The following is a 144,179-nucleotide window of genomic DNA, read 5'->3' as shown; positions in this document are numbered from 1 at the left end:
AACCTTACGGTACTGCCAGATTCATAATGCCACTTTTGTTTTCTGCCGACATTTTGTTGTTGTTGTGAATACATAATTTTATCTATGAAAAGCCCCATTTTCATAACACTTACGAATGGTACAGGAAATGAAATAAATACAGATCTTTTCTAAGTGTAAAGTCTGTAATATCCTACTAATTCGTGTTAAAATAAGCCCAATTGTCTCACAGAAACTTAATGCTTTATTAAGATAGACTGCCGTCGTGATGTTTCTGTATTAAGCTGACTTTAGTTTGTATTAGTACAGTGAATATTTTAATTGCATTTTCCATTAGTTTACTAAACGCAACAGTAATTATCAAAGAGAAATTAATTAGCAGCAGAATTTTCTTTCACGATATCTAAAACGATATGACAATGGTAAAGTTGTTTACAAATTCTACGCCTGTAGAAACCTACTTGTTCTAACGATGTCAATAAACCAGAGTAGTTTTAAAAGTATTTTCGTCTAGAAATGAATTGCCTTGACGGTTGATCGATCTAGAGTGGGAAAGGTAAAATTTTACAAATATATGCCGAGAGGGACAAGTGCTTGAGAGAGGACTTCCCTATCAATACAAATGTGCCTGAGAGACGACTTTCCTATCAATCTCCTGGATAGTTTTGTTTCTCAAATCAACATAGTGCGTTATCATGCAGTAGCACAGGTGATGTAGTTTTGTTGCTCGATTTTCTTACACTGTGACCGAAAGGTGTCTCAGTTGTTGGCAACAAATTCCAGCTGTGTTGCACACACCCTGGGGGCAGAATTCGTAGCCCAAAACACACTTTTGGATTTATCAGATGTAAAATAATATGTTCACGCAACTCTCTCCTCGAGTTTACGTCTTTTGGTGGGGCTCAGCCTTTCATTTCTTCTTAGGAAGTTAACGATAAAGGCATCATAACACGTCACCAGTAACAGTACTGCATAGGAATGCTCGATGAGTGACCTGATGACGTTCAATAATAGTTACTCTGTTGATTTTTGTTGTTTCGAATTAGAGCATGCAGTACTCCTACACCAGACTTCTGAACATTGCCTGTTGAATGCAAATTCAAGTGGTTCATAATTATTTTAGTAAATTCACTCGATATTTTTATGTCCTTTAAATTACATTTGCTACATGATTCGCATTGAAGACGTAGGAAATGTATGTTATTTGGTCCGGGAAGCACGTTCCAACAGAAACTGATGCTTACATTGACATTTATGTTGCGAATTAGTCGTCTTATCCATCACATGGATAACGAGGATGCTCCGTTTTGCTACAGTTGTTTCATAGCTAACAAGGGAACCTTCCCATCGCACCCTCCTCAGATTTAGTTATAAGTTGACACAGTGGATAGGCCTTGAAAACTGAACACAGATCATTCGAAAAACAGGAAGAAGTTGTGTGGACCTATGAAAAAAATATTCAAACCAAACAAACTGAGTAGTCCGTGTGCATGATAAGCAACATCAAGGATAGCTTGAGCACGGGAGCGCAGTGGTCGCGTGGTTAGCGTGAGGAGCTGCAGAACGAGAGGTCGTTGGTTTAAGTCTTCCCTCGGGTTAGTTGTTTGATTTTTTTTATTTTCAGACAATCATCACCACACGTACTGTTATTCAACAAATGTAGGAAATAATCATACAAATGTTCGACAATCGTTCGATCCCTTAAGGAACTTTCCGATGCCTTACAGTTCGGAAAATATTCATTGACATTGTTATTGGAGTCACGAGCTATATTTGCTGGATTCATATTGCCCACGCAATGCATCGCACGTATTTAATGCACTCTCGTCCAAAGTAGCGAACAGTTAACTGCCAGCCAGGGAGCCTCATTAGCAGGAATACTCTCTCTTCCGTGCGCTATAGTCGACTGACGTCATGTCTTTCGATGTTTTTTAGGTGTAGCGTCATCATACTACGGCGCGGTTACCTCGCATCGGACAGACGGACGGACAGATAATAATTGTCTGAAAATAAAAATTAAACTTTTCACTCCTGGGAAAATTTGACGGAAGGACCTCTCGTTCCGCAGCTGCGTGCGCTAACCACGGGATCACGGCGCTCCTGAGCTCACCCTATCCTTGATGTTGCCTATCTTGCGCATGGACTACTCAGTTTGTATATTTTGCTTATTTTTTTCATACTTCCACACAACTTCTTCCTGTTTTCTCGATTGATCTGTGTTCAGTTTTTCAAGGCCTATCCCCTGTATCAACTTATAACTAAATCTGAGGGCGGTGCGATGGGGATGTTCCCTTGTTAGTGGTATTGTGTGTTGGTGGCGTTGCCAGTTTACATACTGTGCATGTAACTCACAATAAATGCGTTGGATTCCTCCTGTGATCAGTTTACTTGAAAAACGTTTGTTGTCATCGTAATTTGTGTAACTGTCTCTCCGACTTCCAATTTGACAATTTGTGGAAAAATTGTTTACCTTCTTAGTCCTAGTTTCAAACATTGTCTGATAGAAAATGTAGGCATGAAGGAGTCTGTAAAAGCAATTAATCGCTATTATAGCAAACTTTTGAATCCACTGGACACTTGAATTCTATATATTGATTCTGAGAGTTTTGTTATTTCTCTTGTTATTTACTGTCCCAAAGTCATCCGTGAGAATAAAATTAAAGGCAGTTGGATTAGGTTCCTGATCTATAAACTGTGATTTAATATTCTGCGCTGCTAAATAAATTTTGAAGGTTGTATTCTTTACGTAAAACAGAGTATCGATGTCAGTCCTAGGATTGACGATAAACTTCAGAAATACAATTACGGAAAAGTGACATATCGATTACGGCTACTCACCATCAACAATAGTTGTTACCCATTGTTTAGTATTTGCTATTTTACCGTCGTTACCCTTTAGAGGCCAACCTGATCTTTCCACACTGCCATTTTTACTTGCTTCTTAATATGTCCTATAACTACAGATTTGTTGAAAATATGAACTGTTAAATACGCTATTCCACAAATTAAAAACTTCCAGTTATTCTTCATATCTTGAAACTTACTACCGTTGACTTTCACTGAAGGAAAGATACGTAATAATAAAATGAAATCAAAGATTAGAATGTCAAATCATAGTGTGAATGGTTAAAATGAAATGAACTAAAAATCATCTCCTTGTCTAAAAGACGTTATTCTTCCAGAGAACTTCGGCACCTCAAAATTTTTTACACCTCTGATGTTCAGCCACATGTGGACAAATAGCGGGTCCCATGATGCAGCACTGTTTAGCCGTCACAAAATGATGCCTCAAAAATCAGTCCACATTCCATTCACTGCGTTTCCTTGAAATTATATAAAATATACGTCTGTAAGTAAAAAAAAAAAAGACGAAGAAGAAAGAAACAAAGCTTGAAACAGCTGATTGGTGAAGCCTCCTTTGGCTTCCACAACAGCTCGAAGTCTGTTGGGCATTGAGCCCACAACTCGAGCCACATAACTAGGAGATTCAAGTAACTCATTCCAAGCGTCATGAATCACATCAGAAAGCTGTCGGCGAGTCGACGGTGACTGCCCTTTTCTCGTATTACTCTGACCATTTCTGCCCAGATATTCTCAATGGGATTCGTGTCAGCTCCTTTAGGTGGCCATTCCGTTACAGTAATATTACTATGGTCGTCGACCCGCCTCTTAACCACACGTGCCATATGAATAGACGAGCGATCTTGTTGCAACATGATCTGATCATCGCCAAATCTTGCTGCCACAGCAGGCAACATCACGTTCTCCAGAATTGATATGTAATTGCGCGCATCGAATCTTCCTTCCACTTCCCACAGGAGCCCACACCCTTCGGCCGATATCCACGCCCATACCGTTACCGACTACAAATGGCTCTGAGCACTGTGGGACTTAACATCTGTGGTCATCAGTCCCCTAGAACGTAGAACTACTTAAACCTAACTAACCTAAGGACATCACACACATCCATGCGCGAGGCAGGATTCGAACCTGCGACCGTAGCGGTCACGCGGTTCCAGACTGAAGCGCCTCGAACCGCACGGCCACAGCGGCCGGCACCGACAACCTGCCACTCCTTCGGCAACTGTAAATATATTTTCGATTATACCTAGCACATTTAGGCCGGTAAACTAGTACTTTTCCGGATGATGCCGTAGAGAAAACTTTTTGGTGCGCGAAAATCACTCGCCTCCAAAACTGGAAAGGTTTGTCGCCATTTTCAGTAGCAAAAGCAAGGCAAGCTTCTCTTTGGGAAACAGTCAATGTCTCTTTCACAGCAGCGCTTCTTGCTCTCAGTCCACCTTCCCTTACACGAGGAGTGACGGTCTTACTGCTAACATTGAGACCCAAAGTTTGCTGAATTTGTCGTGCGTTGACAAATGGGTGGTTCTCACTGAAACGGCGTATCTGCTGATCCTGAGCTGCTGTTGTTTTGCGGCGACGGCCATGAGGCCTCCCATTCAAGTTACCACTCTCTTCCTTTCGTCTGATCCACCTGGCTACCGTCGACTTGTGAAGACCCATAGTTCTTGCTATGTCGGCATTTGAAGATCCCTCTGCATGGAGTTCTATTATAGCGCCCCTGTCTGCCTCAGCCAGATGGGCCATTTAGCGTTGACTGAATGATTCGTCGCGGTTAATATTGGCTGCGGAAACAGCGCTGGCAGGAAACAGACTGCCTCCTCCACGATGGCAGCCACAACGCAGTGGCCAAGTATGTGTAACACGGAAATCGATGGCATAAAAGAGAGATCGCAAGCCCATACCCGTGTCATTACATAGTGGAGCAACTTAAAATCTCTAATTTTTCTCAGAAGGGACTGGTCCACTCTTGTCATGTCTTATCCTGATAAATATTACATGAAATGAAATGTTTACGTTTTGCATATGCGGCAGGCCTGACGCAAGAAACATTTCTGAAATATCTGAGGCAACCTGAAGAACACTTCATGAATTTTATCTGTAGAGGGTTGCCTTATAAGAAGGAAAACGTGTTTATCCCCGCTCGCCGTGTTTCCAGGTGGCGCAGTTTACTCGGAGGCATACATAATTCTCGCCGGGCGTAAGAAGCGACTCGACGAGCGAGGGGAACTCGCCAAGTGTCATAGGCTGATTGTCCCGAAACTTTGCTCACAAGGGGAGGCCGCCAAATGTGAAATTCAGATTCGATTCATACTGCGCATAATAAAAGCTCATGGCCAGAGGTGTAATGTGGCAAAGCACCAAGATGCACTTCTCAGCTGTTGTCGAGAAAATCGACAGTTAGAAGAAACCGTTGCGGTGAAATACCCTCTACGATTAATAATTTTCTACAGCGTCGTGGCGCAGCGGTAAGCGCTCGAGTTCGTAATCCGAAGGTCGGCGGATCGAATCTCACGCCATGCAACATTTTTTTATTATTATTATTATTTTTTTGTAATACTATTAATGAATTGCTTATGCATGTTGGTGAAGGCGGATCGCTCTCCAATTGTACCGCCTCCATTTTACCGTTTGTTTAACAGGGTGTACCAAAGCTCTCACGTCCGCACTGATTTTCGACGGTGTTATAAGTTGTGCTAGGGACCGCATCTACCTTCTTTCGAAGTTAGCAGGCAACTACGCTGTTATGCGGCGGCTCGTTTCGGCCCATTCAACATCTGTCCTTCAAGTGTAACGAGCGATTAACGGAGTTTATATTTCATACCTGCCACAGCAAATTTGTGTTCGTGGGGTTTCTATTCTAATTCGAACGTTTGACTTACGCTATACGTATTCGTTTCGGAATATCGTTTCTACGTCTTCCGCTAACTATACGTGGTTAACATTATGAAGACAATTAATAACATTTGTGAAATACAAATTTGTTTGCGGAAAACATAATGATGTTCGAAGTCGCCAGTTTTTCCACGACAAACGACTTTCAACAACTTATTATATGCATAATTGTTGCAACCTGTTGCCGGGAATTATATATATATATATATATATATATATATATATATATATATATATATATATATATATATATATATGTGTGTGTGTGTGTTTATACACACATTTGAATTACAAAAAACAAATACTAAAAAAAAAAAGTTGCATGGAGCGAGATTCGATCCGCCGACCTTCGGATTACGAACTCGAGCGCTTACCGCTGCGCCACGACGCTGTAGAAAATTATGAATCGTAGAGAGTATTTCACCGCAGCGGTTTCTTCTAACTGTCGATTTTCTCGACAACGGCTGAGAAGTGCATCTTGGTGCTTTGCCACATTACACCTCTGGCCATGAGCTTTTATTATGCGCAGTATGAATCGAATCTGAATTTCACAATTGGCGGCCTCCCCTTGTCAGTGAAGGAGAGGACAAAATAAGCGAACTTGTGTTTCGGCTTATCTGCAGACACTCGACCGTTTCCGAGAAAACGACGGCCAAAGTTATCAACGCGCTGTTGCTCTAGTGTAGATACATTCTGCAGCCGAGAACGCAATTGAAGCGGTGGCTCAGTGGCTACCGTCGTTCCTTCTTAGCATTGATTCCCGTGTTCGAGACCATATTGGGTTTTTTAATTATTTTATTTTCCTGCCTCTCTATCAGAATTATCTTCGAATGTTTTTTTTCTAATTTATGTTGAAATAATGTTGTCATTACTCGACAATTAACTTTATGTGTAATTAATGAATTAAAAAAATAATAAACGAATGAGACAAGCTGATATAAAATCATCTCGTCTGCCTCATGTATCGTTATATCCAAATGGTTTATCAATGTTAATCTACATTTAGATCCGATAATGGCACCTTTAGTGTGTTGAAACCGGTTATCCAGTAGACAGTATTTAAGCGATCTTGGCTTCTGAATTATTTCTACAACAGAGTGATCGCCCCACTACGCACTGTGTGTTCCCTTTTTAACTTATTTCTTTACACAGTAAATTAACTGACGAATAACGACAACAGTGTTTCATCATAAATTCGAATAAACATTCGTAGATAATTCAGAGAGTGAGGGGGGAAAAAAGGAAAAACCGGGTTTCGAACTCGCAGCGCAAAGTTCCGAAGTCGCTATGGTAGCCGCAGAGCCTCCGCTTCAGTTGAATCCTTAACCGCTAAGCGGTATCTACACTATAGCAACAACGCATTGAACACTTTGACCGTCGTTTTCTCAGAAGCGGTAGAGTTTAAGCTTATTTTGTCCCCTCTTTCAATGAGCGTAGTTAAAAGCAGGATCGGGGTCTGACACTTGGCGTGCCCCCTCGTAAATTGCGTGCGTTGGGATTCAGTAGACAGAATGCGTCCACTTTCCTCGACTACTCATTGACATGTTTGGAAACTTTCTTTGTTGTAGTTGCACTTTGCATTATGAGGGCTGGTTTTCCTGATGAGGATCTACTTATGGACTTTGCTCCTAATTTACGTTACTGTGTAGTAGACCTACTGCAACTACTTAAACCGGAAACGTTTGTTTGTTTGGATACTCCGCTTCTTAGTTGCTACATTTCGCTAAAATATTTTCCTTTTTTTCAAAACGGCAAGTTAAGATGACCACTGCAACATGGTAAGATCAGTAACAATTTAATACTTTGAAACAGTTATGTGTGGTGTACGAGGAGTCTACTGTTGTTGACTGAGGAATACATTAAACACGAAAGCTGCGTCCAATAACAATAATTAACTTTCGGTTAAATGACAAAACACAAGTCGAAGCACTGTCGGTTCATCTCAGTACCCAGTAAAACTTAAACTGGAAAGATCGAAAACATACTTTTGTGGGGAAGGCAAACGAATGACTGCGTTTTATTGGCCGCACACTAAGAATACGCAACAGGCCAACTGAAAACACTGCCTACACTACGTTTGTCCGTCCACTGCTATAATATCCTTGACAGACGTGATTGACTGTGCACGCAAAAACGTCCAAGGAACGGTAGCACGCTTTGTAATGTCACGAAATAGGGGAGAGAGGATCCCAGATTTGATAATCGAGTTGGGGTAACATTCATGAAAACATATGCGTTTTTCGTTGCCACGAGATCTTTTCACGAAATTTCAATCACCACCATATGTTCTGAATGCCAAAACATTATTTCCTAGGGTACTTACACAAGAAGAAACCATAGTAATAATGTAATTCAAGGCTCGCAAGAAAAGATTTAAGTAGTCCCTTTTCCCGCACACTGTTAATGAGTGGGACGGTAGAGAAATAATCCGAACCTTCTGCCAGGCACGTAAGTCCGGATTGCAAAGAAATCCTGTTGATGTAGTCATGTAGATGTAACAACGAAATTATGTTGTAATTACGACATGTGACTTTCACTTGATCTGAACATCGAAGTTGTTTACTGTTTATTTACTTTTTGTTCATTAATTTCAGCCATATACGAACACCTAGGCGCGTTAAAGTGATATTGAAATAAAGTGTCATGCATGGACCAATAACAATAAGTTCCCACCTACTTGTTATAGTACTGCATTATCTGCCAGCGTATTCAGAAGTGGATATCGCATACGAAGTTCCTAGGGTGTTTGTAATGGATATTGCAGACGACTTCGACAAAGTTTGAATGTAGCTTCGTAAAAGTTCCGTGAGCAAACGATCTGAGTTGCTGGCGAATACAGTTTATCCTCACTAGACAGTATATATTATCATTATACATGAGGTGAGTAGGGTTTCGCCGCGTTGCGGTGGCCGAGCGGTTCCAGGCGCTTCAGTGACGAACCGCACGGCTGCTTCAGTCGCAGGTTGGAATTCTACCTCGGGCATAGATGTCTGTGATGCCCTTAGGCTAGCTAGGTTTAAGTAGTTCTAGGTCTAGGGGCTGATGACCTAAGCAGTTAGGTCGCATAGTTCTTGAAGCCATTTTTTGACCTTTCGCGTAAATTTTCTTTACATAAACCGTCGTATCTTTTGATTGCGTTGACATAGAAGCTCACTTTTTTACACCAGCAAGGGACCGGTTACAGCAAGAAGTGCGATACATTTCCGCTTATTATGTCCACCCGTTCTGGAGGTAAACGGGTTTTAAGGGTTGGGTAGACCGATAGACGGTCAAGAAAGTGAGACTAGTAGGGTTCCGTTTTTACCGGTTTAGGTGACGAAATCCTAACAACGAAAACACTGAAGATGAGGGCCGCATAAATAACACCCGCTACTCTTTATTCGAAATGTTCTAGTTGCTGTCGATACATAAGCATATTAGTCGTAGCTACGTTTTCGATCCAAATCACGTTTACAGGAATGCAAATAGAATGTATTTGCCTATACACGTGGTAATTCACATCCCAGTATTAATGCCACCGCGTTTTAGAAGTACGAACATTCTCATTGCTAGCTAGCTTAAGAAACACTTCTGCTAATGAACGTTTTCTGGCTGTGGCGAGTCTAGTGGAGAATTCGAAACAATGCAGAATACGTTTGGCAGCTATGTAGCCGTTTATTTCCTGGGGTGGTGCAGAATTATCCTACAAAATTTACTCTCTAATAACAGTAATTTGTTATTTCGATAATCATCCCGAATGATTGTCGCATAAGTGGTGACATAAAGGAAGAAAATTCATGTTTTTGAGTCCAGAATGCTCTATGCAACAGAAACTGCAGATTTTTATTGCGAAATTGCCGGCTTGTTCATGTCTGGGGTAATAATAGAGGGCTGTTTGCCTAGGTTGTCTGCTAGCATAGTGAAAGGAAGGTCTGGTTTGTTTTCGGTTCTAATCTCTATGGAGGCAGGTAGAATATCAGTAAAGCAATTTTAAGAAATTCTCGCGCACCCAATACGTTTTATCGCTACCTTTATTCTGTACTGGCGCTCTGTGGATGTCAATATGACACTCTTGTAGAATTTCATACATGATACTGCCTCCTTTTTCCGCTTCTGTCAATAATGGAATTGACTTAAGTGTGGCACTGAATGATGTTTAAGTGAATTTCGTTATGAATCTTCACGCATTGCTAAATTTGCACACTTTCATGGTAGGTCAGCAATGGTAATCCAGTATGACTGGTCTGAACGTTGACACAGACCGTTTCGCGGGCGAATGCGGATAATATTTTGCTAATTCGTAACGGTCTGGGGTTCTTTGTCTGTTATCTGGATAAGCTGAAATTCATTTTTATTCGTCCGTTTCATACAAATTAGCGTTTCTTCTTTCAGTTCTGTCTTATGTTTACGTGTTGTATTTAACACACTAATCAGCATTAATATAGTCTTAGAAATTATGGAATACAGTCTAAAAAAGTTCAGATAGTTTGTCAATTTCACGCCTGCGCATAGTATGTTGGTAGCACTTCGTCGCCTTGCCTGTTATGCGTGCGGATCAGCATAACGAAAAGGCGAGGGGTCTCGCTCGTTTTGTCCACGACTGTACGTGTATCCTCGGGTGTGCGGGCGAAGATGGCACCAAGCATCTATCATGTCTAGTCCGTGAATGAACAACAACAGCTCCTCACAAAAGTTGAAGTTCGGGACTTGATCTTCTGGACGCAATACGCAGTTAAAATCTCCACCCAAAATTATGTGCAGTCGAGAATCCGTTATTAATGGGACAATTTCGTCCCGGAACAGGTTGCCCCTTGCTCGTTTTCCGCTGGATCCAGAGGGAGCATATATATTAACAAGAAGCAGATCATATATTTGTGCAGTGATGCCTCGTCCAGATTCAATTATTGCTTTTGCTGTACATGGTATGCGGTGTTTGAACAATATTCCCGTTCCACATTCATTGCCTGTGTTTAAGATCGCCTCATATCCGTACACATCCGCTATTTTGGTCGTAACTACCTCTTGTAGCATCGCTATGTCAATGTCGGCGGCATATAAGTAGTCCTTCACAGATTGTAACTGTACTTCCGAAACTATTCTATTTACATTGAGCGTAGCGATTTTATACGCCTGCGTCATTCCATAGTCCAACTAAGCGCATTCAGTGTCGTCAGACCATGCTGTCCCCGTATCATGTCCACAGCGGTCAACAGTGTCCATTGGTTCTTCAATTGGAGGGGCGAGGGTCATCTGTACGTCCTCATTCGGGTTGGGGATGTCTGGTTTTCCGATGTCTGCCGTGCCTGGCTTTCCGCTTCGATCTGTTTTAAGAATTTTTTTGGTACGCGAGAGTTTTTTCTCCAGTTCTTGAATCGCTTCAGGGCTCTGTTTTCGTGTTTGCCGTTTAGGTTTCACCGGCTGCTGTCTGATGTTGTCTTCCTCAGCATTCTTCACATCTTCTAAGCGGGCGGTGTTTCGAGCCAAATTGTCGACCGTGCTCTTGGTGGATGATGGTGTCAAGAGAGAAATCGGTTCACTATGAGGTTGCTCATTGCGGGATGGTTCTTGCATGTCATTCTCAACGGCGGAGGATTCGGAGAATTTGCTGTAGCTCCCAATATATTTCGGTGTCTGTTGTGTTGAAACCGTTACAGCTGTCACGATTTCCGTAGGTTCGGGTGGTCTAGCTTGTGTCAGTAGTGGCAATCTGGACTTCTTCTCGGGGTGGATGGTTCTCCGTGTTCACATTAGGGCTTGGGGTCGGGACTTGGCCGCGGGCAGCCGTAGCATAAGTCGCCGGCAGCGCAGTCATAGCCGGCGGCCGCGGCGCCTCGCCAGCCGGCAGCTGCGCCACTCGCCGCTGTAAACACTCGGCGCGGACGTGGCCGGGAGAGTTGCACGCCGCGCACGTCCTCGGCTGGCAGTCGTATATAACGATACCTCGGTATCCACAGACGCTGATGTATGACGGTACATGCTTGTGCAAATCGACCTTTAATTGTCTCACTCCGTTGAGAACTTGGAATTCGCCTGCGTTGGAACACCGTTCGGCAACATTGCTGAGAACTTTACCGTACGGCACTATCACTGCGTTTATTTGTTCCGCCGGTACTTCGAATGGTAGTTCGAATATCCTGATAGTTCGTATTCCAAACCCTGCATGTGTTACGGTGACTTCGCCTACGTTTCCATCACAATGTTTAAACTTCATAATTCCTCCGCAAGACTCAACTATTTTGTCACATAATTTAGCATTCCTCTATTTCACAAAGACAACGCTGCTCACTATCGAAAGATGCACACCAATGACATTCTCTGAATCAACTTTCACTTCGTATTCCAACCAATCTTCGACTTCGTGTAGTTTAGGTCGGGCGTAATTACGATGAAACGAGAATTTCAAAGTATCTTGTCTGTTCAAGTGGGCCATCACGAATTCATATTTCAAATTTCAATATGCGTAGAATTTCTGCAACGATGCAAGAAGCACTGCGACTTACCACGCCGAAACACAGCAGACTGCGGCGCACGAAACTCAGCACACGTCCGCACAGCACGGCTGACGGGGCGAGACGGAGCTACCGAAGCACGACTCACGCCCGGTCCTCACAGCTTTACTTCTGCCAGTATCTCGTCTCCTACCTTCCAGGAGGAGGAGGAGATTAGTGTTTAACGTCCCGTCGACAACGAGGTCATTAGAGACGGAGCGCAAGCTCGGGGGAGGGAAGGATGGGGAAGGAAATCGGCCGTGCCCTTTCAAAGGAACCAACCCGGCATTTGCCTGAAGCGATTTACCCTACCTTCCAAACTTTACAGAAGCTCTCCTGCGAACCTTGCAGAACTAGCACTCCTGAAAGAAAGGATATTGCGGAGACATGGCTTAGCCACAGCCTGGGGGATGCTTCCAGAATAAGATTTTCACTCTGCAGCGGAGTGTGTGATGATATGAAACTTCCTGGCAGATTAAAACTGTGTGCCCGACCGAGACTCGAACTCGGGACCTTTGCCTTTCGCAAAGCCAACGAAGGGCTACGCTTTTCGTCACTGAATTGTGTAGTCGATGCGAGAGCGTTACAGAGACGCTCAACAAATTCCAGTGGCACACGCTACAAGAGAGGCGTTGTGAATCACGCAGATATTAACCATTGAAATAGTACTTTACAGAAAGAGTCGGACAACTCATTACTTCCTCCCACATACATTCCGCGAAATGACCACGAAGAAGAAGTTCTAGGAATTGGTGCTAACACAAAGGCTTACCGACAATCTTTCTTCCCACATGCCAGTCACCAGTGGATCAGGTTCAAATGGTTCAAATGGCTCTGAGCACTATGGGACTTAACTTCTAAGGTCATCAGTCCCCTAGAGCTTAGAACTACTTAAACCTAACTAAGGACAACACACGCATCCATGCCCGAGGCAGGATTCGAACTTGCGACCGTAGCGGTCGCGCGGTTCCAGACTGTAGCGCCTAGAACCGCTCGGCCACACCGGCCGGCCGTGGATCAGGGAAGGGAAATCAGTTCATCGTACTACAAGACACTCCCCCACGCACATTCAGGTGCCTTTTGGAGTACTGATGAAGACTGGTGTGAATGTGGAATTTATTACTTCTTTACAACTAACTGCATTCGCAGTTCATTTTGCAGACAGTTTCCACATATACACCTACTACCCATTGTACGTGCAAAATGTGTTGAACGGTTCGTAGACAGTAGAAGTATGACGTAATAAACACTGAGATGCGTGAGAAGATAGCATTCGTTTAAAAATCGTGCATATTTTGCAGACTATACGCAACTAATGTCTGATAAAGAAATTTCTTCGCGGCTTCCGAAGCTGATAAAATCAGCGTAGATAGGGTTCTGGATCCTCGGCCACAATGGTTTTACTTACCTAACTTCAAATGAATAACGCATTCACTCCTTTGTAAAGAAATCAGACGTTATAAATTTTTTTTTTGAGTGTGAGCTCGAATCTTAAAAAGCAGGAGTTAGTGGTATCATATTAATTTGTATGTTTAGGCTAAGTCTTTTTAAACAGAGACGGCGAGTGTTTGTCAGCGAAAGATATCATCAGGAGCGCCTCAGGGATGCGTGACAGGACCACCCTTAGGACTACATAAACGATCTGGCAGACAGGCTGATCAGCAATCTGAGGCTGTTTGCTGATAAAGCTGTGGTGTATGGGAAGGCGTCGCCTTTGAGTGACTGTAAGAGGATACAACATGTCTCACACAGAATATTCAGGTTGAGTGATGAATGGCAGCTTGCTCTAAATTTAAGTCAATGCGGATGAGTATGGAAAGCAAACCACTAAACTTGGAATAGAGCGTGCAGCTTACACCGATTAAATATCTAGACGTAATGTTTTCAGAGAAATAGGAAATGCAACGAACAAGTAAATATTGTAGTAGGAAAGGCGAATGGTCGTGTTCGGTTTATTGAGAGAGCTTTTAGGTTCAAATGGCTCTGAGCCCTATGGGACTTAACATCTGAGGTCATCAGTCCAATAGAACTACTTAAACCTGACTAACCTAAGGACATCACACACATCCATGCCCGAGGCAGGATTCGAACCTGCGACCGTAGCGAGCTTTTAGGAATGTGTGGTTCATATGTAAAGGAGACCGTATGTAGGACTTGGGTCCCTCTCGAGGGTCTGAGATCCGTACCACGTCGAATCAAAGGAAGACATCGAGCAGTTGAGAGACAGGTGGCTAGATTTGTTACCGGTGGGTTCAAACAACACGCAAGTATTGAGGAGATGCTTCGGAAAACCAAATGAGAAACCCTGGGGAGTAAACGGGGTTCTATTCGAGGAATACCATTGAAAAAATTCTAGGGAACCAGCATTTGAAGATGACTGAAGAACGGTTCAGCTGCTACGAACGTAAGCTTTGCGTAAGGATCACGACGACAGGATGAGAGAAATTAGGGCTGATACAGAGGCATATAGATACTCTTTCTTCCCTCGCTCTACTTGTGAGCGCAACAGGAAATGAAATGACTCGTAGAGGTACGGGGTACCCTGCATGACGCACCACATGATGGCTTGCGGAGTATATACAATATATAGACGTAGTTGTTGAGACTGGAAGCTGCAGTGTCTCTCATGTTTGGGAAACGAAGTGCTACAACTAAGTATAGATAGAAATGTAAATGTACTAACGATGAGAACACGGTAAGTGCCAATGCGAGATTTTCCACAAACTTCGCTCAGTGGAAGAGGTGTCAAAATAAGAGAACACTCATCTCCACTTACCCATATATCATCGAACGTTTCTGAGAAAACGGTGTGAGCCGTAGTAAAAATTGCTGTTTTGAAAAGCGCGCAGCAGCGCGCAGTGTATAGCAGTCGCCCTCCGTTTCTGGCGGTGGCGCTGTGACAATCGCAACTTTGGTGTCTCCCGCTGGTGGGAAAAAGGAAAGGTAGCCTGTTCACGTGCATTTAAGGGGCGCTATGAGCTCGGCAATGGAACGCCACCCTCCCTATCAACTCCTCCGAGTACTGGTCCGCCTTCCATCGGCTTACTGGTTCCCTTTCCGCTCCCCACTATCCCCTTCCTGACAACCTCAGTAAGGCCAACCACTTCGCTTCCCACCTTTCTGAGGTCTTCTCCATCCCCGATGATCCCCACTTTGATTATTCTCTTTTCCCCACCGTCATGGAACGTACCGATACCTCGATCGCTCCACTTGCTCCTAGTCTCCAGTACTTGGGGCAGTTGCCCCCTCTGACATAAACATTCCCATCACAGCACAAGACATTAAACTTATCCTCCGGTCCAAACGCAACACGGCCCCTGGTCACGACTGTGTCACCTACCTCCACCTTCGAGAAAGCCCCTATTCCTTCCTGACTGTCCTCGCCCATCTCTATAATGTCATCCTCTCTACTGGCTTCTACCCTCACCTGTGGAAGACCTCCCATGTCCTCTTATTCCTCAAACCCAACAAACCCCCTTCTGCCGTCTCTTCCTATCGTCCCATCTGCCTCACCTCCATCTTCAGTAAGGTCTTTGAATCCATCCTCTCCCACCGTATCCATCAGCACCTTACTCAACATCACCTCCTCCCCCTTACCCAGTGTGGCTTCCGACCCTCCTTCTCTGCTGAAGTCCAACTCCTAAACCTCGTTCACCTTCTGTCCCTCCAGCTCAACTCCCGTCACTCCGCCATTTTTGTTTCCCTTGACCTCCAAAATGCCTATGACCGTGTATGGGATCCCGGTCTCCTCTTTAAACTCCAAACCTACGCCATACCTATCAATTTTGTCCGTCTGGTCGCTTCCTTCCTCTCGCACCGTCCTTCCTATGTCACCCTCCACAACACCAACTCCTGTATCTTTTATCCCACAGCTGGCGTCCCCCAGGGTTCTGTCCTCTGCTGTTATCGCTTGTATACGGCTGATATGCCCAAGCCACCCCCACTAGTCCACCTTCTCCAGTATGCTGATGGCACCGCCTTCCTGGCTCTCTATCTTACCCTTCAACGGTCCCAACATACCTTCCAAACGCACCTTAACCAGCTCACCACTTGCTGTAAGCAGTGGTTCTTCTGTCTCAACCCCTCCAAAACCCAGGCAATCATAGGCCACACCACTCGCTCCTTTCGCCTCCATGATTTCTACCTCACCCTGTATGGTCATCCCATCCAGCTCACCCCCACCCTGAGATACCTTGGCCTCACCCTCGACCGACACCTCACCTGGACCCCTCATCTCCAGATCATCCAGCGGAAAGCCCATTCCCGCGTCCGCCTTCTGAAACTCCTGTCTGGCCAGACATGGGGATTGCAACCTTCTACGATCCTCCACACCTACAAATCCCTCATCCGTCCTATCCTCTGTTATGCCAGCGTTGCCTGGATCTCTGCCCCCACCTGCTTTTACAAGGCCCTCCAAATCCTTGAACGCCATGCGCTCCGCCTTGCCTTCTGTATCCGCCTTCCTTCCCCCACACGGCTCCTGTATGAACTGATTCCCTTCCTCCACCTCCTCCTGTTCCTCCAACATCTCCACATCCTTTACATTGTCCGCAGGCTTGATTCCCCCCCACCATCTGGTTTCCTCCTTCCTCTCCACCCCCCGCCCATTGCCGCGCCTCTATCGCTGTATCCCTCCCTCTGTCCACCTCCACACTCTCCATCAGGGCAATTTCCAGCGCCTCCCCCTCCCGGATGACGAACTTCGCCATGACATCTACCCTTCCTTCCAACTATAAGCTGGCCTTTGTTCCCCCACCCCCCCCCCAGGGCCCCCTTTTTCCTCTCCCCTCCTTCTCCCAGAGCGGATTTTCCTCCTTCCCCCCCTCCCCCTGATACCCTGCACCCCATACTAGCCTCTTTCCTTCCCACATTCCTCCGTACCTGGCCCTCTTCAGGGCGCCCCCCACGCATCTCGCCCACTCTTCCCCTCCCTCTCTCCCTCCCTTCTTCCGGTCTCCCTCATCTTCGTGTGCTTGGCAGATCCTCTGTTTTGATCATCGTCAGTGTGCCACGTCAGTGTTGTGTTTAGTGTTGTTTCTCCTGTGCGTCAAGAGGTGTGATTTTAATTGTGTACTGCCTTGAGGTTCGTTGTCAGTGTTTGTTATGTGCTACGCCATCTGTCGATACTTTTTATGCACCAGCCATACTGTGCTTTGTGTTCTTTTAATTGTCGCAGTGTGTGGCTTTTTGTGTGTGCTACTTTTATACAGTTATCTCCATTTTACAGTCGTCCCCTTTTTTTTTGTCTATTGCCTTCCATGATGTTCCCCCTCTTTTATATCTATGTTCACCATATTCTCTCCTTTGTACATTTTCCACTGTCTTCTATTGTTTGTTCCATGTCTTTCGGCTGAAGAGCAGCGCATACGCTGCTGCCAGACCGCCCCGATGGGGAATTGAAATACAATAAAAAAAAGAAAAAAGAAACTCGGCAATTGGTCAATCTGTCAGTCGAGGCTAGTCAGTTGGTCAGCCGGCTCAGTGTGGGGCTGTCAGTGTCTGTCTGTCGTCCAGAGCGCGAGTATGTGTTAAGTCGCCAGCCTCCTCGAGTTGGTCCGGGCAGTGGTCGTTGGCGGTTGCTTCGATCGGTTGGTCGGTTGCGCGCTGAGACACGGGATGACTTTTCCGTCTTGGGCGTCGGCGCATGTGAGGTCGCCACCTGAGTCCAGTGGGCCGCGCCGTATAGCGAGAGGATTGGCTTCGCGGCCGACACGAGAGCAACAGGAGTCAACCCACGACATCGGTCTGGCCGGTGCGAGCTGCGACGCCGTGAGACGGGAGATCGGCGCGCCTTCCTGCGTCCGTTGAAGCGGCTGGCAGCGGACGGTTCGGGAGAGCGTTGTGGGTGCTGCGCCAGGTCTTCGCCAGACATCGCAGTTTATTATGGTTCAAATGGCTCTGAGCACTATGGGACTTAACTTCTGAGGTCATCAGTCCCCTAGAACTTAGAACTAGTTAAACCTAACCAACCTAAGGACATCACACACATCCATGCCTGAGGCAGGATTCGAACCTGCGGCCGTAGCGGTCGCGCGGTTCCAGACTGTAGTCGCAGTTTATTAGAACTTAAGTGATTGAAGATGTGGTGTCACCGCCAGACACCACACTTGCTAGGTGGTAGCCTTTAAATCGGCCGCAGTCCGTTAGTATACGTCGGACCCGCGTGTCGCCACTATCAGTGATTGCAGACGAGCGCCGCCACACGGCAGGTCTAGAGAGACTTCTAGCACTCGCCCAGTTGTACAGCCGACTTTGCTAGCGATGGTTCACTGACAAATTACGCTCTCATTTGCCGAGACGATAGTTAGCATAGCTGTCAGCTACGTCATTTGATACGACGTAGCAAGGCGCCATTATCATTTGCTATTTATCTTGTGATGCATGTACCGTCAGACCGATGTTTACCAATTATGGATTAAAGTTAAGTATTCCAGAAGCTACGTACTATTTTTACTAGACTCAACTCCTTTAACTGTTCCAGACCCCACGCCAGCCTGCGTGAGCTTAAACGCGTGCCTTTCTGCTACCTCATAGTGGCTTGGCTGTCTTGCCAAGTCACAACAGAAGATATGTTGTTTCAGTTACTCGTTAAATTCTACTTGTTTTCTTGGTCAGTCTCTAGTCCCCAGCTTGCTCGTTTGTCTCTCGTCCGCATCTGTCTGTCGGTCTGTCCTAAGTTAATAGCTACGTCTGTCATGTTTGTCGGATTCGGTGTTAACAAATTTATAGAATTAAGGTAAAGGCCGAATTCCTGAAATATGTTTTTATCTTGCCTACAACCTTGCGAGGCGGTATATAAGTAATGTAGAGCATGTTGTACATTTTATGTAAGTCTGAATTTCATGGGTTTTATTTAAATAGTCATTTTTATAAAGTTGCCACCCTTCCACCGTAAGAGCCCTTTTGAAAACAAATTGCACTTTTGTCGGAAAATAAGTTCTTAGTGTGAGTGTTTGTACCATTTCCATCCCTCCTACGGGGTGCATAGTTCATGCGTTTTTAGGTTAAAGGAATCTGGTGCGTTGCAGATTTGCATCAGTGCAGTCTTTCAGAGGTCGTTGTGGGCGGTCGTGTCTACGGCCGTGTTGAAAGGGGGCGGAAGCTTCTCAGCCCGAAGGCTCCTATCGTAAAAAAAAAAAAAAAAAAAAAAAAAAAAAAAAAAAAATATTTTTTACTCTGCCTCTAAATAGTTGTAACTTGATATTTCGAGGGTGCTTTTCTGCTTATAAATTTTAAATCTGTTTTGAAAAGGCTTTTATGAATTACTTTTCCATTGGTTGAAATTTAATTTGTTCCACCGGTTACTTCTTGGCAACTACTTCCACGCTCACATAATGTTCTTGATGAATCGCTAGTAAATGAAGTAAATTCTTTAAGAAAAGATTTTGAAAGTAAATTTTCGCTGTTCACGGTGGTCGAAGTTTTCGAGGTAGTAGTGGTGGTGGTGGTTAGTGTTTAACGTCCCGTCGACAACGAGGTCATTAGAGACGGAGCGCAAGCTCGGGTTAGGGAAGGATTGGGAAGGAAATCGGCCGTGCCCTTTCAAAGGAACCATCCCGGCATTTGCCTGAGACGATTTAGGGAAATCACGGAAAACCTAAATCAGGATGGCCGGAGACGGGATTGAACCGTCGTCCTCCCGAATGCGACTCCAGTGTGCTAACCACTGCGCCACCTCGCTCGGTTTTCGAGGTAGTAGATGAGCCTCTTACGAAGTAGTAATTTAACTGAAGCGGAGGCACAACGCCTAGCATAGTGGCTTCACACTTCTGCGCCCCGTTTCGAAACGCAACTATTAATTTTGTTTTTGTTTTTCTTTTATCTATCCATGTCCGTATAAGATTATCACTCTTATGTTTACCAATGTATACTCAAATAACATTGTCCTTCTTCGTCTACTAATTTTATCTACAATGAATGAATTTAAAAAGCAATAAATGAATTAGAAAATTACTTGAAATAGTTTTCGGTGGAATTACTGTAGTATATCCCCATTAAGCCTTTCGCAGATACAAGGGCCGAGCACAAACAGTGTGCGCCTATTAGAATTATATATTAATACCTTCAGCTGCTGACGAGCGTTGGTATATATCAACGGGGACAGGTGCAAAAGTGTGCCCCGACCGGCATTCGAATCCCCGATCTCCTACTTAGATGGCAGATGCTCTATCCATCTGAGCCACCGAGGGTACAGACGATAGTGCGACTGCAGGGAGTATCTCGCGCACGCCTCCCGCAAGACCCACATTCTCACCTTATGTGTCCACACACTACAGTCGTAGTGTCCCTACCAAACACATTTATTACTCGTGGAAGACATTCTTACCAAGTCCCGATAGAGTTATGGTAATGTGTGTGAACCGTGAATTTACTTTCAAAACTTCTTCTTAAGAATTTATTTTATTTACTAGCGATTCATCAATAACATTAACCAGTGGGCAACTGATGAAAACAAATCAAATTTCTTTCAACAAATGAAAATTTTATTCCTAGAAACCTTTTTTTTTGAAACATTTAAAACTATCAGCACCCTCTAAATATCAAGTTACAATTTATTCAGAGGCAGAAAGAACAAATTTTTGACAGTATGTGCTTTCGGGCAGAGAAATGGTTCAATTGGCTCTGAGCTCTATGCGACTTAACTTCTGAGGTCATCAGTCGCCTAGAACTTAGAACTAATTAAACCTAACTAACCTAAGCACATCACACACATCCATGCCCGACGCACGATTCGAACCTGCGACCGTAGCGGTCGCTCGGTTCCAGACTGTAGCGCCTAGAACCGCACGGCCACTCCGGCCGGCTTGGCCAGAGAACCTTGCCGCTCCGTTTTGACATGGCTGTAGTCACGGCCGCTCACAAAAACCTCTGAAAGACTACACTGTGCAAATCTGCAACACACCAGATTACTTTAAACTAAAAATTTTAACAACTCGCACAAGCACATAAACTATGCACTCCATAGGAGGGATGGAAATGGTACAAAACACTAACATTAAAAGATTAACTTGCCAGCGAAGGTGCTACTTGATTTTTTTAAACAAAAAAAAACTCTTACGGTGGAAGGGTGGCAACTTTATATACTAAAATAACCATTCAAATAAAAAAAAGCCATGAAATGCAGTCTTACATAAAATATACAAGGTTAGACAAACATGCTCTACAATACACGTATACGTATCTTGCCTCTCAAGATGACAGGCAACATAAAAACATATTTCATGAATTCGGCCATTACACTTCAACCAATAAATTCGTTAACACCGAATCCGACAAATATGGCAGAGGCAGCTATTAACGTACGACAGACAGACAGACAGACAAACAGTAACTGCCTAACAAATGCGGACGGGAGACAGACGAGCAAGCTGGTGACGAGCGACTGCCCAAGAACACAAGTAGAATTTAACAAGTAAATGACACAACATATCTCCAGTGACTTAACTTCTAATAAACTGCGTTTTCTGGCGAAGACCTGGCACAGCACCCCCCAACGCTCTCCCGAACCGTCCGCTGCCAGCCGCTTCAACGGACGCAGGAAGGCGCGCCGATCTCCCGTCTCACGGCGTCGCAGCTCGCACCGGCCAGACTGATGTTGTGGGTTGACTCCTGTTCCTCTCGTGTCGGCCGCGAAGCCACTACGCCTTGCTATGCTGCGCGGCCCACTGGACTCACGTGGCGACCTCACATGCGGCGACGCTCAAGACGGACCAGTCATCTTGTGTCCCAGTGCGCGACCGACCAACCGATCGATCCAACCGCCAATGACCATTGCCTGAACAAACTCGAGCAGAGTGGCGGCCTAACACATACTAGCACTACGGACGACAGACCGACAGACACTGACTGCCCCACACTGACCCGGCTGAAAAAAATGGTTCAAATGGTTCTGAGCACTATGGGACATAACATCTGTGGTCATCAGTCCCCTAGAACTTAGAACTACTTAAACCTAACCAACCTAAGGACATCACACACATTCATGCCCAAGGCAAGATTCGAACCTGCGACCGTAGCAGTCGCGCGGTTCCGGACTGCGCGCCTAGAACCGCTAGACCACCGCGGCCGGCGACCCGGCTGACCAACTGACCAGACACACGGAGACTGACAAACTCCTCCTAATGGCGAGCTCATAGCGCCCCTTAAATGCACGTGAAGAGGCTACCTTTCCCCTTTCCCACCACAGGGAGACACCAAAGCTGCGATTGCCCCAGCGGCGCCACCGCCAGAAACGGAGGGCGACTGCTTCACACTACGCGCTGCGGCGCGCTCTTAGCAATTTTTACCACGGCTCAGTGTGTGCAACCTCCCAGAAGAGGAAGGTCATGGCAGGTGTCGCCAGAACTATATATAAGGTGAGAATGTGGGTCTCGCGGGAGGCGTGCTCGAGATAATCTCTGCAGTAGCAGTATCTTCTATGCCCTCCGTGGCTCAGATGGATAGATCGTCTGCCATGTAAGCAGGAGATGCTGGGTTCGTGTCCCGGTCGGGTCACACATTTTCACCTGTCTCCGGTGATATATATCAACGCCCGTCAGCAGCTGAAGGTATTAATATATAAGTGTAATTTCGTTCTAGATGGCTGCAGGTCATCAATGGTGTCTGTTCTTTAGGACATGTCCGAAAGAACAGACACCGTATCGATGTAAGTATATAGTTCTAGCGAAACCTGCCATGACCTTCTTCTGTGTGGATACACACATATTACCCGAACTCTTGCGGGTGTTGGGTAATGACACTACGCATGTAGTGAGTGGACATATAAGGTGAGAATGTGGGTATCGCAGAACGCGTGCGTGAGATAGTCCCTCATGTGCGAAAGAACAAACACCATATCCATTTACAGTGTGCGCCTGGTCGGCGTGCAGCGGACTCGGCCTTGTGCTCGCTGTAAGCTACGGCCACTGCAGGCTTCCCGCACGCTCCGGCGCGCACAGCACCACTGTTCCGTAATGTTCTTCCTGAAAACAGTACACCCTGTAGGGTCACAGTGGTTATAATTTCTGATAACCACGAAAGAGAGCTTCTAAACTAACCAACTCTTCCAGTTATATGTTTATTATGGGCTAAAAAACAGTTGTTTTAGAAAAATGATGGGAAGTTTTTTATTGTAATTCCTGTAACCTGAGACTTACACCGTCGATGTATGTGTCCACAACATATTAAAATTTCATTAACGTCCAACGAATCCGTTTCAAGGCATGAAGTTTTAAAATTAGTAGTGCGTAGCCAAAACGACCAAATCTCGGACAAGTCTTGCCTACTATCGTAAATAAAAAATAATAAAAGAAATTTAAAACCGAATTCTCTAATGTATCGGGACTTACGTTAAACAATGAATATATCTGGATAACTCATTTTGCGATAGTCCCATGGCTTCGTTTGTAATTAAATCCTAAAGTCGAACCTCCACAGTAAGAAATCGGATAGTAAACGTCTACCTTCTTCATGCTCGCTGTTTTATTTTACAGGTCGTCATGTTCAAGACTCTTTACTTTAATGGTTTCCCATCCTCACTTTTGATGCATTCTTTGGACTGCCGCTGGTTAAATTGAAAACCATTTTTTTAATTTTATTTACGTTATTATTTTTTACTTTCCTTTACTTGAAACGTACACAGTTACTAAAAAAATCCTAATATTTCTTTAGTGTGTGATATTTTTCGAAACATGGCACCGTGCACAGAGCCACATCAAACTTTTTGCATCTTACGCGTGTCATTTTTCGTTGTGGTTGAGTAGTACACATACAGCGTCTCTGGGGAATCTTCTTTCTCTCCGTTGCTACGAGGAACCCTGGATAATGTCCCCCTTTATTCTATTATGGCATGTCGGAAAGGGCTTTCTTCTTTGGTTATCCATGGAATCGCACTTTTACAAGTTTGACTATGAAATTTGTCAAGCAACTGACGGATAATTTCCAAGTGGTATTTCGCTCGTTGTATCTTCTGTTGCTTTTGTATTTCAAAAATAGTTTTTGCATTAATCACACACGAATCAGTCAAACGAAAGAATCCTTTCTTGTACCACTTCATTGTCTTTCGGATGCACTGTAAAACAGATGATAAAAGCATGTCTGTCTTATCGACTGCAGCCATTGATTTACTATCGATGACAACACAGGTAGGTGTCAATTTGCTTTGGACCGTTGTATGTTCTTTTTCTTTGGTCTCCACAAATTCTGGTCCATTTGCGGTGGAAAGCATCCAGACGTCTTTCTTGACCATCCATTTTAATGCCATTAATGTTCCACAGGACTTGAATTGTATTTCCCCATTTTCCAGCTTAAGTTTCATGTTGTTTTTCTTTTTTTATTTGTATCTCATTCGATGTGATGATTATATTTGTGATCACTCGCTCACATTTATGTTTACCGATGTAAAAATATGATTGGTTCTAAGTAAACTGTGATTGTTTAACATTAAAAAGAAGTCCGAACATTATCATTTTGGCCTCCATTCTAAATAAAGCGAAACCTAATTCTGAAGTCTGAAAAGAAAAAAAAGATAATAAAGGTTGAAAGTTTAACGATCCGACGCATACCAAGAAGAGCAAGCATGCTCAAGTTAGCGATATAATGTAAATAAATGAATGAGGAGCCTTTAAATAGAAAGGAGAGAAGTTGAACGGTGCCAAGTTTACTACTGCCTTGAGAGGTAACATTGGCGTTACAGTAAAAAATGTTGAAGGTTATAAACCAATACGCACAGATTTACTAGCGAAAGAATTCTGGTTTAGTATATAACACTATATTTAAACTTTATTAGCAGAGGTATCGCTAATCAGAGGGTATACATAACTATTGTATTGTTTCCATGGTAACCAATACATCTTTAGACTGAAATGACAATTGCTTTATTGAAATAATCAACTGCAGAACCTTTTATGCATTTTGGAATAGGTATGTGCTGAAATTAAGAAGTAGTATTAATCTACACAATAATTTAATGCCAAGTACAACATTACCTGAGTGACGAGTTAGGTGGTGTCAATATTGCGTGGTAGAGTACGACTGTCCCGTATAATTTTCATCAACAGTAATTTATACGGTACTCCCGTTTGTGGTGTATTCATGACCCCAATAATAATTTATGAACTTAACTCAAAGAGATTCGTAGGATCGTTATAATATTATAGTGCTGGAAAGCTTACTTACCAATTCGATCAGGTATATGAGTGCTGATTGTTCTCTGAATTTATCATAAAGCGTTTCAGGAACCTGTCATCTTCTGAGATTGAGATCTGCTGCACCTCTTCACAAAATATTAGCAGTTTATTGCATGCATATTTAATTTTTTCTTGATTTCCTCTTGTACTGGGTTGGGGTGACGTATGAACGTTTTATCAGGACTAGATACGCGGACACACGTAGGTGGTAATTGCGGCACAGTCCACTGGCTGATAATAACATCCCTTAAAAGACATCTATATGACGTCGAATACCTTGGCCGTCGTTTCCTCAGAGACGGGGTGGGGTACCTACGGGTAAACCGGACATGTAATTGCTTATGTTAACTACTCCTGCACTAAGCGTCTTTTCTGGTAAATTGGGTTATGAAGTTTCTGTGGTTTCCTCGTCAGTGAAGCCAACAGTGAGACATTATTGAGCAGTCACATACACATACTACGTGGTGGTGGTGGTGGTGGGATGTTGCTGGGTGGGGGGGGGGGGGGGGAGGGGTAGAGCGACGCCTAGTGACAAGTGACAGGGAAAGCAGCCACGCCATTGGCTGCGCGCGTAGCGGGCGCTCTCCAGCTCGCGAGGTAATCGTGTTTATTGTTGGCTCCATTGCCGCGTGCGCTCCCCGCTGTCGGCAACGAGATTGCGGCCTCCACGGCGAGCCCACAGTGTAGACCACTTGGCGAATGCGGGCGGTCGCGCTTTCCGGCTACAGGTGAGGCATGCCACCTAAATTTACGTGGAAAAACAACGTGCAGGAAGTCCTCTTCCCATAAGTTGCATTTTGAAGTGCGTTCAGTAAGTGACATATTAAAATTGGTCTCACGAACTAAAACGTCCTTCTGCTAATGCAGTAAAATGCTTTTCAGGAGCTATAGTAGACACTGAAACAAGTGAAAGTATTTGAAAGTATATTTCTTTCTTTCTTTCTTCTTGCATGTAGGCCTTTTACGAGTAAGGACCATGTTACATTTTCAATTCATAATCCTTTATCCTTTCCTTTCCCTCCAATATTCCTTGATTGCCTCACTACGTTTCTTTTTCCTGTTCTCAGACCTATTTGTGCCAGTTTTCTTTTTCCTCCTCTCTTGGAATGCTTCTAGTTTTAAATCTCATTCCCTACCGGTTTCTCTTTCCAAAACATCTTCTTCCTTTTCAAACTTTTCCTAACTTTCTGAATACATGTTGTTCTTAATTTTCATTTCCTAAGGTATATTTTCTTTTCCCTCCTCTCTTGGAATGCTTCCAGTTTTAAATCTCTTCCCCTACCGGCCTCTCTTTCCAAAACAACTTTTCCTTTCCAAATCTTTCCTAACTTTCTGAATACAAGAGATTGTTAATTTTTCTTCCCTAACGTATAATTTCCTGGTCGGTCTGTTGATATCCATTCTGCAAATACAGTAGTGTGCAAATTGGCTGTGAGAAGATAATATTTTTCAAGGATTTTAATTTTGTTAGCTATAACCAATTTTATCCGTCCAGTTGTTGGACTCTTCGCGGACTATTATTACCTTGACTGTGAATAACAGTTGTAGGTTCCCCCCAGTTCACTTGAGTGCTTGTATGTGTAGTAACAGTGACTTATTTCACGAGAGGAAAACTATGTGTGTGTTGAAATGGACATTTCACTAAGAGGCAAGCAAAACTAGTTGCTCTTCATGAACACGTATCTATGACTACAGCAGACATTGCCTCTGATGTTGTTGTGGAAAAATCTAGTGCTTCAAGGCTTATTAGGGCATATGGTGACACTGCCTCATTGTTTCCAAAGAGAGAAGGTAGATGGAAACGGGAACGCAAAACCATCCCTAGAACTGACAGAACTTTGTTTAGAAGCAGCAGATATCATCCTCACAAGATAACTAAGGACCTTCATTGAGTTTTGTTGGCTATTGGGGTGAAATTGAGTCTTGGACGGTACGACGTGGCTTCTTCATTGTGAGCGGAAGGCATGGTAACCAATAAAGAGGACGACGGTTCAATCCCGCGTCCGGCCATCCTGATTTAAGTTTTCCATGATTTCCCAAAATCGCTCCAGGCATATGCCGGGATGGTTCCTTTGAAAGGGCATGGCCGACTTCCTTCCCCGTCCTTCCCTAATTCGGTGAGACCGATGACTTCCCAGTCTGGTCTCCTTCCCCAAACAGCCCAACGCAACCAATAAAGAGACGGTTGTTTACACCCGTCATGAAGAAAACCTCGGCAGGTGGAAGTACGAACCGCACACTGAACGATCCGTACAGACTTAAATATTTGTGTAGACAGTTCATCCATTCCGGGAACCGAGAATCTCGATGTCTTTTGCCTGCTATCGACACAGATAATCGCAAGATATAGGTCCCAGGGATACCAAGCTGTTTTTAATTTCAATTTTAAAGCCGGATAACAAATGATAAAAGAAATATTTTTCCCGTGTGATGTGCTACCAACATATTCTGAATCAGTTTACTGCATTCATCTCTTGGTCTCATACCTTTTTTATCGCGCACTCTTCCCTCCATTACTGAATCCCTTCGTTGTTGTTGTTATTGTGGTCTTCAGTCCTGAGACTGGTTTGATGCAGCTCTCCATGCTACTCTATCCTGTGCAAGCTTCTTCATCTCCCAGTACCTACTGCAACCTACATCTTTCTGAATCTGCTTAGTGTATTCATCTCTTGGTCTCCCTCTACGATTTTTACCCTCCACGCTGCCCTCCAATGCTAAATTTGTGATCCCTTGATGCCTCAGGACATGTCCTACCAACCGATCCCTTCTTCTAGTCAAGTTGTGCCACAAACTTCTCTTCTCCCCAATCCTATTCAGTACCTCCTCGTTAGTTACGTGATCTACCCACCTTATCTTCAGCATTCTTCTGTAGCACCACATTTCGAAAGCTTCTATTCTCTTCTTGTCCAAACTAGTTATCGTCCATGTTTCACTTCCATACATGGCTACACTCCATGCAAATACTTTCAGAAACGACTTCCTGACACCTAAATCTATACTCGATGTTAACAAATTTCTCTTCTTCAGAAACTATTTCCTTGCCATTGCCAGTCTGCATTTTATATCCTCTCTACTTCGACCATCATCAGTTATTTTACTCCCTAAATAGCAAAACTCCTTTACTACTTTAAGTGTCTCATTTCCTAATCTAATTCCCTCAGCATCACCAGATTTAATTTGACTACATTCCATTATCCTCGTTTTGCTTTTGTTGATGTTCATCTTGTATCCTCCTCTCAAGACACTGTCTATTCCGTTCAACTGCTCTTCCAAGTCCATTGCTGTCTCTGATAGAATTACAATGTCATCGGCAAACCTCAAAGTTTTTACTTCTTCTCCATGAATTTTAATACCTACTCCGAATTTTTCTTTTGTTTCCTTTACTGCTTGCTCAATATACAGATTGAATAACATCGGGGAGAGGCTACAACCCTGTCTCATTCCTTTCCCAACCACTGCTTCCCTTTCATGCCCCTCGACTCTTATAACTGCCATCTGGTTTCTGTACAAATTGTAAATAGCCTTCCGCTCCCTGTATTTTACCCCTGCCACCTTCAGAATTTGAAAGAGAGTATTCCAGTTAACATTGTCAAAAGCTTTCTCTAAGTCTACAAATGCTAGAAACGTAGGTTTGCCTTTTCTTAATCTTTCTTCTAAGATAAGTCGTAAGGTTAGTATTGCCTCACGTGTTCCAACATTTCTACGGAATCCAAACTGATCTTCCCCGAGGTCCGCTTCTACCAGTTTTTCCATTCGTCTGTAAAGAATTCGCGTTAGTATTTTGCAGCTGTGACTTATTAAACTGATAGTTCGGTAATTTTCACATCTGTCAACACCTGCTTTCGCCTGTCTCATACATCTTGATCACCAGATGGTAGAGTTTTGTCATGACTGGCTCTCCCAAGGCCATCAGTAGTTCTAATGGAATTTTGTCTACTCCCGGGGCCTTGTTTCGACTCAGGTCTTTCAGTGCTCTGTCAAACTCTTCACGCAGTATCTTATCTCCCATTTCGTCTTCATCTACATCCTCTTCCATTTCCATAATATTGTCCTCAAGTACATTGCCCTTGTATAGGCCTTCTATATACTCCCTCCACCTTTCTGCTTTCCCTTCTTTGCTTAGAACTGGATTTCCATCTGAGCTCTTGATATTCATACAAGTGGTCCTCTTTTCTCCAAAGGTCTCTTTAATTTTCCTGTAGGCAGTATCTATCTTGCCCCTAGTGAGACAGGCCTCTACATCCTTACATTTGTCCTCTAGCCATTCCTGCTTAGCCATTTTGCACTTCCTGTCGATCTCATTTTTGAGACGCTTGTATTCCTTTTCGCCTGCTTCATTTACTGCATTTTTATATTTTCTCCTTTCATCAATTAAATTCAATATTTCTTCTGTTACCCAAGGATTTCTATTAGCCCTCGTCTTTTTACCTACTTGATCGTCTGCTGCCTTCACTACTTCATCCCTCAGAGCTACCCATTCTTCTTCTACTGTGTTTCTTTCCCCCATTCCTGTCAATTGTTCCCTTATGCTCTCCCTGAAACTCTCTACAACTTCTGGTTCTTTCAGTTTATCCAGTTCCCATCTCCTTAAATTCTCACCTTTTTGCAGTTTCTTCAGTTTCAATCTGCAGTTCATAACCAATAGATTGTGGTCAGAATCCACATCTGTCCCTGGAAATGTCTTACAATTTAAAACCTGGTTCCTAAATCTCTGTCTTACCATTATATAATCTATCTGATACCTTTTAGTATCTCCAGGATTCTTCCAGGTATACAGCCTTCTTTTATGATTCTTGAACCAAGTGTTAGCTATGATTAAGTTATGCTCTGTGCAAAATTCTACAAGGCGGCTTCCTCTTTCATTTCTTCCCCCCAATCCATATTCACTTACTATGTTTCCTTCTCTCCCTTTTCCTACTGACGAATTCCAGTCACCCATGACTATTAAATTTTCGTCTCCCTTCACTACCTGAATAATTTCTTTTATCTCGTCATACCTTTCATCAATGTCTTCATCATCTGCAGAGCTAGTTGGCATATAAACTTGTACTACTGTAGTAGGCATGGGCTTTGTGTCTATCTTGGCCACAATAATGCGTTCACTATGCTGTTTGTAGTAGCTAACCCGCACTCCTATTTTTTTATTCATTATTAAACCTACTCCTGCATTACCCCTATTTGATTTTGTATTTATAACCCTGTAATCACCTAACCAAAAGTCTTGTTCCTCCTGCCACCGAACTTCACTAATTCCCACTATATCTAACTTTAACCTATCCATTTCCCTTTTTAGATTTTCTAATCTACCTGCCCGATTAAGGGATCTGACATTCCACGCTCCGATCCGTAGAACGCCAGTTTTCTTTCTCCTGATAACGACGTCCTCTTGAGTAGTCCCCGCCCGGAGATCCGAATGGGGGACTATTTTACCTCCGGAATATTTTACCCAAGAGGACGCCATCATCATTTAATCATACAGTAAAGCTGCATGTGCTCGGGAAAAATTACGGCTGTAGTTTCCCCTTGCTTTCAGCCGTTCGCAGTACCAGCACAGCAAGGCCGTTTTGGTTAATGTTACAAGGCCAGATCAGTCAATCATCCAGACTGTTGCCCCTGCAACTACTGAAAAGGCTGCTGCCCTTCTTCAGGAACCACATGTTTTGTCTGGCCGCTCAACAGATACCCCTCCGTTGTGGTTGCACCTACGGTATGGCCATCTGTATCGCTGAGGCACGCAAGCCTCGCCACCAACGGCAAGGTCCATGGTTCATGTCTCAGGATGTCAGAATTGTCCTATCAAGTGCCCTTTCCTATGGTCCAGTTGAGCCACAAATTCCCTTCTCTCCAATTCCATTCAGTACCACCTCATTAGTTACATGATCGACCCATCAAATCTTCAGCATTGCTGCCTAGCACCATATTTCGAAAGATTTTCTTTTAATCTAAACCGTTTATCGTCCATATTTCACTAACATACATGCTTACACTCGAGACAAAGACCTTCAGATAACCCTTCCTAACAGTTAAATCTGTATTCGACTTAGTCAAATTTCTCTTCTTCCGAATTGCTTTGCTTGCGATTGCCAGTCTGCATTTTATATCCTCTCCACTTAAGCTACCATCAGGTATTTTTTAGCCCAGAAAGAAACACTCGTCTACTACTTTAAGTGTCTCGTTCCCTAATGAAATTCCTGCAGCATCACTTAATGTAGTTCGAGTGCATTTCATTACCCTTGTTTTGATCTCACTATTGTTGAGCCTTTACCGTCTACTTTGGAGCGAAGAGTGCATGATTGCTTTCCACATTCATCATCTGTACCCTTACTTGCCACAATTTCACAGGAAGAATAGGTTGTTTTTTTTCCATCAGTCTACTGACTGGTTTGATGCGGCCCGCCACGAATTCCGTTATCTGAAAGGATATGTTTGATAGGGAGCAGTTGCTGAGCGAGCGAGAATCGAACCGAGGATCTAGTAATTCTAAAGTAAACAGTAATTACGTAAAAGAAAACGGTCGCCAACTTAAGTAGGGAAAGTGATACAAAGTACTTACACTGTTCATTAAAGAAGTTAACTACTATAGTGCTTTACTGCTACTGAACTCTCTTTCGCAAATAGGACACGAAACAGCAGCACACTCTAGCAAGCGTTGGAACAGTTTTTCATGAGGAACTCGGGTAGAATCTAAAAGTCTTGTAGCAACAAACTGTGTCTCACTAGTATATACTCTCTGTATTCAACAATAAAAGGTAATGTGCATTACACATTGACACGACATCAGGGAGGAGTACCACTAATTTACACACCAAATATGAAAAGAACACTGACATAGGATTGATCTTTAAATGAGTATGCTAACTAACACGGTTCAAGTACATTTTAATTTGTAGCATTTGCTTCTTTGCATTGAGTGCATCATAAATGAAACATGGGGTCCCTGAATCTATTATCACCTGAACAGTTAACCTAATTAAGCTTTAAAGAACACAAAAGCTATTAATATAAATGCAGCACTTTGTAAGTTGTACTGTAGCAGTGTCTGTTATACAGGCTCAACCTTTAGCGTGGGCACCCAGCAACTGTTCTATCATTTGATAACATTTCTGTACAAAAGTACCTAAAACAATTTAACAAACCCGTGAAGCAGGTATTCATTAAGCTGGCCCTTAAACTGCAGTGATCAATAACCATTCTCAGTGATCATTTGTGTGCTGTTTTTTTAATAACAATTCTATATTGTAACAATGATGGTTTGTAAGTAGGTATTTAGTTTTTTTCTTTGCACCTATACTTATTCAAAACGTCTAGCTCCTTATTTATGAAGATATCAGTGGGGTATTTCAGAAACAAATCTAATTGAATACTTAAGAAATCTACAACTTCACCAAAGTTACCTTATACTGTTATAGCAAGAAATTATTTTACATTGTAGTGAATTAGGAAACACTGAAATTACATGACCAAGAAAGGGTTTTGGCTAGGTAAAAGGATTAAGGATCAATATCAACAAGAAGCTGAACGAATTATTATATGCAAATAAACCATATTACAGGAGGAGGAAACATTACACCACTCAGCGTATGAGCTGAGACGAAGATGGTAGTCGTAGCGATCTTCTATAGCTAAGATGATGTCAGCAACTGTTTTCACAGCTCTTGAGGTATAGAACAATAACCTAGTACCTGAGACATTATTGTTAATATTTTCCTTGCCTCATTCTGCATACTCGATGCAAACAGTCTGCATGCTAGGCACCGACTCCTTTTACTGTGCCGCAAAGACTACTTAAGGTTCCACCGCGAAATACGCCTTTTATATTCCCGTCAAACGAGTTTTGTTACGGAGAGACTTCCCTCCAGGTTTTATATGATTACAAAACTACATTCCTTAAGTATGGACCAGTTCTACATACAATTTTTTAATGTAACAGCCTTTAAACGAACTGTAGAGTCATAAATTACATGATCAGATTAATTAAAACGATAAGAGGATACAAGCTGAAGCAACGAACTAAAATATACGCCACGGCCAGTATTTGAACCCAAATCTCCTGCTTGCCAGGCAGATGTGCTAACCGCTATACTGCCATAGCATTGTGGGTAAAACATCTCTTCAGAGAACCCAGGTCCAAGGCCATCCCTAACATAGCCCTCATTTCAGCTTCTATCACTAACGAAGATAAAAGTTAAGACTCATAACTCTCCAAGATAATGTATTTCCATCACATCAACAGATCACCTTTGCCTAAGGTACACGCAGGATTTCCCCATTCCAGTATCGGTGAGCCTCAGCAATACTGATAAGTTAAGAAGAGGAAAAACGGGCTGCAGGTGTGAACTGAAGTTTGTGTTAGGCAGGTCAGTGGACTAGGGTGGTGTGTGAAGCTGCAGAAGCCCCAATGCCTCGACAAAGTAGACGTTACCACAACTGCCTAATAAGCTGGAGATCTGTGTTCAAGTCCTGGTGGGGACGAAATTTGAATTCATTGCTTTGCTTCTATCCTTAACGAAGGTAAAGGATAAAGTTGCGAACATCAGATCAATAAAGTTGAAATATTAAAAATGAATAAACGCTTACATAGGTGCTCAACCAAAGAGCAGAATGACACAGATGTCACATTAAGCATAAGTAGGAAAAGAAATTACATGATATATGTATAGTCGATACTATACAAATGAATAACAAGCGCAGCCTCCAAGAGTGTGCCATCACAGCTGTACGATTTAACAGACTTGTACGAACGATTGGAGTACCTGATCTTAAAGAAATTCATAATTTAATACGTTTACATCGTGGCATGTATTCAGCTACACTTTTCCTGGGAACACACTTTGTTTACTCTAGGAACCCTAAATCTGCTCCCTGACCTACCAACAACCACAATTTCATTACGATGACACAACATTCGCTAAAAGAAGTATTGGTTTACTTTATTTTGCGATCCAGTCCCTGTACTTAACACAAAATAATAGCAGCACGAAATCTTTCGGAGCACAACTAAATCGTAAAAACAGTTTAGTGTCTGACAAGCCTGTATTAACAATGCCCTGTGTACAAAAAAGAAAACCGAGTAGATAATTGCCGCCACTGTCCCTAGTACTCTGTCAGAATATTTTTTGCTTACGCGCGGTTTTAGCAATAAAATGTTCGTATGCGTGCATGAGGACCAAGTCCAGCCCCTGTCCATAAGCACTGGAGTTGGCTAGCAGCTCTCATCAATGTCAGGAATGAAACAACGATAAAAAAATGTTTTTAGTACTCGTGCCACTAAACCTTGTACTCTTCTGAATGATAATTACGTTACAGTGAAGAGAAGGTGTAGAACTTAAAATACAGTACTGGACTGAACTGGTGCCCTGTTTTCTACCTTTAACTTCACGTGTGTCTGCGATGCAATGCTTAACAATGCAAGTTGTGTGATTACGAAACACTATCTTATAATGATTATAAAGAATCCGTCTCGATTGCAAATAGAAACCGGATGTCGACCTAGGTTTCGGCGCGGATAACCACGCCTTCTTCGGAACAAACTGAGTTTACCTGAGTGCCTGCGGTCCACCGAACGTTGGCTGGGGTGAGGAAGCACGCTTCTGACGTTTGAGCCAAGTACAGATATTGACGTGGTACACACGCATCGTTTATTTCATATTTTATGCGAGTCTTTTGCCCTCTTGGGCGTTCTGTATTAATGTTGGACCATGCCTCTTTAGGCAGTTTGTAGTTTTAGTGTGTTCCGAAGAAGGCGTGGTTATCCGCGTCGAAACGTACGTCAACATCCGGTTTCTATTTGCAATCGAGGCGGATTCTTTATAATCATTAAATTATTCACGATTGCTGACGCACTGAAATGTTAAAAGTTCACACTATTTTATTAAATTAGACGCCAAAACTATCTCAAATGGTATAACTTTACCTGACTATTACGAAAGTAACGAGAAAAATCTAAAATTGCATGCTCACAGAAACTTTCCTGTGAATTCTGTATCGATGCAGTGTAATGAACAGTGCAACAATGCGTGACGTCACAGTACGCAACTTGCAGCTCCAACAGGGAAGACTAGCAACAGAATAGAAACTTCTACATAAAACTACGAATCGAATTTTGAAAGAATAAATATCCAAAATGTACCTATTAAAATCTCCTTTAAATTTACGTATTCAAAGTGGCTTAACAAAATTACAAATATTAAAGAATGTAGACGCGAATGTCACACCGTACTGTTTGAATGAGATTCTGATGAGATCTGAACTGAACTTTACCCAAATTGAACCTGGTATTAATTTTGAAATACGACGGATAACTGCGAACGATCTTATAGTTTCCTAGCTCTGACATTAAACTGATGCCAATCTACATCTACATCTACATGATTACTCTGCTATTCACACTAAAGTACCTGGCAGAGGGTTCAATGAACCACCTTCATGCTGTCTCTCTACCGTTCCACTGTCGAACGGCATGCGGGAAAAACGAGCATTTCAATTTTTCCGTGCGAGCACTGATTTCTCTTATTTTATAGTAATGATCATTTCTCCCTATGTAGGTGGGTGCCAACAGCATGTTTTCACAATCGGAGGAGAAAAACTGGTGATTGAAATTTCGTGTGAAGATCCCGTCGCAAGGAAAAACGCCGCTGTTTTAATGATTGCCACTCCAATTCATGTGTCATGTCTGTGACACTATCTCCCCTATTTCGCGATAATACAAAACGAGACGCCCTTCTTTGAACTTTTTCGATGTCATCCGTCAGTCCCACCTGATGCGGTTCCCACATCACACAGCAGTACTCCAAAATAGGGCGGACAAGCGTAGTGTAAGCAGTCTCTTTGGTAGACCTGTTGCACCTTCTGCCAATGAATCGCAGCCTTTGGTTTGCTCTACCCACAATATTATCTATGTGATCGTTCCAATTTAAGTTATTTGTAATTGTAATCCCTATGTATTTAGTTGAATGTACAGCCCTCAGATTTGTGTAACTTATCGCGTAATCGATTTCTTTTAGTACTCATGTGAATAACTTCGCACTTTTCTTTATTCAGGGTAAACTGTCACTTTTCGCACCATACAGATATCTTATCTAAATCGTTTTGCAAGTCGTTTTGATCATCTGATGACTTTACAAGACGGTAAATGACAGCATCATCTGCAAACAATCTAAGACGGCTACTCAGATTGTCTCCTATGTTGTTAATGTAGATCAGGAAGAATAGAGGGCCTATAAAACTTCCTTGGGGAACGCCGGATATTAATTCTATTTTACTCGATGACTTTCCGTCAATTACTACGAACTGTGATCTTTCTGACAGGAAATCACGAATCCAGTCGCACAACTGAGGTAATACTCCGTAGTTTGGTTAGAAGACGCTTGTGAGGAACGGTGTCGAAAGCCTTCTGGAAATCTAAAAATATGGAATCAATTTGACATCTTCTGTCGATAGCACTTATTACTTCATGAGTATAAAGAGCTAATTGTGTTTCACAAGAACTATATTTTCTGAATCCGTGCTGACTACGTGTCAATAAATCGTTTTCTTCGAGGTACTTGATAATGTTCGAATACAGTATATGTTCTAAAACCCTACTGCAAATCGACGTTAATGATATAGGCCTGTGATTCAGCGGATTTCTCCTACTTCCCTTTTTGAGTGTTGGTGTGACTTTAGCAATTTTCCAGTCTTCAGGAACGTATCTTTCTGTGAGCGAGTGGTTGTATATAATTGCTAAATATGGAGCTGTTTTATTAGCATACTCTGAGAGGAACCTGACTGGTATACAATCTGGACCGGAGGCCTTGCCTTTGTTGTTGTTGTTGTGGTCTTCAGTCCTGAGACTGGTTTGATGCAGCTCTCCATGCTACTCTATCCTGTGCAAGCTTATTCATCTCCCAGTACCTAATGCAACCTACATCCTTCTGAATCTGCTTAGTGTATTGATCTCTTGGCCTCCCTCTACGATTTTTACCCTCCACGCTGCCCTCCAATGCTAAATTTGTGATCCCTTGATGCCTCAAAACATGTCCTACCAACCGATCCCTTCTTCTAGTCAAGTTGTGCCACAAACTTCTCTTCTCCCCAATCCTATTCAATACCTCCTCATTAGTTACGCGATCTACCCACCTTATCTTCAGCATTCTTCTGTAGCACCACATTTCGAAAGCTTCTATTCTCTTCTTGTCCAAACTGGTTATCGTCCATGTTTCACTTCCATACATGGCTACACTCCATACAAATACTTTCAGAGACGACTTCCTGACACTTAAATCTATACTCGATGTTAACAAATTTCTCTTCTTCAGAAACGATTTCCTTGCCATTGCCAGTCTACATTTTATATCCTCTCTACTTCGACCATCATCAGTTATTTTACTCCCTAAATAGCAAAACTCCTTTACTACTTTAAGTGTCTCATTTCCTAATCTAATCCCCTCAGCATCACCCGATTTAATTTGACTACATTCCATTATCCTCGCTTTGCTTTTGTTGATGTTCATCTTATATCCTCCTTTCAAGACACTGTCCATTCCGTTCGACTGCTCTTCCAAGTCCTTTGCTGTCTCTGTCAGAATTACAATGTCATCGGCGAACCTCAAAGTTTTTACTTCTTCTCCATGAATTTTAATACCTACTCCGAATTTTTCTTTTGTTTCCCTTACTTCTTGCTCAATATACAGATTGAATAACATCGGGGAGAGGCTACAACCCTGTCTCACTCCTTTCCCAACCACTGCTTCCCTTTCATGCCCCTCGACTCTTATAACTGCCATCTGGTTTCTGTACAAATTGTAAATAGCCTTTCGCTCCCTGTATTTTACCCCTGCCACCTTCAGAATTTGAAAGAGAGTATTCCTGTTAACGTTGTCAAAAGCTTTCTCTAAGTCTACAAATGCTAGAAACGTAGGTTTGCCTTTTCTTAATCTTTCTTCTAAGATAAGTCGTAAGGTTAGTATTGCCTCACGTGTTCCAACATTTCTACGGAATCCAAACTGATCTTCCGCGAGGTCCGCTTCTACCAGTTTTTCCATTCGTCTGTAAAGAATTCGCGTTAGTATTTTGCAGCTGTGACTTATTAAACTGATAGTTCGGTAATTTTCACATCTGTCAACACCTGCTTTCTTTGGTATTGGAATTATTATATTCTTCTTGAAGTCTGTGGGTATTTCGCCTGTCTGATACATCTTGCTCACCAGATGGTAGAGTTTTGTCATGACTGGCTCTCCCAAGGCCATCAGTAGTTCTAATGGAATGTTGTCTACTCCCGGGGCCTTGTTTCGACTCAGGTCTTTCAGTGCTCTGTCAAACTCTTCACGCAGTATCTTATCTCCCATTTCATCTTCATCTACATCCTCTTCATCATCTTGGACAGTTTCCAGCCACTGGCTTCGTGTGCCCCAGGACAGCTACGGTAGCTGGGAAGGCCCTATGGGAACCCTGAAACGTGACGGCTAACGGGGCTCTGGTGAAGCTGCGATAGGCCTAGCAAGCCAGTAGTGGATAAATCAACTTTCAAAAAGGGAACATCCTCTTCCATTTCCATAATATTGTCCTCAAGTACATCGACCTTGTATAAACCCTCTATATATTCCTTCCACCTTTCTGCCTTCCATTCTTTGCTTAGAACTGGGTTGCCATCTGAGCTCTTGATATTCATACAAGTGGTTTTCTTCTCTCCAAAGGTCTCTTTAATTTTCCTGTAGGCAGTATCTATCTTACGCCTAGTGAGACAAGCCTCTATATCCTTACATTTGTCCTCTAGCCATCCCTGCTTAGCCATTTTGCACTTCCTGTCGATCTCATTTTTGAGACGTTTGTATTCCCTTTTGCCTGCTTCATTTACTGCATTTTTATATTTTCTCCTTTCATCAATTAAATTCAATATTTCTTCTGTTACCCAAGGATTCCTATTAGCCCTCGTCTTTTTACCTACTTGATCCTCTGCTGCCTTCACTACTTCATCCCTCAGAGCTACCCATTCTTCTTCTACTGTATTTCTTTCCCCCATTCCTGTCAATTGTTCCCTTATGCTCTCCCTGAAACTCTCACAACCTCTGGTTCTTTCAGTTTATCCAGGTCCCATCTCCTTAAATTCCCACCTTTTTGCAGTTTCTTCAGTTTCAATCTGCAGTTCATAACCAATAGATTGTGGTCAGAATCCACATCTGCCCCTGGAAATGTCTTACAATTTAAAACCTGGTTCCTAAATCTCCGTCTTACCATCATATAATCTATCTGATACCTATTAGTATCTCCAGGATTCTTCCAGGTATACAACCTTCTTTTATGATTCTTGAACCAAGTGTTAGCTATGATTAAGTTATGCTCTGTGCAAAATTCTACAAGGCGGCTTCCTCTTTCATTTCTTCCCCCCAATCCATATTCACTTACTATGTTTCCTTCTCTCCCTTTTCCTACTGACGAATTCCAGTCACCCATGACTATTAAATTTTCGTCTCCCTTCACTACCTGAATAATTTCTTTTATCTCGTCATACATTTCATCAATTTCTTCGTCATCTGCAGAGCTAGTTGGCATATAAACTTGTACTACTGTAGTAGGCATGGTCTTTGTGTCTATCTTGGCCACAATAATGCGTTCACTATGCTGTTTGTAGTAGCTAACCCGCACTCCTATTTTTTTATTCATTATTAAACCTACTCCTGCATTACCTCTATTTGATTTTGTATTTATAACCCTGTAATCACCTGACCAAAAGTCTTGTTCCTCCTGCCACCGAACTTCACTAATTCGCACTATATCTAACTTTAACCCATCCATTTCCCTTTTTAAATTTTCTAACCTACCTGCCCGATTAAGGGATCTGACATTCCACGCTCCGATCCGTAGAATGCCAGTTTTCTTTCTCCTGATAACGACGTCCTCTTGAGTAGTCCCCGCCCGGAGATCCGAATGGGGGACTATTTTACCTCCGGAATATTTTACCCAAGAGGATGCCATCATCATTTAATCATACAGTAAAGCTGCATATCCTCGGGAAAAATTACGGCTGTAGTTTCCCCTTGCTTTCAGCCGTTCGCAGTACCAGCACAGCAAGGCCGTTTTGGTTAATGTTACAAGGCCAGATCAGTCAATCATCCAGACTGTTGCCACTGCAACTACTGAAAAGGCTGCTGCCCCTCTTCAGGAACCACATGTTTGTCTGGCCTCTCAACAGATACCCCTCCGTTGTGGTTGTACCTACGGTAGGGCCATCTGTATCGCTGAGGCACGCAAGCCTCCCCACCAACGGCAAGGTCCATGGTTCATGGGAGTAGGCCCTGCCTTTATTAAGTGATTTAAGTTGCTTTGTTACACAGAGGATATCTACTTCTCTGTTTATCATCTTGGCAGTTATTCTTGATTGGAATTCAGTAATATTTAGTTCGTCTTCTTTGTTGAAGGAGTTTCGTAAAACCATGTTTAATAACTCAGCTTTCGTGACACTGTCATAGTGACGTCAGCGTTGTTATCGCGCAGTGAAGGGATTGATTGTGTTTTGCCACTGGTGTGCTTTATGGATGACCAGAATCTCTTTGGGTTTTTTGCCAGATTTCGAGACAGAATTTCGTTGTGGAAATTATTAAAAGTATCTCGCATTGAATTTTTCAGGGTTACCTGTGGCAGCGGAAACTCGGTACTGCTGGAGAGTGATGGACATTCAAGTGCAGCGCAGCAGTAAACTACACGAAATGAAAGAAAGCCTGGCGAAGTGTAGCGCAAGGACATGCAACTTTGCTGACCAGAAAGTGCTTTACTTGTAAGCAAATGTGATCTGCCCAGTGCAACTCGGCTACACACACAATCGAAAAATGAAATTTTTGAGGACACGGTGGAATATGTCGCATTTTCGGAATGATTAAAAAGAGACTAGCATTCAAAAAAGTACACTGAAACTGTAACACGTCTCTTAAGAAGTATAATCATCTTTACAACGCTTACTTCTACTACAAATATGAGTCTGCAGTGAAACTAGTTATTGAAATGGTAAGGAACTTCACTGATGTATGCCTGAAGAGCAGAACTATCTCGAACCAATGAATAAAAGTCTCGCTAACACTTTCCGTTTTACAAAACACGTCATTTATCACGTGCAGGCAAGGAAAGCAGTAACAACATTACTTGAAAAGCGTCATTTATCGAATTAATCTTTACCAAATTATATTCCCAAAATTCAACATCCTCTGCATTTGTACCTGTGTTCGCAATGATCAGTTTTTAGACCCTAGTGGCATGGCCAATACCCAGCTTATATCGCGTAATGAGCAGTTAAATTTTTAATTGAATACTTCATACAAAGATAACTGTACCGTTATTCTTATTGTATGAAATGGTTTTAAAAAAATAGAATTAATGAATCTTTTCTCTTTTGTGTTTGTTAAAAGCCACGGCTAATTTTTCTCAGGGCGCAATCACCAACAATAGCATACATATCCCAACGTGAAGACACCAGTTCTACTCACGATGGAATAAAGATCCTTTTTTAATATTACGCGATGATACATTTAAATAATGGTTATTTTTTCTGCGAGGCTGGATGCTCCAAGATAGCTGCCCATGTGCAATGGTAGCGTAAGTATTCATTCATATCGTTATTAATAAAAACTGTACCTGTGGCCTACTGTGAACTGAAAAATACTACAAGACACCGTTTTCAGATTATTAAGATTATTCTTTTTATACTTTTAGTATTATATGACTGTTGGAAGAACTTATATAATTTTTGTCATTAATGTCGTCTTTACTATATTGAGCCTACACAAAAATGACCTGGACAACATTTAATTATTACGCACTGAATCATATACAGGATAGGTACCCACTACTGACAAAGACACGCACTACAATAATTAACCTCAATTTACGTCCGTCAGCGAGAACAGCAGAATCGATAAGACAATGAAACAAAAAACACTCACTCTTCCTCTACAAAAGAACACAGATAATAATGTTTGTAATTATGATAGCGCAGATAATGCTTCTCCGTTCTTAAGTCTCTGGAATTTTTTTCTACTAATTTTTTCTACTGGAGGCAATGCTATACATACTCAGTTACTTCTTACAGAATGCTACAGCATCGACAGTACTAGTGGCTACAAAAGGTCACATTGTCTGAACTCGGAACCTCTCTGGCGTAACAATTTGATTATTGGAGACTACTGTATGAAAAGTGTCCAGTATACAAATATGGAGTATGACACATCGAATGAAAATATAGGGCTCCCATGACGTTCCTCGGATACCAAACATTAAATAGAAATCTTACAATATCCCCACGAAGGCTACATATGAGAAATCGAGGTGTGTAATGAAGCATTTAAGACAGTCATTTTCCCCCTGACCGCGCGTGGTACAATGAAGCGAATGATTAGTAATGATACAAGCTACGCTACCCACCGTATGGTCGCTCGAGTTCTTCCTAAGTAGATGCAGATGTGTTGAAGCCATTAATTACTTTGAAGGAACTCATAGTCTGCCTACTCCTGAAGGCGAGCTTTTATAAAAAAAGACTACTACACTTCAGAAGCCTTCCGCGTTTTAACAAACTCTCTCCGTCTAGTAATCTGCTTTTTAGTTGAAACACAGAAATTCTTCATTACGGTATAATTAAAATTCGCTGTGAATTCATATTCATGTAAATGTAGTGCTCGAATATTATTAAAACTTCTTTGCAAGCGGCTGTAGGTGAGTGAATTGCTAAGTTAAGTGGTGCTCCAATTTACGCGGGATGGATTTCATTTCTCACAAGCGGGCCAGCAGCACAGGAAATTACACGCCTCGTTGGCTTCCCCAGCACTGCCGTTCTCTCTGAGTAGCTGTTACCCGGTATTAACTAAAATTACAATTTACTCTGCCTACAGCATTCCCGCAGATATTTCCTGATAACAGCTAGGTGACGGTATGTAACTGCGAAACTACGCTGACTGCTCCTTTGAACATCATTCAGTGCTGGTGAGCCAGATCAGATACAGCACTTCGCCAGCTTAGAATCATCATTGTCAACATTCCCAGGCACTAGTACACAGCGCAACAAAACTAAAGAATCAGTCTTCCGAAATCCCGGCTGGCGCATGATTTCGAGTTTTGATTAAAACGTGCCTAAAAGATTCACTGCTGTGATCTGTCACCCGTGATACACCACTATTGTCCTGGCGCCGGTTTTGGATAGCGCCATTTTGCCATGTACGATATACTTCAAACGTCGCGGCACGCCAACAGTTTACGGACTTGGCCGTTTCGGAAACGCTTAAACTTTTCGCCTGAAAACCAATGATGATGACGTTTCAGACGTGAGATAAATCGCTCTGTTACCACATTACGACAACGACTGCAATGTTTTCCGAATAACCCCGAACACCCTTCATTTACCCTCCACTGCTAGTGCCGCCACCTGGAATCTGTCGGAGGATTTTGCACATTCATGTAGAATGTAGGCGGTGATCATATTAATGCGACTGGCACGTGTAATTCATCGGTAAGCATCACATGCATACAAACACTCTGATCTTACCACTGTGACACAGACTTGCAGTTTTTTTACTTCTACATACGCATTCCTCGTTGCTAATTGTTTTTGTCAAGCCATATGCTACAAATGTTTCTAGCCCATTATGTGCTGGGCTTGTCCAAGATATACTAGCTCTTTCTATTTTACCGCCGTCCGCTGTGGCCGAGCGGTTCTAGGCGCTTCAGTCCGGAATCACGCTGCTACTACGGTCTCAGGTTCAAATCCTGCCTCGGGCATGGGTGTGTCTGATGTCCTTAGTTTAGTTGCGTTTAAGTAGTTCTAAGCCCAAGGGACTGATGACCTCAGAAGTGCTTAGAGCCATTTGAACAATTCTCTTCTATTTTATTTGTTTATGTTTCTACGTAACTTCGCACAGTTTTTGTATTTGCCATGAATATTAATTTTCCAGCTTAACTTCTTAAACAATTTCTACTCGCTATTCTTCTCAGAAGATTTATTTGAATAACTGTTTCTGTCAGATTTTCTGACACTATTGTAAAATAGTCGACAACAGTAAAATACCTTATATTAAATCCGTTTGAGTTCCTTCTCGGAATAACTGGTTTAAACTTGTCATTTCTTAATCCACGTTTTAGAGCCCAACAATCAATTCTAAAGCCACTTAAACAGTAAAGGTGATAAGGAGTTCTTGTCCAACATCAGTTTTCATTTCAAATGCATGAGAGATTTGTCCCACAGATTTTACGTTGGATGTCGTACAGTTTCACGAATTATGTTTGTTAATATCAATTCCACGTCTAGTTCTCTAAGGATTTTATGTATTGCTTCACTGTCTAGCGAATCAAATGCTTGCCGAAAGTCAATTAATTATACTGTTTGAGGTTTTCCGGTTAAAATTTTCTGACGAATTATTTATTTTAAGTTAAATCTTCACTTATGAATATCATACTTATCTTCTTCCATTTCCTAAGGCTTCTTCAACTCAGTTGCGGAGAATTCTTTATAACATTTTACATGAGATGGGCGAAAAGAAGAAAGCCTCATTTGTAGTCTGTCTCTCTTTCAATGTAGTGATTAGATTAAAGCTACTTTCGTCTCATCTTGAATGTTATTTTGTTTTCCAAATGTTCTCAAAAGACAACTGTAGATGTTTTATAACCTTTCTTGTTCTTGAGTATTTTGAAGGCTTCATCAAATTCTAAATCTGTTGGTGAGAAATCTTCCTGAAGACTTTCTGATATTGCTAAAAATTTTTGTTAAAGGAAGCTTTATTCAGCTACACCAACTCACACCAATTTTCCATGAGCGTTTCAGTATTCCAAGATAACGCATGGGGTACGGTCGTGCTATGACTCTTCTGCGCGACCTCTTTCCTTAACACGATTAATTTTTCATTTTCGTCCTCCTAACTTTTAATGTAGTTGCTACAGCTTTCGTAAATTATTACTACAACTCTCTTGTTCTGTTTCTTCCACAGTTTCTGCAAACGTGCCAAGGGATGCTCTTTATCATCTATTCCGCTGTTCTTCGCCGTTTCTAAATGTGTAAAGAGTCTCTTAGCTTCTGATCCTTTCTGCGGTGTCAGCCGACTGTGCAATTTAATAGGTAGTGTTATTTCCAACTTTCGAAGAAATAAATGTCACTACAGCCGACTTATTCGTCTCTTGAGAATCAGCAATTGTATTGGTATTTAAGAAAACTCTCATTTATTGTTCACTCTCAAGTGCATATTTTTAATCTGATAACATGTTTCGACCACTCAGGATCATCTTCAGATCCAACCAGTTTCGTTACCAACCTGTCATGCCTATCGAGAACCGTCTATCAGAGTACTTTGATAACGTGTTTATGAATAGACAAAATGGGTTGTTGACATACTCTGACACGTGGTTCTGAATAGCGGAGAATGGTTGCTGACGCAGCTGCTTGGATCTGAAGATGATTCCGAGTGACCGAAACAAGTTACCTAATTCAAATGTGCAGGTGAGACTGAGCAAAAAATAAGAATTATCTTAAATAAATGTAATTCTGTTTGTTTATGGGTTCGATATTTAGAATTTGTTTGGATTGTTGCTCGTTGCTTGTTGCTTGTTTGCTTGCTTGCCTGCTTGCTCTTTTCGTCAGAACCACTGCGTTCCCACGGACATGTTTCATACTGCTGCAGGGATGACGGCCATACATTTGGTTTGCTCCATCGCCTTCAATGCAATCAAAACGTTGGGTTTGCTCCATAAACAAGACAGGTGAAAGACAATGCCCTTGGATTCTAAACTGTTTTCATTCCTTCATAAAGGCGAGGTGAGATCTGGCCTTGTCATACCTTGTAAACGTTCGCTCTGAAATTACAGAAACTGTCCTACAGTGCATTTCCCGTCCTCCTGTTAGTAAGGGACTGTGGCCTCATTGACCGCGTAGCAGCTGGCACCCCTTTCACAAGTATGACTTGCCTCGGTAGAGGTGTGTCCCCAGTTGACACATCGGGTAGCATTCAATTCTGGCAGCTGGACCCTTGTAGAGTTCTGCCCTCGCTACACTAGTTACAGAAATTGGGCGAGTAATGTCACTGCAATACTAGTTTCTGGAGTATCAGTAAACCCCTCTCCCACGCCCTACGCCCTGGCTAATCCTGAAAGAAATGAACCCTACCGTTCTAAGGAAAACTAGATATTTCAAGTGCATCTTAATGTTAATGACGACGTATCTCCCAAACTATGGGTAGTACAACGATGTATCAACTTTGTTGATGTGATGGCGTACGCCTTCGCCAGCACACCGGTCGGCACTCGGAAACATTGTATAGCAGGCGCTGAGCTAAGCGCGCCTGTGACAAGAGGACACTAGGACACGCCCCCAGGTTAACGTGCCGATAACGACCGCTGGTCGGCGTGCATAGACCGCCACTGCCGACCAGGCTGTCTCAATTTCTCAACCTCAGTACCTCAATACGTCGCATCGGGATTCAGTGCGCATTGCACCTCAATACGTTGATCTGTCCTCTAGTCTTCCATAGTGATACCCGTCACATCGCACCTTACCTAACTTTGAGGGAACTATAGTCGTTGTATATAGTTGTGATATGGACAAGATTCAAGAAATATTACGTGTTATTTGATTGCTATTAACCCCAGAACTTCAGATTTCGCATGATTGAAGTTACGTACTCAATTGGTTCCTGTAATAAAGGGTGTGTTAGACCTAAAAAGTTCTAAAAGTTTTGGAAATATGTATAAAGTTTGTCAGAAGTCGCAAAGTACTCTATAAAACTTCCTGGCAGATTAAAACTGTGTGCCCAACCAAGACTCGAACTCGGGACCCTTGCCTTTCGCGGGCAAGTGCTCTACCAACTGAGCTACCGAAGCACGACTCACGCCCGGTATTCACAGCTTTACTTCTGCCAGTACCTCGTCTCCTACCTTCCAAACTTTACAGAAGCTCTCCTGCGAACCTTGCAGAACTAGCACTCCTGTAAAGTTTGGAAGCTAGGAGACGAGGTACTGGCAGAAGTAAAGCTGTGAGTACCGGGCGTGAGTCGTGCTTCGGTAGCTCAGTTGGTAGAGCACTTGCCCGCGAATGGCAAAGGTCCCGAGTTCGAGTCTCGGTCGGGCACACAGTTTTAATCTGCCAGGAAGTTTCATATCATCACACACTCCGCTGCAGAGTGAAAATCTCATTCTGGAAACATCCCCCAGGCTGTGGCTACGCCATGTCTCCGCAATATCCTTTCTTTCAGGAGTGCTGTTCTGCATGGTTCGCAGGAGAGCTTCTGTAAAGTTTGGAAGGTAGGAGACGAGGTACTGGCAGAAGTAAAGCTGTGAGAACCGGGCGTGAGTCGTGCTTCGGTAGCTCAGTTGGTAGAGCACTTGCTCGCGAAAGGCAAAGGTCCCGAGTTCGAGTCTCGGTCGGGCACACAGTTTTAATCTGCCAGGAAGATTCATATCATCGCACACTCCGCTGCAGAGTGAAAATCTCATTCTACTCTATCAAAGATACGTGAACTACACAAGAACGCGACTCAGGACCCCCCACCCCCCCTCGTCACCCACCATCCAAACTTCACAGACGTTCTCCTGTGTGGACTGTGAGGACAGGTCGTGAGTCGTGCTTGGGTAGCTCAATCGGTAGAGCACTTGCCTGCGGAGGGAAAAGGTCCCGAGTTCGAGTCTCGGTCCAGCACACAGTTATAATCTGCCAGGAAGTGTGATATCAGTGCACACTCCACCACAGAGTGAAAATTTCATTGTGGAGACATCCCCCAGCCTGTGGCTAAGCCATGTCCAGGCAATATCCTTTCTTGCAGGCGTGCTAGTTCTGCAGCGTAGTCAGTGCGCTGCGAGTTATTCTTCCTGAAGGCTTGTGTAGAGTATCTACGTTTAATACTCCATTTTCCCTTAGCTTTTAAACGCAAGAAGTGCGTGCCATAATGAATAGATAAGATTTAAAATTTTTAAGTATGACCGACAATGTATGAAATACGGTAATCCAAGTTTCTGAAGTCGTTTGATGGGCATCCTACAGCTGGAACCTGGTGACCGAGTTCAGTGCTCCATTAGGTACAGCCTTTATTGTTAGAAGAAATATAACGGAGTACGTAACAAACTTCTGCTCTATGTCCAAGAGGTTCTCAACATTGACGATGAAATGTAAAAACAAAATATATACGCTAGTGAATGGTCATGCTCCAACAAATATTGAGAATAAAAAATATCTGAACCAAGTATAAACTTTCTGGGAAGGACTAGAATCAGAAGATTCCAAAGGTCATAATTGTGCTCTGGGTTTTAATGCAAAGCTCGGCAATGAGAAGAAATACAAAGACATCATTGGTGAATACCCAGCGCATAAGAGGACAAACAACAATGGAATAAGACTTGTGGAACTCTGCCAAATCTGCAACCTCAAAATTATGTCTACACAATTCAACAAACATCGCAAAAATATGAAGACTTGTAAAGCACTAAATCAACTCCTAGGAGAGTTCCAAATTGACCACATAGCCACTTCTACAAGAGAACTGAAGACAATTCAAAATGTTGAGGTACAGAAAGGAGATAAAATAGGTACGGATCATTATCTTGTCTAAAATTAAATTCATCCCAAATTCAGAAAGAAATTTTGAAACCAGGAATATTGAGGCAGATACTCAAAATTATTTCAAATCAAAATTGCAAGGTGAGACATGGGACGAAATGAAATCTCAAATAATTAAAGCAGCAGAAGAATCTCTCCCAAGCAAAATGGAATGAAAAGTGCAATGAAGCTTGGGAAAACAGACCAAAGCTTTGGCAAAAATATAAATCGAATCCGACAGAAAATAACCTGGACAGGTTCAGAAAAGGTAGAAAATTGGCGTCCTACACAATCAGAAACGAAAAGAGACTGTATGAAAGACTATCCCTTCAACGAATACAGGTGTACTTCACTCAAAACAAATCCAGAGACTATTACCAATCTTTCAAACGACACCTGAGAAGTTACGAACCACCCTGTTTAAATTTTCGTGCCAAATCAGGGAAATTAGGTACAAATGACAATGAAACCTGCCACATAGGTGAATGTAGGCTTTCCAGGTGTGTACTGCTGATGAAAACTTCTCGGGCTTCCATCCGTGTAGCTGCGTCGAAAATCGGCCACATTTCGACGAGTGTCATTCTCATCATCTTCGCTATTTGGGGTAAATGGGCTATGGCGGCAGAGGACCGACGCGAGTGCCGTTGTTAACAGCACGACGTCGCCTGCAACGCCGCTGCTAGGTTCGTGACAGTACTGGTTGGACCTTAGACAACCGTAAAATCGTGTTCTGATCAGAGGGATCAATTGATAAGACCTGGTAGTAGGATTCCAGTCTGACGCAGATCCTACGAAGCCATGGACCCAAGTTGTCAACGAGACACTGTGCACGCTGGTGGTGGCTGCATAACGGCTAAATGGCTCTGAGCACTATGGTCATCAGCCCCCTAGAACTTAGAACTACTTAAACCTAACTAACCTAAGGACATCACACACATTCATGCCCGAGGCAGGATTCGAACCTGCGACTGTAGTAGTGACGAGGTTCCAAACTGAAGCGCCTAGAACCGCACGGCCACACTGACCGGCTGCATAATGGCGTGGACTGTGTTTACATATAATGGATTGGGTCCTATGGTCCAACTGAGTCGATCGTTGGCTGAAAATGGTTAAGTTCTTTTACTTGGAGACCATTAGCAGCCATTCATGGACTTCATGTTGCCAAACAACGATGGAATTTTTATGGATGATAATGCACCATGTCAGCGAGCCAAAATTGATCTACAGAACTAGAGCGAACGATTTGGCCACACAAATCGCCCCACATTAATGGCATCGAACATTCATGGGGCATAATGGAGATGTCAGATCTTGCGCAAAATCCTGCACCGGCAACACTTTCGCAATTATGGACGAAGCATGGCTCAATATTTCTGCAGGCGACTTCATACTACTTGTTGAGTCCATGCCACTTCGAGTTACTGCACTGCTCGCGGCAAAAGGAGGTCGTACACGATATTATGACATATCCCATGACTTTTGTCACCTCAGTGTGTATTTTAACACTACTCTGCTTACCCATTGCTCCAATCATACAATGACAGAGTAAGCATATGCGCACGTATATTGTTTTTAAGATGCCTAGTCTGAGAGTAAATTCCTTGTCTGCTACAGTGACAATGTAGCCAGCTTTGGTGTAAGCTTAGAGACTACCGAAGAGTATTCGTTCCTTTCGGTCGAAGAGCAACTGTGCTTAAGTTCCCAGGGCGCTGTAAGGATGTTTTCTGACAACTTCCGCTACCCGTGTGCGGATCCCGATTTTGTCAGGCTGCTGGTCAATCGGTGCTTGAAATTTGCTTGGTCAGGCTGCTCTTAGAAACTGCCTTGTAGTAGCTGAATTTTTTTTTTTTTTTGGTCATCAGTCTACTGACTGGTTTGATGCAGCCCGCCACGAATTCCTTTCCTGTGCTAACCATCTCAGAGTAGCACTTACAACCTACGTCCTCAACTATTTGCTTGACGTATTCCAATCTCTGTCTACAGTTTTTGCCCTCTACAGCTCCCTCTAGTACCATGTCTTAGCAGATGTCCTATCATCCTGTCCCTTCTCCTTATCAGTGTTTTCCACATATTCCTTTCCTCTCCGATTCTGCGTAGAACCTCCTCATTCCTTACCTTATCAGTCCACCTAATTTTCAACATTCGTCTATAGCACCACATCTCAAATACTTCGATTCTCTTCTGTTCCGGTTTTCCCACAGTCCATGTTTCACTACCATACAATGCAGTACTCCATACGTACATCCTCAGAAATTTCTTCCTCAAATTGAGGCCGGTATTTGATATTAGTAGACTTCTCTTGGCCAGAAATGCCTTTTTTGCCATAGCGAGTCTGCTTTTGATGTCCTCCTTGCTCCGTCCGTCATCGGTTATTTTACTGCCTAGGTATCAGAATTCCTTAACTTCATTGACTTCGTGACCATCAATCCTGATGTTAAGTTTCTCGCTGTTCTCATTTCTACTACTTCTCATTACCTTCGTCTTTCTCCGATTTACTCTCAAACCATACTGTGTACTCATTAGACTGTTCATTCCGTTCAGCAGATCATTTAATTCTTCTTCCCTTTCACTCAGGATAGCAATGTCATCAGTGAATCGCATCATTGATATCCTTTCACCTTGTATTTTAAATCCACTCCTGAACCTTTCTTTTATTTCCATCATTGCTTCCTCGATGTACAGATTGAAGAGTAGGGGCGAAAGGCTACAGCCTTGTCTTACACCCTTCTTAATACGAGCACTTCGTTCTTGATCGTCCACTCTTATTATTCCCTCTTGGTTGTTGTACATATTGTATATGACCCGTCTCTCCCTATAGCTTACCCCTACCTTTTTCAGAATCTCGAACAGCTTGCACCATTTTATATTGTCGAACTCTTTTTCCAGGTAAACAAATCCTGAGAAAGTGTCTTGATTTTTCTTTAGCCTTGCTTCCATTATTAGCCGTAACATCAGAATTGCCTCTCTCGTCCCTTTACTTTTCCTAAAGCCAAACTGATCGTCACCTAGCGCATTCTCAATTTTCTTTTCCATTCTTCTGTATATTATTCTTGTAAGCAGCTTCGATGCATGAGCTGTTAAGCTGATTGTGCGATAATTCTCGCACTTGTCAGCTCTTGCCGTCTTCGGAATTGTGTGGATGATGCTTTTCCGAAAGTCAGATGGTATGTCGCCAGACTCATATATTCTACACACCAACGTGAATAGTCGTTTTGTTGCCACTTCCCCCAATGATTTTAGAAATTCTGATGGAATGTTATCTATCCCTTCTGCCTTATTTGACCGTAAGTCCTCCAAAGATCTTTTAAATTCCGATTCTAATACTGGATCCCCTATCTCTTCTAAATCGACTCCTGTTTCTTCTTCTATCACATCAGACAAATCTTCACCCACATAGAGGCTTTCAATGTATTCTTTCCACCTATCTGCTCTCTCCTCTGCATTTAACAGTGGAATTCCCGTTGCACTCTTAATGTTACCACCGTTGCTTTTAATGTCACCAAAGGTTGTTTTGACTTTCCTGTATGCTGAGTGTGTCCTTCCGACAATCATATCTTTTTCCATGTCTTCACATTTTTTCATGCAGCCATTTCGTCTTAGCTTCCCTGCACTTCCTATTTATTTCATTCCTCAGCGACTTGTATTTCTGTATTCCTCATTTTCCCGGAACATGTTTGTACTTCCTCCTTTCATCAATCAACTGAAGTATTTCTTCTGTTACCCATGGTTTCTTCGCAGCTACGTTCTTTGTACCTATGTCTTCCTTCCCAGCTGAATATAGTTTCTGAATTTGTGTATGTTCACATTGTGTGTGTATTGTGTATTGAACTGGGGATCTAGAAACGATGGAGACGCCTCGTCCCGGTGTAGCCCTCAGTGGTTCACAACCCCACAACAGGCCAGAGCAGTCCATCCACCACACCGCCGCCCAACATCGAACCCAGGGTTATTGTACGGTTCGGTCCCCAGTGCCCCCCCCCCCCTCCCCAATACCTGGAACGTCTCATACCAGACGAGTGTAACCCCAAATGCGTGGTAGAGTAATTAAGCTGTACACGTACGTGAAGACAGTGTTTATGCAGCAATCATCGACATAGTGTAACTGAGGTGGAATAAAGGACACAAGCCCGCATGCGCCGAGGCAGTTGGCTGCAACGCCAGACCTCGACATAAATCCACCTGGTAAATCCGTCGGGCGGATTCGTGCCAGGAACCGGGACACCTTATCACTTGGGAAGCAGCGCGCTAGACCACGTAGCTAGCCGGGCGGCCAAGTTCACATTAGTTGAAGTCTTCAGCGATCTTTCGCCGCTTCAGACATACGATAATCATGCTTAGTATATTACCCGGTATATGGAACGATAGTTTGGTAATAATTCAGGTTCATAAATACAAGCTTTGTTCACTCAGGTCTTGGAAGTATGGGGAGACGGTGTGAGGACTGTGCTTGATTACAATTGGTATTAATTGTTATCATTGTGAATGTGTTTGAGCATGCGTTTATTTGCTTGTTTTCAGCCTGCCGTTCGTTACTTTCCATTTGTGTTCAGCATTTTCTATTACATTACTGTGTGCCTTGGTTCACTCGGTTCCACGTCTTCAAAAACGGCATCGAGAGTCTTCAGCTCTCGGCGTCAGCTCTAGCTTGCAGTGGTTTAAGAATAATTTACTTTTGAGTGAACTATCTTTCGTAAACGAACCAACGTTCCGGAATTTGTTATATTTCTTGGTTTGGCTTTCTGTGGCTCGGGCTACGTGGTTCTGCTTTGATCGGTGTTAGATTCATCCGTAATGATTTACGTATGTGAATTTGTGCTGTCGATCCGAATTACATTTCGCATCGTAGCTTTCATTTAGACCCACAGATATATTTTCCGGGTGACTTTAGACCGTTGGAACAGACCTTTAACTTCTTTGTGCGTGTTGTAGCGCATGTTATACACTTCTAGTATCGTTTCCTTCTTCCGTGTAGTGTTAGTGTGTATATGGAGAGTGTGAGTGTCTCCTTTAATACGCGGTTCGCGTTCCTCGGACATATTAAAAGATCTGAAGGCCCTTGAGGCGAGAAATTTAATTAACTTCTCTGATTACTTAGCCGTCCATACTAAGCACCAACAGTCTGCTTGTTTGGTGTAGATGTGTTATGTTTCATTTTAATCTGGTAACGTAAAACATGTGTTGAATTCAATTTACATTAAATTTAACTGTTAATGTTTTATCCCACACAAGACAATCTCTGTTCTGCAGGATGTATCCTACCGCTTTCATCTCTTATACGATTCATGCATGCCTCTTTACTTAATTCCTTGTTAAGTAAAGATTCAATTTTAGAAAATACATTGTCTGTGAGGAGATCGAGTGTCTGGTAGAAAACAGAATGCACACTCACGTGAGATGAGAGATGCGTATACTCTGTGCGCTAAATTAAAATGGTATGTTGTTGAGCTATTTCACTTATTATTATTTTAAAACATTGATTGTTTGTATAGTGCAATTAATCTTGTACACTCCTGGAAATTGAAATAAGAACACCGTGAATTCATTGTCCCAGGATGGGGAAACTTTATTGACACATTCCTTGGGTCAGATACATCACATGATCACACAGACACAACCACAGGCACATAGACACAGGCAACAGAGCATGCACAATGTCGGCACTAGTACGGTGTATATCCACCTTTCGCAGCAATGCAGGCTGCTATTCTCCCATGGAGACGATCGTAGAGATGCTGGATGTAGTCCTGTGGAACGGATTGCCATGCCATTTCCACCTGGCGCCTCAGTTGGACCAGCGTTCGTGCTGGACGTGCAGACCGCGTGAGACGACGCTTCATCCAGTCCCAAACATGCTCAATGGGGGACAGATCCGGAGATCTTGCTGGCCAGGGTAGTTGACTTACACCTTCTAGAGCACGTTGGGTGGCACGGGATACATGCGGACGTGCATTGTCCTGTTGGAACAGCAAGTTCCCTTGCCGGTCTAGGAATGGTAGAACGATGGGTTCGATGACGGTTTGGATGTACCGTGCACTATTCAGTGTCCCCTCGACGATCACCAGTGGTGTACGGCCAGTGTAGGAGATCGCTCCCCACACCATGGTGCCGGGTGTTGGCCCTGTGTGCCTCGGTCGTATGCAGTCCTGATTGTGGCGCTCACCTGCACGGCGCCAAACACGCATACGACCATCATTGGCAACAAGGCAGAAGCGACTCTCATCGCTGAAGACGACACGTCTCCATTCGTCCCTCCATTCACGCCTGTCGCGACACCACTGGAGGCGGGCTGCACGATGTTGGGGCGTGAGCGGAAGACGGCCTAACGGTGTGCGGGACCGTAGCCCAGCTTCATGGAGACGGTTGCGAATGGTCCTCGCCGATACCCCAGGAGCAACAGTGTCCCTAATTTGCTGGGAAGTGGCGGTGCGGTCCCCTACGGCACTGCGTAGGATCCTACGGTCTTGGCGTGCATCCGTGCGTCGCTGCGGTCCGGTCCCAGGTCGACGGGCACGTGCACCTTCCGCCGACCACTGGCGACAACATCGATGTACTGTGGAGACCTCACGCCCCACGTGTTGAGCAATTCGGCGGTACGTCCACCCGGCCTCCCGCATGCCCACTATACGCCCTCGCTCAAAGTCCGTCAACTGCACATACGGTTCACGTCCACGCTGTCGCGGCATGCTACCAGTGTTAAAGACTGCGATGGAGCTCCGTATGCCACGGCAAACTGATATCCTTTTTCCTTGAATTTTAACGTCATCCATCAACATTCCTCGATGTGTAGACTGAACAGTAGGGGCAAAAGATTGCATCCCTGTCTTAAACTCTTCATCCGAGCACTTCGTTCTTGCTCTTATACTGTTCCCTCCTGGTTCTTGTACATAATCACTATTATTCGTCTTTCGCTGTAATTCACCCCTATGGCCCTCAGAATTTCGAATATCTTGCACAATTTTACATCGTGGAACGCTTTCTCCATGAACGGCTATTGATTTTTCTTCATGCTAGCTTCCATTATCAACCACAACGTCAGAACTGTCTCTCTTGTACCATTATATTTTCTAAAACTTTACGCCACGGGTGTGCGACTAAACAATTAATAACAGTAATTGTACTTACCTATACGATTGTATACCATAGCAGCTGATCGACACGGGTCACGTGAACTTGAGAGTTTCCAACACTGGAAGAAAGCAATAAATGTTCCCCGTCTCACATTCTCTAACCTCGCAATGACCGTGCTACTTACCCCTCTGCCTAGGAGCATCAGAGCTGAATTCGTCAAAGTTAACCAAAATTGTGCACCTCATATAATATTATTGTCTCTGTACGTAGTTTTCTTTGTTACCGAGAAGGAAAACTACTCTAAAGAAGGACTTAACGTTTTAGAATTCTGCTGCAGTTGCTAGACGCGTTCATGTTGTTGTTGTTGTGGTCTTCAGTCCTGAGACTGGTTTGATGCAGCTCTCCATGCCACTCTATCCTGTGCAAGCCTCTTCATCTCCCAGTACCTACTGCAACCTACAGCCTTCTGAATCTGCTTAGTGTATTGATCTCTTGGTCTCCCTCTACGATTTTTACCCTCCACGCTGCCCTCCAATGCTAAATTTGTGATCCCTTGATGCCTCAGAACATGTCCTACCAACCGATCCCTTCTTCTAGTCAAGTTGTGCCACAAACTTCTCTTCTCCCCAATCCTATTCAATACCTCCTCATTAGTTACATGATCTACCCACCTTATCTTCAGCATTCTTCTGTAGCACCACATTTCGAAAGCTTCTATTCTCTTCTTGTCCAAACTATTTATCGTCCATGTTTCACTTCCATACATGGCTACACTCCATACAAATACTTTCAGAAACGACTTCCTGACACTTAAATCTATACTCGATGTAAACAAATTTCTCTTCTTCAGAAACGATTTCCTTGCCATTGCCAGTCTACATTTTATATCCTCTCTACTTCGACCATCATCAGTTATTTTACTCATTAAATATCAAAACTCCTTTACTACTTTAAGTGTCTCATTTCCTAATCTAATCCCATCAGCATCACCCGATTTAATTTGACTACATTCCATTATCCTCGTTTTGGTTTTGTTGATATTCATCTTATATCCTCCTTTCAAGACACTGTCCATTCCGTTCAACTGCTCTTCCAAGTCCTTTGCTGTCTCTGACAGAATTACAATGTCATCGGCGAACCTCAAAGTTTTTACTTCTTCTCCATGAATTTTAATACCTACTCCGAATTTTTCTTTTGTTTCCTTTTCTGCTTGCTCAATATACAGATTGAATAACATCGGGGAGAGGCTACAACCCTGTCTCACTCCTTTCCCAACCACTGCTTCCCTTTCATGCCCCTCGACTCTTATAACTGCCATCTGGTTTCTGTACAAATTGTAAATAGCCTTCCGCTCCTGTATTTTACCCTTGCCACCTTCGGAATTTGAAAGAGAGTATTCCAGTTAACATTGTCAAAAGCTTTCTCTAAGTCTACAAATGCTAGAAACGTAGGTTTGCCTTTTCTTAATCTTTCTTCTAAGATAAGTCGTAAGGTTAGTATTGCCTCACGTGTTCCAACATTTCTACGGAATCCAAACTGATCTTCCCCGAGGTCCGCTTCTACCAGTTTTTCCATTCGTCTGTAAAGAATTCGCGTTAATATTTTGCAGCTGTGACTTATTAAACTGATAGTTCGGTAATTTTCACATCTGTCAACACCTGCTTTCTTTGGGATTGGAATTATTATATTCTTCTTGAAGTCTGTGGGTATTTCGCCTGTCTCATACATCTTGCTCACCAGATGGTAGAGTTTTGTCATGACTGGCTCTCCCAAGGCCATCAGTAGTAAACGCGTTCATACGTATTATAAAAGCGAATCTGAGTATATGTTTACCTCCACATAATGCGTTGGCTCGAATTCAGCCGAACTCTTTTACTTCGGTTGTCATCCGAGACAGCCGTAAATCGATGATATTATTCGCACCGTTATCCTGCAGTTGCACTTCAGGAAGATTATGCCCTCCTGCACCCTGAGAGAGATTCTACTGTTTGTGCTTTCCAAAGATAACCATGGCCAGCTACGTCATCGGGTCGCTTCCCAGTTCAGAAAGTTTGGATTTTCACGACAATTGGACAGAGTATGCCACTATATCCTTCAAGATATCTGTCAATCACTGCTTGCATAATGCCCAGAGGTGGACCATCGCGTTATTGATTTTCTCAAGTTGTGAAGCTCTTTCTGTTGGATAAATTGTTTAGTTTTTCTGAAATAGTAATAATTTGTTTCTGCGTACATGTACGTCATGTCTACCAATTTACGGTCATTTCGGATAATTCGTCCGTAGTGAGTCATCTTTCTTTGTCTTATGTACCATATTTGAATCATGGATTTACCTAATGACTCCCCTTTTCAATGTTCTTTTAGTGAACTGCTCAGTGACATGTTTGTATCCTTGTTTGTCAGGAAATATGAGTTTACGTAGCATGCTAGCTGCAAACATCATAATGGCTTGCAGTGGATGCAGATTTCAATGTTCCAAGGATATGTGTAAAGTAAGCTCCGATCGATAGTGAAATGGAAACACAGTGAAAACCCGACGAAGCTTTGCATAGATGTGTAGCACAGTGCCTCTGGTATATCTAACAACCATGTCACATCACTCTTTCCAGTTCTGAGCGCACACTGAGCATGTAAAGATGGCTGGAAAATAGTGTTTCTCGCCGAGTATCAGTGCTTGCGGGAGATTACGCCTGATTTCATGCAGCCCACACAACGTAATTGTCATGCATTTCTTTCTTCATGACATTTCTCGGCTGCACACTGCAGAGGGAATAAGGACGCTCCTGCAGCGATATCAGTGGGAAGTGTTTGGTCACCCAACATACAGCCCAAAATTAGCTCCCTTTGATTTTCATCTCAACCATTGGCTTTCAAATGGCTCTGAGCTCTATGGGACATCTGAGGTCATCACTCCCCTAGAACTTAGAACTACTTAAACCTAACTAACCTAAGGACATCACACACAACCATGCCCGAGGCCGGATTCGAACTTGCGACCGAAGCGGTCGCGCGGTTCCAGACTGAAGCGCCCAGAGCCGCTCGGCCGGCACCATTGGTTTTGAAGACAACCTTTTCGCACAGACAAAAAGGAGAGGATCGGCGTGAGAATTGGTAGAAAACATACGCGGCTGCCTTCTATGACGAGAATACTGGAAAGGTGGTACAATGCTTCGACAAATGTCTCAATTGGAGCGCCGACTATGTACGAGGTGCATTCAAGTTCTAAGGCCTCCGATTTTTTTTCTAATTAACTACTCACCCGAAATCGATGAAACTGGCGTTACTTCTCGACGTAATCGCCCTGCAGATGTACACATTTTTCACAACGATGACGCCATGATTACATGGCAGCAGCGAAGGTCTTTTTTTTTTTTTTTTTTTTCGAATAACCCATTTGGAGGGTACGATGAATCAACTTTGGCTACTCTTCATTGTATTAGATTTCTTCAGTTTCCAAATTTCCTTCATCCTTTTAGAGTGTTGTTCCCTTTCTTCTTGAGTCCACTTTCGTCTAGTTATTTTCTTTCTTTCCTGAAATTCTGCCTTTTGAACTGCCTTTCTGAAATGTGTTCTGTTTTCTATTGCGTCTATTGTAACTCCAGCATTTTGAATGTCCTTTTCAGTCTCTATGAACCATGCTGGCTTGGATTTGTAGCTATTGAGTAATGTGAATGTCCGTGTGGTTAGTCTGTTGTTATCCATTCTGAATATATGTCCAAAAAACTATAGTCTCCTCTTCCTCATTACATCAGTTAGTTTCTCCGTTTTCAGATATAGCTCTCTGTTTGGTCTTAACCTGTATTCAGCATTATCGTTTCTTTTAGCTCCCAGTATTTTCCTTAAAATTCTTCTTTCGACCTTCTCTAGTTTCTCAAGATCTCCATTTCTTGTTAGTTTAAGTGTTTCTGCCGCATAGAGAGCTTCAGGTCCGGCCACTGCTTGGTAGTGTCTTAATTTCGTGTTCCAGGACAAGGATTTTTTATTATAAACGTTTTTGGTCATATGAAACACTCTTTCCACTTTGTGCACTCTAGTTTATATAGCTATCTTTTCTTTGGCATTGTATGTAATCCACTCTCCTAGGTATTTAAAGGAATCTGTTTTGTGTATTGTGTTGTTGTCAACTGCAATATTTTGACGAGCATCACAGATGTTTGTCATAAACTTTGTTTTTTCATAGGATATTTGTAGTCCTACTTTGGCTGCTTGTTTTTGTAGTTCTCTTATTTGTTCTTGGGCATTGTCTAGTGAATCTGTAATCAATGCCATGTCATCTGCGAAGGCTAAACAGTCGACAGTGATCTTGTTTGTATTTCTCCCTAGTTGAATCCCTTTTTTATTGATGGCATTCCTCCATTCTCGAACTACCTTCTCCAAGACACAATTGAAAAGCAGAGGTGACAGACCATCTCCCTGTCGAACACCTGACTTTATTTCAAACGATTTTGAGAGCTATCCCCTAAATTTTACTTTCGATTTTGTATTTGTCAAAGTACCTTTAATTATTGCATTTGTTTTAGCATCGAGTCCCAATTCTTTTAAGATATCAAGCAGTGTATTTCTGTCAATTGAATCATAGGCTTTTTTAAAATCCACAAAATTACATATTTTAAGTTCCTGATTTTCCTCATTTCTATTATGTTCTTTAAATTTAGTATTTGTTCTGCACATGACCTTCCCTTCCTAAATCCAGCCTGATACTCTCCTAGCTCTTTGTCAAGTATCTCTTCTGCTCTTTTTAAGAGCGCCTTAGACAAGATCTTATAGGTCACTGGTAAGAGGGAGATTCCCCTATAATTGCTAGGATCTGTTTTCTTCCCTTTTTTATGTAGTGGACGTATTAGTGCAGATGTCCAGTCTGGTGGTAATCTCTGTGTTGTCCAGATTTCTTTTAGTATTTCTGATAGACACTGTATCATGTTGTCACTAGCGTACTTCCATAGTTCAGCAACTATATTATCCTCTCCAGGGGCTTTATTATTTTAAGCTCTTTTATGATTTCTTTTATTTCTTCTGTGGTTGGCGGCTTGGAGTCTGGTGGTGTTGGGTTTACAATATTGAAATTAAATTTTTCTTTCGGTGGATAACAGTTATGTAGTTCTTCAAAATATTCAGCAAGTATTCTGCAGTTCTCTATGCTATTGTATGCAGTTTTCTGCGTTTTTGGGTCCGTGAAAAATAGACTAGAGGAGAGTATTTCTTTAAGTTACTTTTGAAGGTTTTGTAAAAGTCCCTAGCATTGTTCTGTTTGAAGTTGGAGTCTATTGATGCTAGTTGGTCATTTATGTATTGAACTTGGATCTTTTTAAGGCCTTTTGAAGCTTGCTTCCGGGCTTCTTTTAGGGAGTTCCTATTTTTATCATTTTTGTTGGCATTCCAAATGTTCCAAGCTCGTTGTCTTGTTAGGATTAGTTTGTCACACTCACCATTCCTCCAGGCATGTTTCCATTTTTTGGTAAGGAGAATGGTTTCTATTGCTGTCTGTACTATATATTTTTGAAGTTGTTCCCATGTTTTAGGTGTTTTCTTTTCCAAAAGTGTCCTGAAATTGTGTTCCTTGGTTAATTTCTGAGTGTCAAACTTTTTAGGTTGATATTCGCTCTTTCTTTCATATATTGGTCTAATTTTGAATTTAACGACAGATAGATAGTGATCTGAATCTAAACTTGCACTCTTAGCAACTTTTACATTGAGTATCTCTGATGCAGACAGTATGCTTATAGCAACATTGTCAAGTTGTTTCTCCCCACAGACTGGATTCGGGGATACCCATGTAGTTAGTTTTCTAGGGAGTTTTTTGAAATATGTAGACTTTAGAACTATGTCATGTTCTCTGCATAAACTAATAAGTCTTTCTCCATTTGCATTGGTTCTTTTATGTGCAGGGAATTTGCCTACTATGAATTGGTGATGACGTTCTTTGCCGATTTGAGCATTAAAGTCTCCCAACAATATTATTGTGTTTTTGGATGAAATCTGGTCTAAGGTGTTTGACAGTTCCTGCCAAAAAATTTCTGTTTGTTCTTTTTGGGTCTGTTTTTCTCATTTGTTGGTGCATGTGAGTTTACAATGGTATACAGTTTGTTTACTGATTTGAAGGTTAATGTTGAAAGCCTTTCATTGACAGATTTAAATTCTACTATCGAGTTTAATATATTTTGGTTTACAATGAATCCTGTTCCAAATTGGGGTACATTCTTCATAACTCTTTTTCCTGGCTTCCATTTGAAGATTCTGAATCCCTCTGAATCAAATGAATGTTCATCAGTATACCTTGTTTCTTGGAGTGCAGTTATCATTATATTATTCTGTTTTATAAAATTTATTAACGTTTTAAGTTTTCCTATTTTTAGAAGTGAGTTTACGTTGAACGTTGCCAAGTAGTTTATATTTTTGTGTTTAATTTTATTTGTTGCTTGCTTAAGGCAGGTTTCAGGATGATCCAACTCATCCTTTGCACATTGCTGTAGGCCCCCAGAATCCGAATGCCTACTTTCAATTTCCTTAGAAATTGGAGATTGGTTACTCCCTGGGGTAAAATCTCTTACAAGGTGCGTATCCATTGTTGATTGTTTGTTGGGTTAGGGGAACAAGTCCCCTAAGGATTCTACTCGAGGTTATTAGCTCCGAGGAATGGTTTTCAGCCGCACCACTGGTGGACAGACGCTGACCACTCAGCCGCTTGTTTCAAGACAGACGCCAAGTGGATTTTTGTCTTTGGTTGCCTCATCCACTAGTTCCGCCGTACCGAGAAGTATTCCCTCCGCCTACACTACCGTTGAGGTCTTCACTGTAGTCCTAGCAAGGAGCCCTTACAAGGTGCTATCACCCGGGCCAGGTGAACCTTGGTTTTTTAACGAGGTTGTTACTCCTCCCCCTCCTCCTTCCTCACCTCTTGTATGGTGAGGCCCCTGGCTTGGGACCGGCGTAGCGTAGTTCGAAGGCTTCTTTAGGAGTCTGTTTTGACCACTGGAAAATCGCTGAGGCAATAGCAGCACGGCTGGTGAATGTGCGGCCACGGAGAGTGTCTATCATTGTTGGAAAAAGCCAAAAGTGACTAGGAGCCAGGTCAGGTGAGTAGGGAGCATGGGGAATCACTTCAAAGTTGTTATCACGAAGAAACTGTTGCGTAACGTTAGCTCGATGTGCGGGTGCGTTGTCTTGGTGAAACAGCACACGCACAGCCCTTCCCGGACGTTTTTGTTGCAGTCCAGGAAGGAATTTTTTCTTCAAAACATTTTCGTAGGATGCACCTGTTACCGTAGTGCCCTTTGGAACGCAATGGGTAAGGATTACGCCCTCGCTGTCCCAGAACATGGACACCATCATTTTTTCAGCACTGGTGGTTACCCGAAATTCTTTGGTGGCGGTCAATCTGTGTGCTTCCATTGAGCTGACTGGCGCTTTGTTTCTGGATTGAAAAATGGCATCCACGTCTCATCCATTGTCACAACCGACGAAAAGAAGGTCCCATTCATGCTGTCGTTGCGCATCAACATTGCTTGGCAACATGCCACACGGGCAGCCATGTGGTCGTCCGTCAGCATTCGTGGCACCCACCTGAATGACACTTTTCGCATTTTCAGGTCGTCATGCAGGATTGTGTGCACAGAACCCACAGAAATGCCAACTATGGAGGCAATCTGTTCAACAGTCATTCGGCGTTCCCCCAAAACAATTCTCTCCACTTTCTCGATCATGTCGTCAGACCGGCTTGTGCGAGCCCGAGGTTGTTTCGGTTTGTTGTCACACGATGTTCTGCCTTCATTAAACTGTCGCACCCACAAACGCACTTTCGACACATCCATAACACCATCACAACATGTCTCCTTCAACTGTCGATGAATTTCAATTGGTTTCACACCACGCAAATTCAGAAAACGAATGATTGCATGCTGTTCAAGTAAGGAAAACGTCGCCATTTTAAGTATTTAAAACAGTTCTCATTCTCGCCGCTGGCGGTAAAATTCCATCTGCTGTACGGTGCTGCCATCTCTGGGACGTATTGACAATGAATGCAGCCTCATTTTAAAACAACGCTAATGTTTCTACCTCCTTCCAGTCCGGAGAAAAAAAATCAGAGGCCGTAGAATTTGAATGCACCTCATAGAGTAGTAGCTGGAAAGATTAGCTAACTTTGCAACAAAACTTTTTTTTTCGCTGTGGTTTCCATTTCGTTAGCTAGCAGACCTTGCTTCCCGACTAACCAAAAATGGTTCAAATGGCTCTGAGCACTATGGGACTTAACATCTATGGTCATCAGTCCCCTAGAACTTAGAACTACTTAAACCTAACTAACCTAAGGAAATCACACAACACCCAGTCATCACGAGGCAGAGAAATTCCCTGACCCCACCGGGAATCGAATCCCGGGCGCGAGATGCAAGAACGCTACCGCACGACCACGAGCTGTGGACCCGAATAGCCCTTGTGGCTATTTCTATCACTACAATTCTCACAGTGATATTACCTAAAGTACAGTGCTGTCAGTCTTAAGGGTACTACAGTGATCCTATACCTAGAGTGTTAAACTGATAATACTTATGATGCATTACCTCAGAACTTTTGACACATAGAGATCTGAAATTTTTGGGAGTTATAGTTTGACTACTCTTCTGATTACTGGAACAGAATCATAATATACAGACAAATAATTAGTTGGTTATGATTTTTAATAATCTACGTTAATTTTTTTAGACCCCTTTTGCTTTTGTGAATAAAAAACCATTATAGATAGTACTGTTTTGAGGGTTCAGCAGCAGAAGTGTACTAAGAGGTACACAGTGTAAAATTAGATACACGTACATGTAATAGTTCCTGAGATAATGGCTGAAATATTTTTAAAAAATCTTTTCAGAAAATCGTGTAAGCGTTCCATTTTATATTAACCCACATATAGAGGCATGTTAGCTCCTAGAACCAGCGAAGTCCATAATCAGCACTACCTGGATCCTGTTCTTGATCACCCTGCACACCTAAAAGGTTCTTTCTTTTTCTACCGCTTGCTTCTTTAGTCATTTCCTCGGCTGCACACTGGGCTTTCATGAGCCTAAGTCGGTCCATTCACTGGAAGGCTTGCTGTTTGTTGGCTCCTGGAGTGATACCAAGTTTCTCTAGTACCCTGATTCTTCCCATATTACCAACATTATTGCGGCGTCACAAACAACAAGCATAGAGTTTTCATTCCTACGAAGACATTTTTTTGGAAGTAGGTCCAAAGGACGTTATTGAGAGACTCATTAGGGCTATTTGTTTGATCATGAAGACGTTTGGAAAGAATGTCAGGATGAGTTATGCCCTATATATCAGTTTAATAGCTTCCATCACTGCAGATGCTATGCTATTTTTGTGCCTAAATTGTCAATCTGTACCCGCTGCCTGAGTTTTGCATTCCTGCACCATGAATCAGCACCAGCTGGGCAAATACAATGTACAGGTGTATCTTCAGATGATAATTTGTGGAATAATGTAGCCCACACTACTCTTTCATCCCTTGTAGGTCATGTGTGTTGTTTCTTATTGCCGTTCCATATTACTGCTGGGTTAATCAATGTTTTTGTCTCTAAGTCTTTCTTTAACATTTAGAGTCTCCACAAAATGCTGGTGCAATACTGCCATTTCTGTCTACACATTGATTCCATTAGATCTTAAAACGAACATTAAAATCAGTTCAAGGATTACATAGCAGAAAACTGTTCTGAATTGAATAGTTCCAGAGATAGAGATAATTAAGGAAGTCAGTGCAGAGTCTAACAACCCTACCACAACAAAGGTCAAAATTTAATAATGATTGTGGTGTTGCTCACGCTGCTAAATACTGTATTTTCGGGCAACAACAAAGTTATTATGTGGCAGGTGTCATTAGAGCACAGTTAATAAAATCATTTCATGTAAGAATGAATAAACTAGGCAATTATCTATTCGTGTTTCCCACGCTAGTCTCGTTGTAAAATCATGGCTGAATCGTCGAAAATCTAGGTGTTGATGATTCCAAGCCCGAATGCAAAGAGGCCTAGGCTTTTTTTCTGCTATATTCAAAAGTTTTATAGATGTGTTTCACACTCCATTCTTGAAGATTAAAACTTTGAAAGTTAGCACAATTGTGATGTAAAAAAATAATCAGCACTTCGAATTTAATTTACACTTCCTTTTTATTGCTTTTGTTGCAATATCACGTAACACACAAAACATCACTTCACAATACAAAACATACTTGAAAACATCTTCCTCGCTGTTAAAGTTCACATTTTATAAGCGGACTACAATATGCGTCTTTCCAACATGACGTGCAAGAGTTGACCTTTTCAAGGTCCGACTCTCTAACAAGTAATTAACTAATAATCGCTTACGCGCCCAAAAATCAGAGTTACAAGTATGTCAAAGGTCATAGTGACAAAAGAGAGAATTCACATAAGAATAACATCATAGCAATATAAACATATCGATGTATCAAAGTATCTCTACATTAATGAAATCAAATCTGAATGTTGTCTCAGAAACATGTTAACTACTTTACAGAAACACGGTAGAGTACTGCTGGTATCAAGAGGTTCAGCTGAGCTGCCATAATGGTTACGTAATTCAAGTACCATTACAAGAGTGAATGTATTTTCTTCCACTTGCACTATTAACTTTGAAATAATAGAAACTACACTTCCAATTGGAATTAGTTGACGAATGATGCATCAAATTATTCAGGAGAGGTCAATATTATTACAATATCATTAAGACATAGTAATCTGAAAATGTCACTTTTTGACCAATTTCGCCATATATATTCATCCTAAACCTTTCCAGAAATTGCTTCTGTCGGAACGGGACTACTCTCGATTCCTTGCAGTCGCAATGGAAAAGGACGGGATGCCCCAATTACGTCACGGATTAGAGAGCTCGTGTTCCGCAAACTGGAAATCCCGCTGGGCGGAGTACCTGCCGTTTCGGAACTCTGCGCGCCTCATCAGGCGCGCGCAGACGAAGCCGCCTCCGCAACTGGAGTTTGCCTCTCGCGGTTTCCGGCTGAATTGCGCGTCTCGGGAGCAGCCGTGCTCGCGGAATCGTTGCTGCCAGCGAAACAAGCGGCTGGGAGGGGGCGTGATGGGACAGGAGGGGATGAGGTGGGTTGGGACGGACTGGCGAGATGCTACGTCACGCTCCAGTGGCGCGCGGCGGGATTTCCATTAGACCCCGGCGCCGCCGCCGCTGTGGCAGCCTCTAGTCCTGCCGCCGACAGACTGATTGGATCTGAGGCGCCGTCCCGGTGGCGAATTACCCACTGGCCCGAGCTCGCCGGGACTGCACAGGCCCTCGATTGCGATGCAGTCACCCGGAATTTTAATACGGCGTTCGAGCGAGCCTCTTCTAAACAGCGCTAAGCGTTCTGCTTCGTTCCTCGAATACCTGTGACAACTACTTACACAGTCGACCGCTAAAACTGCAACAAACGAAGAGGTTGCAGACAACGAAATTTTACTTACTGCGTGAAACTTCCTGGCAGATTAAAACTGTGTGGTAGACCGAGACTCGAACTCACGACCTTTGCGTTTCGCGGGCAAGTGCTCTACCAACTGAGCTACCCAAGCACGACTCACGCCCTGTCATCACAGCTTTACTTCTGCCAGTACCTCGTCTCCTACCTTCCAAACATTACAGAAGCTCTCCTGCGAACCTTGCAGAACTAGCACACATGAAAGAAAGGATATTGCGGAGATATGGCTTAGTCACAGCCTCGGGGATGTTTCCAGAATGAGACTTTCACTCTGCAGCGGATTGTGCGCTGATATGAAACTTCCTGGCAGATTAAAACTGTGTGCCGGACCGAGACTCGAACTCGGGACCTTTGCCTTTCGCGGGCAAGTGCTCTACCAACTGAGCTACCCAAGCACGACTCACGCCCGTCCTCACAGCTTTACTTCTGCCAGTACCTCGTCTCATACCTTCCAAACATCCCCCAGGCTGTGGCTAAGCCCATGTCTCCGCAATATCCTTTCTTTCAGGAGTGCTAGTTCTGCAAGGTTCGCAGGAGAGCTTCTGTAAAGTTTGGAAGGTAGGAGACGAGGTACTGGCAGAAGTAAAGCTGTGAGGACGGGGCGTGAGTCGTGCTTGGGTAGCTCAGTTCCTAACATCCCCCAGGCTGTGGCTAAGCCCATGTCTCCGCAATATCCTTTCTTTCAGGCGTGCTAGTTCTGCAAGGTTCGCAGGAGAGCTTCTGTAAAGTTTGGAAGGTAGGAGACGAGGTACTGGCAGAAGTAAGGCTGTGAGGACGGGGTGTGACTCGTGCTTGGGTAGCTCAGTTGGTAGAGCACTTGCCCGCGAAAGGCAAAGGTCCCGAGTTCGAGTCTCGGTCCGGCACACAGTTTTAATCTGCCGGGAAGCTTCATATCAGCGCACACTCCGCTGTAGAATGAAAATTTCATACTTACTGTGTGTTTGACAACATACACTGAAGCGCCCCGGAAACTGGTCTATGCATGCATATTCAAAGACAGAGATATGTAAACAGGTAGAATACGGTGCTGCCGTCGGCAACGCCTGTATAAAGCAACAAGTGTCTGACGCAGTTGTTAGACCGGTTACTGCTGCTACAATGGCAGGTTAGCAACATGTAATTGAGTTTCAACGTGGTGTCATAGTAGGTGCACGAGCGCTGGGACACAGCATCTCCGAGGTAGCGATGTGGTGGGGATTTTCCCGTACGACAATTTCACGAGTGCGCCGTGAATAACAGGAATCCCGTAAAACATAAAATCTCTGACATCGCTGCGGCTGGAAAACATCCTGCAGGACCGGGACCAACGACGACTGAAGAGAATCGTTCAACGTGACAGAAGTGAAACCCTTCCGCAAATTGCTGCAGATTTCAATACTGGACCATCAACAAGTGGCAGCGTGCAAACCATTCCACGAAACGCGGGCCAGGGTGGCCGAGCGGTTCTAGGCGCTACAGTCTGTAGCCGCGAGACCGCTACTGTAGCAGGTTCGAATCCTGCCTCGGGCATGGATGTGTGTGACGTCCTTAGGTTAGTTAGGTTTAAGTAGGTCTAAGTTCTAGGGGACTGATGACCTTAGAAGTTAAGTCCCGTAGTGCTCAGAGCCATTTAAACCATTCCACGAGACATCATAGATATGTGCTTTCGGAGCCGAAGGCCCACTAGTGCATCCTAGATGGCTGTAAGACACAAAGCTTTACGGCCCGCCTGGGCTCGTCAGCAAGACAATGGACTGTTGACGACTGGAAACATGTTCCCTGGTCGGACGAGTCTCGTTTCAAATTGTATCGAGCGGACGGACGTATACAGTTATGGAGACAACCTTATGTATCCATGGATCCTGCATATCAGCAGAGGACTGCTCAAGACGGTGGACGCTATGCAGTGGTGTGGGCCATGTGCAGTTGGAGTGATATGGGATCCCTGATACGTATAGATACGACTCTGACGCGTAAGTAAGCACCCTATCTGATCACCTGCATGCATTAATGTCCATTGTGCATTCCGACGGACTTGAACAATTTCAGCAGGACAATGCGACATTCCATACATCGATAATTACCGCAGAGTTGATCCATGAACATTCTTCTGCGCTTAAACACCTCCGCTGGCCACCAGACTCCCCAGACATGAACATTATTCAGCATATCTGGGACGCCTCGCTACGTACTGTTCAGAAGAGATCTCCAACCCTTCGTAGTCTTACGGATTGATGGACAGCCCTGCAGGATTCATAGTGTCATTTCCCTCAAGCTCTACTTCAGATATTAGTCACGTCAATACCACGTTACGCTGCGGCACTTCTGCCGGGGTCCTACATGGTATTAGGCAAGTGTACCAGTTTATTTGACTCCTCATTATATATTGTGCTCGAACATTATGAATTACGTCGAAGGAAACTGTCTATTGACACATAGTTAACACGGATTTAGAAAGCATAGCTTTTGTGAAACACAACTAGCTCATTACACACAAGAAGTGTTGAGCGCTATTGACAAGGGATATCAAATTGATTCCCTACATCCATATTTCCAAAAGGCTTTCGACTCTGTACCACACTAGCCTAAGGGCAATATTACGGAAATAGAAGAGAACTTGGATGAAGATGAGAAGATAGATATGATACTGCGTGAAGAATTTGATAAAGCACTGAAAGACTTACGTCGAAACAAGACCACGGGATTAGAATACAAGCCGCCCGACTGCTACGGTCGCAGATTCGAATCCTGCCTCGGGCATGGATGTGTGTGATGTCCTTAGGTTAGTTAGGTTTAAGTAGTTCTAAGTTCTAGGGTACTGATGACCACAGATGTTAAGTCCCATAGTGCTCAGAGCCATTTTTTGAACTAGACAACATTCAATTACAGCTACTAATAGCCTTGGGAGAGCCACTCACGACAAAACTCCTCCACCTGTTGAGCAACAGGCAGAATTCAAGAAGAATATAATAATTCCAATTGCAAAGAAATCAGGTGCTGACGGGTGTGAAATTACGAAACTATCAGTTCAAAAAGTGACGGTTGTAAAGTATTGACACGAATCCTTTACAGAAGAAAGGAAAAACTGGAAAGAGCCAACCTTGCAGAAGATCACTTTGGATTCCAGAGAAATGTTGGATCACACGAGGCAATTCTGACACTACGACTTATCTTAGAACATAAGTTAAGGAAAGGCAGACCTACATTTCTAGCATTTGTAGACTTAGAGAAAGTATTTGTCAATGTTGACTGGAATACTCTCTTTCAAATTCTAAAGATGGCAGAGAAAAATACAGGGAGCGAAATGCTATTTACAATTTGTACAGAAGCCAGATGGCAGTTGTAAGAGTCGAGGGGCTGAGATGGAAGAAGTGTTTGAGAAGGGAATGAGACAGTGTTTTAGCCTATCCCCGGTATTGTTCAATCTGTATCTGACCAAGCAGTAACGCAAATGGAAAAAAAAATTGGAATAGGAATTGACGTCCAGGAAGAAGAAACAAACCTTGAGCTTTGCTGACGACATTGTAATTCTGCTAAAGACAGAAGAGGACTTGTAAGAGCAGTTGAATACTATGGACAGTATTTTGAAAGCAGGATATTAGATTAACATCAGCAAAAGCAACACAAGGAAAATGGAATGTGCTCGAATTAAATGAGGTAATGCTGAAGGAATTGGATTAGCAACGAGACACTCAACGTAGTAGATGAGATTTTTTATTAGGAAAGCAAACAAACTAATGATGATCGAAGGAAAATGTGCATTGTCAGAAAAGCGTTTCTGAAGAAGAGAAATTTGTTACCATCGAATATGGCTTGGTTCTAGGTGCTTCAGTGTGGAACCGTGCGACCGCTACTGTCGCAGGTTCGAATCCTGCCTCGGGCATGGATGTGTATGATGTCCTTAGGTTAGTTAGGTTTAAGTAGTTCTAAGTTCTAGGGGACTGATGACCTCAGATGTTAAGTCCCATAGTGGTCAGAGACATTTGAACCTTCTTTTTTTGTATATGGATTTAAGTGTCAGGAAGTCCTTCCTGAAAATATTTGTAATGAGAAGATACTGAGTAGAATTGTGAAAAAGAGGAATTTGTGGTACTACCTGATGACTGGATTGGTTAGAAGGACACATTGTGAGGTATCAAGGGCTCACCAATTTAGTGCTGGAAGGTAGCGTGGATGCTAAAAATCATAGAGGGCGACCAAGAGATGAATACATTTAGCAGATTCAGAGAGATGTAAGTTGCAGTAGTTACTCGGAGATGAAGAGGCAGCACAGGATACAGCAGTAGGGAAAGTTACATGAAACCAGTCTTTGGACTGATGATTAAACAACAAAGACTTTACAAGCGGCTTGCAGCGAAATTGCGTGCTTATTCTGTTAAGTGACTAAATTTGTGATATCCTGCAAGAGAGTTAACAGTTCGTAGTAACTGATAGAAACTCATCGAGTAAAACAGAAATGATGTCTAGCTTTTCCCAAGGTGGTGTTACTGACCCTATTTTGTTGCTTATCTATATAACTGATTTAGGAGAAAATCGGAGCAACCGTCTTATGTTGTTTGCAGATAATGGCGTCGTTTATCGTGGAGTAAAGTCATCAGAAGGTCAAGAAAAATTGTAAAACGATTTTAAAAAAATATCTGAATGGTGCGAAAATTGTAAATTGATCTTAAATAATAATAAATGTGAGGTGACCCACACGAGTGCTAAAAGGAACCCACTGAACTTCAGTCTAATCTGAAGGCCGCAAATTCGAATAAACACCTAGGAACTACAATTACGAACAATTTAAATTGGAAAGAACACATAGAAAATGTTGTGAGCAAAGGGTCCAAAGATGCGATTTATTGGCAATGCATTTTGAAGACGCAACATGTTAAATCCAGCCTAGTCGTCAAATACAGGGTGTCAAGGAAACCTGCTTTCTCGGATCGCTAGACAGCATTCAAACATATGGTATTATTGGGTTTAATTAGAACATGAACAAATAAAATACTTAACTTTGTGTTACACAGGTGTGTCGCATGTAAAGGGCAACCTACGAAACAAACAAGCTCCTTCAGTATAAACGATTCCCAAGTCTCTGCTATACAAGAGCCTAATCTTGAAGCTGCTCTTCAACTAGGCCACGACCATTGTTTTCTTTTTTTTAATTCTGTGATACGGTACACTAGAGCATCACCAGCCTTCCGCGGTCTAACTATGTCGGTGAGCCAGTAAATATAAACCATAAGGCAGTGACATTGCGTCACTATAATAGTTTGGAGGTGTGGCGATGGCACTTGGAGTCCCATACCACCTTGTAACGGTGACAGTATTCTTCTGCCAGGCATAAAAACGTAGTCCGACATGTGCAGGTAAGATTGGAAAGTCGTGGACGTGGAAGGGAGGACCAGTCCTGGCAAAGTAGGTGGGCGTGTCAGGCCCAGCGCTAGTTCTGTTCGGAAGCCGATTCCTCGAGGATGGTCAGCGGAACCGGATGGCGATGCCAGCGACGTGGATGTGTTGTCCCAACGTGGCGTAGGCCATGGACACTGTTCCGTAGGACACTTTCTCATAGAGCCGCCGAGCGTTGTTCCGTATTGACTCATTGTTGTTGTTGTTGCTGTGGTCTTTAGTCCTGAGACCGGTTTGATGCAACTCTCCATGCTACTCTATCCTGTGCAAGCTTCTTCATCTCCCAGTACCTACTGCAGCCTACATCGTTCTGAATCTGCTTGGTGTATTCATCTCTTGGTCTCGCTCTACGATTTTTACCCTGCACCCTGCCCTCCAGTACTAAATTGGTGATCCCTTGATGCCTCCATGTCCTACCAACCGATCCCTTCTTCTAGTCAAATTGTGCCACAAACTCCTCTTCTCCCCAATTCTATTCAATACCTCCTCATTAGTTATGTGATCTACCCATCTAATCTTCAGCATTCTTCTGTAGCACCACATTTCAAAACCTTCTATTTTCTTCTTGTCTAAAATATTTATCGTCCATGTTTCCATAAATGGCTACACTCCATACAAATACTTTCAGAAACGACTTCCTGACACTTAAATCAATACTCGATGTTAACAAATTTCTCTTATTCAGAAACAGTATTGGTTAAAAACAGTCTTGGTTGCAATTTTTTTTTATTTTTCAACGACGCATTTCGCCATATTTAGGCATCTTCAGGTTATCTTAATTTGGTATTTCTTAAGAATCCTTTAGTCAGTGTAGCCAAAGGGCATCGTCGAATGTATCAGGCAACATCGCCTTCATTAAACTCAGTAAAGAGAATGGAAGAATTTCTTCAGAAACGCTTTCCTTGCCATTGCCAGTCTACATTTTATATCCTCTACTTCGACCATCATCAGTTATTTTGCTCCCCAAATAGCAAAACTCCTTTACCACTTTAAGTGTCTCATTTCCTAATCTAATTCCCTCAGCATCACCCGACTTAATTCGACTACATTCCATTATCCTCGTTTTGCTTTTGTTGATGTTCATCTTATACCCTCCTTTCAAGACACTGTCCATTCTGTTCATCAGCTCTTCCAAGTCCTTTGCTGTCTGACAGAATTACAATGTCATCGGCGAACCTAAAAGTTTTTATTTCTTCTCCATGGATTTTAATACCAACTCCGAACTTTTCTTTTGACTCCTTGATGGGGACGATATCTGCTTCCTCATGGAGAGTCAAAATCCGCGTGAGTGGCGGGGCGTGCGGGCTCCACCTGAGAACCTTGGTCTGCAGGCGCTGCAACGTCCGCATCCTGGTGACACTAATCGTGATCCATGCAGTGGATACATACGTGAGGGCAGGCAGGCCACGAGCAGCCGGGTGCGACGCTTACGTCCTCTTCACATAGGGTCCGCTGCTGTAGCGTTGTCGTCCTGGAAGGGAGATCGGTCAGCGTGCGACTGGCTGACCTCTTCTTCACAGCCTCCTCTGCTCTATCGTTCCCGACTGCCGTGCCGGCGCTTGACTTTACGCCGTAACACAACAGATCTACTGCAGAGACTGCCTGTACTACGCTTGTACATTCTCTTTCGGAGGGCACTGCTGTGTGCGGTGTGAGATCCTTACCAAATAGGACTACGTCGATAAAGTTTAAAGAACAGCAGCACATTTTGTGTTATATCGAAACAGGGGAGAGTGTCACGGACATGATAGAAAATTTGGGACGGAAACGATTAAATCAACGACATTTTTCGTTACGGCGGAATCTTGTCATGAAATTTCAATCACCAACTTTTTCCTCCGATTGCGAAAATATTTTGTTGACGCCGACCTAAATATGGAGAAACAATCATCACAAACAAAATAAGGAAAATCAGAGCCGGTAAAGAAAGGTACAGGTGTTCGTTTTGTCCACGCACTGTTCGAGAGTGTAATGATAGGGAGTTATTATGAAGAAGGTTCGATGAACCCTCTGCCAGGCACTTAAGTGTGTTTTGTAGGGTATCCATGTAGATGTAGATGTATATCTAATATACAGAGCGATTGTAAAGTCTCGGTCCATTTTTACGAAATGATGACCGCATTTATACATGGTGTTTGTTTTAACAACTAAATAATGTATATCGAAAACGACGCATCGTTCTTCGTGAAAAGTTAATGTTACTGAAGCTGCAAACTGACCCTCTTATTGGTCGTCGTCCGATTTGCAGCTGTTATATGGAAAGATCTTTTATTTAATTAATTAACTCTAATAATATTCATTGGCAAACTTGTTGGCAGATTAAAACTGTGTGCCGGAACGAGACTCGAGTTCGGGACCTTTGCCATTCGGGGGGAAGTGCTCTAACAACTGAGCTACCCAATCACGAATCACGCCCCGTCCTCACAGCTGTACTTCTGCCAGTACCTCGTCTCCTACCTACCAAACTTTATACAGAGGCTCGCGAAAGGCAAAGGTTCCTAGTTAGAGTCTCCGTCAGGCACACAGTTTTAATCTGCCTGGAAGTTCCATATCAGCACACACTTCACTGCAGAGTGAAAATCACATTCTGGAAATATTCATTGGGCATATATGTGTTGACTGCGTAGGAGTTTCATGGTTCTTTCTTCTTTGTTCATTGGCTACCTCATACTGATTGCAATGGTTTATAACAACAAAATGTACCTCAGTACTTACGGTAGAAAAAACCAAAAGTTATAAATGATTCATCATTTATTTTATTTTATTATTGCACAGCGGATAATGCGCCCTTTTGTCAACAGCCAGCACAATAAACATAGATGGATGGCAATGATTTGAAACATGCCCACTCTGCATGTTGTTTACTTTTGAGTTAAGTGATTGGAATGAAATTGCATTAGTTGCTAGGAATTCATCTTGATAAGCAATATGGGAATTTAAATTCTGTATCAAGATCAATGGTTGCATGATTTGGTGCACAGATCGTATTTATTTCCCAAAGAAAAGCCTCTTACAGCCTCATTTCCTCTTATGCTCAACACAGAAATGGAAGTCCCAGTTAAATTTCGTTAAACAAAAGTCACAATTTCAGTTGCTGTAATTATTCCCACCCTTGATTACCTTGGTCTCCTATAATTGGATTATTGCCTCCCACTATTAGGGAGTAACGGGATATATGCAGCGGAATAAGTCTCAGCCCACTACGCTCACGATTCAACCAAACTTAAAATATTCTGTATCTAGCTATGACAAAACAAACACCAAAACACAAAGATAAGGCTTAGCAAATGAAATCAACAAAGCCTTGATTATCTGATCGAAAAATAACCTGGCTCATAATCAACTAGCGAGGTCTACACTCTCTCTTGTTAACACAAATAAATGAAAATTAACCTGAGTAGGTTTGTTAGCAGAACATGCAAATATGGTCTAGCTACCCTTAATTCCGTAAACTAGTTAGAGAGAAACTAGAAAACATACCCACTTAAAGGCACAAAGAAACAGAGAGACAGGAATTTCATCTTAGTGGCCAGCATTCAGTATGATTTGTCTATGCGATCTGTCACTACACGAGCTCTAATCAAATTGAATCTACTGCAAACTTTGCCCTGGTGGGCTTCTAAAGTGAACTGGTGCAAGTAACGCTGGAAGCTAACTCACATACGAACCAAGTTAAGTATGATATTTCACCATATTTAAACAATCTAAATTCCGGAGTAGCTGCTTCTTCAATATAGTTTAAAGAGCCAGCTCATAATAATTCGGCTGTTGAATGATCTAAACCCGCACGGTGAGCCTCAGCGCACACATTTACACGACTACGCTTGGCAGACCATGTGGCGCTGCCGCTCATGACAATGGAACTACAAATATTAATTATCTTTAATGCACAAAATTGTTCTCAATAGAGACCTAAATTCCTTAGCAGTGGTCAAAACACTGAATGGGAGAATACCATTATAATTACTTTAACACAAGTACTGGCTGATTAGTTTGGCGCGAAACACGTAGCCAACAAACCGGTTCAATGAAAGACCTCCAAAAATTGGGATATGATACATAGAATTAATACTATCTCACTGTAAATCACGAAAGGCAGTTGTTGCAGTTAATACTTTTGCACAAATACATTGAGATATTAGTTGTAACTGGTGGTATACACGTGTGTGCGAACTGCTAATCTTTCCATAGTCACAAAGGAAAGTTCTCGATGGGTTAACATAGCTCACACTAAACCCATTGCCTAGTGGTGGAGAAGTAATCAAAGAAACGTTCCCGTTGTCGGGTTCGAAACGCTTACATTCTAAATAAAAACCATCAGCTTGGCTGGCTGAAGACTTTCGGCATAAGGAGTCACCTTCAATCTGTCAACGATCTTGTCAAATAGGGCGGAGGAGCCGACAGAGGTTCAGGGCACGCTCTTGTCCTTGGGGTGGGGAAACCACCTCTAAAGGCGGAAGAATCAGCAATGATCAACAGCACGAGGTTGCATAAGGGAATGGAAACCACTGAAGCATATGTGGAACAGCGTAATGATCCTCTCCATTGGCAGTGGCGTTGCTGACGCCCAAGATGAAGATGAAAGTTACAGTGGAAATATTTCTGGAGCCAACGTCGTACTGCATCAATAACTTCTTCATCATCTGCGTATTGCCTCCCACGGATTGCGTCCTTCATTGGGCCAAACATATGGAAATCCGACGGTGCGAGATCGGGGCTGTACGGTGCATGAGGAAGAACAGCCCACTGAAGTTTTGTGAGCTCCTCTCGGGTGCGAAGACTTGTGTGAGGTCTTGCGTTGTCATGAAGAAGGAGAAGTTCGTTCAGATTTTTGTGCCTACGAACACGCTGAAGTCGTTTCTTCAATTTCTGAAGAGTAGCACAATACACTTCAGAGTTGATCGTTTGACCATGGGGAAGGACATCGAACAGAATAACCCCTTCAGCGTCCCAGAAGACTGTAACCATGACTTTACCGGCTGAGGGTATGGCTTTAAACTTTTTCTTGGTAGGGGAGTGGGTGTGGCGCCACTCCATTGATTGCCGTTTTGTTTCAGGTTCGAAGTGATGAACCCATGTTTCATCGCCTGTAACAATCTTTGACAAGAAATTGTCACCCTCAGCCACATGACGAGCAAGCAATTCCGCACAGATGGTTCTCCTTAGCTCTTTATGATGTTCGGTTAGACAACGAGGGACCCAGCGGGAACAAACCTTTGAATATCCCAACTGGTGAACAATTGCGACAGCACTACCAACAGAGATGTCAAGTTGAGCACTGAGTTGTTTGATGGTGATCCGTTGATCATCTCGAACGAGTGTGTTCGCACACTCCGCCATTGCAGGAGTCACAGCTGTGCACGGCCGGCCCGCACGCGGGAGATCAGACAGTCTTGCTTGACCTTGCGGCGATGATGACACACGCTTTGCCCAACGACTCACCGTGCTTTTGTCCACTGCCAGATCACCGTAGACATTCTGCAAGCGCCTATGAATATCTGAGATGCCCTGGTTTTCCGCCAAAAGAAACTCGATCACTGCCCGTTGTTTGCAACGCACATCCGTTACAGACGCCATTTTAACAGCTCCGTACAGCGCTGCCACCTGTCGGAAGTCAATGAAACTATACGAGACGAAGCGGGAATGTTTGAAAATATTCCACAAGAAATTTCCGGTTTTTTCAACCAAAATTGGCCGAGAAAAAAAATGTGTTGCATTACTTATTGAACTGCCCTCGTAATAGCAAATATCTGTTCAAAGATAAAAAGGAAGGCTGTATACTTGGAAGATTCCAGTTCGATTACGTCATGGTCACGCAGAGATTCCAAAACCAAATATTGGGTTGTCAGGCGTAAACAAGGGCAGATATAGCCTCAGATTACAATGCAATAGTGATGATGAGGAGGCTGATGTGTTAAGAGACTAGTCAGGAAGAGTCAACACGAAAGAAAACGGATACGGCAGTACTAAAGAATGAGGAGATACGCTTGAAGTTCTCTGAGTTATGGATAGTGAGATAAGGAATAGCTCAGTAGGTAGTGCAGTTCAAGAGGGCCATCACAGAAGTTGTAAAGAAAACATAGGTACAGAGAAGTTAATTGGAGGGAAGCCATAAGTAACGGAAAAAATACTTCAACTGATCAGTGAATGGAGGACGTACAAAAATGTTCACGGAAATTCAAGAATACAGAGATACATATCACAAAGGAATGAAATATTAAGAAGTGCATGGAAGCTAAGGAGAAATGGCTGCATGAAAAATATGAAGAAATGGAAAAACAAATGATTGTAGGAAGGACTGACTCAGCATATAGAAAAATCAAAGCAACTTTCAATGAAAATAAAAGCAAGTGTGAGAACATTAAGAGTGCAATGGTAATTCTACTGTTAAATGCAGAGCAAAGAGCGGATAGGTGGAAAGAGTAAATTGAAGGTATCTATGAGGAGGAAGACTTGTGTGATATGATTGAAAATGTAACAGAAGTCGATTTAGCAAAGACAGGGAATCCAGTAGTAGAATCAGAATTTAAGAGAGTTTTGGGGGGCTTAAGATCAAATAAGGAGGAAGGGGTAAATAACATTCTATCGGAATTTCTAACATCATTGTGGAAAGTGGCAACGAAACGACTATGCACGTTGGAGTGTAGAATGTGTGTGTCAGGCGACATACCATATGACTTTCGGAAAAGTAGCATCCATACAATTTCGAAGACAGAAAGAGAGAAAAACTGCGAGAATTATCGCACATCAGTTTAAGAGCTCTGCATCCAAGTTGCTGACCGGAATAATATACATAAGAACGGAAAAGAAGTTGAGGATGTGATTGCCGGCGATCAGTTTGGCTTTACGAAAGAGAGACAATTCTGACGTTGCTGTTGACAATAGAAGCAAGACTAAAGAAAATCAAGACACGTTCATATGATTTGTCGACCTGGAAAAAGCGTTCAACAATATAGAGTAGCGTAAGATATTTGAAATTCTGAGGAAAGTACGGATTAGCTATAGGGAGAGACAGGTAATACACAAAATGTAGAAGAGACATCAAGGAATAGTCCAAGATCAAGAATGAAATGCTCGAATTAAAAAGGGTGTAAGACAGGGATGCAGTATTTCACCCCTACTTTCCCATCTATACGCCGAAAAACAATTGTGAAAATAAAACAAAGGCTCAGGCGTGGAACTGAACTTCATGGTGAAAGGATATAAATGATACGATTCGCTGATAACTTTGCCATCCTCAGTGAAAATCAAGAAGAATTACAGGATCTGCTGAGTGGAATGAACTGCCTAATGAGTACAGAACGTGGGCTGACGGTCAATCGAAGAAAGGCGAAGCTAATGAGAAGGAGCAGAAATGAGAACAGCGAGAAGCTTAACATCGAGATTGACGGTCATGAAGCAGATGAAGTAAACGAATTCTGATACGTAGGCAGCAAAGTAACCAATGACAGGCGAAGTCGGGAGCACATAAAAGCCAGACCAGCAATGCCAAGAGGTGCATTATTTGCCAAGAGAAGTGTTGTAGTTTCTAACATAGGACTGAATTTGTGGAAGAAATTTCTGAGAACGTACTTCTGGAGCACAGCATAGTACAGTAGTATAGTGAAACAGCACTGTGGGAAAACCGGAACAGAAGAGAATCGAAGCATTTGAGATGTTTTGCTACAGAATATTGAAATTAGGTTGGTTGATAAAGCTAGGAATGGCGACGTTCGCTGTAGAATCAGCGATGAACGCAATATATGGAAAACACTAAGAAAAAGAAGAGACAGGATGATAGGACATCTGTTAGGACATTATGGAATAACTTCTATGGTACTAGAGGCAGCTGGAAAGATTGTAGAGGAAGACAGAGATTGGAATATTGCAGCAAATAATTGACGATGTAGGTTGCAAGTGCTATCCTGAGATGTTGACATAGATGAGAAGTCAGAAGAATGATGAATAAAAACAAAATACACAGACTTAGTTGACAGAAGTCATGGGGTCATGAGGTAACTCTTAATATGTTGTCGGACCTCCTTCTTGTCCGGCGTAATGCAGCAACTCGACGAGGCATGGACCCAACGATACGTTCGAAGTCCCCTGCAGAAATATGGAGCCATACTGTCCCTAAGGCGTCCGGAACAGAGAAAGTGTTGCCTATCCAGAATTTTGTGGTATCAAAGGTTGCAAATCTTTTGAAGTAATTTGTGTTGTTTGTCCACACGTTATTTGTACTAAGCACAGGTATTTCAACAGTACTTCATTTCTTACTTGGTAAATTATGAAACTGAGTAAGTTATATATACAGTATTATAGATTCTTGTTTCACAGCCTTTGTATTATTATTTCAAACGGCTCGTCTTTTCTCTCATGCTGTTTTCGATGGGATTCATATCGGCAATATACGTCGCTAAATAATTCCCTCGAATTGTCCGGAATGTTCTTCTAACCAGTAGCGAACTGTTGTGTTCCGGTGAGACGGCGCATCGCCGTTTGAGAACATGAACGGCTGCAAATAGCTAAACATGACAGTTTACAGTCAGTAATCGTTTCAGCTGGATCAGAGGATCCATGTAAACACGACCTACACCATTATGAAGCCACCATCAGCTTGTAGAGTGCCTTGTTGACAACCTGGATCCATGGCTTCATGGGGTCTGCGCCACACTCAAACCTTACCATCAGCTCGTACCAACTGAAATCAGGAGTCATCTGAAATGTCCAAGTAGTTCAGGGTCGAACGGATACGGTCATGAGCTCAGGAGAGGCGCTGAAAGCGATGTCGTAATGTTAGCAAAGCCATTCACGTCTGTCGTCTGCTGGCATATCCCATTAACTCCAAATTTCACGCACTGGCCTAACAGATAAGTTCGTCATACGTCCTACATTGATTTCTGCGATTATTTCACACAGTGTTGCTGGTCTGTCAGCACTGACATCTCTAGGCTGCTCTCTGTCGTGAAGTTAATACCGTCTGCCGCTTAGTTGTCCTTGGTGAGAGATAATGCCTGACATGTGGTGTTCTCTGTTGACTCTTTACTCTGCGGATCTCGGAATGTTGAATTCCCAAACGATTTCCGAAGTGGTATGCCCCATGCGACTAGCTCCAATTACCATTCCGCGTTCTAAGTCTGATAATATCCGTTGTGCGGCCATAATCACCTCGGAATTCAATCGCACACGATAGTACCACTATCTGTATTATGTACATCGCTGTCCTACGACTTATCGCCTCAGTGTATAACAAGTAATTATAACTTCACTAGCTCTTTTGAAGCGTGTATGCGGGACCCGCATGACTAGAAGAGACGACGCCAAACAGAAGAGGCTTACACCCTGCAGTAATGAAAGTATGCTGCTCTAGAAAGGATAGCTGCTGTTAACTTTTTCTTTCTTTTGTTTACTTAGTTCTCCCTGACGTGACGAAGCGTGTATCAAAATATTGTTACTTATATTAAAATTAAAGGAGCAGTACTTATTTTTTTGCTTTTTTTGAGCTTTTTCGTGTCTTTTCATTTAATTTTCGTTCCGTTCAGTTCAAATTTCTAAGTCTTTTAGACATAAACTCATGAAATGGGTGCTAGTCACTACATACCTAATTGTTACTTTATGAAAAATGCCCGCGATCTTATTTCTTATTAGATATCGCGTACAATAATCCAGCTTTCATTGCAAATAGAAATTCTTAAATACTGCTCTTTTATGAGAAATTTCTTAATAAAAATTGTTTAAAATAGATAAAATACAAACTATACTTTTTCTGCTTATGTACTTTACGCGTCACAGAATAGCTCATGAAACATGCACTTTTGTTTAAAATTTTTACTACAAACGGGAATCGAATACTGGACACTAATGCGGTAGGTTCGCGTTCTACAACAGACCCATAAGGCATATCGTCTACTTTTAAGGTGTGTAAGTTAATCGGAAATTTGAAAAAATATTTTGTGAATAATTTTTCAGAGGTGCTTCGAGCAGCTTTGGCACATTGATGTTTGCTTTCTGAACTCCAAGTACCATAAATAGAAATGCTTACAAAAATCCAGTTGGTTTGTGGTCTCCTTTTGTGTCAGGCAATCGTTAGTTGTCGAGGCAGATGGCCAGGATGTTGCCTAGAGGCGGGGACGACAGGTATTTTTGAAGTAATCTTGGCCATATCGTGCTCCGTTGCTGACTAATTCAAACGGTAATAAAAACCAGTATATTGTGTTTTAGGTATCTCTATTTCATCGGTACCGGTTTCGTTCTACATGATCATCTTCAGGTAACCGAAGATTCATCGACAGTTTTCGTATTCTGTTCTCACAGAGTGGCGTGAATGTGAACCACTGAGCAAAAGAACAAACAGCTGATGGTCATCTACAACGAAGTTTCACAATTATTTGACAGCTGCAAAGCCCCACCTCAGCACAAATCTAAAATCATAAAAGGTCTTGGTTGACATTTGAACATCCTTTCGACTGTTCTAGTAGCAGTCTGTTCACGTCGTAGGTACTCTCGGGCCTTCTGCACATTCCTCCCGATTGCTTCAAGATTTTGAAGAGTATGTTGCATTCAACACCGTTTATAGATTCCTCTGCATGTATGTCTTTCTTGTGTTGCCTGTGGACCTTATAAGGCCTGTTCGGGCGGAGGGAGCCAAACACTGGAATATCTTATTGGGTAAGTAAATACCTTTTTGAGTAGTTCAAAAATGGTTCAAATGGCTCTGAGCACTATGGGACTTAACTTCTCAGGTCATCAGTCCCCTAGAACTTAGAACTACTTAAGCCTAACTAACCTAAGGACATCACACACATCCATGCCCGAGGCAGGATTCGAACCTGCGACAGTAGCGGTCGTGCGGTTCCAGACTGTAGCGCTCGGCCACTCCGGCCGGCTTATTGAGTAGGTAAGTTGTGTTACTCTGAGACGAAGAGGTTTGACCGGCCGCAGTGGCCGAGTGGTTCTAGGCGCTTCAGTCTGGAACCGCGCGACTGCTACGGTCGCAGGTTCGCATCCTGCCTCGGGCATGGATGTGTGTGATGTCCTTAGGTTAGTTAGGCTTAAGCAGTTCTAAGTTCCAGGAGACTGATGACTTCAGACCAGGAGACTGATGACTTCAGATTTTAAGTCTCATAGTGCTCAGAACCATTTGAATCATTTGAAGAGGTTTGGCATGGAATTCAGAACTCTGACGGCTCCAAAAATAGTGGCTCTCGTAAATAAGCGTCAGTAGTGCAGAACTGGCGTGAACGCTGCTAGCGGTCCAGGGTGGACGTTTCCGCACCGTGTCGACCTCCAGCATCGCGGCTGGCGGACGTGGAGTCGCCGCCGCTGCTGGGATTAGCTCCGGTCGCCGCCTGCATAATCCCAGCGGCAATCCGTCACCAACACACAGCGTGTCAGCGACACAAACTCCACGTCACCAGCTGCGCCGCTTCCCAATCTGTTTCACAAATGCGACTCCGCACACACGCACACACGCGCACACACAAACACACACACGCACACACAGGTACCCAACACAACAATTCGGAAGTTCCTGTCCAGCCACCCGTGGATCTGTCACGTGCCGGAATAAGGGGCGGAAAAAGACTAATGGACATATCCACCTGCAGTTTCAGGGAACGATTTGGGTTAGAAGATCCTAGTGGGATTTATTTGCTAACTGGTACCTGGAATATTTCTCTCTTCTTTATTTACTGCTCTCTTGTACACGTTGGCAAAATAGAACTGGCTCAGAAATTAATTCATGCCCCTCAAGAGAGACAACCCAACTTACATCGTCCGTCCGCATTGTGGATGATATAAGTCGTGTTGCCTCTCTTAAGGTGCATGACATGTTTTTATAAGCCCGTGTTATTTTTTCCAGTCTCTGCTAGGTTAGAAAAGGAATGATAATGTTTGCGAACACTTTTGCGGAAGGTGTTTACTTCAGTTACGAACTTCTGGACTAAGGAGCGTAGTCGATGCAAAGTTCAAATGGTTCTAATGTCTCTGAGCACTATGGGACTTAACATCTGAGGTCATTAGTCCCCTAGAACTTAGAACTACTTAAACCTGACTGACCTAAGGACATCACACACATCCATGCCCGTGGCAGGATTCGAACCTGCGACCGTAGCGGTCGCACGGTTCCACACTGAAGCGCCTAGAATCGCTCGGCCACCACGGCCGGCTGTAAAGTTATCGGATAAAATATTAGTATTTTTATACATATAATAAATGTGTTACGTAGTAGTTGCAATATGTTACTATGTTACATTTTGTCATGTTTTTCTCTACTTGTTCTGATTAGTATCAACTACTGTAGCACAAATTTCGTGAGATGCAATTATCGTTCGCTATTAGTTACGATTTCCAGTGCTGTTAGCCAACATGTGTAGTCCTGGAGATGTGTTCATTAGTCCCCGTGTTCCAGATGCCCAATATTCGGCGTTTTATCACTTAAATCACCGGCACTTCTCATTCCGTTATCAACATGAGCGTGTTTACAGTGTGTTTGTGTTGTGTCTGTGTGGTTTGATACTGTTTATTTGTTTTGTATGTGTATTTGTTTTGAGAGAAAGGGAGAAAGTAAGAGAGACAGAGAGAGAGATTGGTTGGTTGGTTTTGGGGAAGGAGACCAGACAGCGTGGTCATCGGTCTCATCGGATTAGGGAAGGATGGGGAAGAAAGTCGGCCGTGCCCTTTCAGAGGAACCATCCCGGCATTTGCTGGAGTGATTTAGGGAAATCACGGAAAACCTAAATCAGGATGGCCGGACGCGGGATTGAACCGTCGTCCTCCCGAATGCGAGTCCAGTGTATAGAGAGAGAGAGAGAGAGAGAGAGAGAGAGAGAGAGAGAGAGGAGGGGGGGAAGGGAGGAAGGGAGGAAGGGAGAGGATGGGGGGAGGTAGAAACTTTATTACTTGTTTGGTCTGGTTATGTTTCACATTTCTGTTTGTTATTGCTTTAGTGGCTAACATGATCAGAGTTGTTGCTTATTGTTGCTTATATCGATTTGGTCATTAAGTGCGTTGTTTTTCGTTGCAGGGGCTCCTCGTATGTGAAAGTTTTCTTGTAATGTCAAGAGCTTTTTGTTGTGCTTTGCACTCTAATAACTTCCATGTCTTGTTCAAGTTTGTATGGTTCATGTCCATATTTTATTACGTGTTCAGCGATGGTGGAATGGCTGTTTTCGTACTTCTAGCTTCTTATAAGTTCCTTATATCCAGTTTTAAAATTCCTGTTCGTAATCCCAGATTTACTGCTTCACATTCTTGGCAGCCTAACTGGTCTATACATGCTCCTTGGTATTTATCGGTTTTGTCTGTTGTTGGTAAATGTGACCGGCGAGTGTTTCTTGTTCTGTAAGCAATGTGCATTCCCTGTTTCTTTAATATTTTTGCTTTCCTGTGTGTTGCTTTGTGTTTGTACCTTAAAGTGTACCATTTTTTTCTATTAGTTTTGTCGAGAGTCTTACTGTTTTGTGTTTCCATGTGTTCTGTAGTGTGTGAGGTTTTTGGTGTTTCTGTTCTCCGCTTGTGGTTTTGTTTTGAATTTTTGGTTGAGTTTTTGTACTATATGGATGTTGTAACCACTGTTTGAGGCTATGATTTGCATTTCTTAAATCTTTTTTCATAATTTTCTTTGCTGAGTAAGATATTATCTAGCCTCTTAATAGTGTCGTAGGGCTGATAATTTTTGATTTTGTGTGTGATTGGATGAAGCATGTATAATTGCATATGTGGCTCTTGGGTTTCTAAAGTTATCAAATGTATGCTTATTGTTGTCTCTCTTTATTGTTGTAACCAAGAATCGTATTTGGTCTTGTGTTTCTTTTTTCATGGTGGATTGAATATTTATGTATATTGTTTATGTCTGAAGTTTATCAATTTTATCTGTGGTTTCCTCTACCACACTTTTTATGTCATCTACATATCTGTACCAGTAAAAACAATATTGTATCCTTTCTCAAAGGATGTGTTTCCTGTGTGGTTGATGAACATATTTGCCAATGTTTCTGATACTGAGGACCACATTGGAGTCCCTTCCTCTTGTAAATTAAATTCCTTTTCAAAATGCAAGTAATTTTGGGCTAACAGAACTGGAAATCGTAACACCGAACGATAATTTCACCTCACAAAATTTGTGCTACAGAAGTTGATTCTAATCTGAGAAGGAAGAGAAAGACATGACAAAATGTAACATAGTAACATACTGAAACTACTACGTAATGCATTTTAATATGTGTAAAATGAAACATGTATTACAGGCCATTGAAGACGCTTCACAAATAAAAGAAGCAAAACGGGTTTGCCAGTAAACAAACTGCCTTTCATTTAGTTTCATGGATGGAACATACCTCCATGAATTTTGAGCAACAAAGGAACAACGAAAAACAGAAAAAGTGACGAAGTTAAGAAGTGATGATAAGTTTAGATAAAAGTCGAACATGATTAATGAAAGTTGTGCAATCGATACGGTTTTTTAAATTAACAACTGATACTGAAAAATCTGAGTGAGCAATAGTATTTGAAATCTCAAAACGATAGAACGTGTATATATTCTCTATTTTTATTGCCTGTACACAAAATGTCTCCATGAAAGGAGCGATGCGCTCTAACAGAGTTTTCCGCCATGTTGCGAGTAAGACAGAGTACACCACTGACACTCTCTGGGAACTTTCTCTCCAAGTGTAGGAGACTGATGGTGACACATTTTTAATTCAACGATTGTGGAATTCTGTACTCAAGAATAAATATTGTGTGTAGCATATCCTTTCACCAACATTTCCGTTAATTCTAATATCAGACTGGCTGTGATGTGTTTATTAGCCATTTACATCAACGTAAATACTTCCTGTGGCACCGAATGGTGCATGGCGGAGGGTACCCTGTACCACTCATCCTCATTTCCTGTCCTGTGCCACTCGCAAACAGATTGAAGGAAATATAGCCTGTATGCCCCCGTAAGAGCCCTAAAGCCTCTAATCTAATTTTATGTCGAACAGTACTCAACAATGGGGGCCGCACTAGTGTTCTATATGCGATTTTCTTTGCAAATGAACCTCACTTGTCTAAAATTCTTCCAATAAACCGAACTTGACCATTCGCCTTCTCTACTGCAACACTTACGTGCTCGTTATGTCTCATATTGGTGTGTGTGACTTTCCGACAATCACAGGCCATTTCGTTCGCACGTATTTTGTGGAATAGGAGAAATGTTTTCTATAGTTCAATTCAGAGTTCCATCATAGTGTACGGATGCGGTTATAAGGAGCTCTGAATCGATGTGATAATTTTGCCTAAGAATGAGCTAAGCCTGACCGAGGAGCGAACTCGAATGAGTGAAAAAGACGAACACGAGGAATTACGCGTTTTCTGTGTAAACTGTGACATGAACTAACGAAAATCGGTGTAGCGTGTTATGCAAATCGTGACTGCGAATGTCAGTTTGTGTAATGGTTGAGCGAGCAATCTGTCACACATGACCCGGTTTGGAATACTTTCTAGCATTACGTTTCGCTCGACACCGTAAGCTGGCTATTACGAGTCACTTCAATCGTGTGTTACTGTCGAAAGTGTAACTTCATAGTGGCACGGGCTTGGCAGTGTTTTTGTGTCAAAAAAGTGACGGTATATCGAAATTGTCCGTCACAAACTACCTTTCAGTTAACTGCCTGGTGAACCTTATCCTGAGAAAACACTGATGAAACTTGCAGACACGTGTAGTATGGCTTGTTTCTACTTGAGCAGAATATTTTCATTTTCTGACAGGTCGGGCGTGTGAATCAGACTGCCAAAGAAGATATCACCGAAAGGAGAGCGGACGTTTTCTGTAGGATGAACACAATTTATCTGCGTCGCTGAGGCAAGCTACGGAACAAGATCTCGTATCTGCCCGTTTGGTGTTGGTAAACTGCAGACGCGGTCTGCTTGTTTGCTCTCATTTCATGGTCCAGGCAGTCTGTTAGAATACATCTGTTTGTGTTTGCAGCTGACTTGGTACAGTCTCTTGGTAAGATGACGCATACCCTTGGCGAGTTTTGTTTATTCTTAATTTTTTGAGGATAAATTTTACGAGTTTTCTCGCAGTTCCCTAGGATGCGCTTCTTATTCTTAAAATGACCGTCAAAGCTGGGGACATGTGCTAATATTTTTAGGGTAAAGATGAGGAAGATCACTTGCAAAAAGTTTCCCTGTTCTCATTATCTGTGAGCTTGAAGATATACTTTCCCCAAATTTTAGGCGGCTTTTCTTTTTTGCAGCATGACTGAACTTCGACCATTAACCACCACGTCTGCTAATTAAATGCATAGAGCTTTTCCTCCTGATATCAGCTTGCTCAAACTTTCGTTATCTGTTTAGAGATTCTTGGAGTTTCGTAAATTGATTGATTTTTGCCCATCAGGTCAATCTGTGTTTCTCAGTCCAAAGCTATCGCTTTGTGATTGAGGTTGGAATCCTTTCTAAACTGGCCCAAGTAAAATGGTCACATCGATTCGTGGAAAATGACTCACAGCTGATCTTTCTGCACCGTTATATGAGTCAGTAGTGATTCCGACAGTCTACCTAGACCAACTGCCCTGGTACTGCCCCGTGTCATTAGGATCTTTCAAGTGATCAATTAGTTAGCATCGGTTACATGAACATCCGCATATGTCTGACGTGAATGATACGTACCAGATCCCTCTGTAGTATCTACGTTAACCCTCGTATGGTCATTAAATGGGTTGCAGCTGATCAAGAATTATCCATTAGGTTTCATTACACGATGAGAGAGTTCGGTAGTTTACAGACCAATTTTCGTATACACTATGCGATCACAATTATCCGTACACTGCCAGTGACCTCAGTAGCCATTAGACATCGTAAGAGATCAGAATGGGGATCTCTGCGGAACTCACGGACTTCTAATATGGTTAGGTGATTGGGTGTCACTTGTGTCATGCGTCTATACGCGATATTTCTACACTCCTAAACATCCCTAGGTCCACTGTTTCCGATGTGGGTAGGTGCAGGGCACGCACGGCACAAAAGCGTAGAGGCCTACGTCGTCGTTTGACTGACAGAGACCACCGGCAGGATTTCAAACTGCATCAGGATGCACTGCAAGTACTATGCCAGTTACGCGGGAGGTGAGAAAACTTGGATTTCATGGTCGAGCGGCTGCTCATAAGCCACACAACACGCCGTTAAATGCCAAACGACGTCTCACTCGGGCTAAGGAGTGTAAACATTGGACGACTGAACAGTGGAGAAACGTTGTGTGGAGTAAAGAATTACGGTGCACAATGTAGCGATCCGATGGCAGGGTGTGGGTATGGCGAATGCCCGGTGAACGTCATCTACCGGCGTGTGTAGCCCCAGCAGTAAATTTCGGATGCGGTAGTGTTATGGTGTGGTCGTGTTTTTCATGGAGGGAGCTTGCATCTCTTGTTCTTTCGCTTGGCACTATTACAGCACAGGCCTACATTGATGTTTTAAGCAACTTCTGGCTTCCTACTGTTGACGAGCAATTCGAGGTTGGCGATTGCATCTTTCAAAACGATCGGGCACCTTTTCATAAGGCCTGTAATGGGTTGGTCTGCACAGACATCTGAACTGAGTCGCACAGAACACCTTTGGGAGGTTTTGGAACGCCGTCTTCGTGCCACGCCTCACCGGCCGTCATCGATACCTCTTCTCAGTGCAGTACTCCATGAAGAATGGGCTGCCATTCCCCTAGAAACCTTCCAGCACCTGATTGAACGTATGCCTGCGAAATTGGAAGCTGTCATCAAGGCTAAATGTGGGGCAACACCGTATTGATATCCAACATTACCTACAGAGGGCGCCACGAACTTGTAAGTCATTTTAAGCCAAATATCCGGATACCTTTGATCACGTAGTGTATGAGATGTCAGTTTAATGCGCAGGTAGTGTACATGCGGTAGTATGCCACTAGAAGTGTTCGTATTGATACATATTGTATGAATGATTCGCACGACAACATCCTCCAGCATATGTCTTTACCCTTCTATCCTTATAAAGTGAGCTACGCCCAACTTTTATTTATTAAATTTCATTTCAGTATTAGAGAGTTTGGTGAGTGACAGATCGAATTTCGTGTATGACAAAACAGCTAATTTTTGTATACTGTTTCATGCGATTGTAACCTACTACAGTATAATGGTTACGTACAAGGATGTTAGATAGCAAATCCACCCTGTAATTACTAGACCATTATAGATAGTCCCACCCAGAATATTACACCAGTTTCCCTTTTCTACTCCCTTCGGTGGTACCCAAAAGATTGAATAACACTATCTTGAGCTGTGAGAATACTGAGTATTGAAGAAAGCTCAGTTTTCTTAAATTTTAAGTCGACAAATGTACTGCTCACTAAGTGATCTTCTGCTGTTAGCTGTATGCCTACCACATACGATGAATCTTAGTACGATTATACATTCCACATAATAAATTGCTGATTATGAACGCTGGTTCATTCAATTTTCTCTTCTTGGTCACCACATAATGACTTTACTTTGTGTGCTAAACCCGTGCGTACTTTTCTTTTTAGTTCCGTTTTCTTGCCTTAAATGAGTTTTGTCCATCCATTATCAGTTTGTATAGACTGTACCAGAAGTTGTACCGAAAATTCGGCAAAACCGATCGCGATTCAAAAAAAAAAAAAAATAAATAAAAATAAAATAAAATAAAATAAAATAAAAAAATTCGCCTAAAATATTCTTATCTTTTCAATCCAGCATAAATTAATGTTCTTATAAGGAATTCACTGGGATGCTGAAGTCATATATCTTTTATAGATTATAGATTCTCTCGATAGTCATTCGGGGTGGCGAAAACCACGAGCGTTAGCCAGACCTGGTTGCGAGAGCGAGAATAGCAGTCTGAAAAAAAGAACTTAATTGAGATTAGTTTATATCAGCTGATCGATTTCTAAGTTCCAAGAAGTAGGTGGCTTTCAGACGGACCAATGTGACTAGAGGGAATGATGTACCACCGACAACCACAAAACATGGCGCAAGGACAGTGGTCATTAAAATATTTAAACCGACAAGCGCCGGCGTGTTGCCCTCTGCCTATCACACAGAGCTCCTATTGCATCTTGTGGCAGTACCACGATGCACCTATATTACCATCAGTAGATACTGTCGTATTATTTACCACTATTATCGGATTGTTTACCGCTTCCTCACTGTGTTCAGCTTCTCTTTGCGATGCACGTTCGAACTTAAAAGTTGGCTGCTTCTCACTTCTGATTTATGCTTTTCCCCGTAATTAACGGAGCTGATAGTCTCCACTCTCCAAATTCAGAAGATCATTTGTCCAGTCTGTTGAAGACTTTTTTTTGTGCTGTGTCTTCCAGAACCTACGGATCACAGCTTACATTGTAAGGAGGCTGTCAGAACTCTCCATTACATTGGAAACAATATAGTCAACTTAACGCAATTCTTTGCATTGTGTAAATACTGAGATATCGATAATACGAATTTGAGGGCGAAACATGGGAGTACGACGTGCCTACGAAGGCTTTCCCGGCGTAATAATTGATAATATTCTTCTCGGGTATGCAGCCGGATCATAACGTCTTCATGACACAATATTTCCGCGGTCCATCTGGCCGCCATCTTCAGGTGAGAGTGCTGGTGCACGAACCCGCCGGAACTGACTTCCTAGCGCAAGCTGCGGCCCCTATATAGGCCAGCAGAAGACCCACAACGCGTGCGCGAGAAGGTGCCGTAACTTCCCTCTAGCGCAGTAAACATACCGTGCCGCCAGTGGTGGAAATAGGCGAAATCGAGATATCGCTGTCAAAAATTAAAAAAAAAATTTTTTATTCCGACGATCGAAACACATACCGTTGTTTTTTGATGTCAGATAACACCAGGTCCCAAGTCTTACTTAAAAGATAGCCCTTGTCTCTATTAAGAAGATTGTCAGATAAACGAATCTCTATGGATTCTTTTAAAACACAGTCCCAATAGCGAGATGCAGGGGCAACCATTTGTGTCTTGTCATAGAGCATTCTGTGTCCTTCGGTGAGACAGTGCTCCGCCACTGCAGACTTCTCAGGTTGAAGCAGCCGTGTGTGCCGCTGATGCGCAACACATCGGTCCTGAATGGTCCGGATTGTCTGCCCAATATAAGCCTTCCCACAGTGGCAAGGGATCTTGTACACACCGGGCTTCCTCAAAACATTGGCCGTCATTCCCTTATACAGTTGGTAGTCGTTCGTATTCGCAACTGTGAACGTGTTTTACGTATCGAACAACTGAGTCCTCGTCAAGTAGTTCTTCTTGCAAGTCCACACCTACAAAGTTGTATTCCGAGCTGACATCCCGGTGGTCCATTGTTCTATCAATGGTAGCACTCTCCGATGAGTGCTGTAGATGGTAGCTCGCTGGCGTCTTAGGATGGACTCCAGACATGGAATGAACACATCGTTAGCACTCTGACCGTAGACTGACTGTAGAGGCCCGGCGGCGCTGGTGAAATCTTGACGCAGGGTACACGCAATCTGACGCTGACGTTTTTAAGTTCATTTTTCATATTTGTTACTGAAAGCCAAACATAAGTAGCAGATGACGTGCTGTATACCGGAGAAACAGCAACACAGCAAAGAAAATATGCCGAGAATAACGGTGACTAACCGAGAAACCATGCTGTGACTTAAAGTAAGTAAGGTATTATAAAACTGTTCACAGAATACAATATCTGGTACCAAACAGTACACAAGGTGTTTCCTGCAACTGGAAACACTAGCTGAAGACGTCGAGTTAAGACGTCAAAATACTGTGTTGCGAAGACGCAGACCACTGCCAGTACACTCGATTGCACGAGATGACAGCGTCACCGGTAAAGTCTAGGAAATTGCATATTTTGTTATGTTTTCAACGACGCTAATTTTTCATACTTTAGAATAAAGAAAAAGTGATTGACGATCTCTGCTTTGTTGCTGAAACTAGTTTGGGAACCAAAATAAGTAGAACAAAATTGTTTGACGTCAGGGCGGACACAAAATCATAAATTGTCACACGCAGTCTGATTTAGGCCGGGGTGACAAGCTACTTGCTACTTTCTTTCTCCGTAACGTGACGTCATCCAGTAAGTGAATGACTTCTATGGAAGCAGCGGCGATGTAGTTCTGTCGGCTGCGGTGATTTCTTCAGGCAGCCATCGCTATCAGTGTCGTCGAATTGGCCTCGCCTACAGATTATGCAACCGGTGACACCTCTCCGTAAAAAGGTATGTCGTCTCTCTCTTCCTTTCTCTCACTTTCACACCCACACCTACACTCATCCACCCACACACCCACACACCCTCACTCACACACACACATCCACACACACACACCCAGGAGAATATTCTGTTATGTATGAGGTGGAATTATGGGCCTCATGGAAAATGAGTGACCCAGCTGAGTAACGCAATTTTAGTCTGATCACGAGTTGTGGCCATTAATTGCATTCGTTGATCACGTAGGCTGACGTGAGCATCAATGAACTATATTTTACGGAATGTATCTGGAACATCTTATGTGATTAGAAAGTTAGTAGACAGGAGTACAATTAAATACTTAGTTTCATTAAGCATCAGCGGTGAACGTCTATCTTGACTTTGTACAATAATATTTACAAATGCAGTTATAGACTGAACTGCGAATTCGTCTTTACAATTCTGATTGCTTCACACATATAGACCAATTGTCAATACACAAACTGTATGGGGCGCCGGGCTAGGTCGTAGCTACTGACTTAACTGAAGGCTATGCTAACTAGCGTCTCTGCAAATGAGATGTCTAAAGCTATAACGGCTGTAGAGCCGCGCGGGATTAGCCGAGCGGTCTGGGGCGCTGCAGTCATGGACTGTGTGGCTGGTCCCGGCGGAGGTTCGAGTCCTCCCTCGGGCATGGGTGTGTATGTTTGTCCTTAGGATAATTTAGGTTAAGTAGTGTGTAAGCTTAGGGACTGATGACCTTAGCAGTTAAGTCCCATAAGATTTCATACACATTTGAACATTTTTTTTTTCGGCTGTAGAACTGGCCAGTGCGCTAGCTTGTCTCGTAATACCATCCGAGTGGCGGCGCTCGGTCTTCTAGCGTCGACAGTGGTGACTCGCGGATCCGATGTGTACTGACGGACAGCGGCCGATTTGAAGCCTACAACCTAGCAAGTGTGGTGCCTTCCGGTGACACCACATATTCTCCTGGACATAAATCAATCGCAGTATCAGTAATTCAATTCCTGTCAAGGTTTTTATGACGTTCCTCATGGTTGTGAGACAAATGTTGAAATAGGAAATACCTTCGTGAAGGCAGTGACGAGCCGAAACGGTATGGCACATAATGCTGCCTGATTGCGAAGCAGTCACATGAACGGTTTTTTTTTCATGATTCTTCTGAGAGGTTCGATGGAGCCGTTACAAATTACTCTATTGCATCAGTATTTTACTTCAAGGTAGTTTCCACTGTGTAACTGCGGAAATTAGCATCATCAGGAGGGATGATAAACGTTTCATACTGCAGGACGAAACTAATACATTGGTACAGGTATCACTATATTATCTGCCTGACTTTGATACCGGTTTTAGCTCCACTTGAGTATGTTTAGAAATAGGACAGAAAGTTTAGACATGGGAATAAGATTAGTCATTTACGTAGAAACTATACCCATTTGGTAAATGCACTGTAAATCGTAAGTTAGATCAACAGTAGTGCCACGTCTGTTTTTTAGTGTTATAGACCATTTTCTTTGTATTTTGAAAAATCATAGAACCAATTTTTATTTATTTATAGTGTGGTACAAAAATCGAACTAAGCTCACTAACAAATTATCCTTTAAAAAAAGTTAGATTAGTACTCATATTATTTAATCCATGTAATTTTTTTCTTAATGTTACGGAACAATAGGTTTAAGTGCTTGGTATTCAAAACCTTTACCTACGTTGATAAATAATACAGACAATTTTATTTTGGTGCAAAGATATTACTTCAGAGACATCAAATTTCCCACACTATATGGAACCTGGTTCACCATTGTGTCTGACCATGATGCTTATTTACATTTCGTGTTGCGAAGTTGTTCTTGCGTACTACTATAATATGTACCTTACGTCAAACTAAAAGTGAAGTGTTTTGATGAGTTTGAATTCATTGTACTATCTGGATACCAATGTTACTTAGTATTATTTCCGTATCTGATTATCCTCTATTCGACTAGACAAAAAGCCTGTATACTTTCGTTAACGCGTGACGTGCCAGCGAAGCATAATCGTATCTGTATCTCGTTATGGGCAACAGTTATCATGTTTTAGTCATCTATGCATGTGTGTGCTTGTGTTTTTAGTTTTTAGACTGTGTGCTGGCTGATCAGAACATTATAACCACCTTCATAATAGCCGATAAGTCTACCTTTGGCACAAGTAACAGTGGCGACGCGTAATTGCAAGGAAGCAATACGGCCTTTTTAGCTCGCTGGAGGGAGTTAGCACCATGTCTGCAAACACAAGTTACCTAATTCCCGTACATTCCGCAGAGGGGGGGCTCTGATCCCTCGCTGAATAACATTTCTGATGTGTTCAGTCGGGACCAGATGTGGCGAGCTGCGGGACCAGCACATCAACTGAAACTCGCCACTGTTCTTCGAACCTCTCCACCACACTCTTGGCCTTGTGATATGGCGCATTATCTTGTTGAAAAATGCCAATGCCGTTGGGAAACAATATTCGTCATGAAGGGGTGTACGTGTTCTGCAATCAATATATGATACTCTTTGATAATTATGTTGCCTTGCACGAGCTGCTCTGGACTCATGTATGTCCACGAGAATGTTTCACAAAGCTGCGCCAACTTGTCTCCGTGTCGAGGAGCTGTTCCCCTGGAAGGCATTGGATTCGCGATCTCCCATAGCCTTGATTAAGAAGGTGTAGATATTCATCAGACCATGCTACGCTCTGCGTCTGCGCCAAAATAGAGCCTGGTCGTCACATGTCCATTTCAGTCGTAGTTGCCGACGTCGTGGTGTTAACACTGGGACATGCGTAGTGTGCTGGCTGCGGAGCATCGTTAGCAGCGTTCCGTGCACAGTGCGTTCAGATGACGGACGGGAAAAACGACTGTCTACATGCCTCCGCATAGGCCTTACTTTCTCAGATATTATCTTCGTCGTCCTTACCTGCAATGTATTTTGGTGTCAGTAGAATCCTACTCACCTGTATTAACTTACATTTTCCCACATTCAGGGCTTGCTGTCATTCAACACACCAACTAAAAGAAGTAGCCTTGTATCTTTCTATAGTCACTAAATGTCGGTTTTCTAAATTTTCTCAAGAGCGTTTCTTGACAACAGCGTTGCCTTGCCTCCAGGGATTCCCATTTGAATTCCTGAAGCATCTCCGTAACACTTATTTCTGTTTCAAACCTTCCAGTAGCATACTAGTAGCCCACCTGAAACCTGGTTGGTAGGTACTCAGAGAGAGCACAGGATACGTTTATGATTGTGGATGCGGCGTAAACAGTTACTGTGAGTTGCACAATCAAACAAACGACTTTATTTTTTTAAGAACCACTCATGTACACATTGCTTTAAAGGCTCAGAATTAAACAATACGTCTGACGCCCTAGTTAAAAAACTTGAGTTGCTTTCTGGGCTGGAGGTACAAACCCACACCAAAACCAAGAACGGGTGAAGGTCTTGCTTAGAAATCAAAAGCAATTAGAAATAGAAAGTATAATTTTTTTTCCTTAGAAATGAACATTCAATGAAAACAATTAGAGGCTGAAGGCCTACACTACATGTCTGAAGGGCAACTATAGTTAAAACACATTAATAAACAATTTTTCCAACCAAGAAATTTCTTTTTAAACTTACAACAGAATGTCCAAAAGCCTAATTAAAGAAATATTAACTTATTGCACGGCTGAATGCCACAACAAATTTGAAACAACGGCTGAAGGCCTGAACAAAAAGTCAGACAAACAATTTAAAATAAACCCCTTCCTTCGTATAAGAAAATTTTCCTTTAAAGAACTCATACACCTGAAAGCCTTATTAAAAGGGGTTCACGTAAATCCTCGGCTGAAAGTCACACATAACACATTGAACAACTAACTACTTAGGGCCTGGATTACAAACAATTTCAGAACCAATTTTAAGGAAATTTTTTTTAAAAATCAATAATCAAAATTTTAATTTAACATGGCTGAAGGACTTTATGTAAAATTAAAAAAGATCTAATACACAGCCGAAGGCCTTGCACAATACTTCAAACTAAAATGAAAATCACAATCTCTTTTGCCGGCAGTGCGCCGACTTATAAAGCACGTTTGGCCAATGTATTTGCCGGAACTATTTGCGATCACGTGCCTAGGGTATCAAAGTAGTTCCTGTGCTAGCTGCGACCTCTGGTGAAACTGTTCTGCAGGCTCAGCGAATGGGTAGCGGTCCCTGGCGACCGTTGGTCGAGACCGGGTGTTGTGCTGTGTTGTGGCCGCCGGTAAGTATTTGTTGACAGACATAGGTTTTCCTGGTGAATATACGCCATATGATGTAGGCATCCCGTGTTGGTTGAACGTGAAGTGGGATGCCGATGCAGCAGGCGCAACGATGTATGAAGTGGGCGGTCACAGTATTACTTATTTCCTGAAAAATACAGGTAGCATCCTGCCTCGTGGTTGGCATCGTGTGTAAATGCCTGTTGATAAATTGCGTCGCTCCAGCCAGCTGCTGCACTGGCGGATGGCTGCATGCAGTGGCTCATGCACTGACTGCGTGTGTACTGAACTTACACACGCCCACTTGGGAGGTGTTCTGTCACCTTCCGCTCACCACAATTCTTTCTCAGCCGTCGTATTGGGATTACTGTTGCTGTGTAGCCATGAAGTTCGACTATATTGGCCTGCCTTACAGGTGGGAATGTTAGGAACGCTGGTCTCCTAATTCTGGTGGGAAAGAAAGATTTCCAGGTCTTCCCATCTGTGACAGAGACAGACTGTGATTCTGAGCTCTGCGACTGATGATTATGTCAAGGTAGCCCTCTCTCCCAGTAGCGGCTGTTGTCGTTCACAACATGCAGGAAATATAACAGACTTCTGCCAGACGTCATTCCGCTGGAATCAAGGAATCGACTACGAACGTCAGGTACAGCATTATAAGCTAAACGACAGGCAATCAGCAGGTATTTTGACAGAGGTTTTCTCCTCAGCCGAAAGGCAAATGCTGATTTCGAACGAGAAAAACTTAAGGAACAACAGCTTCCTCTCAACTACTCCTTTACATCCAAATAAATATCCTACAAAGTTAACTAAGCAACGAATCATCCTAAATAAGAGGAGTCATCACAACAGCACAAATTACAACTATTACCTAAAAAGGGATATGTTCACATAGAATCCACTGTCTCCTTTAGAGGTGGAATGGGAGTCTCTTTTTTTTTTATTTTAACGTACATCAGTCCAAAAATACTGTCTCAGAAGAAGCCGAGTAGCACCTTGGTGTCGTGGTATCGTACTAATCTGTTACATGAAGGGTCGTGTGTTCACATGTCACCTGTACTGTACAATTTTAATTTCTACGCTACTGGCCATTATAATTGCTACACCAAGAAGAAATGCAGATGATAAACGGGTATTCTTTGGACAAATATATGATACTAGAACTGACATGTGACTACATTTTCACGCAATTTGGGTGCATTGATCCTGAGAAATCAGTACCCAGAACAACCACCTTTGGCCGTAATAACGGCCTTGGTACACCTGGTCATTGAGTCAAACAGAGCTTGGATGGCGTGTACAGGTAGGTAAAACTGCCCGTGTAGCTTCAACACGATACCACAGTTCATCAATAGTAGTGACTGGCGTATTGTAACGAGCCAGTTGCTCGGTCACCATTGACCAGACGTTTTCAATTGGTGAGAGACCTGGATAATGTGCTGGCCAGGGCAGCAGTAGAACATTTTCTGTATCCAGAAAGGCCCGTACAGGAGCTGCAACATGCGGTCGTGCATTATCCTGCTGAAATGTAGGGTTTCGCACGGATCGAATGAAGGGTAGGGCGACGGGTCGTAACACATCCGAAATGTAACGTCCACTGTTCAAAGTGCCGTCAATGCGAACAAGAGGTGACCAAGACGTGTAAACAATGACACCCCATACCATCACGCCGGGTGATACGCCAGTATGACGATGACGAATACATGCTTTCAATGTGCGTTCACCACCATGTCGCGAAACACGCATGCGACCATCATGAGGCTGTAAACAGAACCAGGATTTATCCGAAAAAATGACGCTTTGCCATTCGTGCACCCAGGTTCGTCGTTGAGTACACCATCGCAGGCGCTCCTGTCTTTGATGCAGCGTCAAGGGTAACCGCAGCCATGGTCTCCGGGCTGATAGTCCATGCTGCTGCAAACGTCGTCGAACTGTTCGTGGAGATGGTTGTTGTCTTGCAAACGTCCTCATCTGTTGACTCAGGGATCGAGACGTGGCTGCACGATCCGTTACAGCCATGCGGATAAGATGCCTGTCATCTCGACTGCTGGTGATACGAGGCCGTTGGGATCCAGTCATGGGATCTCGATCAACGAGAGCAGCAATGTTGCGATACGATAAACCGCAATCGCGATAGGCTACAATCCGACCTTTATCAAAGTCGGAAACGTGATGGTACGCATTTCTGCTCCTTACACGAGGAATCACAACGACGTTTCACCAGGCAACAACGGTCAACAGCTGTTTTTTGTATGAGAAATCGGTTGGAAACTTTCCTCATGTCAGCACGTTGTAGGTTTCGCCACCGGCGCCAACCTTGTGTCAATGCTCTGAAAACCTAATCATTGGCATATCACAGCATCTTCTTCCTGTCGGTCAAAATTTCGCGTCTGTAGGACGTCATCTTCGTGGTGTAGCAATTTTAATGACCAGTAGTGTATATTCGGTTCGAGAACATTCTAGAAGTATCCACAAATTGCAAGAATCATTGTACTGGAATGTTCTGTTGCTGCATATATACTGTAAGTCTTCTGGCCGTCTCCGCGCTGTTGTATGTGCAAGTGCTAAATAAACCTTCGTTAAGTGAAGTTAGTGTTCGTCAGTTATCTAATTACCCCTACTTCTACGTGACATAATTGTGGCGGAGACGCTGAGTATTGGAACTCGTGACAGCGCACATTATCGACGACACAGTGGATCCCATAAGGCCGCGACAGAGCCGCCGTTTACGTGGCGAGAAACCCGAGTTCGAGCCGTATTGAAAAGATCGCAATCTATCGGAGACAGGAGGTGCTGCTACATATCCTTCCGGGTTCTCTGGTGACTATGGCCAAGATGCAAACAAGTGGCTGAAGGTATATGAGCGTATAGCCAAATTTAACAAATGGGATGAAACCGCGTGTTTGACTAACGTATTTTTCTACTTGGAGGACGCCGCCAAACAAGCCACCACAGGATTTACGCCATTTTTTCCTGGTGCATGGGCGTGAGGCGACTACGACGATTGACACTGTATTTCCGTTACATCCTGATGACGTGGACGACTTCTACATCTGCCAGGTGCTAACCAGAGCTGAGGAAGCTCGGCAGTTAGCTCGACTCCGCACAATGCAAAAAAAAAAAAAAAAAAAAAAAAAACGATCGCCGAAGGTATGACGCAAGCCACTGCCCTGTTGTCTACCAGCCAGATGACCTCGTCTGGATCTTCACTCCTGTTCGGAAGGTTGGTCTCTCTGAGAAGCTCCTCAGGCGCTAATTTGGACCTCATAAGGTTGTAAGACAGTTGAAGATCTCGACCCCGACACAAGACGACGACAGATCATACGGCCCACGACTTCGAATGAAGCCCTATAAGGATCCAGCAACCCAGGGTAAATTCGAAGCTCCAGCGACAAGCAACAATCGGAAAGGTGACGAAGAGCGTAATGACAAAAGAAGTTCTAAGAAGATCACCTTTAGGACGAGAATCAATCATCCGGAGTCGGAGTGTTCCTGGACTAGGACGACGAAACACCGAGACGCTGTTCCTTAAGAAGGGAGCAATGTCGCAGAAGAATCCGAGTAGCACCGTGGTGTAGTGAATATGATACTAAACTGTCGCATAAATGGTCGTGAGTTCAAAACTCACATAGACTGTACAGTTTTAATTTCTCATTCGGTTTGAGTACATTCTAGAAGTATCCTCAAATGGCAAGAATGATTGTACTGGAATGTTCTGTAGCTGTATATATACTTTATGTGTTCTGGCCCGAGGTAGTTCGCTCGGCGCTCGTGTATGTGCAAGTGCTGAATAAACCTTCGTTAAGTGAAGTTAGTATTCGTCATTCGTCTAATTACACCTTCTTCTATGTGACAGTATAATAACATACACAAATGAAGAAATTTATGAGAATGTACACTTGAGGATCACAGTTGTGTGGTAATGAATCCTGGAAATGTGGAAACCGGAAGAGAAGTAAGTCGATACATGTAATGTTTAATCCAACAGGAGAATGCTGAAAATGAGGTGGACTACTGAGGTAAGGTGTGAGGACAAGGGAAGGAATATATGGAAAACACTGACACGAAGGTAGGACAAGACATCAGCTAATCATTTCCTTGGTACTAGAGTTACCTGTGAAAGGTAAAAACTGTAGAGGAAGACAGAGACTGGAATAGACCCAACAAATAATAGGGGCACTCTGAGACGAAAAAAAAGAGGAATAGTAAACGATTCCATGGGCACAAAAAAATACAGACGATAGCAATCATCATCATCAAAGCAAAGTACATGACGTAGAAGCGGATCTAAGCTGGGTGCAAACGAAAATATTTTCGGTGCAATGAACTGCTGTGTAATGGAAATCGGGCACTAGTCTGCAGAGGAGTGTTAGGGAAATAGGAAATAAATAAATGCCACTATAGTAATTTTATACCATTTCACAGCAGTAATTTAAATACGATAACTGCCTACGATCTTGGCAAACAGAATTATAACAGAAACAATAACCAGGAAAGATAATACAAAACTAAGCGAAACTGGCTTTGTCCAAAGATGGTCATTATGTATAGTCCAATAAAAATTACTTTCGCGGTATCCGTTGTGCATTAAAGAACAAATGATACTGTGGGGTGGCGGGTGGATATTTTTGTTAAATGTTCCTATTATTTCTTTAATGCTGTTGTTTGCCGTTCTCAACACTGGCTCTCTAACTACAATATTGGCAACCAGAAAGTGATTAGCAAAACGTGAAGCCCGTAATTAGAATTCCTAGTGCCCACTTCGTCTGAGAAATACATTTATAGCTACAGCATATAGCTCTGAGGAATTAGGAGATTGTCTGGGATTCATAATCAAAAACCATTCTCTCTAAAATGTTCACTATATTCTGAAAGTCACAGAGCAAAAAGTATCCACACAATCCAACTACCAGAGCAGTTCAGAGTCTAATGCGCTGATGCAACTATAACTGTTCAAATTAAATGTTTAAGTGAATGCTCGCCATAATTTGATGATAATGTTCATCAAACGCCACGCTAAATAGTGGTAGAATGTCTGTTCTGCGGCGGCACCTGAAAATACGACATACGCAAACTGAAGATAGATCACTAAAATCATCCCAAAATTAACACTTCACTCGAAAACGATTTCATGGTTACGCGTATCCTGAGTAACTTATTACTGCATCCGAGGCTGTTTATATCAACGATACCGACGCGACGCGACTCCCGGCACAGGTGGTGCGCTAATCAGCGTCTGGAGAGAACTGGGGCCTTCCTTTCTCTCGAGCAGCGTTCTTGCATATAAAGCCGCGGTGCGGACGGCTAAGGGAACGCCTGATCAAATCTGCTCCCCTGACTAGACGCTGGGCTACTAATGCACCACTTCGAGTTATCGAATAAATCATTGCTTCCTTTGCTGATGGCCGATGAATATCTCAATTTAAATGTGCAATCATCACACAGGTAAGTAATCATAATAAAAGTCTGACGTGGCTAAGTCAAATACTTTGGGCGAGATCATTAAATTAATTACACTACACGCAGTAGACGAGCTTTGGAGATACGCTATCGCTATAATTTTATACTTATTCAGTTGAAACTTCTCACATCTTTATGATTATAGCGGATCCCCTTCTACTTAAATTTAAACATCCTAGCTTTATTTATTCGCCTACTTAATCTATCTTGCTTCCTTAATTTCTAAGACAAAAACCAGAAAATCATGAATTTCAACTAAAATTTTAATTTGTGAGATCCAGAATACTGTTTCTACTAAATTATTATGCAAAAGGAATCTAAATATAAATTTTTAAGTTTCTAGCTCTCTTCTGTTGCGCCAATGATTGTTACAGAAAAACGTCCAAATTTCGAAAATGGTTAAAGTTATTGAACTGATATTCAACACATATTGATTTAGTATTACTCCTGACATGCTAGAAACGTTTCAGGTTATTTACTTGATTTTTAAAGTATTGCGCAACATTTATGACGTCAGAGCTAGTTACAGCGGACTGGCTGGCACACAATGGAAAGACTGATGTGAATTTTATAAGGCGTGAGTAGGCTGCTTCCCTACAATATGTGACAGAGATATGCTTTGTGGGCCATACGAGTCCTTATGGGCACTTCTGCTAGCTCTACTAACAATCCGATATCGTAGCCGGGTGGGAGGTAAAGTTGGGAGGGAGCAATATATGGGATGTGGAAGTTGGGAAGGTGTAGTATATGAAGTGAGTGTGGACTTGGTACGTCGTGATTTGCGCGTACGTCAGCCCCACCATTCCTAGAATGATGTGAGCTCAAAGGAAGACCGATGCGAGCATGGCCGTACATTTCGGCGTTGGCCGATCCAATTAGCACGCTAAGTCCATTAGCGGGCTTCTGTGCAGCCGGGCGAGGCGGATGCTCTCCCATAGAATCGGGATTCCTCTCTGCTCTCTGGTGCTCCGTGAATGCTGCCTTTCTGCCTCTGCTGCCGGAGACCTCGGCGTGTGACTGCAATATTCCGCGCAGCAAGTACTCTGTCCTTGCTGCGAACGCCGCCAAATTACCAGGATCCGGAAAGTATGTGCCCGCCACCTTCCCACCCGTTCGACCGATCGTAAAGAGTTGCCTGTCCCCGTCTGACACCGACGACCTGAACGTCGTATGGCGTACTGCAAAAGCACGGAGGACAATCACTCAGTTACGCAATTTGTTCCGAAGTGATTCATCGGATTTAACAAGGTTAAATCTGAAACGCCAAAGAAACTGGTATGGGCATGCATATTAAAATACGGAAAAAATTGGAAATTTGTGGTAAGACCTTACGGGACCATAGTGCTGAGGTCATCGGACCCTAAGCTTACACACTACTTAATCTAGCTCAAGCTAACTTACGCGAAGGACTACACACAGACCCCCATGCCCGAGGGAAGACTCGAACCTCCGATGGGAGGAGCCACGCGAACCGTGACAGGACGCCCTAGTCCGGGCGGCTACCCCGCGCGGCTCAAATACAGAGATATGTAAACAGGCAGAATACGGCGCTGCAGTCGGCGATGCCTGTTTAAGACAACAACTGTCTGGCGCAGTTGTTACATTGATTACTGCTCCTAGAATGGCAGGTTATCAGGATTGAAGTGACTCTGAATGTGGTGATATAGCTGGCGCACGAACGATAGGACACAGCACCTCCTAGGTAGCGATCAAGTGGGGTTTTAACGAGTGTACCATGAATATCAGGAATCCGGTAAAACACCAAATCTCCGAAAACGCTGCGGCCGGAAAAAGATCCTGCAAGAACGGGACCAGCCACGACTGAGAAGAATCGTTCAGCGCAAAGAAGTGCTACCCTTCTGCACACTACTGCATATTTCAGTGCTGGCCCACCAACAAGTGTTCGGGTACGGAACATACAACGAAACATCATCGATATGGGCTTTCGAAGCCGAAGGCCCACTCGTGTACCCTTGATGACCCTTCCAAGGGTGCATAAAATTATGTAAACACGGCGACAAAATCATGCTTGAACATAAATGCAGATGCTGGGCAAGCCTGCAGGTTGCGCTGTTGTGTTTGGCCTGGAAAAGCGCCTGTGCAAAGAATGAAGTACAGTCGAAACTAGTCGTAACGGCGTCGAAGAGACCGACGGCTTACGGCCGTTTTAACAGATAGTCGCACAAACCGCAGGTTTGCTTTGTTTTTGATAGAAGGTTCGTATCTGTAAATTTTAGGCTGCCATAGAGTTAACGTTTCAAAAAGTTACATAAAGTACACCTACAGTATATACAGAGGAGATTGACCAAAGAGGATTTTTTTTAAGTTTATACAGTACTTGTGTATTGTGTGTATTAAACTGGAAACATAGAAACGACGGAGAGGCTTCGTCGCGCCGTAGCCCTCAGTGATTGACAACCCCACAACAGGCCACAGCAGTCCACCCACCCCACCGCCGCCCCACACCGGACTCAGGGTTATTGTGCGTTTCGGCCCCTGGTAGACTAATCTCCCTCCCCCCTCTCCCCCCCAACCCCGTTTCATAGCAGACGAGTGTAATCACAAATGTTTACGTGATAGAGTAATTATGGTGTATGCGTACGTTGAGACAGTGTGATGCAGTACTTACTGCCATAAAATGCGAGCAGAACCTAAAAATCTTCAATAACTGATGGAAGAAGTAACAACAACATAAACTGTTCAATAATGTCGAACACTGTCTTGGATAATGAAAGAGAAACAATGTTGAGAGCGTTTAACATTTACTGTAAGTGCTGTACGGTATAAAATTCGCGAATGAGAGAACTTCGTACCACTCACTATATTAGAAAAAGTATGAACAGAATCCAAATGAAAAGAAAATATTACATACATAAATTACAAGAAGGCGAACATGGTCTCCCGTGTTCCTCTTTACAACGTTGCACAAATGTGATGCACCATACCTAACACATTGAAAATATCTTACACAGATAACCACAAAACACCAATAACGAATACACTATTATTCCACTTCTGTACATTGAAAAAAAAAAGACTCATACTGGAATTTAATTCTCTAGTTTTCTACAAGAAGACAAAGTTGTTTAGTTTTTAAACCAGTTGCTTTAACTTTAAAGTGCAATACACAGCAAACCAAGTTACTTAACAACATCAGAAATTGAGTCCGCCTTGGTGCAAAAACGCCTTGTTATTTGTTTAGTTATTTATTTTCCCAAACTAGTATCACCAACATTAGTCAGCTTTTTAAATCTAAAACATGCAGAAAATAGCATAGTTACACAAGCACAGTAACACATTATTACATTTTTACTGTTCGTATTTTGAAATATAGTTTCCTGTTGATACTTTCATACTATCTTATTTATTGCATGTTATGGCATGTTTTTAAGAAGAGTTCCAAGTAAAGATATCATTCTACTTAAGGTAATCAACTACTTTTATTTCCCCTTTGAAATTAAGATGTTCGTAGTCATTCTGCATCGGACGATGTATTCGTTTCAATCTACAGAAAGCAAGAGTTTGAAAATAAGCGTTACATTGTTAGTAATCCTCAAGTACGCAACACACAAAATTGAACATTAGTCGCAGTAACCAGTTTATTTCTCCGAAAATATAATTAAAAGTACGTCGTTTTATACGATACGTCACCATACGCAGTGCTGTACTAAGCGACTTTTTAAATACAGCGTGTGCATAGCATATCTACGGGACCGTTATACACTCCTGGAAATTGAAATAAGAACACCGTGAATTCATTGTCCCAGGAAGGGGAAACTTTATTGACACATTCCTGGGGTCAGATACATCACATGATCACACTGACAGAACCACAGGCACATAGACACAGGCAACAGAGCATGCACAATGTCGGCACTAGTACAGTGTATATCCACCTTTCGCTGCAATGCAGGCTGCTATTCTCCCATGGAGACGATCGTAGAGATGCTGGATGTAGTCCTGTGGAACGGCTTGCCATGCCATTTCCACCTGGCGCCTCAGTTGGACCAGCATTCGTGCTGGAAGTGCAGACCGCGTGAGACGACGCTTCATCCAGGCCCAAACATGCTCAATGGGGGACAAATCCGGAGATCTTGCTGGCCAGGGTAGTTGACTTACACCTTCTAGAGCACGTTGGGTGGCACGGGATACATGCGGACGTGCATTGTCTTGTTGGAACAGCAAGTTCCCTTGCCGGTCTAGGAATGGTAGAACGATGGGTTCGATGACGGTTTGGATGTACCGTGCACTATTCAGTGTCCCCTCGACGATCACCAGTGGTGTACGGTCAGTGTAGGAGATCGCTCCCCACACCATGATGCCGGGTGTTGGCCCTGTGTGCCTCGGTCGTATGCAGTCCTGATTGTGGCGCTCACCTGCACGGCGCCAAACACGCATACGACCATCATTGGCACCAAGGCAGAAGCGACTCTCATCGCTAAAGACGACACGTCTCCATTCGTCCCTCCATTCACGCCTGTCGCGACACCACTGGAGGCGGGCTGCACGATGTTGGGGCGTGAGCGGAAGACGGCCTAACGGTGAGCGGGACCGTAGCCCAGCTTCATGGAGACGGTTGCGAATGGTCCTCGCCGATACCCCAGGAGCAACTGTGTCCCTAATTTGCTGGGAAGTGGCGGTGCGGTCCCCTACGGCACTGCGTAGGATCCTACGGTCTCGGCGTGCATCCGTGCGTCGCTGCGGTCCGGTCCCAGGTCGACGGGCACGTGCACCTTCCGCCGACCACTGGCGACAACATCGATGTACTGTGGAGACCCACGCCCCACGTGTTGAGCAATTCGGCGGTACGTCCACCCGGCCTCCCGCATGCCCACTATACGCCCTCGCTCAAAGTCCGTCAGCTGCACATACGGTTCACGTCCACGCTGTCGCGGCATGCTACCAGTGTTAAAGACTGCGATGGAGCTCCGTATGCCACGGCAAACTGGCTGACACTGACGGCGGCGGTGCACAAATGCTGCGCAGCTAGCGCCATTCGACGGCCAACACCGCGGTTCCTGGTGTGTCCGCTGTGCCGTGCGTGTGATCATTGCTTGTACAGCCCTCTCGCAGTGTCCGGAGCAAGTATGGTGGGTCTGACACACCGGTGTCAATGTGTTCTTTTTTCCATTTCCAGGAGTGTATTCTGCTTTTGTAGGTAAAGCGTCGTTAAATCCAATGTCGCTACACGTTGTATCGACTGCACTTTGAAAGTGTCAGTCATTGCCAGGAAAGAATTCTGTGTAGTTGTGTAACTGTGAGTGCATGGTGAGCACCCCCGTAACCAATGCAGCCCGACTGCTTGGAGTTTCAAGAAGCACCGTATCGGAGACTTAGGTCGCACACAGGGAAAGTGGTAAAACATCGTCCGCTAAGTCACAACATTGACGAAGGTGCCTGTCGAATGGTCATGACTGGCTGTCTTTGTAGATGATTGAGAAAAAATAATGACAGGACGACAGCTGTAAAATTAATTTCAGTAATGAATGTCGCTACCATTGCAACACCAAAACAACAGCAAGGAAGCTCCGCTAGCGGAGAACGACAGGGCGAGCTGGAATCCGAAAAACTCTCATCAGCGATGAAAATCATGTTACCATCCATTAGGAACGTGGGTGCACCCAACGACTGTGATACGACTTTCAAATGATAAACCACAGCATTCAGTTGTCCTTTTCTTGCAGTTTTTATTCGGCAAATCTAGATTTCGGCTAGTGCCTAGCCATTATCAAGGCACCATTCTATAACATCAATGTATGTTCTAATACGCCAGTCCCCTGTTGTTCGGGCTTCTGTCCCAGTTCTTTCAAGATTACTGAGCAGGTGGGTTACTGGCGCCAGACGATATCGATTCTTACTTCCATCTTTGATCGTTGTCCCTGTACCTTGATCTCTTTGCGTCTTTGAGGCAGGCTATTTATGGTGGCCCGCGTGCGCAGGTCGAGGAGCGTGGGTCCGCGCATGAGTCGAGTCAGTCTGTGACGTGACGTGCTTTCGATGTTGTCGTTGAGGGTAGTTGGCGACATCATTTCACGTGGCACGGCCGTATGCCGTGAGGACCAGTTGAGTTGGAGCAACGAAGAAGCGTGGGCCGTTGCCGGAAAGTATTAAAGTTGTATTGACACGGCTGGCCAGTGGCGACCAGGATTTGCTAATACCTCGAGAGCTATGTGGATGGATGGCGTGTGAATTTCACATAAAGAAGACAAATTTAATCGCCAAGCTTTCGTGGTGGGTTCGTCCTTCTATATATAGTGAATAATGTTGCGTACTTAAGGACTGGTGACTGTTGCAGTTGCTCGTGCTAGTGACCAGCAAAACATTCACTGCAGTGGTGGCGAGGCGAGTTGTATTCTGGAACGGCCATGAAACTATGTTACTAAAGTGGCTAGAAATAGCGCCTCGCATTTGTAAGTTAGGATTTGGAGCTCAGTGGCACGTTGAAGGTAGCTGGTTCACTTGAACGTCATTTCTTAATTTAGAATTTTCAGATTTTACGAATTAGTGGTAGTTCTTGTTTCTTAATAATTTCTTCTGTGCATTGATCTGATATTAGTTCCTATTGCAATTTCAAATACTTATCTGAAGGTTGATTGTCACGTTAGGTACTGCACGTTTCATTTATGTGGCGTCAGCCATTCAGCAAAGACAGATTACCTTAAAGTCATTGGGTGTCGACTGGCACATCTTTTCATGTAGTATCCAGATCTTATTATTATTTTTTTTTGTTGCATCAAAGGAAACTAGGCTTCTTAATTCTGTTCATTGGTTAACTTGTAATATGTTTATATTAAGGTACTGATTTTCTATATACAGGGTGAGTCACCTAACGTTACCGCTGGATATATTTCGTAAACCACATCAAATACTGACGCATCGACTCCACAGACCGAACGTGAGGAGAGGGGCTAGCGTAATTGTTTAATACAAACCATACAAAAATGCACGGAAGTATGTTTTTTAACACAAACCTACGTTTTTTTTAAATGGAACCACGTTAGTTTTGTTAGCACATCTGAACATATAAACAAATACGTAATCAGTACCGTTTGTTGCATTGTAAAATGTTAATTACATCCGGAGATATTGTAACCTAAAGTTGACGCTTGAAACATGTCCTCACTTCATTGCAGGGGCCCAAACAGCTGCAACATACATCGCGTTTCTACAGAATGATCTCCCAACGTTGCTCGAAAATGTCCCACTGGAAATGCGTTGACGTATGTGGTATCACCATGATGGTGCACCTGCACATTCCGCAATTAGCACTAGGCTGACCCTTGACAGGATGTTCGACGGGCATTTCGTAGGACGTGGACGACGCATAAATTGGCCAGCCCGTTCTCCTGATCTTATACCTCTGGACTTCTTTCTGTGGGGTACAGCCGGCCGAAGTGGCCGTGCGGTTAAAGGCGCTGCAGTCTGGAACCGCGAGACCGCTACGGTCGCAGGTTCGAATCCTGCCTCGGGCATGGATGTTTGTGATGTCCTTAGGTTAGTTAGGTTTAACTAGTTCTAAGTTCTAGGGGACTAATGACCTCAGCAGTTGAGTCCCATAGTGCTCAGAGCCATTTCTGTGGGGTACGTTAAAGGAGAATGTGTACCGTGATGTGCCTACAACCCCAGAGGATATGGAACGACGTATTGTGGCAGCCTGCGGCGACATTACACCATATGTACTGCGACGTGTACGACATTCATTACGCCAGAGATTGCAATTGTGTGCAGCAAATGATGGCCACCACATTGAACATCTATTGGCCTGACATGTCGGGACACACTCTATTCCACTCCGTAATTGAAAACGGAAACCACGTGTGTACGTGTACCTCACCCCTCATGGTAATGTACATGTGCGTCAGTGAAAAATACCAATTACAAGGTGTTAGCATGTGGACGTTATGTGCTGTTCCAGTCTCTTCTGTACCTAAGGTCCATCACTGTTCCCTTTGGATCCCTACGTAATTCGGTGCTCTCCGATACACACGATCGAACAGCGGAGGAGTGGTACTCAAGCGTCAACTTTAGGTTACAATATCTCCGGATGTAATTAATATTTTTCAATGCAACAAACGGCACTGATTACGTATTTGTTTATATGTTCAGATGTGCTAACAAAACTAACGTGGTTCGATTTAAAAAAACGTAGGTTTGTGTTAAAAAACATACTTCCGTCCATTTTTTTATGGTTTGTATTAACCAATAACACTAGCCCCTCTCCTCACGTTCGGTCTGTGGAATCGATTCGTCAGTATTTGATGTGGTTTACGAAATATATCCAGCGGTAATGTTAGGTGACTCACCCTGTATATTTGTGTAACTTGTATATACTACAGTATGTCTGCCGCTCATTCTTTCCTGTTTTCAGAAACGTTTATAGTGGTCGACGCGAGCAAACCTCACCCCGCTAGTTTGCAGTGTGACGGAAATCTCAGGAGTTCAACTCAGGGCCGTCCGGATCACGTAAATGCGTGATTTTATATTCCATTCAATGAGAGGCTTGGTTTAGGCAGAAGATTTCCTACTGCCCAAAGTTGAGTATAAGTTCACCCTTTCGATCGTGTGTTTGTGAAATCGTAATAGATTAACGTTTGCTCGCGTCCACCACATGTTCATCAAATTGGCGTTTTGCATGAAGTCTAGAATCTTCCGGACATTGAGAGTAGTACAATGCTAACAGAACAATTAATAGTATCCTTCAGGTCACACAGCATGAAATTAATTTTATCTTTCCAGTAAGTGTAAAACTGTGAGAAAGGCGATAGCCGACATTGTAAACATTTGGTTATCTGTTGTTACCGGCACGTAAAGGGGCCGTTGTCACAAGTGTGACGGTTTATATTGTAGATACTAATTGTGGATAGGGCCTTGATATCCAACTTTTGTTAATTCATAATTACTGCTGCTGAACTCATGTGTATGTGTAATCAATAAAGAAGTGTTGCAACTACAAACTGGTTGTGTTCCTGGTATACAAGGTTAGAGTGTGCAATCGCCACACCAATTACTGTATAGAAAAGTCCTGAAAAAACTGTGACAGAAGACCAAACAACAGGGGACTGACGTTTTAGTACATCCATTGATACGATAAAATGATGCATTGACAATGGCTAGGCACTAGCGAAAATCTAGTAGTAGTAGAATGGTCATGGGTTGAGCCTTTTCCACTTTTGTCCGTCCATAGCTAGTCTTTTCATTTATTAGTATTTGTCCCCTTTGGTATTGTCCAGCATTTGATACCTTCTTTTTCCTCTTCCTGTTTTTCCCTCCACCATTCCTACTATTCCTTCCTTCAATAAAAAGTCCCTCCTCAATGTCTAATCAAGTTCCGTTTTCTTTTTCCGAAATCTAGATCTGCCGAATAAAAGCTGCAAGAAAAGGACGAATGATTGCTTTGCTCTGTCATCTGAAAGCGATGAAAATTGAAACACGTATGTTGTGTGGCGGCGATGGCGAGGCATTGCAGAGTCTCTGACCAGAGAGCTATTTGTTGTTCCTAGTCTGCGCTTGACTGCGCGAGAGTGCAGTTCAGTTGCGGTCGAGTCGCAGTAGAGTTCAGTTGCGAGGCAGTTGCGGTCGAGTCGCAGTAGAGTTCAGTTGCATGTAGGGAGTTAGCTGTTGTGTGAGGAGTCGGCGGAGGTCGACATGGCACTCTGGTCAAGATTCACGACAAGGTATATTTTTTAATAAGGTAATGAAGCAGCATTGCGCACATCTGATAATGTAGTGTAAATTAACTGTAACTAATTTGTTCAAGAATCGCCCCAATAATAATTTTTGTTTTCAAACCAAGCACTTTAACAAAACAAACATTTTATTGAAAGAATATTTGCCTTCCATTTCCTTTTTAAAAAAAAATTTACTTAACTTCAAACAATGTTTGCGATGCATTTCCTCCAAGCTATGGCGAAAAATAAGAGCAGATGCAGTTTTACTGAGGTAAGAATTTGAGTTTACTTATTGCACAGGGCCTAAGATCGACATTTTGTTCTATTTGCATTTTTATTGTGACTGAGATTTCATTAACATTTGAATAATTTTCTTTTAAATTTTATTTGCTGGGAGGTTACACTTAGCTCTATGTCTATTCTCATTTAAAATATTATCATAAATTTCTCTGGGGAGGTTACAAAATTGACTAAAGTGGTTCCGTAGCTGTAAAACCTGTCCTGTGGAGAAATAGAATAATTTCATTCGGTCGAAAGAGTCATGTTTTACGCTTGTTCCCATTTATGGTCGAGTTTACGTCCGAAGAGCGAAACATAGAGGGGCTTCAGTCGCTGGGCAGCCATATCGTGGTATTCCATCGACCCGTGCTTATTCTGCAAGGTCGCTTTACTGCCAATCATTATGTGACCATTTTCGCTGATGTGTTACATCCCACAGCACAATGTTCGTTCCATATTGGTGATCCTGCGTGCCAAGACAACAGAGTCCCTGTTCACTATTCTCTCAACACCATGACTGGTTCTGTGAACACGACGATGAATTTTCACATCTCCCCTGGCCACGACAGTCACCCGATCTCAATATTATCGTCTACTGTGGAGAGAAGGCCGCGTGATCGATGTTCACCGCCATCATCATTACCTGGACTTCCGATAGTTTAGCAGGAGCCATGGTACAAGATTCCCTTGAAAACGATACAGTACTTACCCTTTCCGAGACGACTGGAAGCTGAGGTTTTCTACACCATATCAGACTCGGCAACGTGTTGTGTTTCTAGTGTTCAAATGTGTGTGAAATCTTACGGGACTTAACTGCTAAGGTCATCAGTCCCTAAGCTAACACACTACTCAGTCTAAATTATCCTAAGGACACACACACACACACCGATGTCCGTGGGAGGACTCGAAGATCCGCACGGGACCAGCCGCACAGTCCATGACTGCAGCGCCCTAGACCGCTGGGTTGTTTTGGAGGAGGAGACCAGACAGCGAGGTCATCAGTCTCATTGGATTAGGAAGTCGGCAGTGTCCCTTTAAAGGAACCATCCCGGCATTTGCCTGGATGGATTTAGGGAAATCACGGAAAACCTAAATCAAGTTTTCATATATCCGACGTGCTTAAATTGAACAGCATATTATCAGACCCCCCATGAACCATGGACCTTGCCGTTGGTGGGGAGGCTCGCGTGCCTCAGCGATAGAGATGGCCGTAACGTAGGTGAAACCACAACGGAGGGGTATCTGTTGAGAGGCCAGACAAACGTGTGGTTCCTGAAGAGGGGCAGCAGCCTTTTCAGTAGTTGCAGGGGCAACCGTCTGGATGATTGACTGATCTGGCCCTGTAACAATAACCAAAACGGCCTTGCTGTTGTGGTACTGCGAACGGCTGAAAGCAAGGGGAAACTACAGCCGTATTTTTTCCCGAGGACATGCAGCTTTACTGTATGATTAAATGATGATGGCATCCTCTTGGGTAAAATATTCCGGAGGTAAAATAGTCCCCCATTCGGATCTCCGGGCGGGGACTACTCAGGAGGACGTCGTTATCAGGAGAAAGAAAACTGGCGTTCTACGGATCGGAGCGTGGAATGTCAGATCCCTTAATCGGGCAGGTAGGTTAGAAAATTTAAAAAGGGAAATGGATAGGTTAAAGTTAGATATAGTGGGAATTAGTGAAGTTCGCTGGTAGGAGGAACAAGACATTTGGTCAGGTGAATACAAGTTTATAAATACAAAATCAAATAGGGGTAATGCAGGAGTAGGTTTAATAATGAATAAAAAAATAGGAGTCCGGGTTAGCTACTACAAACAGCATAGTGAACGCATTATTGTGGCCAAGATAGACACGAAACCCACGCCCACTACAGTAGTACAAGTTTATATGCCAACTAGCTCTGCAGATGATGAAGAAATAGATGAAATGTATGACGAGATAAAAGAAATTATTCGGGTAGTGAAGGGAGACGAAAATTTAATAGTCATGGGCGACTGGAATTCGTCAGTAGGAAAAGGGAGAGAAGGAAACATAGTAGGTGAATATGGATTGGGGGGAAGAAATGAAAGAGGAAGCCGTCTTGTAGAATTTTGCACAGAGCATAACTTAATCATAACTAACACTTGGTTCAAGAATCATAAAAGAAGGTTGTATACCTGGAAGAATCCTGGAGATACTAAAAGGTATCACATAGATTATATAATGGTACGACAGAGATTTAGGAACCAGGTTTTAAATTGTAAGACATTTCCAGGAGGAGATGTGGATTCTGACCACAATCTATTGGTTATGAACTGCAGATTGAAACTGAAGAAACTGCAAAAAGGTGGGAATTTAAGGAGATGGGACCTGGATAAACTGAAAGTACAAGAGGTTGTAGAGAGTTTCAGGAAGAGCATAAGGGAACAATTGACAGGAATGGGGGAAAGAAATACAGTAGAAGAAGAATGGGTAGCTCTGAGGGATGAAGTAGTGAAGGCAGCAGAGGATCAAGCAGGTAAAAAGACGAGGGCTAGTAGAAATCCTTGGGTAACAGAAGAAATATTGAATTTAATTGATGAAAGGAGAAAATATAAAAATACAGTAAATGAAGCAGGCAAAAAGGAATACAAACGTCTCGAAAATGAGATCGACAGGAAGTGCAAAATGGCTAAGCAGGGATGGCTAGAGGACAAATGTAAGGATGTAGAGGCTTGTCTCACTAGGGGTAAGATAGATACCGCCTACAGGAAAATTAAAGAGACCTTTGGAGAGAAGAGAACCACTTGTATGAATATCAAGAGCTCAGATGGCAACCCAGTTCTAAGCAAAGAAGGGAAGGCAGAAAGGTGGAAGGAGTATATAGAGGGTTTATACAAGGGCAATGTACTTGAGGACAATATTATGGAAATGGAAGAGGATGTAGATGATGACGAAATGGGAGATAAGATACTGCGTGAAGAGTTTGACAGAGCACTGAAAGACCTGGGTCGAAACAAGGCCCCGGGAGTAGACAACATTCCATTAGAACTACTGATGGCCTTGGGAGAGCCAGTCATGACAAAACTCTACCATCTGGTGAGCAAGATGTATGAGACAGGCGAAATACCCTCAGACTTCAAGAAGAATATAATAATTCCAATCCCAAAGAAAGCAGGTGTTGACAGATGTGAAAATTACCGAACTATCAGTTTAATAAGTCACAGCTGCAAAATACTAACGCGAATTCTTTACAGACGAATGGAAAAACTGGTAGAAGCCGACCTCGGCGAAGATCAGTTTGGATTGCGTAGAAATGTTGGGACACGTGAGGCAATACTAACCTTACGACTTATCTTAGAAGAAAGATTAAGAAAAGGCAAACCTACGTTTCTAGCATTTGTAGACTTAGAGAAAGCTTTTGACAATGATAACTGCAATACTCTCTTTCAAATTCTGAAGGTGGCAGGGGTAAAATACAGGGAGCGAAAGGCTATTTACAATTTGTACAGAAACCAGATGGCAGTTATAAGAGTCGAGGGGCATGAAAGGGAAGCAGTGGTTCGGAAAGGAGAGAGACAGGGTTGTAGCCTCTCGCCGATGTTATTCAATCTGTATATTGAGCAAGCAGTAAAGGAAACAAAAGAAAAATTCGGAGTAGGTATTAAAATTCATGGAGAAGAAGTAAAAACTTTGAGGTTCGCCGATGACATTGTAATTCTGTCAGAGACAGCAAAGGACTTGGAAGAGCTGTTGAACGGAATGGACAGGTCTTGAAAGGAGGATATAAGATGAACATCAACAAAAGCAAAACGAGGATAATGGAATGCAGTCAAATTAAATCGGGTGATGCTGAGGGAATTAGATTAGGAAATGAGACACTTAAAGTAGTAAAGGAGTTTTGCTATTTAGGGAGTAAAATAACCGATGATGGTCGAAGTAGAGAGGATATTAAATGTAGACTGGCAATGGCAAGGAAATCGTTTCTGAAGAAGAGAAATTTGTTAACATCGAGTATAGATTTAAGTGTCAGGAAGTCGTTTCTGAAAGTATTTGTATGGAGTGTAGCCATGTATGGAAGTGAAACATGGACGATAACCAGTTTGGACAAGAGGAGAATAGAAGCTTTCGAAATGTGGTGCTACAGAAGAATGCTGAAGATAAGGTGGGTAGATCACGTAACTAATGAGTAGGTATTGAATAGGATTGGGGAGAAGAGAAGTTTGTGGCACAACTTGACTAGAAGATGGGATCGGTTGGTAGGACATGTTTTGAGGCATCAAGGAATCACAAATTTAGCATTGGAGGGCAGCGTGGAGGGTAAAAATCGTAGAGGGAGACCAAGAGATGAATACACTAAGCAGATTCAGAAGGATGTAGGTTGCTGTAAGTACTGGGAGATGAAGAATCTTGCACAGGATAGAGTAGCATGGAGAGCTGAATCAAACCAGTCTCAGGACTGAAGACCACAACAACAACATTATCAGATGTAAGAATAGTCCCTTCCTCTTCTTTTTCAATTTCGCGGGAAATCACTTAAATGCGGTCAAACAGTTTTGTATTCGCTTGGAATTTATATTTTCATTTTCAGCATGTTTTTAATTTTTTGATTAGTTAAATTTTATACCATGCACGTTATTTAATCTGTGATCCCTACTTAGGTATACTCTCACTGCTAAATGCAGTTCATCTGAGCAACTCTTTCCATAATGCCTTTCTGTTGCAATACTGTAATTCAAAATAATTGGCGGCGGGTGTGGCCGAGCGGTACTAGGCGCTTCAGTCTGGAACCGCACGTGCGCTACGGTCGCAGGTTCGAATCTTGCCTCGGGTATGGATGTGTGTGATATCCTTAGTTTAAGATTAAGTAGTTCTAAGTTCTAGGGCACTGATGACCTCAGTTGTTAAGTCCCATAGTGCTCAGAGCCAATGCAAAATATTTACTTTAGTAATAGCTTCATACAATGAATGCTTTAGACAATTGAAGACATCATTTTTAATCCTCATATTACAGTAACAGTGCTAAATGCATTATTAAAGACCATTATACGACCAACTTTCTTAAATTGTGCCTATACAATTTCCGAAAGATGTAACTGTTCATTGTGGACGAAATTGCAAATTTCTTTTCATCGGTTTCGTACAAACGAGCCACAATGAATACTAAATATTCATGACGTCGTGAAAATTAAGGTTATTGTTTTGCCGCTTACCTTATAACAGTAATTCTCTAACAATGAGATAGAAAGAACTCAAGTGTGTGCATTACAGCTATGTAATAACGAGGCAAGCAAAAAGCTGGACGTCACCTCGAAAGGACGCAATTTAAATCACTGTGCCAATCCCCAATACCTGGGATTAAATCTGGATAGTGCCTTGAAACACAAACAACAAATTTCCTGTAGATTGTGCTAGCCGTCAGTATAGAGCCCGAGAGACCGTGTCTGCAGTGCCATCGGCTTCCTGTAACGGCTTACTAGTAATGTCAACACATGATAATACATCGGTATATGTTTGAAACCCATAAACATGTCGAGTTTGGAGCCTACGAGGTACGATTTCCCGACATCATTGATTTTCTGTTATCATTTGAAGAAGACTGCTGCAGTATCGCATCGAATGCTTACCTAAGCTTTCAGTGCTCTTGAGAATACATAGTGTTTCGAGTGGTTCAAAAATTCGAAATCGGTTAATTAGACGTGAGAAACGACGAGCGCGGGAAACTACCGAAAATGTTCGAAGACTTGAAAGGTGGCATGCCTTATCGATGCAACAGTGGCCTGCCCTCTCTCATGTTTACAGCAATCATCTTACTCTTAGTAATTCGATTTGAGGAGGTATAGCCGAGAATGGTCATGTCAAGGCTAGTATTGAGAACTCGGAAGATATGAATGTTTTCCTCTCTAAATGCGTGTGGTAAAGAATAGCTATTCCTTCCCACATTGCGTCTCTCGTCGCCTGGGTGGTCCGCAAAGGGTTATGCCGGCTGGTGTGAGGGACTGGCTGAATGGGGTGGATGCTGAGCCGACGACGACATTGTCAAAAAGCTGGACGACAGGCCCACGGTGGGTTCTGCGGGAGCGCCTAGGGTGAGATGTTCCGTTTCTTCGAGGAAATTCGGTAAACACACTTTCTGGCAAGCTATGAACGAGGCGCGGGAACGACACGAGTTCCCAGGCAGTTTTCGCGGGCAGATTCCCGCGTTTTCTGTAAAAGATTACCTATGATTGGCTTGCTGAGGGAAAAGCTCCGTGACGTCTCGCCTTTCGGTCAGAGTAGGTTACAAGACTGAACTCTTGCTGCTCTGAACAGCCTGCCTTCCGTTGGCTGTCTATTCTACTTATGTTTAATAGTATCTGTTTGACGAAGTTACAGAAGTTTTTGCCTCAACGTAACTTTCCAAGCGCAGTTGGCAATTGAGCGTTCTCCATACAAATGGCCTATGTTGTCCGTCTTGAGAAATTTTGGGTAAAGTTGACTGTATCGGAGATACTGTGTGACTTTGGTTGTTAAAATCAATCACTGTAACGTCAGTGACTGCGGGGCGAACTTTCTTCGTGTCCCTCAGAGGTGCATATGAACTGCTAGGAAGTCTTTTGTCTGTAACAACCAGGCCAGGAGTAATTAGTACCGGGCTATACTTGCGACATTATCATCACCACGACGGGACGTCAAAGCAACCAGCAACCAACCCTCGCAGCCAGTATGCCAGATAGTGTTTTTGCAGTAAAGAAGACAGCCTGGTAAAGTATGTCCTCAGCAGCAGCATATTACGGAATTTTGCTACGTTTCTCTTCGTTTGAAAGGTATGGGAAAGGCGGTGAAAGTGGGAAAATGGGTTCCGCGCGGACTGAATGAAAGACAGCAAGCAAACCGAAAGACCACTTGTGAAATGCTGCTCACCAGACAGAAAAGAAAGTGGTTTCTCCCTCGAATAGTGACAGGTGATGCAAAATTGATATATTTTGAGAATCCTAAGCGTCGTAAATCATGAGTGAATCCAGACAAACCATCGATATCCATCGCAAGACCAAATCGCTTTGGAAAGAAGGCAATGCTCTATGTTTGGTGGGATCAGAAGCCTGTCATCTATTATGAGCTACTAAAACTTGGTTAAACCGCAAACACTGATCACTACCAACAGCAAATGATCGATTTAAATCGAGCATTACATGAAAAACGATCAAGTAATGTGTAGTTTCTTAGGAACACTATTCTTACCTAGTAAAGACTAGGAAGTTTTAAGTTTGGTCGCCTCTCACAGGAGTACGGTTCCCTGTTTCAACGTGAATGTGTTCATATGTATCGAGCCTCGTCTTGCAAAATTTTGGATCACGTTTTGATCAATGAGAGATTTAGCGGTTGTGAAAATAATCAGCCTGTATTGCCAACACCACAAAATTTGATCAAACATGTGTATCAGCAATTTCAGCGTGAACACTTCCGAACGGTTCTGAAGAACGCTGACCTTGCAGAAAGACAATGACTGTGGATTCTACATCTACATCTACATCCACACTCCGCAAGCCAACTGACGGTGTATGGCGGAGGGTACCCTGAGTACCTTTATCGGTTCTCCCTTCTATTCCAGTCTCGTATTGTTCGTGGAAAGAAGGATTGTCGGTATGCTTCTGTGTGGGCTCTAATCTCTCTGATTTTATTCTCATGGTCTCTTCGCGAGATGTACGTAGGAGGGAGCAATATACTGCTTGACTCTTCGGTGAAGGTATGTTCTCGAAACTTTAACAAAAGCCCGTACCGAGCTACTGAGCGTCTCCTGCAGAGTCTTCCACTGGAGTTTATCTATCATCTCCGTAACGCTTTCGCGATTACTAAATCATCCTGTAACGAAGCGCGCTGCTCTCCGTTGGATCTTCTCTATCAACCCTATCTGGTACGGATCCCACACCGCTGAGCAGTATTCAAGTAGTGGGCGAACAGGCGTACTGTAACCTGCTTCCTTTGTTTTCGGATTGCATTTCCTTAGGATTCTTTCAATGAATCTCAGTCTGGCATCTGCTTTACTGACGATCAACTTTATATGATCATTCCATTTTAAATCACTCCTAATGCGTACTCCCTGATAATTTATGGAATTAACTGCTTCCAGTTGCTGACCTGCTATTTTGTAGCTAAATGATAAGGGATCTATCTTTCTATGCATTCGCAGCACATTACACTTGTCTACATTGAGATTCAATTGCCATTCCCTGCACCATGTGTCAATTCGCTGCAGATCCTCCTGTATTTCAGTACAATTTTCCATTGTTACAACCTCTCGATACACCACAACATCATCTGCAAAAAGCCTCAGTGAACTTCCGATGTCATCCACAAGGTCATTTATGTATATTGTGAATAGCAACGGTCCTATGACACTCCCCTGCGGCACACCTGAAATCACTCTTACTTCGGAAGACTTCTCTCCATTGAGAATGACATGCTGCGTTCTGTTATCTAGGAACTCTTCAATCCAATCACACAATTGTTCTGATAGTCCATATGCTATTACTTTGTTCATTAAACGACTGTGCGGAACTGTATCGAACGCCTTGCGGAAGTCAAGAAACACGGCATCTACCTGTGAACCCGTGCCTATGGCTCTCTGAGTCTCGTGGAGGTATAGCGCGAGCTGGGTTTCACACGACTGTCTTTTTCGAAACCCATGCTGATTCCTACAGAATAGATTTCTAGTCTCCAGAAAAGTCATTATACTCGAACATAATACGTTTTCCAAAATTCTACAACTGACCGACGTTAGAGATATAGGTCTATAGTTGTGCACATCTGTTCGACGTCCCTTCTTGAAAACGGGGATGACCTGTGCCGTTTTCCAATCCTTTGGAACGCAACGCTCTTCTAGAGACCTACGGTACACCGCTGCAAGAATGGGGGCAAGTTCCTTCGCGTACTCTGTGTAAAATCGAACTGGTATCGCATCAGGTCCAGCGGCCTTTACTCTTTTGAGCAATTTTAATTGTTTCTCTATCCCTCTGTCGTCTATTTCTATATCTACCATTTTGTCATCTGTACGACAATCTAGAGATGGAACTACAGTGCAGTCTGCGGATTGTGCGACAGTAACTTCAGCGTTTGATGGGCACTTGAAAGTATGCGCGATTTACTGTGAAGAAAGGCTGTGGGATATTAACGGTGCGTGGTAACTACAAGCAGCTCTGCATATAGCGGCCACTTCCACATAAGAAGCAGAGGGAAAAGAGAGGAGAGGCTGGCCGATATATCAACAGGTATTGGTTTCTCAACATATCATTATGGGAACTTTACTTCTAGTTTTGAGTAGTGCTACTTCCAATGGGAATACGTGGCTCTTCATTTTGTAGATAGTGTTTTATGAACATGAGTGTGTCCATAGGACACGGTAAAATACCTCAGGTGAATTAGCCCCTCTACATTACATTTGTTCACGTTTAGGGTCAATTGCCAATCATTGCAGGTCTTCCAACGTTTGACATCACTGCATACGGCCGGGTCGTATACAAACTGCTTCCTAGAGCCTCCGATGTTATTGAAAAGTTAATAAAGAACTTCGTGGTCTCCTTTGACAGCTAAAATCATTTTATCTTCAAAGAAATTAATTCTAACGAAGGTTCGAATGGCGTCTTTTGAAGTGTTTATTTATGAATACAAAACCCACGAAATAAAGTTGTCCAGCTGGACATTTACATGTATTTCGAATATTACTATTGTACATGACATCCTTGTGGTAGATGTTTTGACGTCTAAATGATTCTCACTTTAATGTCTTCTGTCCCACTATGGAAATCGGAGCTTCCTTTTGAAGCGCAGAGCTTTACTATGTACTCTCACATAAATTGCGTAGTAACTGGTAGAATTACCGGTAGTTTGGTAGAATAAAATAAGTGAGTGTGTAAGAGAGAAACTGTGAGCCGACAACTTCTCCTTGTCTTTATTTCTTTTTGTTTATTTCTTTGTTCGTTTTGCCCATAATGAGAGCTAGACATCATTCAGTGTCAGTCAGTTGTGTGGTTTATGTCCTTACAGAATACATACTGCATTTTATAAGTGATAAAAATTAGGTGAGCGCGTAACTTCCACGCTTTTACATAACCAAAGTAATTACGTTTGATGGAAGTGTGATTTACAAGCAGAAATATAAATAAATCTATATAATCGTTGTTCTTCTTTTGTATTCAACTGAACATTCTTCATCATGATCAAGGCAAGAGTTTCCTGCAGTTTATGAACGCGAAACTGGTTTATGAATAACAGAAACATGTTTAACAAAAGAACTATGTTTTGTGTTTCCTTTAAATTTTACCTTATATTTGAGGATACTGCGTTTTCTAGCCCTATTATTTTTACAGCAACATCTCTCTGTTTCATGCCGCAAAACAACAATTTTCGAATGAAGTCTGAATGAAACATCGACAAATTCAATTTTGTTGCAAATATTGTTTATTTTTAAGCAAGAGACAAGAGGATAGCTATTCACAACAAAAATATTTTGTAGTTTGCCCTGCCGTGTATTATGTTCTCACTCCGTTTCTATATGGTTAATCTTTTCCTGTTTCCAGAGGAAACCAGTAAGACACTGATCGCATATTTACACAAGCCATACATATGAAGTAACACCTGGTTGGCATGCAACACACCTAACATACAGATAACGTAGCTAAGATCTCAACTGAGCAAGGTTACTACGAAAGCTGCCACAGTCTACGCTTACTTAGGGTAGTCTACGGTAGCTTAAAGTAGTTTTACGGCTTTACTATCTACGTTCCAACAGTGTGGCATGGGTTCACACATGCATTGCTTAATATCAACGACATTTTCATTGTAACACTTCCGTCGAGTACACTTGAAAAACTAGAACATGTTCTCTGAGATTTGAAGGGTATAAAGAAAATTTATTACTGGCAACATAAAACTTCGTAACAGACATACAGGGAGGTGGATACACTATTCGAAAGTAAGTGTTGTTAGAGAAAGTGAATATTTAAGATGACTCAGATTATTTTTTCAGTGGACCACCTACATATTAATGAAAATTCAAGAAAGACGATTTCGTCCATTATTTTCCAACTAGTGAGTTTTGTGGTGAAATGAGCGAGGATAATGTAGCTGCAACATTTTAACACACTCACTGTAGTACAGGGGAAGCAGGCTCTAATGCAAAGTAACAATTTAGCAGCAATATTCTTGGAACTGAAGAAGCAGGATCAGGTTTTCTGGAGGATTGGAAAGGATTTTCGAACGAGTCGCTTTGATCTCAGAGCGGAAAATTACGCTCGGGGCTTCGTTTTGTCCGCCGCGCGCCCGTTCTTTGAGGTCTCATAAAGCTCGGAGTAGAGGGACCTGCGAGAACGAAACAAGATGAGGCTCTTTACGCCGTATTTTTTCTCCGTTCTATGCACTTTCTCTGACCTTCGAGACAAAATTACTCATATTCTAAGAAGAAACACTTCGATCATTATAATTTCATCAATGAATCCTTGTAGAATAGGAACCATTGATTTGATCGCCTTGATTGCTTCCTCTGAATTAATTTACTGCCGTATCCGAGATCATTAGCAGACATACGAGCCTGTGAGGTGGCGCTCGACTCGAAAGTAAGCCGGTTCGGATCCCGGCGGTGGAAAGTTTTCAATGACATTATTTGATTGGCAAGAGGGGGAGTGAGGGAGGTTGTGGCTTAAAGTTTCTGATCACCAGTCTTAAAGCCAATGTCCAGGATTCCATTCCAGACCTCTGAGGAGTGTCTCATGAAGTTTCGCCTTTAAATAATTCGTTCACGAAGGAGGATATCTAGTATGATAAAAAAATAAATTATGTATTGATATACACTCCTGGAAATTGAAATAAGAACACCGTGAATTCATTGTCCCAGGAAGGGGAAACTTTATTGACACATTCCTGGGGTCAGATACATCACATGATCACACTGACAGAACCACAGGCACATAGACACAGGCAACAGAGCATGCACAATGTCGGCACTAGTACAGTGTATATCCACCTTTCGCAGCAATGCAGGCTGCTATTCTCCCATGGAGACGATCGTAGAGATGCTGGATGTAGTCCTGTGGAACGGCTTGCCATGCCATTTCCACCTGGCGCCTCAGTTGGACCAGCGTTCGTGCCGGACGTGCAGACCGCGTGAGACGACGCTTCATCCAGTCCCAAACATGCTCAATGGGGGACAGATCCGGAGATCTTGCTGGCCAGGGTAGTTGACTTACACCTTCTAGAGCACGTTGGGTGGCACGGGACACATGCGGACGTGCATTGTCCTGTTGGAACAGCAAGTTCCCTTGCCGGTCTAGGAATGGTAGAACGATGGGTTCGATGACGGTTTGGATGTACCGTGCACTATTCAGTGTCCCCTCGACGATCACCAGTGGTGTACGGCCAGTGTAGGAGATCGCTCCCCACACCATGATGCCGGGTGTTGGCCCCGTGTGCCTCGGTCGTATGCAGTCCTGATTGTGGCGCTCACCTGCACGGCGCCAAACACGCATACGACCATCATTGGCACCAAGGCAGAAGCGACTCTCATCGCTGAAGACGACACGTCTCCATTCGTCCCTCCACTCACGCCTGTCGCGACATCACTGGAGGCGGGCTGCACGATGTTGGGGCGTGAGCGGAAGACGGCCTAACGGTGTGCGGGACCGTAGCCCAGCTTCATGGAGACGGTTGCGAATGGTCCTCGCCGATACCCCAGGAGCAACAGTGTCCCTAATTTGCTGGGAAGTGGCGGTGCGGTCCCCTACGGCACTGCGTAGGTTCCTACGGTCTTGGCGTGCATCCGTGCGTCGCTGCGGTCCGGTCCCAGGTCGACGGGCACGTGCACCTTCCGCCGACCACTGGCGACAACATCGATGTACTGTGGAGACCTCACGCCCCACGTGTTGAGCAATTCGGCGGTACGTCCACCCGGCCTCCCGCATGCCCACTATACGCCCTCGCTCAAAGTCCGTCAACTGCACATACGGTTCACGTCCACGCTGTCGCGGCATGCTACCAGTGTTAAAGACTGCGATGGAGCTCCGTATGCCACGGAAAACTGGCTGACACTGACGGCGGCGGTGCACAAATGCTGCGCAGCTAGCGCCATTCGACGGCCAACACCGCGGTTCCTGGTGTGTCCGGTGTGCCGTGCGTGTGATCATTGCTTGTACAGCCCTCTCGCAGTGTCCGGAGCAAGTATGGTGGGTCTGACACACCGGTGTCAATGTGTTCTTTTTTCCATTTCCAGGAGTGTATTTCAGATTTTTCAATTTTAATCTAATACTTATATAGGTGTTGTATTTCATACTAGAATGTCGTGTTCCCAGTTTGGCACAGCTTTTCCACGGGAAACACGAAAGAGGCCGAAGACGTCCGTCTTCTGATCGGATCCTGATCGTTGTCAGGAGGAGGCTAGTTTTTGATTACGCAAAGGGTTCTATTATCTGGAAAAGAACAACCCGGATTCCTTTACGTAACCAGTATGAATGTTATAATTACCTAAGGAATCTTTAATAGTGAACAATGAAAATTGCATTTGCAAATGAAATCATTAATAAATGGGGCGACTATGAGTTGTATAGAAAACAAGGAGCAGCTTTCTGTCTACGACCAGGACGCCGTAGTATTCTCTGCTGTTGTAAAGGCTGATTGACATTTATAAAAATATGGAGGTAAAAAAGGAAAAGAATAGAATAAGAATCCTAGTAAACACTAAATATACTCCAATAATTCTCACAAGCAATTAGGGCTTATTTATAAACAGTATAACCTACATAAGTAATTTTCTATGTTGATGCGATAACATTTCAGCCTGTCCTGTATCGATTCTTCGTTCACGTCTATACCAAAGTTTACACTCATTATATTTCTCTGTCTTTCGATTCAATTGTTTCACTGTTTAACACTTATATAACAATAACTTGCCGATTTACAATATCGAACATAGATTACTTGAATTTTACCATTTAATAACTGTTGTCTGCACGCTGGCAAGAGCGCTCATTTTTGTGGCTCACAATCGGCCCTTTTACCCTTTCACATTACAAGAAGAAGTGCGATAAAATCTGAAGATCTACAGAAGTTTTTACCGTCATATTTTTTATTTAGGTAGAAGGGGAATGCTCAGTTCAGCTTCTGTTAAAGTGTTTCTCTGGCTGCGCAGTCGATGTTTTAGCGTCTGCGCTAGATGCGCATCTTTACTGTTAGGTAAATTATATAAACCAAATGTCTTTCAAAGAATACGTCTCATTATATAAGTTGGTCGTTTAATACGTAGCTTGGTGAACGTCTTACCAAGGGTACTTATAGCTTTCATACGACGGAAAGCCCAATAATATTACAGATCGTACATACTGCGGTTTGAACATGGCACAAGCTCCCTATGGAGGACATAGTAATAGCTACCCTGGCGTGGAGAAACGACTGAACGAGTGGAAAAAAAAATAAGTCGCCAGGTCCGGATGTAATCCCGATTCTGTTTTATGAAGACTGCTCTAAGGCGTTGGCCCCTTATTTAGTTTACATTTATCGCGAATTTCACGCCGAGACCAAAGTCCGAGGTTCCTGAAAAAAAGCACGGGTGATTCCTGTATATAAGGGTAAAAGAACTCTCCCACAAAATTACAGAGCAATGTATTTAACATCGGTTTGCTGCAGAATTATTGAACGTATTTTTCACCGGAATATGACGAAGTTCCTTGAGACGGAAAAGATTCTTCCCAGAAATAAGCAGGGCTTTAAAACATCGTTCCTGTGAAGCCCAGCTTGCCGTTTTTTACACAATATCCTGCCAAATGCGGATGAAAGGCGGCAGGCGGATTAGATGTTCTTAGATTTCCGAAATGCATTTGACACGGTGGCCCATTGCAGTCAGTTAACGAAAGTACTAGCATAAGCAATACGTTGAATGATATGCGAATGGCTGGAAGACTTCCGAAGTGATAAAACCCGGTATGTTGTCCTCGATGTCGAGTCTTCGTCAGAAGCTTGCTCTATAGATGAATGTCCGAATACAGTATTAGTATGCTATATAACAGACTATTGTTGTTTAAATATCTGTGCTAACGTTGAAAAGAGACAAAAGGGATATTAAATGGAACGCTCGTGAAGGATTGTCGTAGCGAAGGCGAGTGGTCGACTTTAGTCTCTTGGGACAGTATATGGGAAGTGAGGTTCGTTCGTAGGCGAGACCGCATATACAAGTGCGAAACATTCTTTAGTACTGCTCGACTGTCATCCATAGCAGGTCGGATTAAACGAAGACGTCGAAGCAATTCAGACGCGGGGTGCTAGATTTGTTACGAGAAGGTTCGATCAGCATACACTGATGCGCCAAAGAAACTGGTATAGGCATGCGTATTCAAATAAATACGTAAACAGGCAGAATATGGCGTTGAGGTCGGCAACGCCTTTAAGACAAGTGCCTGGTGCAGTTCTTGGATCGGTTACTGCTCCTACAATGGCAGATTATCCAGATTTAAGCGAGTTTGAACGTGGTGTTATAGTCAGCGCTCGATCGATGGGAAACAGCATCTCCGTGGTAGCGATGACGTGAGGACCATTTCACGAGTGTACTGTGAATATCAGGAATCCGGTGAAACTCCAAATCTCCGACAACGCTGCGACTGGGATAAGATCCTACAAGAACGGCACTAACGAAGACAGCAGAGAAACGTTCCACGTGATAGAAGTGCAATCCTTCCGCAAATTGTTGCAGATTTCAGTGCTGGGCCCTCAACAAGTGTCAGCGTATGAACCATTCAACCTGGTTGACTGCACGACACAAAGCTTTACGCCTCTCCTGGGCCCATCAACACCGACATTCCATTGTTGATGGCTGGAAACTTGTTGCCTTGTCGGACGAGCCTCGTTTCAAATTGTATCGAGTGGATGTACGTGTATGAGTATGGAGACAACCTCACGAATCGATGGACCCTGAATGTCGGCAGGGGGCAGTTAAAGCCGGTGGAGTCTCTGCAATGGCGTGGGGCGTGTGCAGTCGGATGATATGGGCCCCTGATACATCTAGATGCTACTCTGACAGGTGACACGTACGCAGGCATCCTTTCTGATCGCCTGCGTCCATTCATGTCCATTGTGCATTCCGACGGACTTGGGCAATTCCAGCAGGACAATGCGACATCCTAAACGTGCAGAATAGCTACAGAGTAGCTCCAAGAATACTGAGTTCAGACAGTTCCGTCGGCCTCAAGACTCCCCAGAAATGAACACTATTGAGCATATCAGGGATGCCTTGCAACGTGCTGTTCAAAAGAGAATTCCACCGTCTTGTACTCTTACGGAATCATGGAAAACCCTGCAGGATTCATGGTGTCTATTCTCTCCAGCACTACTTCAGACATTCGTCGACTCCATGCAGCACTTCTGCGTGTTCGAGGGGGCCGTACACGTTATTAGGCATGTGTACCAGTTTCTTTGGCTCTTCAGTGTATAAGAGATTCTTTGGGAACTCAAATGGGAACCTCACGAGGGTAGGTGGGTTTTTTTTCGAGAAAAGTACGGCGGCCGTGTAGGAGCAGCAGTCTACGTGCCGGCGGCCTGTTTCACCCACTCTCTTCCCTTCAGCTGTTAACAACAGAAATCTCTTTCACTAGACTGTACAAGCCCACCTCACAGGACTCCACACAACACATTTAATAACAGGTCGGAGGAAGGCAATGGCGAACTAACGTCACTGTGCCCTCGTCCTTTGCGGCGGTGCAGGATTCCTGCATCTGTTGCCTTACACACGTTCCCTGGAGGGACTTATTACAGACGTACGTACGTACGTGAATGTAAATGTGAATGTTGTTCTTAATTCTTCTCATCGTGCGCGTATATATACAATCGTTTTCAATTGAGGGATGTGGTTGTATGCACTGATATCAAAATAAGTGTGCGCTCACTGACCGCCGCAAGTTTTTGCAGGCGCTGATCAATCAGAATCCAAAGAATATTCTCTGACGTCGCATACAGTAACGCTGCACTTCGATCAGCTTTTGCATTATACTCATCAAACTATCATTGTTCTCCCCTTTCACTGATGAGCTGTTGAGGGTCGAATCAGACAGAATAAAGATATTGGCTAGTCCAAACAGGATGAGAAAACGGAGACCCTGTATGATGGTCACTGCCTCATCGGTATAAACCGGCGTTTTATAAGCGAGGGAGGTACATCGGCTTTGCTTAGAGGAAAGGACAAACATAGCCATTACGCATCACTTAATTCTGAAGTATCCCATTGTGGGAAGGTACACGCAGAAAGCAAGTAGGTGCCCCGATAGCAAAGAACAATAGAAGCTCATTCCTGCAAAGAAGTGTTCAAGAACATGACCAACTTTGTCAGCGAAAGGGCTTGAAAATCATCCTGATCTCTTAGCAAAGATGTCACTTGTAGGTTACAGTTCTGCGAAGGTGCGCGAGAATACACACTAAAGCACGAAATCGGTTGCACTGTCGTTGTCGTGCTATACGTGGAGACTTGTCTTTGTAGAGGACTGATTTGCACTGGTCAAGAGCTACAAGCAGCGGTTCTATGAAGGACACCCGGCATATGAAATCCAAGAAGGTTGCTGGTGTCACGGGTTCACGAGGTTCGCGGATGCAAACTAATGCCGCCGTGTTCCGTGGACATGGTGTCCTTGTTATCGAGGCTGATGCCGCAGTGAAGAGGAGCTCCAGGCGTTTGAGGACGGCAACCCGCAGGACTGTACTGTGCAGCGGGTGAATGGATCATCAGGCACCAGTGGTATCGCTGCACATACCTTCCGTGCATCTTGTGGTGTAATTAACTCCCGACGTACTGTCGGTTGGAACTGCGAATAATATACTTTAGAACTAATATATATTTTATTCTGTAGTCTCAGTATTTTATTTTACCTTTTGGCTAGCCATTTCGGTACACACTACCATCCTCAGGCCATCCCTTAGCATCTAGTTGTCATGCTTGTTTTCCATGTAGGTGTACCAAATATTGTACTTTCGTTCCTGGTGTGCTGATAGTCGTTATTTATTTATTAATTTGTGCAATTATTTCATCTGTTAGGATTGTGGTCTTGAGGTCCTCTTTTATATCCAACCCTCTTTTACATCCAACGAACGATACTGAGTCAACATTAGAATTTCTATAGTTCATGGGCATTATAGAATTGTAACTATAGTAATAACAATAACAATAGTAATACTAATGGTATTGAGAATATATGAATTTGTGGCATTTAAGAGATGTCTGTCTGATTAATGTCAAGCAACTTCCTCATGTTGTCCTTATCAGATGTGAGCAATGATGTACGACAGGAATAGTACAGAAAGAATGAGTGACAAGAAGTTGATTAGTATGTGGAAGAGCGAAAAATAAATGAATGATATTATAAACTCATGTGGAATTAAGAAAATATAGGAAGGGATTAGAAAAGCACTGGTAATTTTCATTGTGTTAGAGATACTGACTACTGGACAGATGGTAAACAGTTAGGATACGCCTAGAGGGCAGCTACGCCGATGACTACAGGTAAAACTCTTTCACGTGAATACAGAATGGGTCTGGACAAGACCCAGGTTGCAGGGTAATTCGTTCTACTCTCACATGGCTGATATGGAGAAGGAGATTGAGAAAGATGTTGCAGAGAGGGGCAGCCAACATGTTGGATGTATGCAGTTTGGTATTGCAGTTGTGGAGTGATAGCAGATATTAGATATGTAAAGTATAGGTAAATTTACACACTCAGGCCCTATACAGGCTACTCGGGTGCCAATGACCGTCGTTTCATTCTCTTTTAATGGCGGTGGTGTGGAAGGGCACGTGTTCGGCACACCACTCTCCCAACGTTGTCGGTTTCCTGACCTTGGAACAGCTACATCTCCATCAAGTAGATCATCAACTGACCTCTTGAGGCTGAGTGCATCTTGCTGCAATCTTCCCACCAATGAAAAATACCTATCAGTATTGGAAATCGAATGCAGTCCCTGCACATTGCAGTCACCCACACCGAACACTCATAATAGGCGTGATATGAGTGGAGATGGATTGCGACAAAGCAGTTTTTAAGAAACCAGTGAAATGAACAGAGTATGTGAAAATCACTCTGCATATTCTGTCGTATCCATCCTGACCTACATAGATAGGACAGGCATGAAGAAACAGCTCAGAGTTGAACAAGCATCCGTAGCTAACTCGGATCGTTTGACGTTTCCACTATTTATTTCCCATCGAACTACAACACATTAATAATGATTTGGCAGGACTAATATTCGTTTTATTTGAGGTGGAAACATATTTCTAAAAGTTAGGAATGTGTATTTAAGCTGTAGAGAGAACCTCTCCACAATGCAGCAGTTTCTTCTTCTCAGTGTAGATGTTCGTCCAAGACTGTACCCAGTAGCTATGGGAATAACCGAATGAGATCAATCGATTCAGTCTGCTGTTGGAAAACCATCGATCGACTCATTTGGTTGTAGCCTTAGGTATCAGTTGAATTACTCATTCATTACTTTGAGTGAAGCCAGTCTGTAGGGACAACCGAATGGAAACAGTTGAATCAAGTTTTACCTACCAGATGGATTATTATTTATTCATTTCTGTCTCGTGAAACTAATTTCTGGGAGTAGCTGAATGAAAAAAATCGGCAAAAACCGGAGGTGTTTTGCGTATTGACTGAGTTAGTCATTCTCTGTTTTTAAGTGGAATCAGTGTTAAGTTCTTCTGTCGGTTGCAGCAAGCATTCATTCGTTCATTTAACTGTAACCACTATTTAGTGGATTAGTTGACTTAGTTTTCGAGTTACATTACTGAATGACACCAATCTGTAGGATTCTCTTTAGGTGAGATGAAGCAGTTGTGTATAATACAAACTGGGGTACACATACCGCCCAGAGTGTAGCCCCACCCCCAGATGTTCATGAAGACATCTCAATGAGTACGCCAAAGTTAAAATAAGCGATATACATATTCGTTTAATTATGAATCGAAAGTCTAATTCCCTTCATAATTTAATACTGATAAATAGATTGCTGGGCACTAAATTGTTGCAGTTGCAACTAACATATAACTAATGGAAACTTCCTTGGGTGTACAAATTTGACCTAGCATAAAAGTACTCTTAGGGGTACGCTAAGATGAAAGGATACATGCCGAATTTTTCAGTTCGAATTCCGTTTTCCTGAAAAGGTGTGCCAATGTCTGCTAATTAAACAATAATAGCTTTTAATCTATCCAGCCTCTGTGGCAGCGTCGCACACACTCCACGTCAGCGTATTCCTGCTGCAAGCTGAAGGGCGGCAGAGTGCACGAGGAGGTGGCGCGATGGCCAGTCGCAACCAGCGCAGGTCCCGGCAGTGGTGCACTCGCCCAGGTCTCCGCGCCACCTCCTCGCACCGGCTGCCGTCCTGTTCCTGGCAGCAGTAGGAGGAGGCTGGTGCGGCGCCATACGGCTTTCTTTGCAACAACGACCCTCACGGAAAAGGTGGAAAAGGAAAAGGCTGAAAAAGTATATATGTAACTGAAATTACTCAGACTCAGAGACTTAGTAAAAACATTCATGTAACTGACAAACCGAAAGGTGCGTCTGTCAGTTGTCCCACATTCAGAGAGGAACCACCCCCACCAGGAGAGTGATGTCGCTGCAGACTAGCTTCATTTAATTGTTTCATTCGGTTAGAAAAACCGACTGAACGAGAAAACAACCGACTGGCCATTCGGTTGTTCAAAGAAATCTGTTGTCGCATCACTGGCTACCCAGGTCTTTTATTATTCTTTCAGACTGTAAGTGGATACCATTAAAAAGTATTGGAAGAATTTCCAGAATGAATATTCACTCTGCAACTAATTTTCCGCCGATTTGAAACTTCCTGACAGATTAATGAAATGGGGTGTCAGACGAGGACTTAAATGTGGGAACTATGGCTTTCCAGGCAATTGATCTTCTGACTGAGCTACCCATGGAGGACTCAAACCCGCCCTCAGAGCTCTACTTTCATCAGTACATCTCCTACCTTCTAAATTTCCCAGAAATGCGAAAATTGCAGGACTAGCACTCTGGGAAGAAAGAATATTGTGGAGACATGATTAGCTACAGCCTAGAGGACTGTTTCCAAAACGAATTGTGAGCATGCAGCGGTGTGTGTATGAATTTAAGCTGGATGAAGACTGGAGAAAGTGTTATGAGTCCTGGTCTGGCACATTATATTAATTATTGTAAGAAATGTTTCACAAAAATGTCCACTGATCAATTTCCACAGTGAATGGGGAAGACCTTTTTTACCCATAGCATTTACTTCAAACCCCAGGTCTTGTGCCCATCGTAATATAGAACAAAGATCATCAGTCATCATACACCATGAGCAATGACCTTATATGAGTTTTTGTTACCTTTGAATAATGTGTGTAATGTATTACAAGGCAAATAGTGCGTGGAACCACAGAATTCAGTTGATTTTTGGGGAGCAGACCAGTGTGGTTTACTTCCTTTCTTATGGTTCTGATTAGCTGTGGTCGTGGAGAACCCAGCAGCCGGCTCCCTACACACAGGAGTTCAAGCGGTTGGACCTGCTCCGTGAGCAATGGATTGAAACCACTGAAAAATTTTTGTTACCTAGTAATAATAGTTCATTGAGGATGAGGCCATAGTTCTTTGAAATAAGTTTGACAACCTCGAGCTCTTCGAATACATTTTAGGAATGTAATTTTACGTAAGTAACGTTTGGGGGTCCTGAAAATTGTCATCTGTGTTAGTTGTCATACTTGATTTTCCATGTATTATTCCCTAGGATTTAGCAACATTATTCTGATGAAGACGCCCCTAGTAGGTGTCGAAGCCTAGGTCAATGTACGTGCCATTTATGTGCAACCGGTTAGCTGTTTAATCCTATGCTGAAATTAGTATACGGCTGCTGTGTAACAGCCATGTTCAAAACTGATTAAACGAAGTTTGAGCGGTGGCGGATTTCGAACCCGGGAACGAAGACGCCTTGATGAATAATCAAAGGCTGCACCTCTAGACCACGGGTGCAAGCTGTATGTATGCTTCTTTTAAAGAAAAACATGTGACTTCGTCGTGACTTACAAGTCTTATCGTGCCGTTTTCAACGTTTCCTTTCAGCAAACCGAGAAATTAAATGTGTGAACAATGCAGGCTGAAATTACCTCCGATGAATATTCCAAGTCAGTACTGCAGACTCGTCATGAAAACGTCGAGAAGGCTCAGGACTTGATGAAAATCAACTTTACAGATTTACAGATGCCCTTAAGTTCAAAAAGTGGTTCAAATGCCTCTCAGCACTATGGGACTTAACTTCTGAGGTCATCAGTCTTCTAGACTTAGGACTGCTTAAACCTAACTAAACTAAGGACATCACACACATCCATGCCCGAGGCAGGATTCTAAACTGCGACCGTAGCAGCAGCGTGGTTCCGGACTGAAGCGCTTAGAACCGCTCGGCCACAGTGGCCGGCTGCCCTTAAGTGGGACATGCACTGTGCCCAAGTTATGTTCATAGATACGCTGACGCAAAGCAGCATGTTTTATTGAAGACAGTTGTCACATTGCAACTTGGGAATACGTTATGATTCAGGTAAATTGTTCATGTGGATGTGGTAAGAGGGCCTAGCTCGTGAAGGAGGTAGTGAAGTTTCGTCCCGTATATTAAAAGTTATGACTTCAGGATTCACACACAAAAAGAAACACATTTTGTGGTGTGATAATTGTGTCGGGCAGATGAAATCTTATGATGTTGATAGATTTAATGTTGCTTGTTACAGAAGCTGTCTTTGAAATTTTTGAAACAAAGTTTTTAGTTTCTCGACATAGTTACACGAGTTCCGATCGTGACTTTGATATAGAGAAAAGGAAAAAGAACGTTAAATGCATGGTGCCTGAAGAACTGCAAAATATGGTGGCCACAGCTAGAGTAAAAAAGATCTCTGTTATGGCGATCAGCATTAGTGAAGGTAATTTATTTAATCTGGCTTCCCTTTGGTAGTACATACTTTAACACCAGCGAAACTAAATAATACCAAAACTTCAGTAATAACGTTTCACTTCAGACAAGAAAGACACGCTTCTAATGAAAACTCATTTTGATAAAGCAGACTGGACCTGAGTCCTCTCTTTAAAAAGGGGCATAACTTCAAGGACGTACTTGCTGTGATTCTGTTTCTTGACGTTGAGATATAACGCGTTTTATAAATCTTTGTATAAGTGATATCAGAGTTTAAGAACTTGAGTGGACATTCAGCTTTCCTTGGTAAAGTAGCATGGTACATTCAGCCTTACCGAAATGTCCAGTTTTGTGGAAGTCAGCGTTCAGTATCAAAAGTTTCTGTCAAAGCTGCGTTTTGGTGAAATGTTAACAGTGATGTCAAACGTCGGAAGTAATATTTCATTAAATAAAAATTCTTTGTAATGTAACTTCATAAGATTTTTTCCTGTTTCTCTAAATACTTAATTTTGGCGCATTCAGCGTTTCGCACTTCCAGTCTTCAATTAAGAGGAAAACAGCAATGTGGCACGCCATCCCCGTCAGCAAACAATTGAATCTTTGCGATTTCAGGCCACACGCATGTGATTAGGGTGTTAATATGCACAAAACCTGTCAGCAAGCATTTTTAAAACATACTGTATATCCAAAGACACTTTTGATGACTGTTCGTATTGGCATGGGTTGTCCCTGAAACACAAAATCACTTGAGCCAGCATTTCATTGTTTATCTTAAAAAGTTTAAAATTCTGAGTCATTTGAGCTTCACATATGTCGGTTGTATTACACAGAAACCAAACTGGAAAAATGCGAAAAACAGAATTGTGGATATCCTAAAACGCTTGACGATCAGAATACAATGCGAACGTCTCGCTCTTCCACGAATTTGTTCCGCAAACCGGACTGAAACCAGTCGTTGGCCTGATATAGCCCACAGGCTGCCAGTTGCCCACGTGAGCTGTAGATGGATGCACCGCTTTGAGATTGTAAATCAGACTGTGGTCATCTGCCGACCTTAAAAGACTGTTTTATCTTGCGTATGACTACTAGTGAAGAACATAACGACGGTCATTCACAAAAGCCTTACTACATACAGTGAAGGGGCAATAGTCATGAGATACCTACTAACATCGTGAGGAACCTCCCACTGCCTGTCGTAGTGCATCACTTTGACGTAGCATGCACTTGTAGGGAAGCAGCCTACTCACGCTGTAGTAAATTCACATCAGTCTTTCCATTGCGTGCCAACCAGTCTGCTGTAACTAGCTCTGACGTCATAAATGTTGCGCAATACTTTAAAAATTAAGCAAATAACCTAAAACTTTTCTAGCATGTCAAGAGTAATACTAAATTAATGTGTGTTGAATATCAGTTCGATAACTTAAACCATTTTCGAAAGTTGGACGTTTTTATGTAAAAATCATTGGCGCAACAGAAAAGAGCTAGAGACTTAAAAATTTATATTGAGATTCATCTTTCATAATAATTTAATAAAAACAGTACTTTGGATGTCACAAATTAAGATTTTAGTGGAAATTCATGATTTTCTGGTTTTCGTCTCAAAACTTAAGGAAGCAAGATAGATTAAGTAGGCTAATAAATAAGGCTACGATGTTTAGATTTAAATAGGTTGGAGATCCGCTATAGCTATGAAGATGTGAAAAGTTTCATTTGAATACCTATAAAATTATAGCGATAGCGTATCTCCAAAGGGCCAGTTCAGAGCTCGTCTACTGCGTACAGTGTAATTAAATTAATTCTCTCGCCCAAAATATTTAACTTAGCCACGTCAAAATTTTATTATCAATATTTGCTTGCGTGCTGAATGCACTTTTAAATTAAGAGCTTCATCGGCCATCAGCAAGAGAAGCTATGATTTATTAGGTAACTTAAAGTGGTGCATTACTAGCCCAGCGGCTAGTCGGGAGAGCCGATTTGATCAGGTGTTCCCTTAGCCGTTTTTTTTTTTTTTTTTCTTTATTGTGATTTCATTCCCCTGCCCCATACGGGCAGGGGGAGGGCTGTCAGCAGCACAATCCGCCGCTCTTCAGCCGAGTGATATGACAATTAAAACAAGAAGAAAATAATACATACATAAGGAGGTAAAAAGGGGGAACATAAAACAGAGTAAGGGGAGAAAATGGAGGTAAAAATACACTGATATGTAGACGTTCATTGGGGACAGTTAAAAAAGTCACCAGAAAGTTAAAAAACACAATTGGTGATTCTTAAAACACATGGAAGTCACTAGATGCACAGGCACAGGTGAAAAGTCGGCCACAGTATTAAAAACACTCCGAAACAACACACTTAAAACCCACTCGGAGCACACACGACGAAGAATAAAACTACCAGGTGGGACCTGCCGAGGGAAAGGGCAGAGAGGATGGAAAAGGAGGGGAGAGCATGGGGCAGCTGGGGAAGCGGCGGGAGGAGGGGAACCGTGGGTTCACGAAGAGGCAGGACACACATGGGGCGGGAGAGGAAAAGGGAAGACAGGGCAGGAGGGGGCGCAGAGACACTGAAAGAAGGCACAAGAGATGGAGGGGGAGTAGGAGGGGAAATCCGCTCAGAAGGAGGGAGGGGGAGGAGAGGGAGCCCTGAGGAGGAGGCAGGAAGAGGGGGTTAGAGTTGGTAGGAAGGGTAGAAGTCAGGGCGAAGCTCATCATCCGGGAGCGGTAGACGGTGGAAGTTGTGTTGGGAAAGGAGATGGAGGGTGTGGAGATGGAGAGAGGGAGGGACACAACGGTAAAGGCGCGGCAACTGGTCGGGAGTGGAGAGGAAGGGAGACACCAGGGGGTGAGGGGGATCAAGGCGACGGACAACATAGAGTGTGCGGATGTGTTCAAGGAAAAGGAGAAGGTGGGGGAAGGGGATGAGGTCATAGAGGATGCGCGTGGGGGACGGAAGGCGGATGCGGAAGGCGAGGCGGAGCGCATGGCGTTCGAGGATTTGGAGGGCGTTATAGAACCGGGGAGGGGCGGAAATCCAAGCGATGCTGGCATAACAAAGGATGGGGCGGATCATGGATTTGTAGGTGTGGAGGATGGTAGAAGGATGCAGACCCCACGTCCGGCCGGACAGGAGTTTCAGGAGGCGGAGGCGGTTGTGAGCTTTGTTTTGGATGGTAAGGAGATGGGGAGTCCAGGTGAGGTGGCGGTCGAGGGTGAGGCCAAGGTATTTGAGGGTAGGAGTGAGGTGGATAGGACGGCCATAAATGGTGAGGTAGAAATCATGGAGGCGGAAGGAACGGGTGGTGCGGCCTATGATGATCGCCTGGGTCTTGGAGGGATTAACACGGAGGAACCACTGGTTGCACCAAGCGGTGAATTGGTCAAGGTGGGTTTGGAGAGTACGTTGGGACCGTTGAAGGGTAGGATAAAGGGCTAGGAAGGCGGTGTCATCAGCGATCCCTTAGCCGTCCGCACCGCGGCTTTATATATAAGAACGCTGCGCGAGGAAGCAAGGCCCCAGTTCTCTCCAGACGCTGAATAACACGCCATCTGTGTCGGGAGTCGCGTCGCGTCGGTATCACTGCTACAAACAGCCTCGGATGCCGTATTCAGTTACTCGAGATGCGCGTAACCAGGAAATCATTTTCAAGTGAAGTGTTAATTCTGGGATGATTTTCATTATCTAGCTTCAGTTTCCGTATTGTCGTATTTTCAGGTGCCGTCGCGGGACAGACATTCTACCAATTATTTAGCGTGGCGTTTGATGAAACTAATCATCAAATTATGGCGAGCATTCATTTTACATTTAATTCGGACAGTTATAGTTGCATCAGCGCATTAGACTCTGAACTGCTCTGTTAGTTAGGTTGTATGGATACTTGTGTTTTCCATATGTGACTTTCAGAATATACTCAACTATCTTGGAATATCGTTTTTGATTATAAATTCCGGACAATCTCCTAATTCCTCAGAGCTATAAGCTGCAGCTATAATTGTATTCTCAGATGAAGTGGGCACTAGGAATTCTAATTACAGGCTTCACGTTTTGCTAATCACTTTCTGGATGCTAAAGTGTAATTCGAGAGCCAGTGTTGAGAACGGCGGAAAACAGCTTAAGAAATAATAGGAACTGATTTTACATTCTTCAAACATTTATACAGCAACGTCATAAATTTCCAAAAAAAACCGCCGCCCCACACACTGAACTAGTCGGTGGAAATCCCCTGAAGAAGAACCTGCTGCCTATATAGCCGTCCATAATTGCGAAAGTGTTGTGGGTGCAAGTTTTTGCGCACGAACTGGCCTCTCGGCTGTGTCCCTCAAATATTGGATGAGAGTCATGTCGAGCGATGGCCAAACTATTCACTCCAATTCTCTAGGTCTTTCTTCAAACCAATCGTGAACAATTGTGGCCTCGTGACTTGGCTCATTTTCATTCCGTAGTTTTTGGAAATGTGTGGTAGACAAAGGGCTGCAGGCAGTCTCCGAGGAGCCGAATATAATAATTTCCAGTTAATAATGTGTTCTGCTGGACCAGAGCATCCAGTTCATTGTATGTAAACCCTTCCCCCACCACTATGGAACCAATATAAGCCTTCACAGTGCATTATTGACAACTTGGATCCAGGGCTTTGGCGGGTCTGAACCACATTCTAATCCTATAATCAAATTTTACCAAATGAAATCGGGGATCATTTGACCAGGCCATCGGTCCAACCTAGGCGTTCACGAGACCATGAGCCGGCCGCGGTGGTCTCGCGGTTCTAGGCGCGCAGTCCGGAACCGTGCGACTGCTACGGTCGCGGGTTCGAATCCTGCCTCGGGCATGGATGTGTGTGATGTCCTTAGGTTAGTTAGGTTTAAGTAGTTCTAAGTTCTAGGGGACTGATGACCGCAGCAGTTGAGTCCCATAGTGCTCAGAGCCATTTGAACCATTTTGAACGAGACCATGAACGGAGCTGCAGGCGATGTCGTTCTGTTGGCAGGGGCACTCGCGTCGGACGTCAGTTGCCATAGCCGAGTAATACTGTTATTTTGTTAAAAACGTGTCTCTTCGTTTCTGAAACCTTTCTAAATACATGTTTTGAACATTCTTGTGTTCCAAATGCCTAGTGTCACATATTAGCTAGTTCTCTAATGGGTCCTACGACCTGCTCACATAATGTGTTCTCATGTCACGGCATTGTTTAACTTTCGGGTACATTTGTATCTCTGAAATTCATCGACATTTTCAGAGATACTACAAGTGGCGCTGAACAAGCTACCCGACAAGTTTTTTCTCGACCATTTTCGGTTGAAGAAATGCGCAATTTGTTCTGGAACATCGTAGAATATTTCCGCTGCAGCCACTATAATTTTAGAAATTTCTACATCTGGCGGTGCTGTACGTAGCCTTCAGAATGGCGTCTGTAACCTACGTGTGTTTCAAGCAGAGAGCTATCATTTCGAAGAGAACTAGAGCATAGTAGACACGAGGGTTGGAACTTAAGTAGTGCCAACTATTTATTCACAACCGATACAAAAGAGTTACATGTTTGCACCTGTTACTGTCATTCAGAGTGATCACCAGCGCTGTGTAGAACCCGTTGCCAGCGATGTGGAAGGCGTAGTATACCGTTAGCAGAGCCTGTTCTGTTGATGGTGCGAATGGAGCGGTCTCCTGCCTGCCGAATCTCTGGAACAGTTCTGAAGCAAATGCCACGAAGTGCTTCCTCCCTCTTCGGAATCAAATCAAAGTCACAAGGACTTAAGTCTGGGGAGTATGGTGGGTGGTACAGTACTTCCCAGTCCCATCGACTGAACAGAGCAGCCACAGCTTGCGCTGTATGCGACCGCGCAGCCGTGCAAAATGATGGGTGCGTTGAGCAGAAAGTGTCGCCGCTTCTTTCGCAAAGCTGGTCGCAGGTGATGCTCCAAAAACGAACAGTAACAGTGTGCATTGACGGTCTGCCGTGGAGGAACGTAATGCGTTAGGATAACACCATCACAATCGTAAATGACAATCACCATACTGGGGCTCTGGAGCATCACTCCCCGGACTTAATTCCTTGTGACTTTGATTTAAGATGAAGGAAACACTTCGTGGCATTCGCTTCAGAACTGTTCCAGAGATTCGACAGGCAGTAGACCGTTCCATTCGCACCATCAACAGAACAGGCACTGCTAACGGTATACTGTGCCTTCTACATCGCTGGCAACGGGTTCTACACAGCGCTGGTGACTACTTTGAAGGACAGTAACAGGTGCAAACATGTAACACTTTTGTGTCGGTTGTGAATAAATAGTTTCCACTATTTAAGTTCCAATCCTCGTATTCTTGGGACCATACGGAATGTCTACAGAGACGTGACAGTGAACAAAACCACGGTGAGTCGTTGGCCGAGGCGTGTGTTATCATAGCAAAAAGGTCGCACAAACCTCTCCGATCTCCAGCGTGCCCGCCGGCCGCTCAAAGTTGTGACTCTTACAATACTGGAACGTCAGGAAACCCTCATTCCTGGTGATCGACGGATCACAGTCAGACACTTCGCTGCACAACTGGACGTCTCTGTTGGTAGTGCTAACACACGCTTCCGTAAGTTGGCGTACTCAAAGATGTGTGTGCCCGCTGGGTTCCTCGCCGACAAACACAAGGCCATTCTGGGCAACAAAGGACAATGCAAGCGGAAATGCTTGCGTGTTAAGAGATTGATCGTGCCAATTTTCGGTCGAACATCGTCTCAGGTGATGGAACATGGGTTCATAACTGTGGTGTCACAGCCAGACACCACACGTGCTAGGTGGTAGCTTAAATCGGCCGCGGTCCTGTAGTACATATCGGACCCGCGTGTCGCCACTGTGTGATCGCAAACCTAGCGCCACCACAAGGCAGGTCTCGAGAGACTGACTCGAACTCAGCCCAGTTGTACGGACGACAGAGCTAGCGACTAGACGTACGAAGCCTTTCTCTCTCATTAGCCGAGAGACAGAATAGCCTTCAGCTAAGTTAATGGCTACGAACTAGCAAGGCGCCATTAGCCTTACAGTGATTGTAATTAAAGTCACCTTTGTGCGATGTACCACAATGATTGATTAAAGATAAGTATTATACCAGCTACGTACTTTTCTTCATAGCATTAATTACGTATCCTGTTCCAGTACTTCACGCCCGTCTGCGTTAGTCTAGCGTGCCTTTTAAGCCACCTCTATCTACAAGGTGTTGGCCCAGCTGCCGACACATCAATAACCTCGAACAGGAAACGAAATGGTAATCCATGGAGTGACGCCACACCACATCCCCGCCGAACAAAAAGTTCAAAGCCGCACCCTTAGCTTGTAACGTCATGGCAGCGGTCTTCTCCGCGCGACTGCTACGGTCGCAGGTTCGAATCCTGCCTCGGGCATGGATGTGTGTGATGTCCTTAAGTTTGTTAGGTTTAAGTAGTTCCAAGTTCTAGGGGACTGATGACCATAGATGTTAAGTCCCATAGTGCTCAGAGCCATTTGAACCAACCAGCGGTCTTCTGGAACTCTGAAGGACTATCTGTTTGATGTCCTCCCTCACAGTAAAACGATCAACCCTGAAGAGTATTGTACTACCCTCAGGAAACTGAAGAAAGGACTTCAGCGGGTTCGTCGCCACAAAAATA

This window comes from Schistocerca nitens, chromosome 10 (genome assembly GCF_023898315.1).
Source record: "Schistocerca nitens isolate TAMUIC-IGC-003100 chromosome 10, iqSchNite1.1, whole genome shotgun sequence".
NCBI classification, from domain to species: Eukaryota; Metazoa; Arthropoda; class Insecta; order Orthoptera; family Acrididae; genus Schistocerca; species Schistocerca nitens.
Note: the sequence above shows the minus strand (reverse complement) of the source record.